This window comes from Acanthochromis polyacanthus, chromosome 14 (assembly GCF_021347895.1).
Source record: "Acanthochromis polyacanthus isolate Apoly-LR-REF ecotype Palm Island chromosome 14, KAUST_Apoly_ChrSc, whole genome shotgun sequence".
NCBI classification, from domain to species: domain Eukaryota; kingdom Metazoa; phylum Chordata; class Actinopteri; family Pomacentridae; genus Acanthochromis; species Acanthochromis polyacanthus.
The window spans coordinates 11,262,845-11,393,471 of record NC_067126.1 but is presented as its reverse complement, the minus strand read 5'-3'; the positions used below and the strand labels follow the sequence as shown (position 1 = coordinate 11,393,471).

The following is a 130,627-nucleotide window of genomic DNA, read 5'->3' as shown; positions in this document are numbered from 1 at the left end:
ACTAATAATTTTTTGTTTTGCTTCTTACCAGTCCAATGTGCACCAGCTAGTGTTTGTTCTGTTTGACAATTGAAGTGGCTATTCTATTCTATTCTATAGCGCAGTATACCGCCAAGGCTGCTCAGTCATTGTATGATTTTTGATGGATGAAATCTTCAAAAATAATTTGTGGTCTGCAGCGGTCAATTTGTAGTCGAATCACAATCATATGACCATCAGCAGGCAGCTGACGTAGTATTCACTTGTCATAGTTACAGTGATGCTGTGCTGCTATATGGCAATGATACAGAAATCTTTAACAAATCTGTGGATCCAGACTTTAAGCTCCATCATTGCCAAAATCTAATCAGTTGGTCTTTGTGTCATTTATGACCTTCCCTGAAAATTTCATCCAAATCTGTTTGTCCGTTTTTGAATAAAATTGCTAACAGAGAAACAGACAGACAAACAGACAAACCAACGGCAATCATCACATAACTCCACCCTGTTCCTTGGCAGAGTATAAATGTACAAATGATGTGCAAGTGGTATTGCAAAGGGATACAGTGAGTGCAAATGCAAAGCTGTTTCTTTACTGTGCTTTAGGATGAGGTAGTTATGGTTAGTGAAAAATATTCATGTCTGTGCAGGGAGAGGGGGTGTGATGGAGGACACCGCTCTGAGGCAGCAGCTGTTCCGTCTATATTTTTGTCCACACAAGAATAATTTCATGTTGGAAATCTGTCCATTTTTCACCTTTTAAAAGATTTTAAACATTTTGATAATTGACAAAGAAGAATATTACACAGAACAGCAATAGGAGAATGTCAGCAGGTTTCAGCACCAGTGCAATATCCAAAACATGCACAATCTCATGTGCAAGACTTCAATAACCATGTGCAACAGTGTAATTTAAAGTGTCTTCTAATTTATTTTACAATGTACTTTATTTACACTGTACTTTACAGTTACAGAGGTCAGATGTTTCCTGTAGTTCTTGACCACATTTGCACACACTGCAGCAGGGATTCTGGGCCACTCCTCCATACAGATCTTCTCCGGATCTTTCAAGTTTCGGGGCTGTTGCTGGGCAACATGGAGTTTCAGCTCCCTCCAAAGATTTTCTACTGGGTTCAGGTCTGGATACTGGCGAGGCCACTCCAGGACCTTGAAATGCTTCTTACAGAGCCACTCCTTAGTTGTCCTGGCTGAGCGTTTTGGGTCATCAACACGTTGGAAGACCCAACACATCTTCAATGCTCTTACTGAGGGAAGGATTTTGTTGCCCAAAATCTCGCGATACATTTCCCCATCCATCCTTCCCTCAATACGATGCAGTCGTCTTGTCCCCTTTGCAGAAAAGCACCTCCAAAGCATGATGTTTCCACCCCCGTGCTTCACAGTTGGGGTGGTGTTCTCGAGACTGTACTCATCCTTCATCTTCCTCCAAACACGGCGAGTGGAGTTTCTTCCAAAAAGTTCTATTTTGGTCTCATCTGACCTTCTCCCATGCCTCCTCTGGATCATCAAGATGGTCACTGCAAACTTCAGACAGGTCTGGACATGTGATGGCTTGAGCAGGGGGACCTTTCGCACACTGCAGGATTTTAATTCATGGCGATGTAGTGTGTTACCTTTGAGACTGTGGTCCCAGCTCTCTTCAGGCCATTGACCAGGCCCTCCTGTGTAGTTCTATGCTGATCCCTCATCTTTCTCATGATCAGTGATACTCCACGAAGTGAGATCTTCCATGGAGCTCCAGACCGAGGGAGACTGACAGTCATCTTGAGTTTCTTCCATTTACTAATAATTGCATCAACAGTTGTTGTCCTCTCACCAAACTCAGTAACAGCAGACACCCTGCATGACACTTTGGCCACTCAGCAAAGCAGCCTTTTCTATGTGGTGCAGGACTGAGAGGTTCAGGAGGCCATTTGTACTGACCGCGATAAGGCGGATCTTGCTAATGTGCATTTTATTACTACTGATAGTAGCTTTTAACCTGTTATTTATCTTTTTTTTTACTGTTTATGGATGTGTCTGAATGTATGTCATATACTGTGGAATGCTTGACACCTGAATTTCCCCTCTGGGGATTATCAAAGTATCTTATCTTATCTTATCTTATCTTATCTTATCTTATCTTATCTTATCTTATCTTATCTTATCTTATCTTATCAAATTGCTTGTCTATTGTCCTGTAGCCCATTCCAGCTTTGTGAAGGTCTACAATTTTGTCCCTGGTGTCTTTAAACAGTTCTTTGGTCTTACCCATGGTGGAGTGGTTGGAATCTGATTAATTAAGTATGTGGAAAGGTGTCTTTTTCCAGGTAATGAGTTCAAACAGGTGCAATTAATACAGGTAATGAGTGGAGAATAGGAGGGCTCCTTAAAGACAAATGTACAGGTCTGTGAGAGCCAGAATTCCTGCTAATTGGTGAGTGATCAAATACTTATTTCATGCAATGAAATGCAAATGATTTATTTAAAAATCATGCAATGTGATTTTCTGGATTATTTTGTTTAGATTCTGTCTCTCACATTTGAAGTGTACCTATGATAAAAATTACAGACTACTCAATTCTTTGTAGGTGTGAAAACTTGCAAAATCGGCGGTGTATCAAATACTTATTTTCCCCACTGTATAAGAAATAGAAATAGACATAATATACAGATTACTGGGATGCTATAGATGTACTGTACAGGGGTAATAAACATGCTATACTAATAGAATAATAGACATAAACAGAAATAATGAGGTAGATTTTAGACTAAAGTGCAGTGTACGTTGTGCAAGAGTGCTCTTGTGTGTGTGTGTGTGTGTGTGTGTGTGTGTACTGCATGTTATTATTTACATATTTACATTAGGCCAGTGTGTTGTAGTACAGATGAAGGTGTTCTGTATTAGATTTTGACCTGAATATCTCTGTGTCCGCCTCTGTGTAGCCACTGAAACAGGATATTGCTCGTGTGTTGTTGATAAACTGATAAATTGCTCAGAACATTTTGTTATAAAGTGTTAAAAAATAAACATTAATTTTGTACAATAAATTGTAAAAAATAAAATAAAATAAAAATGTAAACATTCATTAAAAAAACAGTCTGGCAGCACAGGCGTCAGAAAAAAAGTGCAGAATTAAACAGTTGAATGTTGGGATTTTGATTATGGTAAATAAACAAAAAGGGTAAATTCCTTAAAGTAGTGACATTCTTTTAAAAGTTAAATACATTGTAATTGGTGCAAAATAAGATGCCGTGATACACAAAACATACGACTAAATTTCTAAAAAAAATAATTAAAAAGCTCAAAAAATTTGTCAAAACCTGTTCATTTTTTATTTGTTTTCACAATAGAAAAGTACCTTGACCAAATAAATCAGACTTAGTAATACTGAGCTGTGATGGAGCTCAGGATTCAATTCTTTGAAAAATGATTTAACCTCAGCTGATGAACTGTGACCGTGTTCTGTAACATTACATCCTGACTGATCCTGTCTTAATGAGAAAATTAATTACAATAAGTAAATAATGAAGTGACCACTGTGTTATCTTGCCTTGTGCACAAATGCATGCATCTCTGTTCCTCTCTTTGGACATTAATAATGGATCCTGTTGCTGTTTGATGCTGCATGTATTCAATAAATTCAGAGGAAAGACTCTTACAAACAGCTGGAAGCAACAAATTAAACTTAAGTTTTGAGGTCTGTGTGTGCACCTGTCATCCAAAGGCAAAATCTTTTTCTTTTGCACTTTCTGTAATGTTTAGGGACGAGCTGTTATAGTCATCAGTGCTGCTTGTACTTAAACTCAGACACTGTAGGTGTGGCTGTTTAAAATATAAAGGAGTATACTGCAGTAAGATATGGAGCGTCTTGAAGGTCACATTGAGAATCTTTTGGGGACTTACTTTGCATTTCCTCATAATACTTCTGAATTTCCCCAAAATATGTTACATCCAAATATGTTTGCATTCCCCTTACAACATCCTTTAGATTCCCCCTGATCTATACAAAGTTAGTGTGTTAGTTCGGCCCACTATAACACACTGCCAATTTAGGGAAACACTCTGCAGATACTTAAACAGAGAAAATGAGACACTTTAAGTGACGCATTTATCGCTCGCTATTCATTTTAAAAGGTTGATCTCCTACAGTATCCACCTGCTAGTTGTGATGGTGAAGCTGTGGGTAAATATGGTAATCAATCTGTGGTGCTACAGATGTGTCCAGATGTTGCTATTTAAACTTGCTTTTATGAACGATGTGCTTATTTGGAGTTCAGTGAATAATATAATACATTCAATACAACTCTAAGACAGAAAAATCATCACATCTGCACGCACACACACTCACACACACACATGCATCTCATCTTTTGTATGTAATGTTCGTCTGCAGGTTTGTACTGTGCATACACCGATCAGCCACAACATTTTGACCACTGACAGGTGAAGTGAATAACATTGATCATCTTCTTACAATGCAACATTTTGCTGGGAAACCTTGAGTCCTCACATTCATGTGAATATTTGACATGTACCTCCCAACAAGACACTGCAGGTCAAGCAACCGCTGTCCCCTATGGCAACAGCAGCCCTTGATGCCAGTTGGCACCCTGAGCAGGACAATGCATCCTGACACACCGCAGAAACTGCTCAGGAGCGGTCTAAGGAACACGACAGGGCTAAAGTGGGTCCCCAGATATAAATCTTATTGAGCATCTGTGGGATGTGCCTGGATAAGCCTGATCAAGGTAGGCCCCACCCTGCGACCCACAGGACCCACAGAATTCATTCGGTGTCACAGGACATCCCCAGAGAAACTGAACTTTCCCCACCATGGGATTAATAAAGTTTCTCTTATCTGAAGTGCCAGTCATTATCAAAACACTGGCCAGAGCTGAAGGTGGGCTGACTCTCTGTACACAGCTGTACTGGCTGTGACTATAGAGGGAGTCTGTACACCATCAGCTGGTGCTGCTCAGATAAAATCCTGCACCACTGCATTCAGAAAAACAGCTAAAGAAGCTGCAGCTCTTTCAATGACCATGACTGAGACACCCTGTATAACTGCAGCTTTGGGATGGCAGCTGTCACTGTGGCTGCAACCGTGGTTACGATTATGACTAAAGTCGAAACAATAACCATAATTACAGCCACAGCTTCACCAACACATCCAAGTCTAGCAGCTGCAGATGTTCTCACAACTAGCAGCTGGATGCGGTCAAAGATCGGCCTGTAAAAACAGATAATGTGCAATAAATGCATCAGTGAAACGTCATCACTCCTGTCTCTAGTATCTGCAGTATGCCTAAACTTGCAGAGTTAAATGCACCGTTCATGTGTATAATCCAACCATAGCAAATGTAAAGTTTACATTTATTTTTAGCAAAGAGATGTGAGGTGATTCATCAATAGAAGTTTACAAACTGTTACTGAAAACAGTTCACTAGAGCTGCAACAATTTATCAAATAATTGATTAATTGTGAACTATCAAGTTAATCGGTGACTATTTTAATAATCAAATCATCACTTTAAATTTCAGAAGAAAAAGTCTAAATTCTCTAATTTTAGCTTCATAAATGTGAATATTTCTGGTTTCTTTCCTCCATTATGACAGTAAACTGACAATCTTAGGGCTGTGGACAATACAGGACGTCTAAAGACGTCATCTTGGTTCTTAGCTTTGAGAAACGCTTTCCAACATTTTTCTGACATTTTTATGTACAAATATTTAATCAACTAAACAAGAGGACAATCAACATTTTAACTGACCTATATAACCATTATTTGCAGCCCTACAGTCTCAAATTTGGCACCGAGGTTTAGTGCAAATATCAAATCTCTTACTCACTATTGCGTATTGTGTACTTCAATTCAATCATTTATAAAGCTGTTCTCTGTCTGCTCCCTTCTTATAGGTGGATCTACAGCTAACAAAAAGGTACAAAAAGCTGCTGTTGTCGGTTATCTGTTGCCTGGGTCTGTAATGAATCAGGAAAAAAATGGATGTTTGAGTTCACTTTATCACCAGCAAAGTGAATCTTAAAGAGGTGATTTGACAAGATGAATTCAAAATGATGTTTGGTGACAAGTTTGAATGTATTGTGTTCAGCAGCAGAACAAAGTCAGAAGCTGGTGGAGAGCATGCCAAGACGCATGGCTGCAGTCATCAAAAACAACGGCTATGCAATCAAGTACTAACTCCTGTAAACATCATGTGACTAAAACAGACAGAAAAGAAAACACGGAATGTCTAAAAGCACTGGTTTTGGCAGTAAAATGTATCTATCCAGAAAAATTACCAAATCTAAATTTACAATTGATAAACAAATATCACTCCAAAAATATTTCCAAAACACAATAAAACTGGTAGTAAATAGTAAATGTAAAGTCACCATAAAATGTTATTTATGATGATTCCAGCTGTTTTTTTTTAAATAAAAAAACCACAAAAAATCAACTATAGTATGTTTTTAAATATTTATGGTATTATGAATGCACAAAAACATTTCTAAATCCTCTGTACATCTAGACATGGCTGTGCTGTTTCCATAGAGGTGTAGGAGTTTATAGTGCATAAAAAAATTCCCAGAAAGTTGGAGTTCACAGGTTTAAGATTGCCTAAAATGTGCTTGAAATATTATTCTGCATCTTCTCAGGTAGTCTCATGCGATTTTCATGTCAATGTCTTTCACAAGGCCCAAACTCTACATTAAGTCCAAAGCAAAACTGCATTTTTACAAACATTAATTTGGTGTTGGACAAGCGTTGACTATAAATTGTCTGAAAATAAAACTAGCTGAAGTGCATATCACTATGTATTTGTTATTTTCAAATTCTTTGTTGTTTTTGAAAGTTATATAATTCAACCCCTTTATAAGATATTTTTGTTGCTAGTTTTACAAAACGTACAATGCATTTTTGCAGTCTATCTATCTATCTATCTATCTATCTATCTATCTATATGAAGTTGTAGCTAAAGCATCACTGAAACACTTGACCATCAAAGAGAGACTTTTCAGACTTTTCAGGAATTAGGGGAAAACACAAACTTGTTGAATTCTGAAAATTTTCAAGGTCTTAAATTGTAAAAATGTAACAGGTTTCATGTTTTAATGAAAAAACTAAACCAAGACCACAAATCACCTGGACTATAGTTTCAAATAAATCATTAAATAAAGCTTAAAGCTAATAAATAAAAATGCAGAAATGACTGGAAGCCAATGGCTGAAAACATACAGCCTCTACTTCCTAAAAACACCTTCCCTTTCATACGTGCCCACGTTCCTTGTAGCTGTAAATACTGTCAGAGTGAGACTTCCTTTCATTGCGACCCTCTCTGGCAGCGTCCATTCGTATTTCTTGATATTTTTTTCGCCGCGCAGGCGCAGAAGCAGCAATCAGGGGTTGCATGGCTGGCAATTAAATTTCTCCATTAAGCTGATTGCCCCTTATCGATACATATCATATCTCCCGGTTCGGCCGTCAAACGAGCTCACTTTGATCTTGCAGAGCTTTTTTGCGCTGAAGCTAAATCCAGCTGCACTGAAGTGGACGGTTTGGGTCCAATCAGGAACGAGGATCTGGGTTGAGAGAGTTCATGCTCTCAGCTGTGTCGGTGCAACATCGGGTTTCCTCACATAATTTCATCCAGACACACATCTCAAAGCGACCGGCTACAGGGAAAATCGCTAATAATCACCAGGAGAGTTGTAAAAATGCTGCCCACACCTTAAAGACACAACAAATCCCTGTTATAAATGTGTATAAAATGATGGAAAACTAGCTGAAATATATTGCTAAACCACCGTAAAGTCACTCCTGGTTGCAGTAGGGTATTCTTATGAGGGAGAATCTGACGTGTTTTTCATAAGGGGAGGTGGAAATGAACTGATCACGTTGGTAATATGGCGGATCAGGTGCGTTCAAGTGTCACGCCGAAACGTGCAGATCGGATTCGCGTTGCAGAAAAAAACGATTTCCGCTTCTTCAGCCTCACACGTGACTCCAATCTGAGCACTTTGAAGGCAGCAGGAGATGTAGGATGGAGGTGGTGTTTCTATCGGGTTGCCAGATCTTCTCTCTGTCGGCTGATGCGCAAAATGTCGGAGATTTGCATGTTTCCAAAATGCGCAAATTGCACCGGAACATATAAAAAAAGTGACCCAGGATCCAGATTAAAAAGAAAAAAAACAGCAACCTTTATGTGGCTACACAGGAGATCTATTTCTCTGGTGTTCATCTGGACATCATGGACTTTGGTGCATTTTGAATATTATCATCAATAAATTAATTGATTGCCCTAAAGTTGTTATTGTTTATCTGTGTATTTCATGTGACTAGTGGCAACATATGACTTCAAAACAACCACAGTGAATAAAAAGTACATTTTGCAGTTGTAAAAAGTAACTAATGTAAGTATAATTGCATACAGTTAAGCCCAAAATACTTCACACTCATGCCAACAATCGCTTTAAAGTGTGTTTTTATTGGATCTTTATTTTTTTCTGACTGGAAATTACATAAATTAGTGATAAAAGATAATAAAATGATCTGTTCAAGATGTTAAAGATACATTTTAAGGATGTTTGTGTTTTGTTTGTTTTTTTAAAAAAAAGATTTATAAAAAATTGGCAACCAAAAATTTTTTTTTCCTTTTTTTGGGAAGAAACTGCAGCTTCTATACCACTTTAGTTCTGGTACATTCTAGCTTCTCGTTACTTTTATTTATTTATTTAATTATTTAATTAATTTTGTAATATTTATCAGTCATCCATGTGACTGGTGGTAAATATGATTTAATTACAGCCCCTGTAAATACAGTAGATTTTGCATTCGTGAAAAGTAGCTAGTGTAAGATAGATAGATAGATAGATAGATAGATAGATAGATAGATTAAACCTTTATTAATCCTATAGCGGAGAAATTTACAGGGTACAGCAGCAAATAGAACACTTGACTCAAGAAAGAGTGCAGCACACAATGCACACAGTGTGTATATATATATATATATATATATATATATATATATATATACATTAAAATATTTTCTTCTTCAGAAGAGAAGAAAGCAGTATTTACGGCAAAATATTTAGGAAATTGCACAGCATCATTATTTACATTTTTATTGCATAGTTTGTAAGTGGGTGAACTGAACTACTGGGAGCAGGCTTGATTGTAAAGTCTGACTGCAGCAGGAAGGAAAGACCTGCGGTATCTCTCCTTCAGACACCGCGGGTGAAGCAGTCTGTCACTGAAGGAGCTGCCCAGTGATCTTACTGTTTCCTGCAGGGGGTGGGAGGTGTCCTCCATGATAGACAACAGCTTTGTCATCATCCTCCTGTCTCCCACCACCTCCACAGGATCAAGGGGGCAGCCCAGGACAGAACTGGCTTTCTTTACCAGTTTGTTTAGTCTCTTCCCGTCTGCAGCCGTGCTGCTGCTGCTCCAGCAGACCACTCCATACATGATAGCTGATGCCACCACAGAGTCATAAAAGGTCTTCAGAAGTGCTCCCTGCACCCCGAAGGACCTCAGTTTTCTGAGTAGGTGGAGTCTGCTCTGACCTTTCTTGTTAAGTGTGCTGGTGTTAGTAGTCCAGTCCAAGTGAACACCCAGGTACCTGTAGGAGTCCACAATCTCAATGTCCGTTCACTGGATGTTCACTGGTGTAGGAGAAGTGCGTCTGTTCCTGCTAAAGTCCACCATCAGTTCCTTGGTTTTCACCACATTGATCTGGAGGCAGTTCAGCAGGCACCAGTCCACAAAGTCCTGGTTAAGTTCTCTGTACTCCTCCTCATCTCCGTCCGTGATGAGGCTGACGATGGCAGAGTCGTCAGAGAACTTCTGAAGATGGCAGTTTGTGGTGTGATGGGAGGGGTCTGCAGTGTAGAGGGTGAAAAGAAAGGGGGCAAGGACAGTCCCCTGTGGGGCCCCCGTACTGCAGACCACTGTGTCGGACACACAGTCCCCTGCCCTCACAAACTGTGGCCGGTTGGTGAGGTAATCCAGCAGCCACACTGTGAGGTGGGAGTCCACTCCTGTCTGCTCCAGCTTGTCCCCCAGAAGCACAGGCTTGATGGTGTTGAAGGCACTGGAGAAATCATAAAACATGATTCTCACAGTGCTCTTCGTCTTCTCCAGGTGAGAGAGGCATCTGTGCAGGAGGTAGATCACTGCATCATCAACCCCGATGTCGGGCTGGTAGGCAAACTGCAGCAGGTCCAATGATGAGCTCACCAGGGGTCGCAGATGGCAGAGGACCAACCTCTCCAGGGTCTTCATCAGGTGGGATGTTAGTGCCACCGGCCTGTAGTGGTTGAGGTCCTTGGGGTGCGATATCTTCAGCACCGGTACCACGCAGGATGTCTTCCACAGCTGTGGTACTCTCCCCAGCTTCAGGCTCAAGTTGAAAATATGTTCCACAATCCTGCTCAGCTGATCTGTGCAGGACTTGAGGAGCCTGGAGCTGATGCCATCTGGACCCGTAGCCTTCCTGATCTTCAGTCTGCTCAGTTCTCTCTTCACCTGGGATGTTGATAGGGACAAGCTGGGGAAGGGGGGCTGTTTGCTGGTTGTGAGTGTGGGGCCCTGTGGAGGAGGGGAGGTGTGATGGTAGGAGAACTGTGGTGGAGCTGTAAGGAGGGGGGATGCAGCGGGGGTGGTACAGTCAGCAGGGGGTGCAGACAGATGCAGTGGTGGCTGCTGCAGGGTGGACTGGTCTGGGGGAGGGGTGGCTGACTGTTCAAACCTGTAAAAGAAGGTGTTCAGATCATTCATCCACTCCTGGTCCCGTCTCAGTTCTGTCTTGGGATCTTTGTGGCCAGAGATGGTTTTCAGGCCCCTCCAGACCCCGCTGACATTGTTCTGCAGCAGCTGATCCTCCATCCTCTTCCTGTAGCTGCATTTTCCCTCTCTAATCTTCCTCCTCAGTTCTCTCTGTGCAGCTCTCATCTCCTCCTCGTCTCCTGACCTAAAAGCCCTCCGTTTGTTCTTTAGGAGAGCCTTTATATCAGGAGTAATCCAGAGTTTGCTGTTAGCGAAACAGCGTACAGTCCTGGTGGGCACAGTGTAATCCACACAGAAGTTAATGTAGTCCGTGATGCAGTGAGTGAGGTTGTCGATGTCCTCCCCATGATCCTCACAGAACACTTCCCACATAGTCGTGTCAAAACAGTCCTTGAGAGCCTCCTCAGCTTCCTCGGACCATCTCTTGACCATGCGGGTGACAGCTAGCTGTCTGTGTGCCAGAGGTTTGTACACAGGAAGGAGGTGAACCAGGTTATGGTCAGATTTACCAAGTGGTGGAAGAGGAGATCATGTGTATGCCTCCTCGGTGTTGGCATAAAAAAGGTCCAGTATTTTATTACCTTTGGTGTTGCAGGTGATATATTGTGTGAAGGTGGGTAATGTGGACGATGGAGAGGCATGGTTAAAGTTCCCAGTAATAAGGAAGAGGGCCTGTGGGTGCTGTGTCTGTAGCTTGCTTGTTACTGAATGGAGGACATCACAAGCAGAATTTGCGCTAGCAGAGGGAGGAACGTACGCAGCTATCGCGATAACATGCGAGAATTCCCTCGGCAGGTAGTAAGTATAATTACATACAGTTACACCCAAAGTACTTCAGAATAATAAGTGAATTTTTATTGGATCTGTAAGTTTCTTCTGACAGAAAATTTTATGAATTAGTGTCAAAAGACAGTAAATGTTTTCTTTGACATGTTGAAGATACGTTTTAATGATGTATATGTTTTTAAACATATTTGTTAAAAATTGACAATTGAAATTTTTGCTTTTCATTGGAGAAACTGCAGCTTCTATAACATTTCAAATAGTTGTGGTAAATTCTGTCTTGTTGTGGTTAATGTTATTTATTTATTGCCCTGAATTTGCTAATATTTATCAGTCATTCGTGCAACTAGTAACAAATTTAACTACAAAACAGTTGATTTGAGTACATAGTAGATTTTGCAGTTGTGAAACATCTCTAACATAAGAATAATTACATACAGATAAGCCCAAAAGAATTCACACCCATGCCAATAATTGATTTAAAGTGAATTTATATTGGACCTATAGGTTTCTTCAGACTGGAAATAATATAAATTAGTACAATGTTTTTTAAAGATATTATACAGCTTCTCTATCACTCCAAATAGCTCTGGTCAATTCTCCCATGTTCCACAGCGTTCTAATACACTACAAACTGAGAAGTTCATGCAGCAGTTCTCCAGTCAGTTACTAGCAAACTACAAGTCATGACTAAAACCAAAGAGCTTTGTGCATTTTGACTGCTTAGAGGAAAAGATGAGAAAATCACATCCAAGTGTTTTCAACTTTCAAACAGTTTGGGCTCAAAATGGCATAGAAACAGTGACTAGAAAAAGATTTGCAGCTGTTTTTTTATGCATTATAAAAATGTTCTAACAATTATGAGAAAATGTGCATTTAGCTCAAATGTTTGTGATCAAGTGATTATATAACAATTAGGAGAGGCCTAAATATGAACTCAAGTGTTGGGAATATGCGAGTTCACCACTTTAGGACTCTATTTAAGTGAAGAAGTCCCAACCAGACTGTGCTTTTATGGCCCCAGTGCAAGGCATAATAAAAAAAATACAAGGAGCTCCACACTGAAAAATCTGAAAGGGTTTAACAGGAAACCAAAAGTGACCCCTGCAGTGACAAGAATGGTAGAGAAGAATCCAATAATCAACTCCAAGACCATCCAGATGAATCTGAGCAATCTGGGTACAAACATAGACGCTCCAGTAGACACAGAACAAGGCAGATCTCAATTCAAGCAAGAAAGACGTTTTTGATCATCAAATCTGTGGACAAGGTGAAAACGGAGATGTTTGGAAACAAGTAGATGGCTTCTGAGCAAGGAAAGAACAAGCCTTTAACCCCAAGAACTCTGCGCCCACAGTAAAACATGATGGTGGGAATGAAATGCTTCAAGGGTGTTTTTCAGTCAATGGACCAGGCAGCTTTGTCAAAGTAAACAGCATCATGAGAAAGGAGGACAAAATTAAGACTTGGGAGAAAAATATTTCGCAGAAAAACTTTTTTTTTGCAGTTTTGGGGCTTTACAACAAGACAATGATTTGAAAGATACAGCCAAAGCGGTCAACAAATGATTAACCAAAACATTTTGGAGATCAGACCTGAATCCCATCAAGAATCTGTGGAGAAACTGAAGACCAGAGTGAAAGTCACAAAAGAGGAGTTGGTCTAAAATCCCAGTGGAGACACACAGAAAGTTTATTAGCACTTATATTCCTATTGACGATCGGTCAATGAAGATTCACTAACAATCTAAATATGACACAGGTATGAATAATTTCATCGTAAACTGTACTCACTGCTGAACTTCACTACAATTTTTCACGACTTTACTCGAGACTTCATGATATTTCTACTCCACTACATCTCAGTGGGACATTTTTCCTGATGCTACATAGCCTGAAAGCAGCCAGTTACTTTTTCCATTGAGGTTTACATCAAAAAAATGCACAGAAAATGTAAAACACTATGTATTTCTGGCTCTTTTGGCTTGTGACATCTTTTATCTGACTTCTCTTGATTTCTGTTTTCTGACTGAAATTCGCTGACTTCAAATCTCCATTTTTTTATGAGCACCTCATGTCATTTTTTAAACTGGAAAACAAGAGTTAAAATAAACATTCACCACAAGCTCCATTTAGTAGTTCATCTGGGGCTTTTGATTATCTCAGTAAAACAACAAGGCGACTCCATCTGTTGAGGATAATCGAGTGATACTGAAAGGATCTTGGAGTGAAAATGTTTTGACACAATCTCCTGTAGATGCAGAGTGTAGAGCAGAAGAACAAGAGAGATTTGAATTTATAATGTTGTAAGGGAACATGTTTTATTCTTTTATAACTTGCAGTGGATATCACTGAGAGAGAAAGATGTGATTTAAGATTTAGTAGCCAGTTTTAATCAGCAGTGGTAGAAGAATTAGGATCCTTACTAAAATAAAAGTACTTTAATGACAATCAAAACTTCTTCATTACAAGTGAAAGCAAAAGTATGAGCAGAAAAAATGATTAAAGAATCACAGCTTTTTCTTTTTCATATTTGTACAATCTTTAAATTTTTTCAACAACATCATGAAAATCTATTTTGTGCTATCTAGTCTAATTTTCTCAGCCATTTAATCAAATCATACTTTATTTTGTTTTTTTTAACACATTGTCCTCAGAAATTTTCATTATTTTTAATAAACGCACATTTTTCAGAAATCACATTCATTTCCTTTGTACTTTATTTTAGTCAGGTAAATTAGTATTTGATGTATTAATGCTGATCTATAATTATATAATTTAAAGTAGTCAGATAAATTCATATTATAAATGATAATGTACAGTCTTTTTAAATTAGTCTGACACATTTGCATAATTTGTATCATTGTAAGGTTTTCAATCTTAAAATTGAATTTAGGCAGGTAATTTTGTATTTTATGTAATTTTGTAGTATTTCTAACTGTAATATTTAATCTGTAAATGATAATGTCAAGTCTTAACCTTAATATTTAAACTTGTAAGATTAATTAGTCACGATAGCCTCATTTTTCTAGTGGTGGTTGTCTTAAATGTTTATACAGTGGGTACGGAAAGTATTCAGACCCCTTGAAATTTTTCACTCTCTGTGTCATTGCAGCCATTTGCCAAAATCAAAAAAGTTCATTTTATTTCTCATTAATGTACACTCAGCACCCCATCTTGACAGAAAAAAAACAGAAATGTAGAAATTTTTGCAAATTTATTAAAAAAGAAAAACTGAAATATCACATGGTCAGAAGTATTCAGACCCTGTGCTCAGTATTGAGTAGAAGCACCCTTTTCAGCTAGTACAGCCATGAGTCTTCTTGGAAAATGACGCAACAAGTTTTTCACACCTGGATTTGGGGATCTTCTGCCATTCTTCCTTGCAGATCCTCTCCAGTTCTGTCAGGTTGGATGGTGAACGTTGGTGGACAGACATTTTGAGGTCTCTCCAGAGATGCTCAATTGGGTTTAGGTCAGGGCTCTGGCTGGGCCAGTCAAGAACGGTCACAGAGTTGTTCTGAAGCCACTCCTTTGTTATTTTAGCTGTGTGCTTAGGGTCATTGTCCTGTTGAAAGGTGAACCTTCGGCCCAGTCTGAGGTCCTGAGCACTGTGGAAGAGGTTTTCCTCCAGGATATCTCTGTACTTGGCCGCATTCATCCTTTCTTCAATTGCAACCAGTCGTCCTGTCCCTGCAGCTGAAAAACACCCCCACAACATGATGCTCCCACCACCATGTTTTACTGTAGGGATTGTATTGGGCAGGTGATGAGCAGTGCCTGCTTTTCTCCACACATACCGCTTAGAATTAACACCAAAAATTCAATCTTGGTCTCATCAGACCAGAGAATCTTATTTCTCATAGTCTGGGAGTCCTTCATGTGTTTTTTTGGCAAACTCTATGCGGGCTTTCATGTGTCTTGCACTGAGGAGAGGCTTCCGTCGGGCCACTCTGCCATGAAGCCCCAACTGGTGGAGGGCTGCAGTGATAGTTGACTTTGTGGAACTTTCGCCTATCTCCTGACTGCATCTCTGGAGCTCAGCCACAGTGATCTTTGGGTTCTTCTTTACCTCTCTCACCAAGGCTCTTCTCCCACCATTGCTCAGTTTGGCTGGACGGCCAGGTCTAGGAAGAGTTGTGGTCGTCCCAAACTTCTTCCATTTGAGGATTATGGAGGCCACTGTGCTCTGAGGAACATTGAGTGCTGCAGAAATTCTTTTGTAACCTTGGCCACATCTGTGCCTTGCCACAATTCTGTCTCTGAGCTCCTTGGGCAGTTCCTTCAACCTCATGATTCTCATTTGCTCTGACATGCACTGTGAGCTGTAAGGTCTTATATAGACAGGTGTGTGCCTTTCCTAATCAAGTCCAATCAGTTTAATTAAACACAGCTGGACTCCAATGAAGAAGCAGAACCATCTGGAGGAGGATCAGAAGAAATGGACAGCATGTGAGTTAAATATGAATGTCACTGCAAAGGGTCTGAATACTTCTGACCATGTGATATTTCAGTTTTTCTTTTTTTAATAAATTTGCAAAAATTTCTACATTTCTGTTTTTTTATGTCAAGATAGGGTGCTGAGTGTACATTAATGACAAATAAAATGAACTTTTTTGATTTTGGCAAATGGCTGCAATGACACAGAGAGTGAAAAATTTCAAGGGGTCTGAATACTTTCCGTACCCACTGTATAATAACAGTTACTTGACTTGCCAACCTAAATATACAATACGTCTAAAAACTATAGTCTGTGTTATACTTTTAATCTTGTTTACTGATAGTATTATAAATGTTTGCAGCAGTGTACAAACTCAGAGAAATATGTTATATTACTCAAGATAACTGTAATTTGGTTGCCATTTCGATGTGTTGTCAGCTTACAAATGATTTCGTTCATTTCTAAACATTATGCAGTTTCTTTAAAAATACCCATCTGCATAGTGATCACAGAGGTTTCTGATACGTAATTTTGCAATGTGTTTTTTTTTTTTGCAAATTCCTGCTCGATTTTATTCAGTTTGTTGACATTTGCTTTCACTTTGACAGTGACAAATTTCAAAGTCTGTCTCATTAATTTTAGCAGCATATTTTCTTATTTTACACATGAAATAAGTTAAGACTGGTGCAATTTTCTGTCCTGAGATGACTTACTGTATGATGTGACTTGGTGCTATAAAATGTGTGTTTAAATAAAACGGACATGACAGCGGTTAAAAATTTGAACTCCATTTACATTTGACATGTAAATATTTTAAAATGCATTATTCCTATAGTTTTACACCTTCCTAACAAACATTTTTCTCAGATTCTTACACCTGCTATTTATTGGCATTTTTATGTTATGATCACTTGTCAGCACAAAGTGAAAAAATTTTTTTAAAAATAAGAAAATAAAGAATACAAATAAAATGACTCACTACATTGCAGTGTTTTTCCTTATTACAGTTAAATGATTAGGGTTTAAGAATTTGTTTCCACAGCTTTTAATGAGATCAAATTTGACTGATCAAGAAGGTTTTGTACAGCCAACAGAAAAAAATTCTCTTTAAAATGAACAGCAGTGTTTTTTTCATGTCTTCACTTCTCAACTCTTGTTCGTCTTCTTCCCTGAAAAACACCCCAAAACAAAAAACAGAACCAACCACGACTCTTCCACTGAATAACCAACTTTCCATGTGATGAATGAATACAAGGAGTGAAACCAGTGTGCAAATATGTCCGCATTTTATTTCGCACAGCCTCGGGGTGAGCAGCGTCTTTGCAAACAGTAAACTCTTTCTCACACATACAGAACTTCTATCTGCTGGAAACATTCAGAAAAAAACACAAACACAGAGATTAAAGAGGCAAAGGTGGTGGAGATTGACAAAAAAAACAGAGAATCAAGACAAAGTTGTCTTCATAAAACAGCCTCTTTGCATTGCTCTTAAAGAACCACATATTCAGATCGTTTCCAACCTTCCACAGAGTCACAGATTTTCTACCCATTTCCATCCATCACAGTCAACAACAAATGTAATAATGGAGCTTTCTATTGAACCTGTTTTGTGGTGTAGTCATTTTAGTTCAAGCATAATTATCAAAGTCAAATTCATTTCAAAAATCTGTCTAACAATAGTTATTGTTCCATATATTGGTTTACACATCCTATTGCTGATTTTCATCCCATGTGGCAATAAACAGGAAGCAATCGCAAAGTGGAAGGTTAAAAAAAAAAACATAGCACAGTAACCTGCAAAAATGTGTAAAAACAAGCCAATAAAAAGGGACTGGTCACATCTGATCTAGAGCTGTCTTTAGTTTGTAAGATATTCTACGGCCTAGAAATTGTCAAAATCCTGTTCCCAAAGGCTGGACACGCAAGTTCTACGTCTTTATTTTTTAAAGTCTAACACTTCCAGTCACACTAGTCTAAGTAATCACTTTTGAGTTGCCCAGATTGTGCTCATCTCCAAAAATACACAAAAACACACCCGATTCTACATCCTGATTCCTTACTCTGTAATGAGACAAAGCGAGTAAAAGACAATAATGAGAGCTATGTGAAAGGTGACATTTGTGGTGCTTTGCCTGCATTTTTAAAAAAAAGTTTCGCTACAATATAACACACTAAAGTCAAACCTAAGCGTGATGTAAGGATCATTTCTGGAGGATCTGAGCTGACGGACAAGGATATGGTCAGAAAGTGACAGAAAAACAAAGTAAGAAAAAACCGCTAAAGGGAAAATGCAGAAACTAGATGAGCCTCTGAATGTGAACAAGCTACTTTTAATATCACGATTGAGGCTATATCTGCTCACGAAAGATGACAACAGCAGCACTAAACAAAGGCATCCACTTCGTCTCTGCTTGCTAAAACCTCTGCAGTCAACATTTTGTTTGTTGTCATGGACTCCAGATCACAAAACCATGAAATTTATGGTTTTATAGCAGTGACTGAAGTCAGATTGACACATGTGCCATTGTGCTGTTGGTTAAAGTAGTTTTGTGACAGTCAAAAATATATATATTCACTGTCACTTGTTCAACTTTGAAAAAGAAAAAGAAAGTCATGTATAAAAGGGAATATTAAGGCAGCATGGAGGCACCCCATCTACCAGCACTGTTCTGCGCTTTAAGGACGTATTGCTGACCCCGGCTGGATTTAACAGGCAACTTCATGCAGCTAAAATCGAGGCGTGTTATCACAACATCTGGATTTGGTATTTGTCTGGTTGGAGAGAGGTTCCTTCAGCATTAAAACGCTGATGAGAAAGATTGTCAGAAGAAAGCAGAGGAGGGCAGAATCAGTGCAGCGTCTCGGTAAAAATGTCTTAAATCTGCAGCTATCGGATGGTGAATCTGAAGCATTTTATGGTAAAAACTCCTTAAACCTTGACTAGCAGGGTGGTCTGGGACATTTTAGGCCTTTAAAGTAACATCAGAGCTTTTTACTGTACAAAGTAAATAAGTTAACCCACTCCTACAGTGGCAAAAAACATTAGCAGTAATCACATGACACTTTAAAACTGTATATATGTATGCATATATTTATATAAGGTATGTGAATATGTACAGGCCAGAAAATATAAACAGCAACTCTGTGCATGGAAGGCTAAATTAACCTTTCTGAAAATATCACAAATTGAAAATGAACAAGACAAAGTGGGGACAGTTAAACCCAATTTATGGATGCACGTGTGTCGCATCAGTGCCTCAGAATCAGTGTTTGAACTCCGCCGACAAACTGATCTTCGATTTTAAAAAAATGTGATACAAATTCAAATCTTATTGAAGCGTGGATATTTACAAATAACCTATTTCCATTTTGTTATTGTAGCTGTAGGAAATAGCAGCACGAATTACTGGAACAACTCCATATTAAAGTAGTATCAGAAACAATATGAATGGGAAACCTTGACCTTGGTCCAAGTAAAATGCAGAAAAAAAAACAATGATGGAAAAAGACCCTTATGTTCTTCAAATTCACCCCAAAACACTAACTAGACTGACAATAACACACATCTATGTTTTCCACCCTGAATGAAGGTGGAACTTGGTTAAAGGCACGACTCGGGAGGGCTTCAAAGTTACTCCAGTGACAGAAGGAGTTCCTGGTTTCCTCCTTCCGCCCAGAAGCTGCATCAGCAACAAAGGACGGACGTTTCATGTTTAGTTGAGGCTTAATCGACCTCACAAGATCCTCAGACTAGTGGGGGTTTGTAGTCCAGAGCAGAGCTGGACTCAGACATCATCACTGAGCTTCAAATTAGTATCAAGTCACAGGAAGCCAGCTTTGAATTTCTCTTCACGTTAAATTGTTCCTCTCTCAGAAGACAATGAGCTCCACGTTTCAGCTGCAGCCCAGAATCTGTACGTTTATTCTGCTGTTAATACGGTGAGATCACTGCAGCTGGACTCTGTACGCACAGATGAGGAGTTTAACCTGAAGAAAGAACACCAAGAAACAGCAAAGATGACATTTAAAAATCCACAACTGCTGCATTGCAAGAATTAGACTGAGTAAAACAATAAAATAGCTTGTAATTTGTTGGTATGAACACTTTGGTCTGCTGCAGAGAAAATAACAGGTTTTACATTTTGTTTGTTTTTTTATTGGCCTTTTGTTGGCCATTATTTGATAGGAACGGCTGAGAGGCAGAAAGGAAAGCACAGAGAAGAATGGGGGTTTTACATTTTTGATCAAGAAGTTATTGTTCTGCCAACAAAACCAGACTTCTAGAAGACTAAAATGTTCTCTGTATGAAGCAGACCTCTCTGTGAAGATGTTTTTATCTGTCTTTTTCACCCCCCAACAACACCATCAAACAAAATTTTAGGATAAAAACATGCTGAGAAGATTGTTTGTCACACAAACCAAATGCAACGTTTCCACTGTTCAATAAACTTTCCACGTGATGAATGAATACGAGCACTGAAACCAGAGAGCAAATATGTACGCATTTTATTTAAGACAGAGCTTAGAGCTTAGTTTGACTTCTTAGCCTCTTCTACTGAGTAGAACAATAAAAGAATTTTAGTCTGGTGGTACGAAGATTTTGTTCTAGAGGCTGTTTTTCAGCTGCACAGAAAATTATTTGTTTTACATTTTCTGTGTGGAAAACGCATAAAAACTGAAGCGCTAAAGACTAAGATGAATGATAATCCTCTTTAGGCATCAAATAATTAATTAGTTGTCAATTAATAAAACTAATCACTATTTTGATTATCTAATAACTGCTCTGAGTCATTTTTTTTAAGAATTAGAAGACTTTTTGTGTAAATCGACCATTTATTGTGCTATGAAACAGCCCAGCAAACTTCATATGGCAGAAAATATTTTGCTTCTAATGTGAAAATAATAATAATCGACCATAAAACATACTTTTCTAGTTGACACACTGGAAAAACTGAGCAGTGAGACAGTAGCTTAATTGAAATGCATGACTTAAAAATGGCCTTCATGAAGCGCTGCAGCTGTTTAGATCATGTTAGGTTACAAAAAATCCAACAGAAACTCAAAAAAAGTCATCTCCTACAAGAGCTGTAGTATTATTCAGCTTTCTACTTCCCATCTGCACACTCAGTACGATAGAAGTTGTTCTAAGTTTACAGTAAGAGGCCTGTGTTGGTCTGTGCAGCACATCAAAAATCTAACATTACTATATTCACACGTGTCTCTAAACACGCCATGGTCTTTAATTGTTCCTCTAAACAGCAAAATATTACATTCCTAAATCCCAAAACCAACCTTTAGTCAGACTTTGATGGCCAGCAGAAGCTTTTCTATGCATGTTTGAAAGGCTGGATGTCTACGTGTTTGTGTATTACTGTGTGTTTGTGTCACCTTGGCTGCTGGGGCCTCTGCCAGACGAATGAAGAGTCTGTTGATTCCTGGAACCGGGTTGAAGGAGTAGATGAAGTGACTGTCCTGAACAGTTGAAGACAAGAATGGAAAAAAAAATGAGGAAAACCAAACACATTATCACAAAAATTCATTAAATATCAACAGTACTGTTTAACACTATGAACCCTTTGTTGGCTTTAAAAATAAAAATAAATTTTAAAAAAGCCCAAAATTGCCTAGTTAATCAGAGGCAGAAACCATAAAAACAGAAAGAACCATCAGATGGTCAATGAACTTCATCTGTGAGGTAACTTTTGCAAAACTTAATAAAATATAAGTTTAAAGTCCTGATAAGATTTTATCAAAATCATTCCATTCTGCATATTTTGTTTAAAAATGTTTTTTTTTTTTTTTTTTTTTTTTAAATAATATCCCTTATTACTCCCACAAAGGGAAATTTTCAGTTTTCGCATATCCCAATTGGGGTCAGAGCGCAGGGTCAGCCATGGTGCAGCTTCCCCGAAGGAGGAAGAGTTAAGGGCCTTGCTCAAGGGCCCGACAGTGGCCGCATCAGGGTTTGAACCTCTGACCTTCTGATCAGTAGTCCAGAAACCAACTGTTGTGCCACCACTGCCCCAAAAAACTAATAAGTTACAACTGAATCTTTAAAGCAAAAGAATATGATAGATCATAAGCTTTTGTGCTTAGCTATTTGCACTGCATCAAACTAGTGTATTTGCCCCGCTAAACCCCATGGAAAATTAATTTTGTGGAATTGCTCAGCATTGTCTAGTGTTCTGAACCAACCAGGAAAATGGGCAGCTGGAACTTGTCATTGAGCACCACGGCGTGAACGCTGCAGGGTCCGCAGAGCCTCGCTGTGATCTCGGTCAGGAAGTTGGCGTGGAAGATGAAGAGGATGATGCCTGAACCTGGAAGGGCAGGAAAGGATGGAGGCATTATGGGAGATGAAAAGAAGACAGGGTGAAAAGGCAGAGAGAATTTTACTGGGACTCAACATTAAAAGCAGGACATCAGTGGCCGTAAGCTCCACTGAGGCGTTTGTCCCATTCAATCCACACCAACTCTGACCTCTATTCAACTGCTGTCAAAACCAGCTGTCTGTCTGTCTGTCGATAGCAGAAGTCCTCACCAGGCTGACTGACATCAGAAATTTACTGGTTAGGAGTCATTTTCACTTGAACAGAAGGAATTCACATTGTTTCTATGTATTAATTCATTAAAGGTTCTGCATCTCAGACCAAAACACGACTACTAAGTCTGGAAAGAAAACTGGCTGCCAAAAAACATTTTTGCAAAACTTCTCTAAGATGAAGACAGTGTGAATGATGATGGTTGTTAGGAAGGGGGAAGTTTTTCATTATTTTTTTCACTTTAAATTAATCCTCAACCGTGTTAATAATAGATGAAACAGATAATTTGCTGGTTCGAGGCACAATGGCCAGACTTTCTCTTCCTTTTACTTTCATTTATAGCCATTAAAGTTGTGTACATGAAAGCCAACAAAATTCAGTTAACCTGTGTTCAAACACAAGAAGGCATAAGCAAAAGCAGCAAAGAAGACACTCAAAACAGCAGTAGAGACTCGCATATTGAGCTAAAACAATGCAAGGTCCCATAAATAAAGTAAATAACATGAATAAAACACTTTATTTTCAAATTCTTTGGACTTCTGAGACACAGTGTGAAAGCTGGACTGTCTTTTCTGGTCTGTTTGTAAGCATGGTAAAAGTCAACAGTTTCAATGGGAGGAACTCACATGCACCGACATGCACATACTGGACAAACAGCCAAAACGCAGAACAGAAAAGCCGAGATTCTCACACACAGAAGAAGGATACCGTCACTCCACTATAGATTTGCATAGCAGGCAGTTGTTTACTGCTATATTAATGATATATTTGTGTACCAAATTCTTGCATGTTGCACCTTTTAAGTGACTGCTTTGAAAGCGTACAGTGAAACCAGAATGCTAAATGTGGCAGTGGGAACTGTCCTCAGTTATTACAGATACCTTTAATAGGTTCAAAACATAAAAAAACTACAGTAGATATACAGCTGTTATAGCTGTCAGCACCATAGAGGAAAAAACAAACACTTTAAGCTTGTCTCTGAGTCAGTGTGGACTAGTCTGGCTCACCCGATGGAAACTGCAGATATAAGCCTACTATAATCAGCCATTTTTGTCCTCTTCTTTGGCTATCTGCCTGTAACTGTTTTCAAAATCTGCTTCACTACAGGAACCAACAACAACTTCCAGGCTACTAACCTACCACATTGAAGATTTCAAGCTTTGCAGAGGGTTTGAAACACATACTAAGGCAGTCCTACTAGTTCTATTTGCAGTAGATTATCTATTTTAATGACACCGTTTGTGTCACTGCAAACAAATGTTTCACCAAAATATGTCCACTTGTCATTGTTTCAAAGAAACACATCCTTCGCTCATATCCACCTAAGATGATTGTGACTTTTTGAGGGTTTTTTGCAAATACTGAGATGCTGAGCTAGCTAAGAAAGACTAGTATGGACTAATATATTTGATAACATGAAGACTTCTCTGGTTAGTGGGATAGTTTTGATGGATTTCCAACAACTAAAAATGAGCAAATACTGCTTCTAAATTGGTTCTTATGTTGATCGTCCTACTCAAGTGACTTTTTAATGTTACATGATCAGTCCAACGATCTCACATGTTCTGTGAGATGGTGAGAACGTAAAAATGTAACCAGACGTTAACAGAATTTGATTTAAAATTTGTGCTTTACCTTCTGGTTGCGGCTGTGACTTGAAGGCAAACTCCATGGAGAAGTCGGGTCCTTCACAGAGCCTGTGACAGGCCAGAGGGAAGACGGGCTCCAGCAGCACCAGACGAGACTCAAAGTAGGCTCGGATGGTGTCCTCGGCCACACTGGACAACCTGGGGAAGAAAAAAATGGGCAGAGAGTTGATTTTAAACTGCAGCATAACCAGATGTACCTGCTGTTTCCTGGTCTGTATTAGCAATTCAGCTCTGTGGTTTTCTTTGGCTTGCTAAACTTCAGATTTTTCGGACACTATGGCAGAAAACATATTCTTTCTTTCAAATGCATCTTTGAGTGAGGCTGGAAGCTGTGGTTTACACTCACATGCTGATGTGGTCCTTGATGAGGTCGTACACGATCAGGTTGTTGCTGAGTTTGGCGAAGTACATGGCTGTGTTCTTGTGTTTAGACAGGATGTTGCAGTCGGCTCCATACTCCAGCAGGAGGCGCACTACATCAGCATTCCCCCTTTTACAGGCCTGAAGTAAAGGAGAACAAACATTTACAACCATACTCTGTTGTCTTGTCACCTTTTACTTTATCCTTCTAACATTTGAATGCTCGATGGTAAAAGCATGTGATCCAATATGGTTTTCAAAGTCTGATTTAAAGGGTATTTCTGACATTAATCACTTCGCTTTAAAGGTATTAAGCAGTAAGCAGTGGTTTGTGGTGGTGTTTGGTGAAATGAATACTTCAACAGGAAAACAAGACAAAATCCAGCTGCCAGAGTCCCATTTAATGAACTTTAGACAAGCTGCAACTTGCACCATGATCTTTTCTTTGATTAATGTTGACTTTCTGAACTCATCAACAGCAACATTAGGGAGGTACAATGATACAGATAGATCATCGGTATCAGCTGGTATTACACTGGCAAAAATGAGTTTTAGAATATGGATAAAAGTCCAGTATTGTGCAACAACTAAAATATGCAATACTTGCACTGTAGAACTATCTGTGTTCGCAAATTTATGAAATTTGACGCTATCATTTGAAATAAATCTGCATCTAAGTAGTGCTTGCAAATTGCTTTCATACAGCTGGTCCCAGCGCCTCTGAAGACTAACACTGACGAGTTCGTCTGTTTGGCACAAAAATAAAATGAAACTTGAGGTTTGTGTATAATATGCAGCATTACCTTCATCAGAGCCGTCTCCCCTCCCAGAGTCTGAGCGTTGACGTATGAACCAGCTTCCAGCAAGATCGCAACAGTTGTCAAGAAATTCTGTCAGAGGATAGAAACAATAATAAAAAAAGGTTTTACAAAAAAAAAAATACATAAATGTGGATTTTCTGTATTTCTGTCTACATGACTGTATATTGTTTGTGATGTTGTTTGACAATATGGAGTTAACACCATGTAATAGGCCTATAGTGTACATGATGTCATTTTCGTAAAAATAAAAAAAATACCGTTGGTACCTGTTGCAAGGAGGTATTACAGCTAACTTATAACATAAATAAACACCTAAACAAATACATGATAAAAACTAACCTTTTCAATGAAAAAATACAGACCTATCTTCTTTATCTATTACTGTCAAGACTATTTTTGTTGACTTTATTTTAGAGTAACAGCTACGTGGTATGCACCCAGGTTGCCCAATAATTGCCCAAATTTCCACTTAAAATTTGTGTTTTAGAATAAAATAGAATAGAAATACTTCATCTATCCCCAAGGGGAAATTTTGTTGCTACAGTAGAAATCAGAATTAGTAAAGTGACACATCAATACAAATAAATGAGCAGAAGCAGAAAAATATACTCAAGTTCAAAATGCACAATAAAATGTAAGATACGAGAAGATTCAAAATGTACTTAAGTGAAAAATACACAAAATAAATATTGCAGTTAAATGCATCTCTTTAGTTCTGCTAAAAAAATATTTAGCCTACATTTTTAGGAGCAAAAATACACAATCTGTACTGATTATATTTGTTTTATACACTTTAAGCTTCCTATATCAGATTTTCCTGCAGCTTCAGCCCATTTAATAGGGTTTATATAAGAAATTTCAATGTCAGTTGCACATTTCAAGTTTTGATGCATTGAAAAACAATATAAAACCAAATTTAATGTATAAAGTGCCTAATATTTAACATGATGAATTGCTAAAAACTGTGAAAAATAGTTACAATCATATACAGTGGTATATTTTGTCTATCATTAGGGCCCCTTAGTAAATAAAAGCACCTAATATAGGAACTAAAGCAGTCAAGTGATGTTGCTGTTGATTAACAGACTACATAGAGTAATGGTTGAATTATGTTCATTTTGTTGTTTGTTATTATAAGATAGCGTTGCTTTTGAACCGACAATTCAGTAAGAAAAGACGTTTTACCTTGCTGACATGTTTCGACATGTCAGCAAGGTAAAACGCCTTTTCTTACTGAATTGTCAGTTCAAACGTAATGCTATCTTACATAGAGGAATCTTTTACTGCAGCGTCAAAGATTTAGTTATTTCACTGGAAAGTCAAAATAAAATTGAATGTACAACATCACAGCTCAGAGAAAGATCGGCTTCTCATTTTGTTACCTTTTCGGCAGCATGCATCAGCGCTGTGGTGCCGTTCTTCTGTCGTCCGTTCACCCTCACCCCCTTCTTTATGAGCAACCTGAGGATGTCGTCCTGCCCTCCTGCAGCTGCCAGCATGCTCAGGGACATCCCACTGACATCCTGTGGACAAAAAGACGGACGCAAACTTGTAGAAATCCAAAAAAAGGGGGGGAAATCTGCATCTCACTTACCGGCTATGGCTAGATAATTTGCAGTTTGTGCTGTATTGTAGCTAAAGAAGGAAAAATTACAATGAATCTCAGAAAAGTAAACAAAACTTTTAATTTTGCTATTTTCTCTTTCTTCAGTTACATCCAGACGTTGTCAGATAAAGAACACACAGGCCTTGGTCAAAGTTGAAGGCAACACTGCTTGTGAAGAGACTTTCCTTACAGAAAGAAAAAAAATGCCAATGTCTGCTGTTGAGCCAAAAAGCATTCAGTCTGCACAGCTCTTTACTTGTCAGTGCAGCTTCCAAAACAAGAACTTGATCAGTTAAAAGTTCAGAAGTCTGTAAAGTAAATATTCATCAAGACATCATAGTCTACAGTCGTATTTTAGGGAAGCTTTGTGTTAAGTTCTGTCAGCTTTTGTAAATGCGGATTTAGAAATTAATGATTTAAACTGGTTCATCCTGTGAAGAGTTTACTCTATACCTGATAAAATCACACCAGAGGCCAAACCTCGAGCTGGTCGTCAATTTATGGCGTTTATGAACATTAATACTGATGTTAAATTCGTGACATGCTAAGCTGCAAAGATTTACGTTGTGATTTTTGTGTTTGTGTCGGCCAATGACAAGCTTGAACAACAAATCAATCACCAACATCAACAGTTTAGAAGGAGTCGGAATATTTACTGAGGCTACATTGAAGCCAACATTTTATCAAATTGTGCGGTGATAAATTCAGTTGAATGTGGCTTAATGGGATTAGGGTTAGGCTTTTTAAAGGAGAATAACTAGAAAGAGTCTTAAAATATCTCATGACAAATGCACCACGTCAGGGTACAACGATTTATAAATAAGGGGAGCCATGTATACATGTTCAAATCACAACCTAATACAGGATCCTCAACAGGGAAATACACTGGCCTTTAGCAATGCTAGCTGCTTGGGTCCAGAAAGAGAAATCATAGTTAGTCTTCAGTCCAGACTGAATTATTTCTTCTTAATCGAGAATGAATTTCCATGATACAGATACATTCTTCTTGTCCAAAGGATGAATCCTTTCAACTTCGATGATTGTCTGAATTTGCTTCCAGTCACAACACCGAATGTTTCTACAAAAAAATCATGATGGCAGAGGATGCATCGGATGATTTTGGTGATCACTAAACTGTTCCTCTAAGACCCCATTGATTTTTGAGATTTAATTCTCGGAATGCAATAAACATTAGACTGATCGGTATGAAAATTGACACACATTACAGGTGGGGCAAGCAATTCTAACTGACTACATTTTTTTTAAATTCAGAGAATATCTGCTCATATCCCACTAACTGTCCATTCTGTGTCAGGTGAGAAAAGAACAATCTGGCGTTTGTACACAGCCCTGGACGGATGGATGGATGGATGGATGGATGGATTTGCACTTTTTGGACTTGCTTCAGGAGAGCCCTCTGGACACAGCGGCGGCCGCTCTGAGGAACAAAGATGCTACACACGCAGCACGTGAGACCCTTCTCGGCCTCCGCAGCTCATCCTTTCTCTACACGGAGAGGCCCCATGTCCCCGCGGAGATACGGAGGAAAAAAAGAGGCTGCAGAGGAGGACGGCGAAAGCGCAGGACTTCTTTTCCCTCTATCATCGTGGGGAACGTCCTCTCCATCACCAACAAGGTAGAGGAGCTGGCCACGCTGACGCGGCTGAAGGAGCATCGCGAGTGTAGCCTCATGTGTTTCACGGAGACGTGGCTGAATGGACATACACCGGACTCTGTGGTTTCCCTGAACGGTTGTACACTCGCGCGCGCGGACCAGAACGCGGTGGGAAGCGGCAAAAAGTCTGGGGGAGGACTGGCTGTGTACGGTGGTGTAACCCAGCAAATGTGCACGTGAAGGAACAGCTGTGCACGCGGGACTTGGAGATGCTTACGGTGGCGCTGCGGCCGTATTATCTACCGAGGGAGTTCTCGCACATGATTGTGTTTTTGCGTGTACATTCCACCATCAGCTCATGCAGGGACAGCGAGTGAAAGACTCCACAGCGCCGTGAGCGAAGCCCAGAGTCGCCATCCCCAGGCGCTAGTGCTGATCAGCGGAGACTTCAACCACGCCTCCCTCTCTGCCTTTCTCCCAACTTTCACACAGTATGTCACGTGTCACAAGCGGGGCGACAAGACACTGGACTTACTGTATGTGAACGTGAAAGACTCCGACACCGCTGCCCCCCTCCCCCCACTGGGCCGCTCGGACCACAACCTGGTTCATCTGCTCCCCCACTACACACCCAAGGTGAGAAGAGGACCTGTGCAGAAGAGGACTGTGAAGGCATGGACAGATGAGGCCAGTGAGAGACTCAGAGACTGTTTCCAGACCACAGACTGGAGCGTGCTCTACAGTCCTCATGGAGATGACATCGATGGCCACACGCACTGCATCACAGACTATATCAGCTTCTGCGTGGACAGCACTGTGCCAACTCGGACGGTACGGTGCTTCTCCAACAACCACCCCTGGGTCACCCCTGAGCTCAAAGCCCTCCTGAACCAGAAGAAACGGGCTTTCATCTCAGGGGACAGAGAGGAGCAGAAGAGAGTGCAGCGTGAGCTCCAGTGGCGGATCAGAAGGGCCAAGAAGGACTATGGGAAGAGGCTGGAGGAGAAGCTGGTTCAGAACAATGCGCGGGACGTGTGGAGAGGACTTAAGAACATTTCTGGACATGGACAGAGTGCCAGAGGGACAGCTGATGGAGACCAGCGCAGGGCGGATGAGCTAAACTGTTACTTTAACAGATTTGACTCCCCCCACCCCCTCTGCCCCCCGTCCTGCTCCCCCCTCTTCACACATCCCCAGCCCAGCAGACCCTCCTCTTCCTGCGACACCTTCACCGGCCCCCAATTCACCCTCACGGACTATTCCCACCCCCTGCAGCCCACCTCACTCCCCCCTCACTCCCCCCTCTCCTTCACACCGGACCAGGTGAGGAGAGAGCTGAGGCGACTGAAGCAGAGGAAATCTGCAGGACCAGACGGCATCAGTCCCAGGCTGCTGAGGACCTGCGCGGACCAGCTCTGTGAGGTCCTCTGCCACCTCTACAACCTGAGCCTCAGCCTGGAGCGGGTCCCCGTCCTATGGAAAACCCTCCTGCGTGGTCCCAGTCCCTAAAACAGCTCACGCCAAGGAACTGGCCCACTACAGACCTGTCACCCTCACCTCCCACCTCATGAAGACCATGGAGAGGCTCCTTCTCCACTACCTCCGCTCAGTGGTGAGCTCCGACCTGGACCCGCTGCAGTTTGCCTACAGGCCCAACATGGGGGTAGAAGACGCTGTCATCTACCTGCTGCAGCGAGCGCTCACTCACCTGGAGAGCGCCGGCAGCGCTGTGAGAGTCATGTTCTTTGACTTCTCCAGCGCCTTCAACACCATCAGGCCGGCGCTGCTGCAGGGGAAGCTGGTGGACGTGGGAGTTGATGGACATCTCGCTGCCTGGACCACTGACTACACACGTGGACAAAATTGTTGGTACCCCTCAGTTAAAGAAGGAAAAACCCACAATTCTCACTGAAATCACTTGAAACTCACAAAAGTAACAATAAATAAAAATTTATTGAAAATTAAATAATCAAAATCAGCCATCACTTTTGAATTGCTGATTAACATAATTATTTAAAAAAACAAACTAATGAAATAGGGCTGGACAAAAATGATGGTACCCATAACTTAATATTTTGTTGCACAACCTTTTGAGGCAATCACTGCAATTAAACGATTTCTGTATTTGTCAATGAGCGTTCTGCAGCTGTCAACAGGTATTTTGGCCCACTCCTCATGAGCAAACAGCTCCAGTTGTCTCAGGTTTGATGGGTGTCTTCTTCAAATGGCATGTTTCAGCTCCTTCCACATATGTTCAATGGGATTCAGATCTGGGCTCATAGAAGGCCACTTTAGAATAGTCCAACGCTTTTCTCTCAGCCATTCTTGGGTGTTTTTGGCTGTGTGTTTTGGATGGTTGTCCTGTTGGAAGACCCATGACCTGCGACTGAGACCAAGCTTTCTGACACTAGGCAGCACATTTCTCTCCAGAATGCCTTGATAGTCTTCAGATTTCATCGTACCTTGCACACTTTCAAGACACCCTGTGCCAGATGCAGCAAAGCAGCCCCAAAACATTACTGAGCCTCCTCCATGTTTCACCGTAGGGACAGTGTTCTTTTCTTCGTATGCTTGGTTTTTGAGTCTATGAACATAGAGTTGATGTGCCTTACCAAAAAGCTCCAGTTTGGTCTCATCTGTCCAAAGGACATTCTCCCAGAAGCTTTGTGGCTTGTCAACATGCATTTTTGCAAATTCCAGTCTGGCTTTTTTATGAGTTTTTTTCAGCAGTGGTGTCCTCCTTGGTCGTCTCCCATGAAGTCCACTTTGGCTCAAACAACGACGAATGGTGCGATCTGACACTGATGTACCTTGGCCTTGGAGTTCACCTTTAATTTCTTTGGAGGTTGCTCTGGGCTCTTTGGATACAATTCCAACGATCCGTCTCTTCAATTTGTCATCAATTTTCCTCTTGCGGCCACGTCCAGGGAGGTTGGCTACTGTCCCGTGGGTCTTGAACTTCTGAATAATATGAGCCACTGTTGTCACAGGAACTTCAAGCTGTTTAGAGATGGTCTTATAGCCTTTACCTTTAAGATGTTTGTCTATCATTTTTTTTCGGATGTCCTGGGACAATTCTCTCCTTCGCTTTCTGTTGTCCATGTTCAGTGTGGTACACACCTTTTCACCAAACAGCAGGGTGACTACTTGTCTCCCTTTAAATAGGCAGACTGACTGATTATGAGTTTGGAAACACCTGTGATGTCAATTAAATGACATACCTGAGTTAATCATGTCACTCTGGTCAAATAGTTTTCAATCTTTTATAGAGGTACCATCATTTTTGTCCAGGCCTGTTTCATTAGTTTGTTTTTTTTAAATAATTATGTTAATCAACAATTCAAAAGTAATGGCTGTTTTTGATTATTTAATTTTCAATAAATTTTTATTTATTGTTACTTTTGTGAGTTTCAAGTGATTTCAGTGAGAATTGTGGGTTTTTCCTTCTTTAACTGAGGGGTACCAACAATTTTGTCCACGTGTGTACCTCACTGACCGTCCACAGTACGTGCGGCTGCGAGTCAGAGGTGGTAGTCTGCAGCACGGGGGTGCCCCAGGGCACCGTCCTCTCGCCCTTCCTCTTCACCATCTACACCTCGGACTTCACCTACAACACGGACAGCTGCCATCTCCAGAAGTTCTCCGATAACTCCGCCATTGTGGGCCGTGTGTCTGAGGGGAACGAGCTGGAGTATCGGTCGGTCATCATGGACTTTGTGGACTGGTGTGAGCGCAACCACCTGTGCCTCAACACCAGTAAGACGAAGGAGATGGTGGTCGACTTCAGGAGAAGGACACTCCCACATCCACCAGTGAACATCCAAGGGCAGGACATTGAAACAGTGGACAGTTTCAAGTACCTGGGTGTTCACCTCAACAATAAACTGGACTGGTCCCACAACACTGATGCTCTGTACAAGAAGGGCCAGAGTCGCCTCCACCTTCTGAGGAGGCTGAGGTCCTTCGGAGTGTGCAGACCTCTACTAAGGACTTTCTATGACACTGTGGTAGCCTCTGCTTTCCTCTACGCTGTCGTCTGCTGGGCCACGGGCAGCACAGAGCGGGACATGAAGAGACTGAACAAGCTGACCAAGAGGGCCAGCTCTGTCCTGGGCTGCCCACTGGACTCTGTGATGGATGTGGGTGAGAGGAGGATGTTGACCAAGCTCTCATCCATCATGGACAACGGCTCCCACCCACTGCACCAGACTGTAGTGGAGCTGAGTAGCTCCTTTAGCACGAGACTCAGACACCCTCAGTGCAAGAAGGAACGCTACCGCAGGTCCTTCATCCCCACTGCCATCAGACTATATAACACTACTGTGTAGTTGTTATTATGTGCAATATTTATTATCTTGTCCTTGCACTTTTGTGACTTTTGCACTCTTCTGTTTTTTGTTTCTAAGAGCCCTGTAACGGTAAATTTCTCCTTTGTGAGATTAATAAAGTCTATCTTATCTTATCAAATGTTCAACACCAACATGTTAGCATTGCCACTGTGGCCATCTTAGTATATTGGCATTAGCCTTTTGATCAAGGTATCACTGTGCTTAATTAATATGGCTAAACAATACACACAAAAAGAAAGAATGGAAGAAAGAAAAGTCATATTGTGATTACTTTGTACAGATTAAGCAATTACAACATAAGCTACAATTTGGCCTAGAATGGTCATTAGGTTTTCTCTTTTCCACTGAAAAATATACATAAAGTGATGATAAGATTTTATTTGTGGTCTGTCACAAACTACCATATTCTATTACGTCTGGAGAATATGATTTGTAGGTCCGGAGATCTTTGTAGCACCACAATAATTCAACATGAACAGTATGTTGTGACACGTTTTACCTTTATCAAAAAAATGCAGCTTCTGTAATTTGAATATTGTACAAACAAATATTGCAGTTTCAATAATATCTCTCTTCATTCAGCCCTACAGAGCTGCTAGCATGACTGTGGACTAATAAAATTCTGCACATTTGCAAGCTCGTATCTACTACACATGGTCTCCTTTGGTACTTCTAAGGAATTGGATCAAAAGGCAAAACATTCAGCGATGCTAAAACATGCTTTTCATCACAAAATCTCAAATTTTTAGCCAAGAAGCATTTTATTGTACAAGCAGAAGTTATAAGTTTCCCTACAATACTTGATAGGAAGCATTAACTGAAGGCAACATAATTACAGGATGAGGAGTAACACGCAACGAGTGTTCATACAACAGCAATGAAAAATATCTATCTACGATGCAGGGAGAACAGAAAAATCATTGCTTTGCAACACCAAACAGCAATGGTAGTGTCTGAACGATCAAACATCATTCCATCGATTAATTTTCCAAATACAATTGTATCTGTAACTACTGTATATACTGCAACACAGTTTTACTCCTGTAATAAGAAAACAACAACACAGGAAAAGCCTGTGGGGTTGAAATGAGTTGACGTCGGCTGTGTGACTCAGCTCTGCAACACTCTCCACAGTCAGGGTTTTATGCATGTCTGACACTAATGACTTTGGTATGAAAGGGTGAACACTGGTGACTACACAGGTTCACTACAGCTGCTACTGAGGATAAAACAAAGGCTTCAATCAGTGACAAAAAGCAGCGGTGTTCGTCTAGACCTCATGACAATAACGTCCTCTCCTTTTGTGGTCAAAGAAAATTCCGAAATAATGAAAACTGAACACTGCATGTTGTTAAATTTCTTTTCCTGTGTCCTCATTAAGACATCAACCAAGAACCAGACATGAGATCATCTTCACCCCATGTGAAAGAAACACTGCAGTGACCCAATTTTGAACTGAAATGTCACAACGTTGTTTGATAAAACTACAGTTGCCAAGCATGTGACCAGCAGTCTGCTGTTGGTAAATAAAGGTTGAATCTGTATTCACTATTCAGTCATAAATCTTCAACAAGGTTTGCATGATGAAGTTACAAACTTTAAGTTTTGCTTATAACAAAATGTGGAGTACGTTTGTGCTTACTAAAGTAAACATTTCTAGTTAAAGGTGATAATACTAAAAAAGAATTTAGTTACTAACTTATCCACAAGGATAGGAAACTAAACTTTTCATCCACTGTCTAATGTCCGGTACACTCACCACTTTAACAATCTATACTCAGTTCTTGATTAATGTATTAACTTTAGTAATATCACCTAACTTATAAAAATTTTAAAAATCTTTTGATTTACTGGCAACAATTCTATCAAGATCGTACTTTCTATGTTGTGTGTTAGATGCAATCAACTGTATTCAGGAAAAACTGAAATAAAGTATAAATTGCACAGAATAAGGCAATCTGATCTTGGTAAGTGGATATTCATGTCACAAACATCCCAGTAACAAAAACCTAAAATGAAGAAATACAAATTATACCACGATAGTGTATTTTACCTCAAATTAGAGTATATCTAATACAATATAATACTAAATGCTCTACACAGTCACTGTATAGTGATACAAAAATACAACCAAACCTTTAGGGTTTAGCTTGTTAATACTTAAAAAAAACATATAAATGATAATAATGGACAATTATCAACAGGAACTTCAAAGGAAAAAAAAAATCCTTTTGTATATTTCAGTGAGAGGTATAAACACAGCTCCTAATTCTCTAACATCAGCAAGGAAATTATGTCATTACTGCTGCAGGCTATCTACAATATAGGCTACTGGCTAAAGCAAGAATATAGAACACTTGAGTTAGGCATTCAGAAATGATGCAAAACAAGTCAACTTGCATTTATCATTCTGGAGGGATCGACTGCAAACATTTGCTGGTACGTTTTCTATTCTTTTCAAAAATCATAAAAATGCTACTAAAAACCGTACAGGCAGAAAGACAGATGTACAAGTGTGTTTCAAAGTAAAGAAGAGTAAAAGTCCCTATGCAAATGTACAGTCACTCAGACTATCTTTGCTCAGAAAAAGGGTGAAAAATCCCCCGTTTAGTGTGGATAAGGAAAGTCCCAAAGAAAGTAGCCGTGGGGTTGTGAAAGCTTGTTTGGGTGACAAGGCAACTACTTGGCCCAGTCAGTGACCGGAGGCAAGTCATGAATCCCGGTGAAATGAAGTGTACATCTCAATTAGAGCACTTCTGGAAGATAATATGTGATGACTGGACAAGGTGACAGTGTTACATACTTGACTGTGTTTCACACATATATGCAATCTAACCATACTAAAATTAAAAGGTGCCCATTCTGAGCCACAGTACAAATTGTCCTCAACTTCACCCATTTAGTGTTTAATTATGCAACTACTAACTTGGTCCACCGGACTTGATACTCAAGGGTCTTTTGAGATATGTAATTTGAAGGATGGCAGGGCTATTTGTAAATGTCAAGACCCACATGGCTGCTGAGGCCAAGTTTTGCCAGCAGTACATTTTACAAGTATTCACATCTGTTGAACTTAAGCCTGATACAATTTAAGGTTAAAGCCACAGCCCTTCATACACAGAAACCTGACAATGCACAGATCACTTTTTTTTTTTTGCATGTCCATTTAAAATATTTACAGGGACAGATACACTGGACCGTCCCATTCAGTGTTTGAATTATGAGGCTCTGGTTCCGGTTCTGCAGTTTGCTTGGAGGCAACTACGTGACCTCTTCTTTTCAGTGACTGAATTGAGTTATGTACAAAATATTTGACCTCCCTCCATGTTCTGCTGTTGAGGGCAGGTTCAGCTGCTAAACATGCATCACAATCCTTTTTGCCTGGTATTTTCACCAGTTTACAGAAGTCTCCAAGCTGACGCCTTACTGCCGCCTGTTCTTCCTCACTCCACAACCTCTTGTTCCTCTTTTGAGGCTTAGCAGCTGGAGTGGCTTTTCTTCCTGCAGAAGACATGGGCGTACTTTCCTGTCCCACTGCTGCCATGTCTGAAACACTGGGCCCATGGATAGTGGGGACAACCTGTGCTGTTGTAGGAACCCGGGGTGGGCTTGTGGGGTAAGGTGGTGCGCTTGAATGGCTCAGAGGTGTGAATGAAGAAATAATAGACCGACTTGTGTCATTTAGTGTTGAGAATGAAGGGATCATTGATGCACTTGCAGTATTTAACTGCGTGTAAGTAGGAATCATTGAGGTACTCGGAGAATTAAGTGGGGTAAAAGAAGGAATCAGTGGAGAACTTGTGGTGTCCTGCGGTGCATACACAGAAGGGGGTGGCATACTTGTGGCATTCTGTGTATACAAAGAAGACATTGGATGAATTCTGTTGTTTTCTGATGTGTAGGGAGGAGGCATTAATGCGTTTGTAGTGTTGTGGGGAGTGAACGTAGGAACCACTTGAGTGTCAGTTGCATTCAATGCTGTGAAAGTAGAAATCAATGGCTGACTTGTATGGACCATATTTGCACTAGTGGAACACAATGATGCGTAACTTGAAGTCAACTCTTGGGTGAAAGGCAATGAGTCTCTCAAGTTGGTTTGCGGCGGCATTGTCATACAACAGTTTGAACTTTCTCTCAGATGATCTGGATGCACTGTTGTCATATTACACATTATGCTTGTGTCCTCCAAATCTGTCTTTGTGATTTGGACTTCAGCTTTTGGACTCTTTGGATTTAAAGTTTTCACGTTTCCTTCGGGCTTATGCTGGTTATTTCTTCTGCGTACTGTCTGTAGTGTGTTGTGTACGTAGTTTTTAACATCTGTCCAAGATCTTCCTCCGAGATCTGGTTCAGCAGCTATGCAAGCATTGCACTCCTTTTTGCCTGGCACCTTCATCCTTGTGATAAAATCATTCAAGTAACGCTTCACAGCAGTCTGCTCCTTCTCACTCCAAGGTCTTCTCTTTAAAGCAGGTTTTTGCACAGTTCCTAAAAAGAGAGACATTGAGAATCATGGTTAAGAGAAACACAACCGCGGCAGTCTTGTAACTTAAAAGAAAAGTTATTCTGAATTTTTTTCTTTTCATGACTGATGTCAAAAGCTTCAAAACAAGGGAACCTTGAGGGCAGTTAGTTTTATCTGAGTCAAAGGTAAACTGTTAAGTGATAACATAGACATGATCATGGGATGTCTACTCCAAAACTCAAAACTTTATCTTCTAATGAAGAGTGTGTAGCACAAGTTCCAGAACAAGAAAATGTAAGTTACAGTGGAGGGTGGTCAGATTTTAACTGCACCCAGAGAGGACTCGGTATTTGTAATCTAACCTTTGAAATCAAAGAACATACTAAAGTGTAGTATCTTGTTACAGAACTGCATGGAGCAGCTTGTGGCTTCATAAGATTGAAGGCTGCATTTTGTTGTTTAAAACTGAGGAGAAGGCCACTCAAGACTACAGGTTCATGTTTGTAGGAAGGGAATATTTTGGAGATTTAGCTAGCAATGGTCCACACTGGACAGAGCTCATGTATTGACGACTTTTACGTAACTGGCCTGTCTAAGTGGGTTTTACAGCAAATGCTAATCGTCTGTGGTTTAGAATAGTTTCATCAGAATAGAAGAAAAATATCCAAATTTACTTACAAAATGTGATTGGATACCAGTTAAGAAAACTTTGAAAGTTGTATACTAAGTACTCACCGTCTGTGGCAGTGCTAGGTGGAGCTGATGGCAGTGTTCGATCCATCTTCAGCAGCTCTTTGCTCATTTCCTCCAGTTGGGAAGCATTTTTTGAGAGCCTGTAACACTCTTGGCTGCTCCTTCCCACTAGTGTGGCCACTTGATCCAATTCGCTTTCACTGAGGCTCATTAGCTGCCAGCAGCTTGCAATTTGCTCTCTTAATGAAGAGGACAGAAGGGCTTCAGGGTTTTTTACTCCACATTCCATCGCAGCCCTTCGGAAACAATCTAATCCTCTGATGAAGGATGGGCCTTCAGTCCGTGCAAACAGGTATGGGTTTGTTTTTGACACACCTGCTTGCTCCCTGTTTTCAACAAGCAAGTCGATTGACAAGACCATCCTTTCTGTTAGTAGAACCAGCATGTTCCTTCCATACTGACCTTCTAGTTCCAACCTGGTAAAATTGGAACCAAGGTCCAACTCCAGTTTTGTGCTTTTCCTTACTTGATCTGCAGAAGGCAAAAATGTTCCCCCACTCTTTTTGTGAGTGTAGGTTTGCAAGAGTAGTCTACCAATATTTCCTACCCTTCCTCTGTTAAACAGACACACATCTGCTAAAGTGGCTTCACTAAGCTTCTTCCATGTTGACAAACTAGGATTTTCTTTCAGTTCCTTCCGAGCTTCATCTTCCTCCCCGGTGATGAACCTGTGGAGTTTTATCAAATCTTCTGTCACAGTTGATTTGTCAACCTCAACTTTCTTGACTTCTTGCTTTAAAGATAAGGCAAGCGCTTTGCGAGAAAAACACTCACTCCATTTTGTGTCAAGAAGCTGTATGAACTTTTTAACTTCACTTTCTGTTTCACTGTCCTCTGTCATGCGGCTTTCCCCGAAAGCTATCTCTGCAGCTCGTTTTAGAGAGTAGCCAATCTTTGAGACGAGGGAAATAGTTTTAAATTTACTGGAACTTGGGTCAAACCCGCTAACTTTTTTGACGCCCTCAACAGCTAATTCAAATTTGGATGGTAGACATATTTCATGCAAGAATTTCACACTTTTGTCAAGCTCATTTACAGCGAGCACAAATCGGCCCAGCTCCCTCATTTTTTGCGCAATATAGGCAAACTGAGACTTGTCATGTTCATACTTGACAGACAAGGCATTGCCATATTTACAAATAAGTGGGTCATTTCTGATATGCTTCGAGATGTCGTCTTGATGCATTATGTGGATGATTTCCTCGCAGCCTCCAGTTAAAAACTCTGACATTGGAAGCAGCCGGGAGGCAGCACTGTGACCTCTGGTTCTTTTTGTACTTTCAGAGGATTTCTGATCTCCCTTTCTGGCCTTACATGATCGTTCATGTCTCCATAAGTCAGTTTTGCGGTAGAATGCAAAACAGTGCTGACAAGGCAGAAAGTCTCGAACTGATATGGTGGGTTTCTTTGCCTGTTTCTTGGTCACAATTTCCCCCTCACCACTTTTAAGAACTTGGCAATTATGTTCATAATCTCCTTTATTGCGAATTTGGTCAAGCAACGTCTGCCTGACTTTAGAACCTTTGGGAAAGTGTATTGCATGAGCAACATCTGTTTCCTCTCCATGTTTTCTTTCCAAATGCTTTGCAAGTTGTGTAAAAGCCATTCTGCAATACAAACAGAAATGCTTTTTGCTCAACTCTTTCTTCTCTTCTTTTTCTGTGCTAGGTGTTGTTTCCATCACTTTCTTACAGTTCCTCAGACTTGATCGTGTTGGTTGTCTCTTCTCAGAAGTTTTCCTGCGACGGCGTAATTGCATTTGAACAGTCTCTTTGGTGCCCGACTTAGATAGGTCTTGATCTGTGCTATCCAAGTTACCTGCCACCACATCCTTTCCCTCATCAATTGAGTCATTTGTTTGCTTGTTTTTGTTAACTTTGCCCTTTGTTACCATTCCTTCTGCATTTCTGGGGAGATCAGAATTTTCAATGTTGACAATCATTTCACTCGATAAGCCACCAATTGTGTCGTCTTCCTCTTCCTGTCCTTGACTTTGCCACTCGGTAACTGAACCAAAAGCTGTGTTATTGTAGTCAGTTATATTGTTTCCACCTTGTTGGAAACTGTCATTTTCCCTCATGGTCACTTGCTCAGTGTTTGTACTGGTAAGGCAGTTATTTATCGGACCATTCCAATCTCGTGAGACATTCTCTTTTGCTTTTGGAGTGCCCTCTTCATTCCTTGCAATGTCAATGTTAGAAGTCAATCTATAAGCACCACTCGAACTTCTCTCTTCAATCAAGTTCCTCTCTCCTTCAAATGACCTCTTCTCACCAAAAGTACAGGCCTGTAAAAGAACAAGTATACGTAAGACTCATCGCCAAATCAGATCTCATGTATAATTTCAGAGAACTTTAAACACAAACTCTTTAAGAAATAAATGCGGGGAGGGGAAGGGGATAATATTAGTTTTGCATTTTGGTAGTTAAAGTGATGGTGAGTTTTGTTTTGTTATTTTTTTTGCTTTGGTATTCCTTTTTAAAATCCTTTGCACATTTTAAAATTGCTGTTTAAAACACATCAGCACCTTGGCAATGCCCCAACAAGATCCATCCAAACATAAGTGAATGTAATGGCCAAAATTTTTTTTGTAAAGCCCAACATCAGTTCAAAAAAACCCCTGACACCTTTCAGATCTCCAGTACAAAAACCACATGTGACCCATTCAAGAACAGTTAATGGCTTTATTGGATCAAGCAGCGTTTTGACATCATAAATTTCTAATAAGTAGTCATGGGGTGTAGGATGAAATGCTACATGGAGAGAACAGAATATGCACTGACACTAAACCTACATACATGACTTGCAATCAAAACAAATTACTATGCTACTTTAAAAGAGCTATACAAAGGATTTTGGCTTACTTAGATGAGTACTTTTGCAGAATTTACTGGTAATTTAACATATCTTTAATGTTGTTAAAATCTCTAAGAGTCGTGAACCAGGCCAGGTATAGAAGCCAAACATGGAAGCATTTGGACAGTGTCAAGCCATTCTCATATAAACATTAATCTTGTTTTTGTTTAAATGTCATCTACGCATTTAAATTTCGGATGATAAAAGAAAAAATGATTCTGAATGGCTGATGGTTGTTGGTGCAAGCAGCAGGCTGCACATGTTGTGCTATGATTATGATGATGACACATGTTCTGAAAACATATACAGCATGTACCTGCTTCAAAAGGTTCGTCTTGTCCTTCAAATGTTCAGTGTTTTCGTCCACTGGTTTGTTCACTGCAAGAAAAGATGACACCATGTCTCTAATGTGCATATATTTCAATAAATATGACAAATGAAAAATATTATGTTCAAATTACCAATACACAATTAAATGTAGATTAAAGAGTTATTTTTGACACCAAAACAGTACAAGGTGGTGGTACATACAGATTTACATGCACTAAGCACATTAAACAAATAATAAATAATTAAACAGCTAACAGTTCCATTTCGTAGATTGTCTAACTAGGGAAAATGTGATTAAATTTATCACAGACTAAAACTTCCATACCGTGACAACAACAAAGACATAGTTAATGATTTAAGTTATAATTATGGTCTTTACAGCTTTGAATAGCACTCTGATCTGATACAAAAACAAATGATCGGCTCTATCTGAGCTCTCTATTGTATGATAACAGAGCTTAGTGGAAATTGCCACTTTTTTTTTTTTTTAAATACATATTCTGTACATTAGAACAATACAACTCAGGTTGAAATTACACAACAAGGCCTTTTAGCTCCCAGGACATTTAAACTATCATTTGAATTTAAAATCTAAATATCACATTGTTGGTTTTGCTAGATAAAATACAAAGTTCTAAGCAAGCTAAATTATTAAATCATAACACATTTACATTCTTATAACAGTACTTAATAAATATTATGCATTTGTTTTCATACATTTTAAGCAATTGAGACAATATTCTTACCTGGATTTGTTGCAAAAGCAAAGGTGCTTTGGGGTTGTGAAAAACACCTTGAAGCGCTGAATTTTTAGCAGACAATAAACAGTGAAGTCTGTGGATGTAGATCTTCAGGCGAGATTCCAGATTCCTCTGGAAAATACTTTTTCCCATCCACAAGCGATGTTTGTATAGGTGAATTATAAAGATCCTTTCAATGTGATGGTATGGTATCATTCTGCTACACTGTGTAACCACAGCAAGAAATTCGATGGATGTTTGCTGTTAAGTGTTTTCCTTTTCTGCTCATACTAATGAAAATTTATGAAAATGTTTCAAAGGGTGTTCCAAAGAGGTTCCTGAAGTTAGATCAAGCCAATCACAAATGGATGATTGTATCTCATACAGAAAATAGTTGTTTTATAAGCACCTGTTAGTAGGGATGCCCCAAATGATGCATCGATGCATCATCTGAGCACGACACATCATCAAAAGCGGAAGTGAGTGCGCAATGCAACAGAAATCCCCGTCCGACTGGAGTGCGGAACATAGCCGGATGTCTGCGCTGCATCGTGCTTATATTATGTATGCACGATGCAGCGTCGATGTCCGCGTTTAGATACAGCTGTATAGTAAACGTTGACATCCGCGTTTACGATAGATCACAGATGTCCGCGCTGCATCGAGCAGACATAACATAAGCATGATGCAGCGCAGACGTCCGGCTGTGTTCCGCGCTCCAGTCGGACGGTGATTTCTGTTGCATTGCGCACTCACTTCCGTTTTTGATGACGTGTCGTGCTCAGACGATGCATCGATGCATCATTTGGGGCATCCCTACAGGTATCGTAACAAACCACCACGACAAATCTGTAAGAAGTGTAAAGACTGTGCTTAAAACAAAAAAATGTCGTGTGCTTTCCACACATTAAAAGCACAACTCTTCTCCTGCCATAAAATGAAATTTAAGTTTAAATTCCATGTCAATTCATGCATTTATAAAAGAGTACCAGGTTAGGCAAGAATTCATCCTTCATAATGCCAAAACACAGTGGACACTGATTGTCGACAAAAATGCACATTATTTTTAAAACTGGACTGCAATCACATCCACACATACACACTGGGGCCAACCAAGGTGCAAGCTGTAACATTTCTAAAATGTGCTTTTGTCTCTGAATTGAATGCTCAGAAACCTTTCAACTTTATGTAAAATAAAAAATAAAATATTAAACCAAAAAAAAAAAAAAATAACCGAGAGAATAAAAAAAAAGACAATGGTTTTGTGAAGGGTTTCATAAAAATTTGCTGGAAAGAAATTGAACATACCTCTTGGTCCAGATTGTAGTCCTCTTTGGAATTAAGTGCCAGTTTGACAGCCATGTAATCTCCACTTTTCACAGCATCTCGCAACTCACCTGACAGGAACAAAAACACAAATCAAGTTAATAGAGTAACCATGCTAGAGCTAGTCCTCAAATCCATTGTATATGTATAAAATACTATAAAAAAAACAAGACAATACTGACTTTGTACTCAAATAATATAAACCTCCCAATAACAATAAATATACATATACTTAAAACAAAACAACTCTAAGGGCTTCTGACTGACAAATTGCAGAGATTGTATGTGATGTGAAAGAACAGTCTCAGAGTAACGAGCATATAATATGTGTGAGTTGTAACTGTGACAAGTCAGGAAACCATGTGACACCACGCTTTTAACGGTGGGACCAATGTTACACATGTTTTTATGACTACTGGTAGGTGTGAATTTGGGATTTCTCATCATATACTGTATGGTGTGTTACATTAGGTGGGTCTGTGGCTACCACTGCAGTAGTTGGTAGCTTTCATGGTGGAAGGGCTACAGTTTCCATGACTGAACAAGGCGTGTCAGGTCAGGAATGCACCACGAGTTTGCTTGTTGTTTTCTTCAACATTCACGTGGTTACGCTCTGGGAATTAGCCCACAACGGTCAGACAGTGAAGGCAGAAATTTACTCCAACATCCTGAGGTACAAACATCTTGAACTGTGGCGTGATGGCATGTGGGCGCTCAAATACATCATATCCCTGGTCACAGCACACAGTTTTCTGGGCACAAGGCCACAATCACTGCTCTTCATCCACCCTGTTTGGTAGATCTGACTCTGTGACTTCTTCATCTTCCCCAAAGGAAATTCAAGTTGAACGTTTGACATTTTGCCAAAGTCTAGGCGATTCAATGCCTAGTGGAGATGGTGCCTGACATGTTTACAACGAGCATTAGAGGCATTGCAGAAAAGCTGATAGCACTGCACTGCTACACAAGGAGACTAATTCCATGGGCATGGTGGCCACATTTAAATCAAATACACTTTTTGACTACATTCTGTAATGTAAAACTTTTAAGACAACATAGCTCTAGTTGGATTGGTACCATAGTTAACACATGAGCAGCAACTGAAGCATTACAATAGCAACACCTGGCTGCTGTGTTGTGAACTGTATGCCCACATGGTGCAGTGACTGTTTACACACTGTGCAATATGCATCGCTTCCTGTTTTGAGTAATTGCTATATATTAAAATCACTCTCTTTTCTATATACACTATTTTGCTACCTGCTGGTGGACTCAGGTGGAAATATTTCATCTGAATGACAAAAAATTTATGACTACCACACAGCAGCAAAAAACAAAGTTGTGAAATAGCAATAGTAGTCAGTCAGTAGATAGTCACATAACTAAGAGGAAAAAGAAACACTTACTTGGTGACAATGGTGGACCAGACAAGATCTCATCCTCTCCATTCAGATGTTTCTGGAAGTCGTCCAGAGTCATCCAGTCCAGGTTGAGGTCCATTCCTAGACTCAGAGTGGCTTGACCCTTGTCTGTACACAATATAAAGACATTACTAGTTAGCAATGTTGAATTTGAATGACCTCTCAGTCTCTCTGATCTAAAACTGAAATCAACAAATCCGACAAGCCATCTGTGCAGAAGAATCTGTGTAATTAGATGTAAAACAAGAAGAGGGATATTTGAAAGCAGCAAAGATCAACAGTGTCTGATCAGAAATGTACCAGGTTTGTCTGCGCCCTCTGGTGGGTCTGGGGTATCATCACACGCTATGAAGAGTCTCGGCTCACTGTCTTCCCTCCTCTTCCTCCTGTCATCAGTCTGGGTTTTCCTCTCCCAGCCGGACCGCTGAGCCTCCTCCGGTTTCTCCCTACGCTCCCGGGAATCCTCTCCAGGCCTCGGCTTTCCTGTGGATTCCTCCTCCTTCTCATCACTGTCCAGGCTGAAGCCGTAACTCTGGCCAGGTCTGGGAGCTGAAGGGAAGCAGATAAGAAATCATAACTTCTTGGACAATTTCTCCCAAACAGCTTAGAAAGCCTTTAACCATCCATTAGAGCCGTCAAACAAACAGAAAACAGCAGCTTGCTCCTGTTTTTGCCTTGGTGGAGACCTGTGACTCACTGATTAAAGTTGGCATGATCATTATGGAGAACAAAACACAGAAAAATATTTTTAGGGGAAGCCATTACGAGTTTGTCAGCTATTTGAGAGTCTACTTTTCATATTGTAAGTAGTCTGAAAAAACTGCACCATTAGTTAATGATCATAGTAGGGCTGGGTGATAAATCGATTTTACCGATTAATTCGAGTTTGTACTTAATGTCAATTTGTTTTAATGAAAATTGATTTTCTCATCAAAATCCGCCACCAACGCCTGCCTGCTGGGCTCCCGTAGTTCAGAGTGCGCGCCTCGTTCCCCAACATGGAGCAAGTGGTGCAGATCTTACTCCAAAGAAAGAAAACATATCTTCAGTCATTATTACTCCACCAAGGAACAGCAGAGTTATGTGACGATCGGCGTACGTTTGTCTGTGAATCTGTCCGTCTGTGTGAAACATTACTCAAAAATGGACTAACAGATTTTGATCAAATTTCAGGGAAGGTCAGAAATGGCACAAGGACCAAGTGATTAGATTTTGGCAGTGATGTGGTTTATAATCTGGATCCACGGCTTTGTTCGGGATTTTCCATTGGGAGATATAGCTGCAGACACGGCATCACTGTAACCATGAAGTGAACACTGTCAGTTACCCGCTGACGATCACATGATTGCAATCCTACTACAAAATGACCATGATTAATCAGTTGGAAATCATACAAGGAACAAATAATTAAACTGTGGGGTGTTTCTGAGTCCCATCAATTCCTGCCGCCTGCTACATATTTAGGTCACGATGTAGCAAACCCCAGCCTGACACGTTGAGCTCAGCCATCAATCTTATCGTAAACACAAATTCACCTTCCTGCCTTCATTCATTTCTTCACCGTAACACCTTGTTCTCATTCCAGCTGCTTCTACATTTAGACACATCCTTTGCTAAACAGCAACAGCGTGGAACCGTTTTCTTTCATCTTTGTGTGAATTTTCGGACTTTTGGCAACATCTTCGTCATGTCAAGAAACCTCTTCTTAGAGAATCACTTTCTGTGCCGCTGGAATGGTTACAAAATAAAAGCCTGTAGCATTCAAAATACACCTTCAAAATAAAAGCTTGGAGGGAACGCTTATGTTAACACGAGCAAAACAAAGGCTTGCCAAAATTGATGAACTGATCAACAGACCTTTAAAAGAGTAATTTACACGTGATTCGGTATAAATACATGACATGCACATGCATAACACATGCCTATACTTAGCACAGCGTAATTGTTTATTGAAGATTTCATCCGTCGGAAATGATACATCAACTGAGCATCCTTGGCGGAGTACTATGCTCTCCGAGTGCTTTTCTTGTTTGGAATTGGTTCGGGTTATGTGACATCACTTGTTTTGAGCAACTTCTTTGTCATCTGCAAATTGATTTTAGGTAGGGGGTAAAAGAAAAATCGAATAAATCGTGAAACTGGCTTTTTTTGTTTAAAAATCGGAGATTTGTTTTTTTAGGCCATATCGCCCAGCCCCAGATCACAGCTAACACTGGCCAACAACATTTTTGCTGACTTACAACTGAGACTTGTTTCTGACTAATTTGAAGGTGCTGAATCCAAAAATCACAATGGTTTTTGCCTAGGACGTCAGTTTTTTGCTCTATGGCATAACTGCATATTTATCAAGTACGTATTAAAATATGATCACTTGGTCATAATGTTCCACACCCAGTGCATGCAACAATCCTGGTACATCATGACAATAAACAAAATCACTCTCAGCTCTGAAATATTGCACAAAATCTCTTTCCCTGCTGTGATAATATGTTACTTTGGTACCATCTTGGAGCAAATTCTTTTCATTCAATCTTGAAGCTAATAGTTCTGATGTTTCTTTTGAAAGACCTAAATCTCGTGTTAAATCATTCAGCTCTGCCTGATTAAAACATTCTGGCTCTTTTGTGCTTGGACCGCATTCTTCAAAATCGACATCACTACCATGTTCGCTATCAGCCGACGTAACATCTTGATCTTCATCAAGTGAAGGAAACTCTGTAAAATGTGGCACAGGTACATCATCAGAATGGGGCACAGGGCGAATTGCTGAATTCAGATTTGGGTAGCTTATTTTATGCTTATTTTTCTTGTTATAACCAGAAGTGCCGATGAGGCAAAAGTAGCAATTGTCTTTATGATTCTTCGGCTCTCGCCACACCATAGGAATGCCAAATGCTAGTTTCTCCCTCTTTCCCTTGGTCCATTGTCTCAAATTTTCAATGCAAGGCTTGCACACTTTATGTGGTGCCCAAGACTTGGTCTCCAAGTTTGACCTTAAAGTAAGCCAAGTAGGCTCGCTTCACAAAGTCACCAATATTCGCCCTTTGAGATGGTACAATAAAATTTCCACAGATATAACAAAATGCATCTGGAGTATTCACACATTTTCTACGAGCAGTAGCCATGGTTGACTTTCAATCTGAAACACAACAGGAAATTTAATTAATTCGGGTTTAAGTTGGCATTTTCCCAATTAAACATGATGGGTGTGGCAGCCACCGATACTACAAGTCCAAATGCCACAGAAAAAAACGTGACGTGATAGGTAAAAACTGATGTCATTTCTGAAATCAGGACCCCAAAATTAGGTAAAAACAGGTGTTAGTTTTCAGTCAGCAGAAAAAAAGTTACAATTTGTTGGGCAGTGTAATCTTTACCAGATGCACAATAATTTTTTGAAGCTTGTGGAGATGTTTTGTGCCTGTTTAAGATCTGTAAATAATCAAATTATTGCACACCAGTGAGTAGAAATCGCTGTAGGAGCAAGAAAACAGTGTTTAGATTTTATTATTTATTCTTTGGCTGACAGATATCAAACCAAAACAAATAAAACATTTCTACTGAAGATACTGGACTAGCTTTTATTTAACTTTTCTTCAATCAATAACTTTATTCACTTTAACTCATGTAATGGCTTAAACTGAACAAGACTTTTGTACCATTAAATAACTCATGAAACTTTGAGAGAGGATTTTTTCTGTTTCTTTTTACAATGCCCCTTTTACAATAGGACTGGTAAAGCTTGATAAATGTTACATCTTAGTGCACCAGATCACTAAGATTTACAAAGCAGAAAGCATATTTAGATGTCCTTTCATATGACAGAGTGAAGAGAATGTTTTACTTTTTTTTCATTTGCTTGTCTCATTAAACACAGCAGACTCACTGTTACATTAGGAGGAGGGTTGGAGGACATCTTTTTTTTAATTATAAAACATTTGTCATCTCTCATATTCTCTTTTATCATCTTTTATTCCTTTTTTCTTTTTCATTTGAGCTTTTTCCTTTTCTTTAATTAGCTATGGCATTTTTGGTGCTTTTATTATTGGCTGCATTATACTGAAATTCTGTATTTTCCAGTTTGTTTGTTTTACCTTGTTTTACTCCATTTTTTCAATTAGAATCTTTTTTCTTTCTGTTGTAATATTGTCTTCCTTCTGTTTTTTGGCTTCTCTTTCAAAGGACTTTGTAAACTCTGTTTTCAAAACAGATGCTAAATAAATTAAGTTGTTGCAACATATTAATTTCTAATTTCATAGCTTATAACCTCCCTATAATTTTGAGATGCCCATTTGTCAGTAGAGTCCTTTGATGACCTCTGTTACATTTCCTAAATGCTGACATCTGATGTTAAGACCTTCTTTAGCTGAGGCCAGTTGGGTTGATGCAATCATATGCTTTTGCAAATTAAACACTTCAGTAAGGTTGTGATTTTAATGTATCTGTGTTTCAGGCATACCATCTGATTGCTTACTCCTCTCTGTCTTCTCAGGCTCTGCTTTCTGAACTGGAGATTCTTTGGCCGACTTGGAAACCTTCTCAGTCTTTCCTGGAACCTGATGCCGGAACAAAAACAAAACAAAAACTATAAGCAGACTGCAGTTTTTTTAGGAAAATACACCCAGGGCCCAGACAAAAGAGAAAATATCAATGTCACCTAAAAAGTGTGCATGTTGTTAATGTGCAAAGTCATAATAAATATGCTGATATAGAAATCAAGTGTTCAGTCTTGAATGCTGTACCTTTGTAAGTTTGGTGCTGGTCTTTTCTATGACAGGTTGATGAGTTGCCGCCTGCCTGCGGGGGGCACGATCTTTTGCTTCGCAGTTTAAGAGGAACTTTTCAAACAGATTAGTTGAACCTGTGGCATCCTTCGGTCCTAATACCTCCTCTTTAGGCGCCTCCTCCTCCTTTCCCTTTGTAGTGGTAGCAGCTGTGACAGAGGACGAGGACGACGATGAGGAAGAAGATGGGACTTTAGATGGCACTGACGTGGTATCCTGCCCTTTGCCTTTAGCTTTCTTATGTAGGGTGGAGCTATCACTGGAGTCCGATTGTGGAGCAGTGTCCTCTTTGCTTTTAGAGGCATGGCTCTTTGCTTTTTGGAGGTTGCTTTCTTTCTGGGAGCCATCTGTCTTTTTGCTCTTTTTGTCATGAATAAGGTCCTTAATTCCCTGCAGCTTTACTTCCCACTTTCCCTTCTTCTGTTTTGCCTTGTCGTCCAAACCTGGCTTTTCCACAGATTTCGTTACAGTGTCAGTTGATGCAGAATCGTCCATTTGGGACTCTGACAGCCCTTCGCTCAGGTCGTCCTCCAGCGGAGCCGTGGCCTCGTCTTCAGAAGTTTCAACCTTACGGTCCTTTTTCCCTTTCTTCTTCTTCCCCTCCTCTGCCTTTTCTTTCTTGTGCTTTCCAGCTTCTTTTCCCTTTTCCTTCTTGTGTTTTTTGGAGGGAACAGGCTCATCATCCTCATCCTCAGAGTCAACAACGCGCTTTTTTGATTCAGTCTTTTTCTCTTTAGGAGGAGATGGTGGAGTCGGGACTGTCTCCTCTTCTTCATCTGTTTCTGGTGCCGGCAGGGGTCGTAACTCCTCCTTGCGTTTCTCTTTCTTCTTCTTTTTCTGTTTCTCCTTAGGAGGTGATTCTGCTTCTTCCCGAACCTTCTTCTTTTTCTTCTTCTTGACAGGCGAGTCAGTAGGCCGGTCTTTGTCGCTGTCGCTCTCTGAGTCGGCATCAAACACATCGCTTTTCACAGGTAGCAACTTCTGACAAGAAAATGGGACAAGCCACGTCACTATTTAAGGATATTAATAGTTGTTTGAGGTTGATGTTTAATTCTAAAATCACTGTTCATTAGCACTTTGGTAAATTTAAAACCCAGAAATGTTCTCAAACAGACTTCCCCCTCCTAATTTTAGTAACTACACTCAGACAGATATGACTACTACTTCAATAATGATAATAATAAAACTGTGCTTGGCCTGTCACATTTATTACAAAATCACTTAATTGTATTTACTTGAGCTGACTAATTTCATTCTACGTAACTGTGAAAATCACTTCCACTCAGTTGTACAAAAATTGCTGGACGAAACTATCAAAAATGTCATGTTTCAATCACTGCTTTCCACCGTTTTCACCTTCCTCTGATGTGATTTAATGGTGATTATCTTCTAATCATCGACCTTCAGCGTTTTTGATGAGCATCTATTAACATTAAAGTCATAGATGTAGTCACACAGCCAAACACCTCAGCACCGCTGTGGGCACACTTTGGTTTTAAGCCAAATGGTGATTTGCTGGATTTGCAGCAAAAAGGTGGCAGTTGAAGACTGCAAATACCTCTAATATAACACTTCCAAATTCATAAAATGAAAAGAAAAAGATGATTCAACAGTTAACTGTTAAAATTTCATAACTGTGACATCCCAAAACAATAGCAGTCAAAACTTATTGACACTGATTTTAATGACTACTATGGATTAGATCACTTATACTAGAGCAACTTCTACAAAAACACTAAATTCATACCACTATATTAAAAGAAATGGTCTTCATGAGCAGCAATAACTCTCCAGTAAAGGCGCTGTTAGTTGAGTTAATTGGTTCAGAAACAAATAAGTTTGCTTTCATTTGAAACAGAAAAATCAACCAGAATGTGAGGAAACTGCTAAATCTGTTTTTGCTTTATGAAAACGTTTACATAATTACTGAATAAATTATTATCATAGGCTACTATCTTTTACATTTAGTGATATATCCACTCCAAACTTTTGTCAGCGTTTTCTTATTATTCACCTTCAGCACTGTGGTCCATAAAAATGATGCATACTCTAGCAAGATTGTTAAAGGTCTGAGTAGAATTCTGCCACTTACACTTGTCACAGCCTTCTTAGCTTCTGCCTCTTTCTTGGCCTTAGCTTCAGCCATTGACTTCTTAAAGGCCAGGAGGACTTCTCGACAGTCCTCTAAATGGGCCTCTGGCTCCCAAGTGTCATCGTCAGAGCAGTAATTCTTCCATCGGACTCTGTAGAGGACCTCACCCTGAAAACAAGAGAAAAGCTAAGGGATTATCTTCACATTGACATGACACAGTGGCCCATAGCTGTCAGAATTTAACTGTTACGTGTTTCGAAAGCAACACAAGACTTCCAGATGATAGCTGCATGCAAACGTGGCTGACAGACTGGATGTATAATTATAGTATTTTGACTGGTGGATGTTATTCTTTGATTCACTGTTTGAACTCACAATAGACAACACTTTCAGGGTTTTTTCTGGATCAGCATGAGCCTTTTGGGGCCAACTATGGATGATGGTAAGCACGATTGGTTCATGTACAGTAACAGTAACTACTCTGTGTGACCATATTCAACAAACATTTCTGTTACTTCTGACCACTGGATAAACAAAAATGTCTACGATGTTTGAGTAAATGAACTTTAACTTAATAACCTAGTTAAAAATAAGATGTTCATTCTCATCATTTTGACATTGGTGAGTTTCCTTTGGCACCGGCTAAAATGTCTTAGAGGGGTGCCAAAATTCCTCTATGCAGCAAAATCCCTGACATTGACAACAGAAGGAGTTCTTTGGGGAGAAAAGCAAAACATTTGAAGCTGCAATGAGCAGCTGTTGCAAGACTCTGAATATCCACATGCAGAAAAGATAGAAAGTAACAATGAAAACTGCAGACTGGAAATATGGTATTTACTGGCCTAAACTGTACTGCAAGCATTTATACAAAGGAAAACAAACTGGGCAAGACATGAAAATATTTCATTGCCAAGATTTCCAAAGCAGATGCATGCAGGAACGTTTCTCAAAAGGGTTTTAATGTGAAATTTTCAAGGTGCAGAACCTCATCATACCAAAATAGCATCAACAGCAACATCTATTAAAGGGGAACTTCGGTTGTTTTCAACCTGGGGTCTGTGTTTCATATGCGAGATATCGCGCGATTTCGGAACGAGATTTTCTTTCTAGCGTCCCGAGATTTGAATACAGACCACAACAAATAGCGATCGCCAAGTAATGTGGAGGTTTTCATTCACTTCTCATCTCTAGTATGTTGTGGGACACTTGTTGAGACTATCTGAGCCGGTCAGTGTGGGAAAAAAAGCATGTTAGGGCGGACTTTGACGCGGGGGGGGCAAGTTGCCCCATACTTTTTGCCAGCTGAGCTGCGAAGCTGCCTGCCTGGCTAAATACTGGAGCTATGTCGAAAATTCATTTCTCCATCACTCACATGTATGAAAAGACATATGAAAACAGACCCCAGGTTGAAAAAAACTGAAGTTCCCCTTTAAGGGAGCACCAACATATATCTACATCTGTTTGATTTACAGAACGATCCAGATAGCTCTTTTGTTTGAGAGTAAAAAGCACAGTCTCCAAGATTAAGTACAGCCATCAAGAGATAACAATACAATGCTAAGTAAGTGTGAAGCAAGTGACCAGAAGAAGTCCTGAGAGACAGTCATTGAGCTTGACTTTTCTTAGACTTGCAAAGCTGTAAAATAGCAGTTTAACTGTTCTCCCTTTTTTACTCAGACCATCCTTTTCACACAAGGAAATGAACTAGTTATAGAGCTACATACTGTAAATTCTTCTCCTTTCATGGATTTAAAGTTGAGAACACATGAGAAAGGAGCATGGAAACTAAAAGCCAGACACATCTTTGCAGCAAAAAAACACAAATAAATGCATTTGCAGCACTGTGATGTTACGATCTAACCCTAACCCTGGGCACAAATAAAGTTTTCCGAGTTTGAATCTGACACTGCACCAACAAATAAATTTCTTGTCAAAATCTTGTGTCTTCCTGGATAGCAGCTAACAGTCCAAGCTTAGGGGCAATTTAGGTGTTACTTTGAAGATTGTGGACATCAAATATATTTAAATTTGAATTGAATGCCCATGCTAGAAGATGGGGGGAAAAGCAACAGACAAAGGGGGAAGCAATGTGATGTAAAACTGGACTAATGCTGCACATTTCAAGATAATCTCTCCAGTGATAGCCTCCCATTCGATGATAAAAGCATCCTAACATCTGGAATATGAAGGGGAAGAAAGTTTCCATCATAACAGTCCATATATCCAACTTAATTTCCGGACTGTGTTTGCTTGCACTCTCCTCCATGTTACAGGGGTTTTCTACACAGATAGAACCAGAGGGACTCCAGAGACTTTACATTTGCAAGGCCAGCAGCAAGCCAGGACTAATGCAAAGTGTGTTAATAATAACTCGAGCAGCTACCTCCTTGACTATGTGAGCCTTGTCTTTTGCACCTCACAGCAATACCTCATGACTCACTACAACACAATGGCTTTTAAATTCAATTCTGACATTATCTCTGAAACACTCATGATGTGTACAGCATGCTAAGCTCTTAATTCATTTCATGGCACTATTTGTTTCACAGCCCAACAAGTCAGTCATCATTTTGTCCTGTGTCATCCTTTTTAAACAATACCGACAAAAATAAGTTACATTTACGAATTTGCAAGGTGATGCCACTTGAAATTGGTGTTTTTGATAAATTATGCAGCGAAAGACAAATACGATTTAGTTCAGTTAGACAAAATATTGCTACATTTTAAACAGCATCTTCACATAAATGCATACACTTAACAGCAATCCGCCACAGTCATAGACAAAGAATAATTTTTAAGCACTGGACAGCCTATGTCTCAGTTTTTCCTCATTCTTTTAAATCCAGAAATAGATATTCATATTTTCCCCTGCTTTTGAAACATGAGTTAAATGGACATAAACAAACAGTGAAAGTTTAGCCTCCTTTAACCTTTGTAACAAGCCCAGGCACTCAAGCAAAAAACAAAACAAAAAACAACTCTCCAGTCCATCCCTACTCACATACTCTCTCTAATCACCCAAGTAAAAGGCAAGTTAATATTTAATTTTGAAAACATGGCATGTTCTTGCAAACTGTGCATGACTTTGTAATCAAAACATGAAGAGTAAAGGGAGGTAACACAAATCAACTGCTCAAAAATAGTTGTGACTAACTGGGCATGCCATCGACAACCAACAGCAGCCGTTGTAGTGTTTTTTCTTTTGTTATTAATATTATGGAGGCATTTTTAATTTTAAAAAAAATCCAGGTATTGAAATATACATTACCACACCACCATTAGCAACACAAATATGTGATCTCTTAAGTAAATGTTGTATGAGGGAATACAAAAGTGAACATGCACAACACATTTCTACAGTTCTGTCCTTACTGTGTTGCATTATGTGTTACTACGATAAAATATACGATTTGTAACATGTAGGTATAATTTTTAATTAATAAAAACTCGAGGTATTCAAATAGAACCCCACTTTAAGACAAATATGTGACTCCTCAAGTAAATATAGTAAAAAGAAATATAAAAGTGAGTACTTTTGATGTGTTTTGTCATCACTATAATGTGTAATTATTATTAGAATGAATAATGAACATTACGATCAATAATATGCAGGTATTAGGTATTTCATATTATGCATACTATTTATACTACTCATCCCACTATTAATCTCTACCTGTACATTCAGATTACCTATTTTATATTGTATTCACATCTAACTGTTCATATATTAACGTGCCTATTGCTGTACAAACATGTAGTTGTTTATACTGGAACATAATGGACACACCATAATGTAAATAATACACTTTACTGCTGTTTTCACAACAAAAATATGTAATTTCTTGAGTAAATAGTATAAAAGTGAATGCACACTGCAATTTTATTGTGTTCCGTTTTAACTGTGTTGCTATAATGTATTTAATGTATGTGAAAGACATGTTTTGGGTTTGGTTAATTGTTAGTCACCCAACAAACGTTAGATTTTAGCTCGCAGTTACAACTACACTTCTTTAAAGCCAATACACATTAATAAGGTGTTTGTTGCACTCATTGAAGGGAAAGATTTGCAAATACATTTAGTTGAAATATGACATACATCAAATTAAATATCAAATTAATTTAGCAGATTAAAAACTACTTTACAATGTACTCACAAGGATGAAACTCATGTTAAAATAAGTGAAGTAGAAGTTCAACTCTGGCTATTTACTATATATTGTGGCAATTTTGTTGAGTTTTGTTATACCAGTGTCACACTATGATTTATGTAATTTGTATAAAAGACACGTTTTGGGGGCTATGAATGAAAAATCAGGTTAATTATTAACCCAACCGACTTTAATTAGCAGTTAGAACAATGAAGAACTACACTTCTTCAAAACTATTAAACATGAATAGTGTTTGTTGCATTCATGGCAGGGGAAGATTTACAAATAGGTTTTGATGAAATGCAATAACATTTAAACGTCAAATTAAATATTAAACTAACTTAGCAGACTAAAAAGTACTTTATAATGTACTTGCAAAGATGCAACTCGTGCTAATTATAAGTAAAGTAAAAGTAGAACTGTATGTTTTTGCTATATATTGTGGTAATTTCCTGTTTCTGTATAAAACGTCGAAAAAAATAATTAAATATAGGTTGGTCAGCTGGTGCAGGTACAAATGAGGTGGCCACAATGCTAACATATTGTTAGCCGGTGGTACTAAATTCACATGGAGAAATTTCATCGACTGTTTAATCTGTTTCAGGTGCACTGTTTCTCGCATTGTTCCCAGGATTTATTTGATCTAACGATGGCGCCGGACAGACCACGACCCTGATCAAAACAACTGCTCGCTTGCAGAGCGTCCGTCCTTGGCCTCAGCAGGGGAGAGGCGAGCGGACATCATGGGAGAAGTTGTGCTGGAAAAACCATGCTATGTATGGACAGGAGGCGAGCGGCGACGGAAAAACACCCATAACCTCAAATTAAGGAACACGGGAGGAATTAAAAAGCATTAAAAAGCACTTAAAATGCACCAAAAAGGGCTGTTGAATTAGTAAAAGAGTGTCTGTCCGCCGTTGTAGGTGGGCTATGCGTCGTGAGAATGGAGTGAAAGAAATGCCAGCCATGTTTGCCGAGCTAGACTAGCCATTAGCTAGCTTTACCTCTTCCACTCGCATGTCAATGATCCTCTCCACTTCGTACACGTCTTCCTCGTCGTCCTGCTCGCTGTCCGCGGGCTCCACCTTGTCAGTTTTGGCCTCCATGGCTCCGGGTCGGTGCCGGTTTGCTGTAAATATGAAGCTAGTTCGGCTGCGGCGCTCGTAGTGTTGATACAGAGGACGCTAGCGTACCTGGGGGTAGGGACTGCACTACTGCTGCAGCTCGGAGGGTTGTACCAGCTACCGCCCGCTCTCACTGCGGTGCATTCAAGTGCTACCTATAAAACCACCAAAACTACCATCTCTACATCACATTGAGGGAATCCACTAACTTCACGTCCCTTTTTTATAACTCTTCTAAACTAAAACAGTAATGCAGATTTTGCGAAAGTGAATAATTTTACCTGAAACGATATAGAAGGGCACAAATTTATAAAGTACCACCTGTCTACTTGAGTTTCAGACAACTTCAAACTTCTTCTAAACACATTTACTGCCTATACGCATTTTAAGACTAAATCACCTCCAAATAAAATAACTGTTGATAACATGTAAATTCGATTAGCTGCCTTTTGTGTTGTGTGTTTAGGCATTAAATTCAAAATTCCGATGTTTCATAAAGGCATCACGAACTCCTGGATTTTTGTATGGCAAACACTATTCTAAAATCTCTGAAGACATGTTGGACTGCTGTCAGAGAAATAAGCCAGTGAACAAATCTGATAATCAACAGGGCCACAAATTCATACTTCTAAAACTGCATAATCCGTCTGTTGCACATTGTTTTGCTTAGCCTGCACTATTTGCACTGTATTCTTTAAGTATATTTATTTTGTACAGTGTTACTGAGAAACAGCATTTCTGTATCTCTGCATGTGCTGCACATGTAGAGATACTGACAATAAAGTTCACTTTGACCTCAGCATACAAACCTGAACTAACTCACATATCTGTTCATGTTTCCATTCTTCAGTGTCCAAAGTATGTTTCAAATAAACACAATCAAATCAGGAGATACACGTCTTCAAAAGTGCAATGTGAGCAGCTTATTTTTGATGAGAAAAATTACAATACAGCTTGAATTCATCTCCAAAAGCAATTTAATTATGAAGTGTTTTCAGTTTACCGTGCAAAAGATTGAATGCAGCAAGTTCAAATCATGTCAACAGAAATACAGCTACATACATTATACTTAAAAATGCATTTGAAAACACAATTAAAGGAAATAAACTACCAGGTGGCACAAATCAAAAGAAATAGAAAAATCCACTTTTCATGCATCCCTGATTAGAAATTAAACTAAATATGTTCTTTGAGGATGTATGTAAACATGCATGTAAAAATACTGCCACATTTAATGTAGCATATGACGTAAACACAGGAATATTTGTAATAAAGCATAAATTACGACAAAAAATTGAGTATAAGAGCTCTTTATCTGTGTCTCATAGAATACATGAAATGCAGGATGATGTTACTGTGGATACACATTTTGATTTCTGTCTGTATGTAACGCTATCTACAGTTTCAGGAAACTTCCCTTAGAACAAACTCAGGAAATGTTGGATATCAAATTCAAATCCGCTGTTTAGAGTAATCCAACAACACTGCTGCAGTAGCTGCAAGAGGAAATGGATAGACAGTCTCTTAAAGTTAATAAAATAAACTGATGGTCAACATTTCTGGCTTAAGGTTAAAAAAAAAAAAAAAAAAAAAAAAGGCCAAACAAACTAGTAATTCATTTCAAGGCAATATTCTTACTTCAGTCTTATGAGGTTATTTCAAAATTTCTCCAGACATATATACCTTAATACAAACATAAATACACAAATGTATGTGTGAATAAATAGCTGAGTGTTTGACAGTGGCAGCAATTTACAGTCTCAGACACCAAAAATGATTCTGAGATCAGCCAGAGAGAGCTTAGAGAGTGTGCTTCCTGTTCCCGACAGCACGTTGTGGGCCAACTCTTTCTTCTTCGTCTGTAGTGTGGAAATCTTCTCCTCCACGGTGTCTTCACACACAAACCTTGAAGCACAAATGCAAAACTCTTAACACAAATACAGTGAATTTTCATATTTTAATGACAAACAAGGCACTCAGGACTAGACATAAAAATACAGACGCATATGGCAGAAAAACAAATTTGAATTTGATCTCCATTTCAAGAAAATTTTAGTAGTATTCTGGTGTTCTATCTTGTCACTTTATGCTGCCTTTTTCCAATAGCTAGAGGATAATAGCTTCTACACAAACATATAAAATGTCCTGCTGATTAGTTACCTGTGGATGGTGACATCTTTACGTTGTCCAACTCTATAGATTCTATCACAGGCCTGATCCTCCAAGGCTGGGTTCCTGACAGAGCATTTAAGGTTATAAAAATGGCTTTCTGCATGTATGTACATATACACACGCATTCAATTATACAAACCTTTGTCAGTTTCTAGAATAAATGGCTGTAAATGCCAATGTGAACCAAGAAACTGCTACCAACCAAGAAGCAAAACGAGTTTGGGAAAAAATATCTTTCTTATCCTGAGTAAATCAAAATTATTGTTATTTGTGAAGTGTGTGTGCATGTTTTACTTCATTTGCAAGAGAGGAGACTGAATTCCTATTCTTAAAAATGTGATTTTGTCATTTATTTACGCAAAATAGATGAGGAAAATTATTTTGAGGACAGTGTAAATGGGCTTACTTTTTTTTTTTTTTTCATTTAAATTCCTTTTTTATTGAGCATCAACAGTATGATACATAATCACACAAACAGAAGAATCACAATGCCCGTGTTTATATTTTAACTTTTCTCCCACCCCCAAGAACATGTTGGACACCAATCCATAAAAAAAACATATGATTAAATGAGATGAAACTGGATATGTAAAAAGGAAAAAAAAAGAATATATATATATATCCACAAAAAAAAATAAATAAATAAATAAATAAATAAAAGACAACCTATGCCTAGACTCACCAAGATTGAAGCTGTGCACTAGCCCCGACATGGTTTACATGGATTCAATCATAAACACAAATATTGATGCAAGATAGCCGCAGAGTGGTCATTAAGTGGGTACAATTTTAAATTTATTTAGATGTTTCAACATTGGACCCCAGACAGTGAAGAATTTGTCCCTGGAACCCCTGAGGGTATATTTTATTTTCTCTAATTGTATGAACTGTGTCAGGTCGCTAAACCACAAAGATGCTTTCGGTGGATTTTTTGATTTCCAATGCAATAGTATTCTTCTACGTGCCAGCAGCGTCGTAAAAGCAATTATGTTTTTGTAACCTTCCCTTAGTGTTGCGTGTTTTCTATCTGAGGTACCAAATATGGTCATAGCTGCGTTGGGTTGAAGGTCTATATTCAATGCTTCTGACAATATTTTAAAGATGGCAGACCAATAGGTAGCCAGGGCTGGAATGGGCTTACTTTTAATGAAAATTACATTCGTACACAGTGTAAAAAGGCTATAATGTTATAATTTCTTTAAATGTTGATTCTTCTGCCTGTAAATGCTCTATGGGAAGTTAAAATTTAACCGATGAGAAGTATGAAGAGATGCAATGGTGAAACAATATGAGCCTGAGGTACTTTAAGAACAATAACATAAAAAGAATTTTTTTTTAAAATTACATAAAGACATGCAGCACAATAGTTATATCAAGCCGGGGGAAGCACACAGCATTAATTATACGTTTAGCGCATCTCACCAGTGCATGTCGATGAGGAAGAGGTGATTCCCACCAATGAGATTGAGTCCAACCCCTCCAGCACAAAGAGAAACCAGCATCACCTGTGTCATTTGTGTGAAAAAAACAATTGCATTGAAGTCATATTTCTTCCATTTTTGGCTACATACAATTGAAAAATAGAACAAAAAAAAAACACAAGTGTTTAGGAGAGGATCAAAATTGCAAAAACAGGGCTTTCACATTCATATTTTAAAAGGTGCCACAGTTTGCTTGCACTGTTACTCAAATAACCCAATATGTTTATCCTATAGGTATTAGAAATCTAAGCATTTCACTCATTGAAAAATTTTGAAACATTTTAGGTGCTCTCCATTATGCTAACATATATATATATTTTATTTCTGGCTGTCCTGTCCTCCTACAAATGGTTCACCCTCCACCATCATAGAGGATCTTCGTCATTATTTAAACACGTTCCAAGGAAACAAAGAGCAAGAAAGGCAGGTTTCTGAAGGCTATAGCAAAGATATACAGTTGTTTCCTATTTCACACCTTTACTGGGAGCAGCTAAGACGCATATATGGGAAACGAGACAAAATTGTAGCAAAAATAAAAAGCATCTTTTAATTCTATATTGTTTACAAATGTACATTCTTCTTTCTTGGCACATTGTTTGCATATTTTAGTGCACCAAGGCCACATGTAGCACAGACATGGAAAAATATAAATATGTATATAACAGATGTATGCGGACACACTCTCTCTTAGCATAAACATGACACATACACACACAGCTGCAACTCTTGTTTCACAGTCTCACTACTTCTCATTATTTCTGATTTATTTTTTCCCCACTTTAAAAGGATGTTTATCATGTCTTTTTGTTTTTGTAGAATAGCCACATTGCATTTCAAATTATGAGCATGTGACAAATAAAAACACTAATGAATAAAAAAAAACACACACTGCATCACCTGCGTGCATTAGTGTGCATAATCAAGTGCATGTACAAAACAACCCTACTGAGCTAGCTCATAAACAATCAGCTCTATTGTCGTAAGGCAGGTGAAAAGATTCACAGGATTCCTTTAATGAAAATTTCTGCTATTTACCAATTTTTAATGAGCTTATGTCGTGTACATTTACTGGCAGTGTAAAATGCAGCTTATTTTTCTCGCACTGTACATTCGGACAACGAGGAAGCTACTTATTTGTTGCTCTTTGTTTGAGGGCGTGGCTAAAGTAGTTATGGGGCAGGAATTATGCAAATGTGTTACAAGGTGATGTAAATAAGTAACGGAAGAAAAGCCTGCACTACATACGACGTGTTTCAGGCAGGAAAGGAGTAGCACTTTCTGTGGAAGAGATTATCTCCCTTTGATGTGGACTTTCAAGTTTTAAGAACTTTTACATGCAAAAAACTTGCTATAACACAAAACGAAAGCAACCCCCCAAAAACATAATATGAAACAGTCTGTCAGAGGCTTTACTGTTATATGATATTCTTTTTGCTATTATTGTAAACATGCCAACTGTTTTTTGTTGTGTGTTTTGTTTCAGGGGTAGAAAGATCTACCTGTGGTCCTTTAGGATTAGTGTTAAATTCCTCCACCAGGTCCATGCGACGTTTAGGGTTGACAGTCCCGTCGATGACACCGTATCTCAGGCCCATCTGACGCAGATGAACGGCCACAATGTGCAGCATGCTGGTCCACTGGGACACGATGACACTGCAGGATACCAGACAGGAGACAAAATGTTGATTAGAAGGTAAGATTGAAAGGTTCTCTTTAGCCACTTGCAGACTGACAGGTTAATTAATGTATATTTTCTGAATATGAATGACGCACACAGATGATAACACACTGTTCTCCAGCAGATTGAGAAGCCTATCATGTGCTCAGAAGATTTGAACTTTACATCACCATGAAAACTGGGTAACACTATTTGCTGAGAAAGATTGAAGGACACAGTCAGGTATTACAACAGATACGGCGGACTGGACGTTTGGGTGAAACTGATTTGTTAAAAGAACGTGTCGACTAAAGCAGATATAGAATATTAACAGAAAAAAATACATGGGACAGGAATATGTAATGTTGCTTTACCTTTTTTGATCATCACTCTTCTGTCTGATTGCCTTCAGCTCAGACACGATAGCAGAAATCTGCAAATTTGAGGAAGAAGAATTATATATCTTAATTGTTCATTTCATAAAACAATAATAATAATAATAATAATAATAATAATAGTAACTTTACTTGCAGAAGTTTTTGAAAACAAGCTTAGTGTTTAGAGCAAGACAAATGTCAAATTAGAAAACTAATTCAACAAAAACATAAAACAACAAAAGGCAACAAAAACAAGATTAAATAGTCAGAGCAAGTCGAGAAAACATATTATAGACCATTTAAGACAATAGCTGCTGCACCAAAGTGCTTTCCTCTGAAAAAGAGGATGATTGGTGTCACAAAAGTAACCTAAACACTGCAGCTAGGACCCTGTAGGGTTATTTAAGGTGGATTATACCTGAGAAATGTACATATTAGGAATTAAACACTTCAAAAAGCTATTTGAAACAGTAGTCTACTTGACTATAGTTCATTTTAAGATGACACAGATTAGTTTTTTCTACCATTAAGCACAGACTTCCGCTTGCTGTATCAGGCACTGTCCTGTCACACATAGCATAAAAAACATCACCAGGATTGTTCCATATTTTCCCTGGGCTCATGACAAAGACAGTTTTTAAACAATGAATTATGTAACATATCATTATGCCTCATCAGCAATTAAAGCTGAACTTATGTCTGTCATGTGATTCTTGTGTACTTTCAGAACTGTGCGGATAGCAGAAAGAGGCTACAACTAAGGGCAACTGATACCTTTAAATAACCAGTGACTTTTCCTTATTTCAACTATTTTTCCTGCTATTAAAGTCACTTGTTATGTTCCTTTTGGTAGCCTTTGGTCTATGATATTCCAGTTTACCACAGCTAACAGCAGGACACATTTTAACACATAAGAGTGACGCTGCAACGCAATGAAGATTTGGTCCCAGTTTAGAAAGCACTTCGGATTGCAAGAGGCATCAATTTCATGTCCTATTATCTTTAATATAGCCTTTATCCCCTCTAATACGGACGCAGCTTTTCAACTGTGGCATAGAAACGGTATCAAATGCTTTAAAGACTTGTTTTCTAATAATACTTTCCTCTCTTTTGAACAACTTAGCCAAAAGTTCAACCTTCCCAGAACTCATTTTTTTCCCGATACCTACAGATCAGACACTTTGTACAGAAAAAATTTTGTTGATTTCCTAATCTGCCAATAATGTCACCGATTGACAAACTCCTTGACTTAAACCCCACTGCCAAGGGGCTAATATCGTTACTTTACACGATGATTAGCTCTATAAATCCTCAGATGCTTGACTACCTCAGGCAAGCTTGGAAGCAGGACTTAAACCAGCGTTTTTCAGAGACTGAATGGGATGGGATGATTAACCGAGTCCATGCCTCCTCACCCTGCGCTAGACATGGCCTTATACAGTTTAAAGTCCTACATCGTCTACATATTACTAACTCCCGGTTGGCCAGGATTTTTTCTAATTTTGACCCTGCATGTAATAGATGCAATTACTCTCCATGCACTCTTGCTCACATGTTTTGGTTTTGCCCAGCTCTGGAAATATTTTGGAAGGGGATTTTTAAATCATTCAGTGAGATTTTTGGTATAACTGTAGACCCCAATCCACTCATTGCTATATTTGGTGTGAGACCAGACGGTGTAGCTTTTAGTAATAGCATGTATGATTTTATCGCATTCACTACTTTACTTGCACGATGACTAATTCTTCTTAATTGGAAGCACCCGTCCCCACCCTCCCATAGCAGATGGATTAAGGACATACTGTTGCACATGAAATTAGAAAAGATAAAATTTACGCTGAGAGGCTCCTTGAAGAAATTTCATAAGATGTGGACTCCCTTCTTAGTCTATTATGACAGTTTAGACGTTTCGAATTGGAATGAACAGCGATATGAATTGGGCTTAGTACTCATTACTTATCCATACAGCACTGGGCTCTCTTCTTCTCTTCTGTCTTACCCCTCCCCCTCCTTTTTTAATATTATTATTATTATTATTATTATTACTATTTTAATTTAGTTATTATATTTTATTTATCTATCTATTTTTTTTTCCACCCACTCTGGGTGTATTGTCTGTTTTGTCTTATTTGTTTGACCTGGCTATTTGTCATCCGCTTGATTTATGAGGTCAGATCCTTTGATGTCTTACGGCTGATGACTGATTTCTTGCCAGCACTCTGGAGATCTCTGTACATCTACTCCCATTTTGATCGGTCACACCCTTTCATATTGGAGTGACTGGGACTTTTTTTTTCTATTGGACTCTGCTCTCATATTGGCCACCAGCACAGCATGGTCTCCATTATGCTTTCATTCTTGTGCACCTTACTGAAATTATATTGGTATATACTATGTATGTATTCACTTATGTATTTACGTATATATATATATGTATATATATATATATATATATATATATATATATATATATATATATATATATATATTTATTTTTTTTTTATGTACAGCTATGCAACTGTGGGATGGGTGGGAAATGGGGTGGTGGTTATAACTGGCGGATTCAATGATGATGATTTTGATATGTTCTTTATATTTCCTTGTTAACTGGCAAAATGTTAATAAAGAGATTTATAAAAAAAGAAAAAAATAAGAGTGACGCTGCCCACCTTGGTGCTTTCACTGGTGTCTTCAAACAGCTTTGAGGCGAAACGGGTTCCATTAAGGGCCACGGTGTCTTTAGGATCAGGGCCCGATGCTGAAGGGCTGGAGGACAGCGACAGAGCGTTGAGCTGCTCCTCCAGAGACAAAACAATCCCATCACCCTGCAGCTCTGAAGAGTCGAGTGTCTGAGCAGAGAGTGGAGAGGACAAAGAGGGAATTTAATGAATGCATCTGTGTAATATGCAGTCGGTCTGTGTGTGAATTTATGTTGTGAGTCTCTCTTTCATTAAGGACAAGCACTGTCAGAACATAAGATACGTTAGATAGGGAATTCTTATGCCAGGTATTGCGCAGAAAAAAATAATGACATAACATAGGAAATGCAGTGCCTAAAAAGTTGAAAAGCAGTAAGATATAGTAAGATTTAAAGCTGAAATTAATTGAATGAGCTCAAATAAGGCTATTCTAAGAAAAAGAATAGCATTAGCAGGAATGCTGACAATTATACAGAAATAATAACTAATATCATACATCATAATGAAATATTCCCTCTTAAAAATGAGATAATGAAATACAGCACATTGCCTTGACAGTGTTATGCACAATAATAAAATATTGCACCTAAGACATTAAAATATGAACTACTGCACATGAAAAGATGTGCTACACATGACACAGAAATTAATATTGCACAAACTATTGAAAAAGGCAATGCTGCAAATAATACTGAAATTATTGTTTAGATCCAAGTGTCTGATGTTTAAACTGCTATTCCTGCAGAAAGTAGAGGAGTTCACAGTTTGATGGACACTAGTACAAAAACTGTAGGAAACATGAGTGTGAGTTTACCTTCTTCAGAAGTGAGAGGTGACAGCAGCACTGTCGGAGGCGCAGCAGCAGAGACAGAATGTGGACGGTGCTGGACGCCTGTGGAGGCTGCTGAGAGCCGGGCAGAGGCGGGTCGGACTGGGACATACTGAACTCCTGGGCCACTAGGCAGACGGAACACAAACGATGATACATCAATAAGTAATAACAATGCTAAATTACTGATCAAGTCTGACCTAAAAGGTAAAAATGTCTGATTTGATATAGCCTAAATGGAATGTTCTCAGTTCTTTTATTTAATTTTCGTATTTTGCACATAATTTTATAGATACAGCTTTCCAGAAAACAACAATTCTAAATCAAACTCTTCTATAACAAAAGGAAAACATCTTTTAAAAGTCAAAACATATGATTGCAAACTAATTTTTCTATGATCAGAAATGAGGCACAAATATAATCGAATAAGTCAAACCTGGTACAACAATCAGTGCAGTATTCAAAAGCTTAGCTGAAAATGGTACAACAGGAAGCTGATATTTTACCTTTCTCAAAAGGATTGGAAGTGGAAGATTTTCCCTTGCTCACATCATTTCCTTCATGTCTCTTCAGGTAGTTCTGCAGAGTTGATCTAGACGAAAAGACCACAAGTCCAGTGTCATTTTATGTTTCTTAAAAGGACTTTCTCCTGTATAAAGGAAGGCTTAACAGCAACCCATCAATGTTTATGCAGTGTCCAGTTTAAAAATGGAGTATTAACATCTTTACTTTAGAGCGACATCCGATAAAAACAAAATTGTAGGAATTAAACATTTGACAAATACCAAATAAAACAATAAGAATATAAAGTATTAAAAATTTAAAAGCATTGTTACTTGCAATCAGAGCAGCATTTTATTTTAATAAAAAGGTCAGATGTGTTACCTTGACTGGGCAAAGACCACATCGTACACAGACTTTTCATCCTCGGAGAGTTTGAGTCGATGTACCTCACACGTCCGATCAGGAAGAGACACCTGAAACATTCAACACTTCCCCTCAGCCAGAATCGAGTTAAATCAAACAACACAATTTCAGTGGCTCAACAAACTCTTAATTAGCTTTGATGACTCTGCTATCATTTAAAATCAATCAAACACTGATGTGTTACCATTAAGTCAGATGTTTTTTTTTCTCTTTTTTAAAGTTTATTTAGTAGGGACATCACTCAATAATGAAGATCAGTACGAAAACACAAGAGGTAAACACGCTGGATTACAGGAAAATCACAAATTTATGCTCTTCGTCCCCCAACACAAACGCTTTTCAAGTGATGATATACTGATAAAAATACATAAGTAAATAAAGACAGTATACAATATTTAACATACCAATTTTAAAGTGATCACAGATCTGATTTTCCTTAAGCCAGTGTTTCAGATGGGTTTTACAACTGGGGTATGTAGAGTTTCTTCTTACAGCAAGCTATAATATTTACAACCTACACCAGCATTTCCTTCTGTGAGTGTGTGTTTCTACCAGTGGTTTTCCAGTCGAGTCCATCTGGTCTTTAGTTCGTCGTAGCAGCAGCGTCCTCGTCAGAATGTTGAGTCTCTCTCTGCCTCTCTTGGAGCCATTGTCCACCTGAGCTTTCCACAGTTTGTACTCATCAAATGGAGAACAGTGAAGAAACCTGAAAGACAAAACGGTGAATATAAAGAATCTCATCTTGACTTCACGGCAATGAAGATAAATTCACATTAGCAGTTTCAAAAAAGACTTCAGTCCAATAATTTTCAGCTATTATCAACAAAAAAGCATAATTTTATTCATTCATCGAATGTTGTTTTAGAGAATGTGACTTGGAATATTTTAAAAAATGAACATCCCTGACGTTCAGCCTTTTCTTTTAACCAATCGTATTTTTTTTCTGCACCACAATGAAAATTTTACTCCAGTGTGTTAGTCTGATATTATTTTCAAAAAGTAATAAACAGATTTCAGTCAATTTGTGAAACTGAGATGAGTTAGTGTGAACTTGCGGTAAATCACATTTCAGCTATAACTCCTGAATTGTGAGGAATAACACATGGATCCAAGACAGAGCCAAATCACCTTATGTCAAATTTGCACTTGAATAGATTCTGAATTAAACAGATGGCCCTTTTTTATTTGCTCCATTGTAGTTTCGTCTTGCTTGCATGATTTATTTTGTTAGATTTACTAGAAACGGCTTCCATTGAGAACAACACATGTTCAGCATGCAGACACAACAGAGGAAGCAGTTTGGCCAGGTAGCATTTTAAAGCTCTTGCACTGACAGTTTTTTTCTTACTTGAGCAGTGAGTACATGTCCAGCAGGTTGTTCTGGATCGGTGTACCAGTGACAGCCCAGCGGGCTCCAGCCCTCAGCTGACAGACAGCCATGGAAGTCTGAACTTTTGGATTTTTGATGTTGTGGGCCTCATCGAGAACCACCCGGGTCCAGGTCACTCTCAGAAGAGGACCTGAATGTGAAGGCTGAAGAAAGATGACATCAAGTTTGTGTACATTTTTTAGTTTTGAAATCATAAAACCTATTTTTTTAACCTAAAAAACACCAAATGTATCATCCGCAAGCTTCTTCAGTGTAATTTTGTATTGGTGAATAAAAGCTACACTCACAGATTTTGCTTTTTGTAGTTTATTTAGCAAACACAGTTTTTACTGACCACATCATCAGGATCCTTGCTGGGTTTATCAGCCTCCTCCTTCTGGACTGGGACCTCCTTAGAGACCAGACTGTATGTGGTCACCACCACATCGTAATCCGCCAGCCTGACGGGGCAGATTCACAACACTGTATTTAGATTGTATGTGCTTCAATTGTCCGCCAGACGAGAAGAATTGATGGCTAGTGAAGATCTGGGATGCGTTTATTACAACTGTAAATAGATATTTCACACTCAAATGTGTCAAGAACATTAACTTCTTCAGCACTACACAACTCTCCCTATGGTCACAGAGCCATAACAGTTCTGATGGCTTCACTTTGGGCCCTGAGTTACATGGACTAAAACTCAGGGCTTGTTGACAGCTTAATATCAACAGTTGACTTTTAGTCGAAAAGGATTGTGGTCATAAAAATAGCAAATCAAGTTTACTTATAGAGCATATGATGTACAAACCTCTGAAATTAAAACCTGGCAGAAGGGGTAGAAAGCTTGCCATCTTCACAAAATGGACAAAACTACACCATTTATCAGGGATAGAAACTGTAAAAACAAAAAATTGTCTGACTTTTAACTCCCTGACAGTCCTTGAACTGTCAACTCATTTGTGATGTGACATTTGGTCAAGAAATTTAACCAAATCTCAGCTTAAATTTGTGATATATCATCAAAATCACTTTATTCTATATGTCTTATTTAAACATTTGCCAAAAATAAACAGTTTCTGTAAAAACAAAATAAAAATTCTGAGCTTTTCTGCACAATTGGGAGTCTATTTATGACGTATCTGTAACGCAACAGTAGTGAGAAAAATTCAGAGCTTTTTATCTGAACTGCAGCCAGTGCGTACACAGAGCACATACACGAAATGCATGGAAGCCAATTTATAATGCCAATATCTTTTTTCATAAATCGTAACACCTGTGGGCACTTGCATAAAAGTAGTACATGTCAATTAAAGAAATTTAACTTTTTTGTTTGCTTGTTTGTTTTTGAGAGATACATGGCATTATTACTTTGTTATATTGTTGAAAAGACATTTTTGAGGTCTCCTTGCTTGATGTCATGGTTGTGCTGTTTCCATAGAGATGCAGGACTTTATACTGCAGTGAAAAATGGGCCCACAGTGAGGAAATATGTGATATCAAGAAAATATTTAATCAAGGTCAGAGCTGCTTAGTGGGTAGAAATGTCAACAGTGTATCTGTGTGCAAGACAATTTTGCTCCTAATGTGGCTTTGTATGGCCTCTATGACCTACATTTTAATGTGTAATTGGTTGGTATAAAGGTAAATGAAGCAAACACAAAACTGTCACAATAGGATCTTTGTGTTGCAACAAAGAGAGAGAAGAGAATGTGACTGCACTGTTCTAGAAACAGAAACAGAATGCCAAGGGGTACGGGTGGGTATTTGTTTATGTGTGAATGTCGGCATGGTTTTCTCACACTTTGGCACTTTTCTCGCGGTTGGGTCCATGGTACAGGTACACAGTCAGCCGTCCTGTCTTCACATGTCTCTCAATCTCCTTCTTCCAGTGGTGAATCAGGGAGGCAGGACAGATGATCAGAGTGCCTTTAGAGACCACAAGGCTGGAGTCTGGATGATAAACGGGCAAATATAAGCATACAAAAAGAGATACTGTGTAATTTAAATACAAGCTGTGACCTAGCTGTGTTTTATCTGACCCATTGAAACTGTGATAAAAGGTTCTAGCTACCAGTTTTGGATATCCAAGCCTCCAGCTTCTTCTCTTCCTTCTTTCCATCTTCTTCTTTAGCCTTGATCTTCTTGGCCAGTATGAGAGCGATCATAGTCAGGGTCTTCCCCAGACCCATGTCATCGGCTGAATTCAAAAAGAATACGAATCACATCACAAGTACAAGAAGAAATAAAAACAAAAAAGAAAGTGCAATGTGATTGTCAGGGAGAAACTCCGTTAAGAGCTCTCACGTAACATAAGATCTTCACCAGACCAGAAAACACACGGAGACAGTAGTTTCACTTGCAAGGGGTAACAGCACAGTGTAAGAAGACACATTAGTGCAAGCTACAAAGGGCTGTTCCAATACATGGTTTATTTATACAGAAGCAGGTGTGGGTACATGGCTGCATAAGATAAGAAGTAGCTCAAGTTACACAAATGGGAGTGAGCTGAGAGAGTGGAAAAGTACTGAGATGTGGAAGCTAGGGAAGCGAGAAGTGTGTGCGGGTATTTTATAAAAAATGATCATGTAAAAACACTATGTACAGACAGTTAATGCCCTAGGGCTTGATTATGATAAATGTATTTACAAGTTCAACTCTAACAGTGATGTTTCACTGACATCCCACAGTGCAGTTCAGCTCTTTGTCACACAAACATCAAATTACATCTAATTTTAGCTTCATTTACCCAGGAAGCTCATTGAGATTTAGAGTGTCTTACGTAAGAGCATCTTGGTCTAGACAGTCAACAACAAGTTTTAGACATCACAGACATACACACATATAACAATTTTAATAAGACTCAAGTGAAGGTTCAGAGTATGCTACAGTATGAAAAAATACTGAGGTAATGTATATCAACATAAACATGTAAAGTCTAGTCAAGAGTTGCTTTAATTTGGAAAATTTAAGAGAAACATCTTTTGGTTTTTCTAAAATTAATTCCTGGCTAACTGGGTAATTTTGCATAGTTTTCACTGTGAACTGTTTTTTTAATGAACCAAACTGACAGGCCTGGGTTTTTTTGTTGCGTTTAAACCTACTGTAGTAGGTCTACAGTACTTGCTGTAGAAAATGTGATAAAAATAGAGGTTTCCATAATAAATACAGCTCATTGGCCTGTTTCAACTTCTAGAAAGAGTTTGAAATTAAGCACAGGTAAAATGTTTAATGGAGAATAGCAACAAACAATGTTAGGTTGAACTCCTAAACTACATATCTCTGCTACCCACTTAACTGTAAACTCTAAAATAAATATCATGCATAACTAATTTATTAACTTGCCCAGAATTCCTCCACAGGGATTCTGCGTTTCCCTCCAGAGCAGCCAGGCCAAAGCTCTCCTCTGATGGGCCAAGAGCGACACCTGACCAACCAATCACAAGAGGGCAATGTTAATGGAGTCCAATCAAAAGATGGCATAGAGGCTTCATCCATTTCAAATTGACAGGATTTTTTTCTGGAAGAGAAGAGATTTTTAAAAAATAGCAAATATACTATAAACAAAAGTATGTGGACACTTGAGGATTATGAACATATGTGTTTTTAGAACATGCTTATCTCAAAACATGAGCATTAATCTGCTAAATTAACAGCCTCCACTTTTGTATTTCATAAAATTACTGAGTCTGGAGAACTGTCATTTTCTAACAGCAAAGTATGTGGTCAAGAGTATCCATCCGAAAGAATAAGATGAAAGATCAATCCCTGAAATTTTATGATTTGTGGTGTCAGACTTGATGACTAAATGACTGACAAAAAAAAGCAGACTAGTGAGTGAAGGGGGTCTAACCTTGATGCCTTTGGGGTCTGCTGCTTCGACCTCAGTGTCGGGACACGACTCCAGGGATTTGTGGAGATGGTCGATGGCCTCACAGGTAGCATTTTTCACTGCCAGCAGACGGTCCTCAGTCATCCTGCCACCGTAAAAGGCCTGAGCCTGTGGGTTTGCTGGAAACATGAAGGATGAAGGACTTACTCTGTCTGTATGAAGCACACATACGTTTGTTGAGAGAGAAAGATTGACAGAATTGTTTTCAGTCTCCCCGTTTAGCCTACCTCCGTACATTTGGGTGTACCCCTGACTCAGCTGGAGCCCCAGAGAGCTGCCAGTTGCCTGGTACTGGGAGGGTCCTGGGGCTGGGGGGGCGGGAAGCAGGATGGTGGCCCCCTGTCGACTGAATGGGTTCATCTGGCTGCTGCTTTTACCCGAATCACTGCTGTTAGATTCATTCTGGGACTCTGAAAGGGATTTGTACATTCCAATAAGTACACAGAGACATGAATGAACAATTTTACTATGTTTATTTTATTAGAGAGCTTTAATTATTTTTCTTGTGAATAGGGCTGGATGATAAGAAACTAAACTGAGAAACCTAGAGGTATAAGTGAAAAACACCTAGATGGAGTGTCATCTTAAAAAAAAAAAAAAAAGTTACCGAACAGTGTAACTCTTACCAGGCTTAGAAGCAACAGTGAGACTCAGTGACTCCAGCGCTTCCTCCAGCTCTTTGACCTGTGTCTTCAACCTCTCTCCTTTATCTGGCAGAGCCGCCACATTCACCACAGACAGAGTGGCCTTCAGAGGAAAACAGAAACAGTGAAAGACAAACAAATACAAATAAAAATGAATACATGGGAAAATTTTATTTGTAAATAAAAAGAGAAACTCTGCCTCAATCATTTGAAACAACAAGCATGAAGGCTGCAAACTTAACAGATTCTAGATAGAGCAAGTCAAAGTGTGTATTCTACACACTTTCACTCCAGGAAGGCTGATTTTCTCCAGTGTTACGGGTAAATACCGTGTGTTTTGACATGTTCATTAAAATGGCTAACTTATTTTGTTGATATGACCATGTCACACTTGCACAATAATTTCTTATGTGTCAGCCTGGCCGATTATCGTGCCCAATATTGGGCATTTTTGTCATTATAGGTATTGTTATTTTTTGGCTGATTATCAATAAATTAAATGCTCTACTTCAGGTCTGGTGCACTCTCTTCTCCCTGTCGGTCGTCATCCTGTGGTTTCAGAAATGTCTTTCAAGCAGAGACAGCAAAAACTAAATAAGAAACATAAACCAGGATTTTACAGTGGCTAATGCTATGCTAATGTCTCACACCCAGTCAACAATATAATGTATAATGTGCAACATACACCACTACCTCATTCACTTTGCCATTTATATTCACACTGTTATTTATAATGTATACTTGTAAATAGACTGTTTTGCACTATTCCTTAAGACTTCTTTGCACTGAAGAGGAGAAGTTTTCCAATTTTGTTATACACTATAATGACAATAAAGCATATTCTATTCTATTCTATTCTAGTGGCTAAGTCAGAATTCAGCAACAGATTAACCATGAAACAGAACCGACAAACCGATCAATCTCAGTCGATCAGACATAAACAGAGGAGAGGAGATCCTAATTTAGTCACTTCTATTTCTATTGCACATATTCAGTAACAGTAATCCTAATCAATGAAAAAGCCGAGTTATCAATGACTGGTTATCTGCTATCACATGCTGTTAAAATATTACATTTAATGCATTTTGGTTCCAAATATCGGTTATCAACCTTTCTTGTATTCCAATAATCGACATCAGCCCTAGAAAACCCACATCGGTCGATCCATACAACAGATGTCTCGTATTTTTGAAGCTTTACGACAAAAAATAGCAGCCTATAGGCCAAATGGATTTGGTCATTAACTCACCTTTTTCTGTTGCAGCTGAGTGGTGAGCAGGTGTTGCAACCCTCTGGGATCTTCAGCCTGACTTCTGACCTTAGAAGCTGGCTGGAAACCAGGAAAGGTGGTCAGAGTTTTTTGGACAGCGGAAACAGGAGGAGTTTTCTGAGCAGCAGGTTTCACAGACACTAGCAGTACATCATCATCATCATCATCATCCTTTGGGAGGCTTTTGGTTTGATCTGACTCTGACTGTGCTGGTTTATCAGGTATGTGGTTCTTGGTGGTATTTTGAGAGCTGGGTGCAGATTTAGGGGTGCTGTTTTTCACTGTGGAGTCCATTTGTTTCACCAGAGAGGCTTCACCATCTGCTGGTGTCCGGGGTGAGTTCCTCTGAGGCTCTGGTGCAGTTTGATTGACTTTCTCAGGAAGAACAGTGTTGATGCTGGAGGTAGAAATCTTGTTTTCTGCTTCTCCCTGCTCAGAGTGCTTCTCTTCAGCCTTATCTTGTATTTTATCCGATGTTTTTTCCACATTATTTGCTTTGGGACTGCTGCTGTCTTCATTTGAAACTCTCTTCTTTACCCTCATCCCCGGTGGAAGTTGTTTACCTCGATAAGTATCCGATGAGTTCAACTTTCCTTCCTCTTCATCTCTCACTGCACCGACATTCTTCACATTCTCTTTGCGATAACTTTCTCTCTGTTCAGCCTTGTGACGTGTCTCACTGTCTTCCTCCTCACGTCCACCACACTGCATCCTTTTCCACTCAGAGTCCTTATCTGTCTTGCCAGGAGCCTTGAAGGGATTTCGGACAGGTGGAAGGCAGGAGGGTTGCAGCTGTGCATCGGATAAAGGGCTTCGCTTCTCTTTCTCTGGCTACAATGATGAAAGAGAACAGGCACTTTTACAAAAAGGGGTAAAAGGCAGTTTCAAAGAAAATGATGAAAAACGATGAATGTTTGAGGAGTAAAAATTGAAGGTATATTTATGTGCAAAGGTTACATACTACATAGACATTTCTTAGAAATAGAAAAATAATCTGCTCACTGCAAGCAATGATTACTGTTAGGACAAAGGTCAAGATGAACATTGAAGAATTGAATAGAGAATCTTGAGTCTGAAACTTTTGAACTTTGTTCAAAAAAATATGTGAACTGTTAATCCAAAATGAAAAGAGTTCTAGGTAATTTTTTGAAGGACTACTCGTTTGACTAATTGTTGCAGCTCTAATCATGTTTTGAAATTTTGTATTTGCAAGCTCACCTTTTTACATAAACTACTACATACTGATATCAAATGAAAACTCCAGTTTATGATGCAGTTGTACCATTACATCAAAATAGAATATTTATATATGTGTTTTGGGGAACTTTTAGTGAACACTGGTCGTAAAGAGAACATAGCAACAGAGTTTGACATGCAACAAAGACCTGAACTTGCATCAGAAATGTTGTGATTACATGGCCACTCACTTCTGTAGTAATATCTCAAATCTTCCTGACACTGACACATTTGGTCTCTTTGGAAATGTCTGGACAATGGCAAGGCTTTAGAACAATGCTAAACAAGTCTGTGATGATTAAACCTCTGTTGGTGTCTGGACTGAAGAGTAATAAAAACATTTTCTAGAACTAATAGCTCCCAGATGGCATTGACATCAAATATATATGAAAAAAGGTGCACATGGGGAAATCTTACCGCAGTCCAAGGCACGTTTCCACACCATCTCTGGCCTGCTTTTTTACCCGTGATACATCGGTAGAACAGCCTGGAAAAAAAGAATCAATTTAGGCTATTTTCTGACATGGGATACAAAACATTGCTGGCTTCTTTAACCTTTAAAGTGAAGCACTTGGTCAAACATACTGTAAGTCACTTTTCCATTAATGTTCCTCATGGCTTTACTCAGACACATCCCCTTTGTCATAAGAGATCATACATCAAGAGAGTTAGGTGTAATGTACAATAATGCACAAACTAAAGACTAAATTAAAATCGGTTATGTAACAAATGAAATATCTGCAGCTGATGAACTCTGTGCAACAGCTAACCTATCTGACGTGAAGAAGAACACAGTGCGACTTCAGTTACATCCCAACTGGTCCAGTCTCCATGTCAGGGATCATTTACAATTACAAATGATTAATAAAATTACTTCTGTTGTTCCAGTTGCATAAATGTGCTCAACTTACTCTCCTTAAACCTGCTCACATGGGTACTGCTGTTGTCTGATGCCGCATGTATTTGATAGCCCTAGAGGAAAGAGTCCTACAAACAGCTGGAAGCAACAAACTTCAGGTCCAGTTAATGTTTCAACCTGGATCACATTCATTAGCAGTGACTCATTAATCCAACTTGTCTTCATTGCAGTGAAGTTAAATTTATATGGAAAATTTAACTGGTAAAAATGTGAAAATTATTGGGTAAAGTGAGTAAGAAAGGTGTTCTTTGGATTTTGACAACAAGTTGTCTTTGGCATTCTCTGTGATGTTTTTGTACCAAAACTGGTTCTGAAATGCATAATAAGCTTCTTCAGACTCAAAGTATGTTGCTTGGATGTGCCTATCCAGTAATGCAGTTTTTATGCATTGTGTTGAAAGCAATACAGAAATGTTACTTAGTCCGACCTATGAAAATTTTCATGCAGCCTTTTAAGAAAAGTGATCAGGGTTCTCATTAAGACATGAAGCCAAAACGCGCCTGAAAGTAGCTACAATTTATTAATTTAAGTGTAAAGCCTCCATAAGGAATGAATGTTTATTAAGCGTTTTGTAAAATGTCTTAGGTACAGCAGAAAGCTCTTCCTGATTTGGACCATAAAACCACTTGCACACCCACCTGTGGCACTGCTGTTGTTGACTGTAGGTGAGAGCTTGAAGTTCCACCATGGCATCTTCATGATGAAGGCAGTGAGAAGGGGGGACGCTAAAGAAGAATATAACCATAATTCAGAGCAAAAATGGGAAATGAATCTGTGCAAAAAAAGCTCATTTTTCCAATCAAATTACCTACTAAATAACCATCAGTTTTAACCTCAGATGATGGGACAGTGGCAAAAGTCTGACAGAGGTTGTATGGATTAATGGCTTACATGAGTGGAATAAAACTGATTTAAATATGATTTGAATCAGTGATTCAAATCATATTTGACTGAACCACTGTGCCTGCACAGTGGCTCAGTGGTTAGCACTGTAGCCTTGTAGCTAGAAGATCCCCAGTTTGTGTCCTAACCTGGGATCTTTCTATATGAAGTTTGCATGTTCTCCCAGTGCATGTGTGGGTTTTCTTCAGGTTCTCTGGCTTCTTCCCACAGCCCAAACACATGCAGAGGATAACTGATAATTGTAAATTGTCCATAGTGAATGTGAATTTGTTTGTCTCTCTGCGTACCCCTGTGACAGACTGGTGACCAGACCATAGTGTCCCCTGCTTTTGTCCCAAGTCTGCCAGGATAGGCTCCAATCCCCCTGTGACTGTAATGAGGATTAAGCAGTGTATAGATAATGAATGGATGGATAAAATTTTCTGAACCAATATTGTGATTTGTGATATACAGTTAATAAAGCTTCACTTCAAGAATGATTGTGTAATACATTTAAGACATGATGGAGCATTAAAATATCAAATTATTAAGTGGAGTATATTCTACAGCAATTATGGAAACTTACTTAAAGTTGCTTCAAAGAAGTATTTCTTACATTTTTAAAGACAAAAGAGATAGAACAATTATCACAAAATCTGTAACCGTGTTAAGCCAAATAAATAAGGTAATTATTGTAAACAGAGTAGACATGTAGGCCATTCATTAATCTGGACCAGCACCAAAGTATGGCACAGTCTGCACTCAAATTAAATCAAGTGTGCTCAAGCACACTATGAAAGGTACATCTGAAACTGCAGGCTTTGCAATATGCTAATTGCACTGTTTCAAACTGTCATTTTGCCATTATATGAAAACCATAAAAGGCTGAAGAGACAGTAGCAAGAAGCAACATGTAAAAAAGCAAATGTTATTCAAGGATTCAAACTCTGAACAGTGACAATCTCACTAGAGGTATAGGTGTGACAGATTGGTCTCTATTTTAAGATACGAGATTATTAGGCGCATCCAAGAGTGGACTACAATATTCATGAGGCTTCTTTAGTGAAAGACCGGCAGATTTTTTGACAATAATGAGGAATTACAATATATCCCACTACTATTATAGTTGTGAGGTTTTTACCATCTCCCCGTGGTTAACCGCTGCATGATGTAAATACCTGGTTTGCTGACTGAAATCACATCCCTGCTTGTGAACGCAGATATAAAAGCTGTTGCCCTTATTCGGTCCATCTCTTACTCCCGTCTTTAGCATACACACGCTGCCTGTGTGAGGACAGAAAGTTGATATGCCAATTATAGAAATCTTCTACTCACCAAAAGGGAAAAAATACGTTTGGTAAGGTATCAGCAAACGGCAAAAAAAAAAACGTTTCAAGTAAACTGCCTTGTCATATGTGTGTGTCATGCATGCTAGAATGAGTGTTTCCTGAAATAAAACATAAATAGAACTTCTGGTATTTACACACAATATCTAACGAGTGTCTACTTTAGAGCAAACAATTAAAAACCACAAACTTTTAACAACGTACCGTGGACATTACACAAAACCTTTTCCATTGTACCAACACACTTCCAGTTCAGTTTCACTTGCTACGATATCATGTGTCGTCAGATTTTTTTGTATTGGCCAATCGCTGCCGCCCGAAAGACCATGTGATCTGGAAATTTCAGAATAAATGTTAACGGTGGATTCAATTAATGAAAATCGCTTTTTTTAGTCAAACAGTTAGTAAGATATGAAGAATATTGATTGAAACACTTGGAATTTAATTGTTTTAAATTTTTTGAATAAGCATGGCAAATTTAAAAAAACTTAGTAACTCTTATTATGAAATGTTCTGCAAAAAAGCGCTTAAGTGCTATTTGACACAAGTGCCGCTTATAAATTTTATGAAAGTTGATATTTTACAACAATTTCAGGTTTTATACGTTTTTTAAAACAAAAAAAATGTATATTTAAATCAAATAAGACAAACCAGCGTTTTTAAACGAAAACTGAACCACATTACCCATAATGCAACAGGAGCGCTTTCATCGTTTTTTGGCAATGACGCTATATATACGTCATTGGTTTTTTGTAGCTCTCGCGGGCTTTGTTTTGATATGGCGGCAGGCTTCGAAACTTCTGCCTGTTATGTTTGTATTCTACACACTTTCCCTCCAGGAAGACTGATTTTCTCCGGTTTTACGGGTAAATGCCGTGTGTTTTGACATGTTTATTAAAACGGATAACTTATTGTGCCATTACTACTGTGTAACACTTGGTAAATAACTTTTTGCGTGTCAAGTAAAACTGCTAACAACAGGCGAGTGTCAACAGCCTTTTAAATGAAACGACGTTTGGTTGAAACGCACTTAGAACATTAGCTAAACTGTGAGATACATGTTGTACACTCACTATCAAATTATTCAGCTCTTTGCTTTTCATATTCAGTTATGTTAAGTTTGCTGTTACCAACCAAACATTTAAAACTCACTCCGCGGCTGTCGTGTGGCAGCCGGCTGAAGGTAGACATAATTAAAAATGGCTAATTGAATGTTTAGCGTCTTCTATATATAGTTTTCTTGGAATCCAGAGCGTGTTGTTCGGTGTTTATTTAAGACGTGATTAACCCTGAAACCTGTCACCTTTGTCGTTCAAATCCCGGATTAGCAAACCCTGCTTGAAACAACCGCCGTCATCATGTCATCCCCAGCCGGGCTTCATTATTCCCAGGCAGACTTCTTAGCCCGGTGGATGCCAAGTAGCACCAGAGCCGGGGTGATCCTCAACCCCTCCCCAGACTTGGGTGTTCCCTTGCGGCACGTCTCTGCCGCGGGATCCCCTCCCCTGAAGCCAGACGACTCGTTCGCCTCAGACTTTGCCCCCTTGCCTGCCTCTGCAGATAGCAGCTGCCTCGACGTGGATGGGCTTGCACAGTCGCTTGGAGAGGAAAGGGCTGTAGGTGACAGGCCGGTGAACGGTCTAGTCTCTGTCCCGACGACAAATGCAAACGGACAGCTGGACAGTTTGGATGAGATAACACGGAAATCTCAGGATCTGCCTCTTAGAATGAAGCTAGAACAGGTAAGGGCAATGCTGCATGTTGCAACCTGGCGTCTCCTTTAATGCTGATTCTGATGTAAAATATTAATTATCTGTCTCAGTAATGACATCAGCAATACTTTTAATAGTCTGCATCCTAAGGCACACTCTTGTTAAAATGAGCCCTACAAAGAATACTATTAATCAGGTTTCTCTAAGAACAATTTCTGAAATACTTGATCATGCCAGGTGAACCTGACAGCTCTTCCCATTAACATGTAATCTGATGGGACGGACGGACATCTGCTTAGCAAATTAACTGCTGATTTTCCACTGCTAAACAGATCCTTAAACTGTCCTTTAATTATACTGATTTATAGTGACAAGAATGAGGGTGAGTCACATCAAACCAAATGCAAATAATCATACAACAACATACTCATTATTCATTTTAGGACAGCAGCATATGCTCTGAAGAAAATGTACATTTCTGGCACCTTGCATGGTTGATGTTGATTACATCATCTTTTCCTGTTTACTTAATACCCTGCACCTCACATCACACGCACTCATTTGCCTTTCCCTGCTATTATTAGGGGTTTTCCCTCAAGCCTAATTGTCTTGGCAAAGACTGAAATAGTGACAGAAGTGTGTAGATGCAATTAGGCAAAGACTTTTAATATGTTGTTTAGGGATAGACCAATTATTAGCCTTGCTGTCATGGCTGATATTTGGCATTTTTCTGTTTGTCAGTATTTTAGTTGGCTGATTGTTGATAAAATAAATGTGCTACTTCAGGTCTAATGTTGCCTTCACTCTGGCTGTAGTCACTCTGTGGTCTGAGAAATGTCTCTGCAATAATTGTGGGGGGGGAAACATGCTAGTCGATCCCTAATGTTAATTATCTACTACTAACTGTAGACACTGATGTCATACAAGTATACAGGTTGTTTTTAAAGCGTATGCCTAAGATGCATTTAAAGCAACTGAAGAAAACATTGTGGGAGTTTAGCTAAGTGATTAATTTACAATATACTGTTGTGTGCGTTTGTGTGCAGTTGAGGAAGTGGCAGCAGCATATGCAGGAGCAGCTAAAAGCTCATCAGTTGGAGGAGCTGCTTCATCTTCAGGAGGAGCAGCAGAGGCTACTGGGAATTATGAATGGATCCCAGCACTGCACGGGAGGTTAGATGAATAAAGAATAGACCAAAGTAGCTGATCATTTGTTTTAGTTTAGATAGTTTCAAAGTGATTTGCTTGTATTTGCCCTACTTCATGTGACAGTAATGTTTCTTACAGAATATGCAGAGAGCTCGGGGGCGTCAGGAGCAGAATGGGGAGAGGAAACTCTCCACAGGGCTTCTCATAACAGAGAGATTTTAAACAGCTCTGGTATGGACCACCGTGGAGTCTCATGGGGCTTCCAACCAGAACAACAGCCTGGAGATGAACAGGAGCAGCTACTTAATAAACATCACGATTACGTAGAGGTTGAAGATGAAGAAGAAGGTGAGAAATACATTTTTAGGCTTGAAGTGACAAATTTGAACTGTACCTTTTGTATTCATTACACAGCATCAGCAAACAGATACTTGTACTTTCAGCACACTGTTGATGTAGTTTTGGTGATAAATCACCTCTATGTAAAGTTCTCACACTTGGTTTCCTACAGATGTGTGGAACTCCAGAGAAGATGATCAGAAGCAGAGTGTTGATAACAGCCATTTTCCTGGGAATGATGGTGTGTTAATGCAACATAATGGTGAAGTCTTCCTTGACAGGTACATGAAGATATTTAACCAAGTTGGACAGTAGAGACGCATCAGTGTGGCTTTATTGTATGAAAACAGTGTCTGTTTGCATCTGTTTACCTTATGTGTGTTTGTTGCTCCTCTCCAGACCTATCAGACCAGGTATTGGGGGACAGAAGCAGACATTTGAGGAGTTGTTGGAGGAGCAGCTGAGGCTGGAGGAGCAGAGGCTGAAATCTGTCCAGCAGCAAAAGGTCAGAGGATAAATCAAAGGTCTTCTCATAAATGGTCAAAATCATCTATCAATGCTTAAACACACAAGAAAATGTTCTCAAAAGCTAAATAATTTTGTAAGCAAAACCCTTGAGATTGTGTAATTATAAAGCAATTTGATTATTAAGCACATTGGGTGAGAATCCAGACTGACTGTGTTGTTGTCATATTGAACTGTGATGTTGTTTTGTCATATTATAAACACAATACAATGCCAAGTCTTTTTTTAATTCAACAAAAATTCAGATGCACTTTTCATTCACATTGTGTTTTCTCACTTTAACAGAGCCACGATGAAGCTGCGCAGGCTCCTCCCAAGAGAGCCTTTCTGAAGCGAGGCGAGGGGCTTTCTCGTTTCACCAGCAATCACAAGGCTTCGTTACATAAAACGGAGATGAAAAATGATCCCAAACCACAACCCCGAGCCAAATTGATTTCCCGCAGTAACTCTGAACCTGCATCTATCCAGAAAAGTAGTGCAAACGGTATCCCGCGGCTTCCTGTCCAGCGAAAAACTGCTACGCTCAACAAGGAAAACAGACTAAGGGGACTTGGTTCGCCACCTCAGGATATCAGAGCAGAGAGTAAAGCAGCACGAACAAAGGTTCTGGGGAGTCATCAAAGACAAAACACAGAAGGAACGGAGTCTATCCAGACCGTCCCAGATATCAGACAACCCAAACAACATCTATTGGTGCAAGGAAAGGAGCAGAATAACAAAGTGGGTCTTTCTGTTCAGACCACAAGGAACTTTTTCCACAACGTGCAGCCAAACCCTGTAACCAAACAACTGGGCACATTAGAAGGTCCAGTAAAGGTTGAAGCTGATGCCACTAAAGAGAAAAGTTGCAGTTCAAAAGTGGAAATGACAGAAGGAAGAGCGGGAACTGAAGCAGGAGATGGAGCTCCACAGGATTCTTTTGAGCTATCTTTCCAGGAGAAGCTCCGTCACTGGGAATGTGACCAACAGCTGGAAAACATGGAGCTGGGAGAGTTTGAGCTGCTGGAACAAGCTGCTGAAGAGCTGTCGTTCTCATCCAACTCCTCGTTTGTCACGAAGGTGCTTCATTCTACTCTCAAGTGATTGTTGTGTTTTAAGTCAGGGAAATATTACAGATGTATAGATTATTGGAGAATTCTTACAATTTTGAAAATTCCAAATTAGGGCTGCACTATATATCATTTCAGCATACACACTGTGATGTGCACATGGCAGAAAGTGCAATGTGTAAGACAAAATAAGTCATGCGCATCCTGCTACAAGATTTTTGCAGGTTTTATACACAAAGAAGCTGTAAACAGTTCTCATTTTCTGTGACTACTCTTCAAGAGAAGTCTGTCTGGTAGAATTTACTCTAATATGAAGGTTCTTAGATTCATTTTTTTCCCCCAAACTTTATTTTCAAGATAGAGAGTTTGTTGACATGCAGGCCCAACTTGTGCACAGTAAAATGAGTGAACACATGAGAAAATTAAAAATGCAACGCCAGTGTAAGAAAATATTTTGCTTATTGAAATTATTATATTGACATAAAACAGATGCTCTGTCGGCAGTGTTTTGCCAGTACTCTAATTAGTTTGACGTTTACATCGACACTGCAGCTCAAGCACAATGTCAGATCTGAATGCTGACCAAAGGAAAAAAAAATATTGTGGATACTTTTGTCTTACACCATACAAGGAAGGCTCCAAATGTATGTCTTTCAGCTTTTTTAAAATTGTTTTTTATTGTCAATGCACTCCGCTCCAAAATCTCTGCATTTTAGAATTATTTGTTCTTGACGAGTTATTCAGTCATCAGCTGCAAATTCTTGTTTGTTCTTATTGCAATATGTATTGCATGAAAACAAAACAGAAATATTTTTCTTTTTTAATCTGACACTTTCTTGTTGCGTGGTGTTTTGATACCTTTCTTAAGTTTAAAAGTTTCTCTACCATTCCCATTTATGTTACTAGTGTGCAGTACTCTTTAAAAGTGGACAAAATCTACGTTGATGATGCATTATTGAATGTATATAAATGGATATGCTGCTCGTCTTGGGAGGGTGATGCCATCTTTCAGCTTATTGTTTGGGTTGTTTTAATTCAGTCTGTTTTTAAAGACCTGTAGGAAAATTTGTTGTTGGATACTTACTTCCCCAAAGTGACCAAACATCGACTAGTGCAGTTAAGATGCCATAATGGGTTGTCCTTGCAGCCTAGAAATTAAGACGCTATCTACCGTAGGAAACTTTGTTATATGTTATTCCTTTGCTCTCTTCCCCCCTCAGCTTGTGTCATCTCTTTACTGTGTGTTATGCAGGTTTAAAAAATACCCCTGTAAAAAAGGAAAAAGGAAACAAAATGTAATAAACTATCAAATGTGCTTTTGTTAACACAGCATGTACCTCATGTGCTTAATGAATGTAAACAACAACCAAACTTAATAGTACTGTCACTTGGAAAATAATGACTGCAGACAGTACAGATTTGATAGTTCAGAGAAAGCTGCAAAAATTAACGGAATCTGTAGTTACTTATCTGAATGTGTCATTTTTCTAAAGTATCGTCCTATCATAGTAGATCTGCTAAACATAAATGATCTCAAAGACTTTGATCTGTACTTACAGGTTCTTCAGATGGACCAGCAGCACCGGCAGCTGCAGGCAGCCAGGGGGCGCCACCAACGACGGCTTTCCTCCACCCCCATTAAGTCCCCTCCTAGAGATGCACTTCGCTGGTGCAGCAGTGTCGGATCTAGTAAAAACAGCTCTGCGATCTCTGAGGGATTCGTGGAGAAGATAAGAGATGATGCACTGAAGAACAAAGTGAGCACTGAGGGCAAGGAGGAACAGGACAGTGAGAGAGAAGACAAACATGAGATCTCTGACCCGTCATCCTGCAGTGGCTCTGAATTTGGAGACCAGGCAGTCGTGGTCAAAAGCACCTGTTGCTTCCCCGCACCATCCAACCCGCCATATGACAAACGATCTTATCAAGATGAGGACAGTTTCAGGGATTCAGCTTCAGATGGGGCACAAGAAGAGGATCAGCAGAGTGACATGAGCAATGATGACTCCACTCTGATTGAGGACAAAGACAACCAGCCAAGGAGAGTTGTGTTTGATGACGACGACACGTGGAATGACTTGGAGGAGGATGCCATCGGTACAGCCAACGAGAGTAGAGAAGACAGTCCAGTTCCCAAGCCGACAGCCAGTAGAATTTCACCACCGGAGAAAACTCTGTTGAGGAAGGTAGCAGTGAGCAAAGTCGTGGAGCTGGAGAAAAGTGCAGTGAACCTGGAGCCTGATCCTCCTCCTGCCTCCCAGCTCATGACGAAGTTGTTCCCATCACTGAAACCAAAAACTCAGAATACACCTGGTCCTCCTCCGTCTGCTGCTTCTGAGCCCAGAAAGCCAGAGGAGGAATCAGGTAGGATAAATGCTTGCTGTTATTCTTCTGGTTATTCGTCAACTCTGCCCTGTCACCTTCTACTTTTTCTTTTTTCTGTCTTCTGTATTTTAAGCCTTTTCGTTACATTTGTAAAATCTATAAGGATCATGTTTCTGTGATTAAATCAATCTTCTCTGGTCATGCAATCACTCCTGTTTTGAGCACAGATGCATATAAGGATGATATATTCGACAAGTTTTTAGTATTATTTTTCAGTTTTGTTTGTGTGTTCTTATCCCCAGTCCAACAGGTCCAGTCCAGACAGCTCCGGGAGAGACTGGTGGAGCTGGAGATTGAGATCGAGAGATTTAAGAAGGAGAACGCTGCACTCATTAAACTCCGGCAGGAGAATGAGAAGAAACAGGAGAATCTGAGGTGATGTGTTTGTCTGTGCTTGAACATTTCAGTAGTAGAGTGTGTGAAAAGTTCCTTAAAATAATCAATTTCAGAATTAAATGCACTGATCCAGTGAGGCTCTTGTTCTACAGCACACTCACTAAACCAGACGGTCACAAAACTTACCACAAAATCCTTATTGTATGTAAAAGACTTTGCTTGATGGGCCACTAGTCACTTGCACTTTGGAAGTAATCTGTTCAAATTTACACTCTTTTCTCTAATTTCTTTTACTGGGCCTTTTTAGAGGTAATGTTAAAGATTTATGTCGAATTTGTTGTATGTTTTGCAGGAAGGAGTGTTTGGAGTTTGAACAGACAAAAGCCGAGGAGCTGTCAAAGTTTGAGGAATACAAGAAGGAGGAGAACAAGAAGTTGCAAAAGGAACGCAAACTGTTTGAGAAGCACGCGTTAGCCGCCAGAGCCATGCCTGACAAGAAGGAACGAGAGGAGATCCAGGTGACGCAAAACTTGAAACTTATCAGTATTGTTAATAAGCTGATGTTTGTGGACATTACAGATTCATTCCTTAGAGCATGATGTCAGTTATGCAGCATACATATCGGCTAGTTGTGTAAATAATTGTTATAACCGTTAATGTTAACAGCATTTTTCTGCTGCGCACAAGGAGCCAAATAATTCGTTATTTCAAGTTTAAAATGAGTCGTGCAAATGAATTGTCTACGCAAATATCATGGAGACATTTCGCCAAAGTTAAGTTCATATTAACATTATAGCATAAAACATCATTTTAACGTTGTTTTGCTGCAATAGTTTACACTAAATATTTTCGGCTAACAGTGAGAGTTCCTTCTTAGAGTAAAGTTTTACATCAGAGTTCTTGAGTTTATAGAAGTAGAGAAAACTTTAAATGTCCACATCTAATTATATGTTGTGCTTCAAAAATAAAACGCCTTAAAAAATAGTAGCAATAATAATTTGTGACTGAGTGAAATTTTAAAATAGTCCCTTTCAACTTCACACCAGGTGCTGAAGCAGCAGCTGAGCTCGCTGCAGGAGGAGTTGAGGCGAAGGGAGAGTCGGTGGACGTCGACACACAGCCGACTGCGACAACAGATCGACTCCCTCAGCCAGGAGAACAGTTCTCTACGGGACGAGGTACCCGACCAGACTCCCCACCCTTCTAGTTATAAAATTAAGTTTGTAGAAGATAGGAAAAAAAACCCACACACATTAATGTCAAGATAGTTGCATTGTGATCAGATGTCAACCAACTGTAAATACAATCTGGAAAGTGTGAACATTTTTCTTAAAAAAAAATAGTTAGCAAACCATAATTCTTCTGTTAGCATAAGCTAACACAACACAGGCACAATTGAGGTAACAAAAACATTTTCTAGCACCAGGTGTAAATGCAAAGGAGCAGATGTCACTGACCACATAACATTATAAGAATGTGGCCTTAGTGTCTTACTAGCAAAAAAGAGTTATGTTTTGTGTGTATTGTTTGTAAATGTTTGAAGCATATTTGCGCTTTTAATTTAAGATCCGTGTGTTGGAAAAGCTGCGCCTCACCACCTTTAAGAAAAACCCTGTCACTGCACCCAAGGACACAGAAACAAAAGAGGGTCCCAAAATATCTGAGAACAGCACGTCATCTGGGTCCAAAGGAGTCACATTTGCTGTAAGCATCTTTTTATTTATTATTGGTTGTATTCACGTTGTCAGCATTAGTCTGCATATAGCTTGGTCACACCTTTTAAATGTGTGATCACAATACTAAGTCTTGAATTAAATACCTAAAATAAGTCACAGTTAATCATGTAAAACTCCCATTAACCATTAGCTTTTGATTGTAATTAGCTTTGACAGTCCTCAGATGTTTCACTGACTGTTGGATTTTCCCGTTTTTCTTTTCATCTTCGGCGTGACATTTAAACCACGGTTTGCTTTCAGAGTCCTCTTGACTCCAGAGGAAGTAGCAGCATCAACCCTCCACAGAGCAGCACTGCAGCAGCCTTGAGAAGGAACTCCAGGGAGGGCAGTCAGGGCGCTGCAGGTACATTTACATGCAAGTTTCCATTCAGAAGGACATTTGTACTATTTAGACATTTTTATGACCCGAGTTTGAGATAGGGATGACCCGATCAAATTTTGTGCTCCTGATCCAGTCCGTGTCATTTCATTTTTAATATGTGCCGATGCAGAGTCCTGATCCAATACAATTTTCCCAGATATCTTAGATTAGCATTAGTAGTGCCTGGTTGTGCCACCAGGGGGAGGCGCTTACTGTTTAATACTGTAGCAACCAGGCGAGACAGGTAGTTCTATGATGGCAAGCAGAGAGCGTTGTGGGAGTTCAGCAAGTAAAGGGCTACCATGACCAATTCTGTGATGCTTGATGATGTTGGGCCAGGACATTTATATAAAACAAGAATAGCATTTTTGAATCAAAGTAGCAAAAGTCGTGGTATATGGCCTTGACTCTACAGCAAGTAGCATAGAGTCAAATATTTTCATTTCAAGTTGATGTCATACCAGAAAAGAAAGAAATAAGAGTAATTAGACTTGGATTTGCCAGATTGACTGCAAGGTAATTATGTGTAAAGAGCTAATAGTTAGGTTGTCAACATGTTCCCACTTGTTGAGAGAGAAAAAAAACTAACTGCAGGTTTAAATTTGTTTGACAAACAAGTCAGAAAAATAGTTGGTTTTGCAGTGTTTGTAGAAAGTAATCCTTAGGTTTAGTCAGGGACAAGTTTGTTTTGTTTTTTAAGCTCCAGTAATCATTAAAAAATTGTTCCTCTGATGACTGGTTGTTTAATCAGGTGAACTACAAACCCAGAATAAGGAAAGTCTCATTCAAAATCCTGAACACTGCAGGCTGCAAAATCTACTGCGCTACATTCACTGCTTTAGTCTCTACAATCAGTTTAATCAGCCATCAGTATACAGGTGTTTGATGACTTAGCCAGTGTTGTAGTAGCTGAGAGCAGTCAGCATGTTGTTATATTTGGCCAACAGGGATGAAGAGCAGCCTGAGGAGGCCATCGGCTCCAAGCGCCTTCTCTTTCTCCTCATCCTCTTCATCCTCCTCGCTGCCTGGCAGGAGGACAGAGGACAGGTCAGCAGCTGCCGGCAAGAGCCAAGAAAAATCACCAAACCAGGAACACTTGAACAGCTGCTCTCCGGTAAGAATAAGCTGTTATCTTTTTCTTTATTTAACAAAACATACAATTTCTGCAGTTTTCTTTAAAATGAAGCAGCGAGTTCCCCGACAGATACCAAAAATGTATTAATGGTGTTGAAGCAGAAATGTAGGATGCATTTTAAAATCTTTCATATTTAATTTGTTGATTATACAGCACATTTAACATAATGAGAAAATAGAAACAAATGGGATGCATGTCCAGCAAAAGATTATTTAGTCTGTCGTCTTATTTAGACTGTTAACAGGGAGACCAGTTTCTGGGCGTTTTTTACTCCTTGTTACATTTTTACTCACTGTGAGTTCATTTTTCTGCAATATAAAGTCCAACAGCTCTATGGAAACAGTAGAACCATGACTAGAAGTAGAGAGAAATGTATTTTATGTAATATAGCAAATACATGTAGATTGGCTATTTGATTCAGCTCATTTACATTTTTACAACCTCTACTAACTGCTTTTACACTCGTCTGCACTTAAACCCTCAAAGATGTTTCACCATGCTGAATGTATCTTCTAACAGCTTGGTGACAACTCGCTTCTCTGAACAGTTTTTAAACCGTACTGTAGTTATTTTATTAACCTTTAAATGCACAAGTGACTGGACCCTACACCCTTCCATAAGTCAGTCAAAAATGATCCGTATAAGAATCGGTGTGTTTTTATGCCACTTTTGTCATTTTGGTTATGAATAATCATTTGAATTATTGTTTGTATGATATTTTGGTCCACACAAGAATGATGTCATGTTTGAAATGTGTTTATTTTTTAATTTATAACACATTTTGAACAATATGATAATTAAAAGAAGAATGTTACACAGAGGTGCAATAGAAGAATGTAAACCTCCATTTTGTTGACATTTTTCCACCCCTTTCATCCGCCTGTTGCTGCTCTCCGTCCCTCCAAGTTTGGGCACTGCATCACCTCTTGTATGACGTTACCATTGATGGAAAGCTTGGGGTAGACATACAAATATTACAGTTTCTTTAATAGTATAAAATGGAACTTAAAAATGTAAATGTTGTGATTTCAAAAGCATGTTCTTTGAAGAATAGCTGGAATATAAAATGATAAAAATAAGAGAAAGACCTCACCGGGTCATTTTTGACCCACTTATGCATCTAAGGGTTAATCCAGAATGTTTCATTTTCCTCTTAATCCCTGCAGTTCATCAGGAAGCTGCATTTTTACCACACGAGCAAGGACCGCAGAATTTTTAATTTTTTAAAATTTTTATTTTATTGTGCAAATATATTTTTGAATGAGACATGTAGAATAAGGTGTCATTGATGACAATTTCTACGCTTATTGTTTATTTCTGTCACACATGATTATTTGTAGGACTGCTGTAAAGTTGAAAATCCAACAGTTCTTTCTCTTTTGACAGTTTCAAGCTCTGGTAAATGGTGCATTTTTTTTAATGTTTTTTTAAAAAAAACTACACCCATATTTAATAATTCATCATGGTTTTCATGTAGAAAAGAGATTCTCCGCCAAAAGAAGCAGAGTGCAGTGAAGCCAAAGAGCCAGAATTATCCCAGGAGGTTATAAGACACTCTGATGGCAAGGTGAGAAAGTCTGTTCATCACTGATTGAACTGATTTTATGAATGAGAGGATGATATGAATCTTGTGATGTTTTCTCTGCCTTTAATGTTGTAGCAGGTTTGTGATGATGTTAAACAGTAAATACAGCACTGTAGAATTGGACCACTCTGGATAGTTTGACCTCATTTTAAGAAAATAATACTTATTGTGATACACTCGTTGTTACTAAGAGGGTGCTGATGGAGTTCTGGTTCTGATCCTTTCAGATAGAGAAGGTGCTGGTCAGCGGCGATCGACTTATCGTCTTCCCCAACGGGACGAGGAAGGAGGTATCAGCAGACGGACTGACGGTGAAGGTCACCTTCTTCAACGGAGACACAAAACAAATGACAGCCGACCAGAGAGTGGTGAGACTCTCTGATGCACTGATTTAATCTTCTGTTTCTCCTGCACTTTTACACAAATGTTGTTAAATGTAAACACAAATGTGCCTGTTGAGTGATTGATTATTATGAACAAGTTAACAGTTGTTGTCAAGAAGAGAACTGTCTAGTTTTATTAAAATAAAAATAATAGTTTTTGTCGAATGGCTGACTGTCATCAAATGAGACAAGACTCTGACTAGAATGTGTTTTATATTTTATAATGAGGCTGAATTTAGACCTCATGGATTTTTTTTTAGGTATTGCTAGTACTTTGTGAAGTCAGGAAGATATGAGCAGCTCAGTCTACATCATATTTCAGTCATCTTAAATTTACCTCAAAGGTGTGAAATGTGGAAATGATCGATTTCAGGACACAGTTCAAAACGTGTGCTGTGAAATTAGCTACACCTAAGAATAATAGCAAAGACGATATTTGTGTAGCACAGTCAAGTCAAAGGAAATGGTGATAAACATAGCACACTGTGATACACAATTCCACAATAAGACAAAATAGCTCTGATGCCATTATATTACATAAATCTAAAACTACATGCACACAAGCTTAAAAAATTAGCTTCAAGGTTTTTCTGAGGTGAACTATTTACTGTGATGCTTTGACCTCTCTGTAGCTGAGTGGTACTATGGGGAACATTAAGGGAACAGAAGACGCACATCTTACCAATATATTGGATAAATAGTCAGGTTAGTCCAGGAAAACTAAAAGCAAAGTGTTGAAATGAACTGGTGGCTTTGGTGTTGGTGAGAGCACCACCTTTCCCTGTTTTCTGCTGTTAACTCTGTGACTGCGGCTGTGTTTAGATCTACTACTACGCCGAGTCCCAGACCACACACACCACCTACCCAGACGGGATGGAGGTCCTGCACTTCTCCAACAACCAGACAGGTGAGAGCAGTTTATCAATTGGTGTTTTAAATGACTTTCATTGGCAGTAGCATTACTATGGCTCTATCTGAAGTTACACTCAGTAGTTTACAGTATGGTGAGAAGTTGGTTGAGATTTCAGACATTCATTTTTACAGGTGTAGAGCTGCATCTATAAAATGAAAAAAATTGCATTGTGAAAAGTTGTCTGTGCTTGGAGACTACATTTTTCCTTCTATTGTGGCAATTTTTGAGGGCACTATACAGTATGTGTAGTGTAGTGGATATCCTCTATTTAAGCACCAATACCACATTATAGAAATACAGTGTTAGAAATAAAAGTCAAGCAATCCAAGTTCTACTCAGGAAAAAGTACCCAATATCAGAAAAATACACAAAGTATCAAAAATAAAACGTGTTACAAAGGAACACAAAATACACTACCGTTCAAAAGTTTGGAGTCACTCAGACAATTTCATGTTTTCTATAAAAACTCACTTTTATTCATGTGCTAACATAATTACACAAAGGTTTGTTCTAATTATCAATTAGCCTTTTAACACCATTACTAACACAATGTAGCATTAGAACACAGGAGTGATTGCTGCTGGAAATGTTCCTCTGTACCCCTATGGAGATATTAAAAATCAGCCATTTCCAGCTTGAATATTCATTTACTGCATTAACAATGTCTACACTGTATTTCTTATTAATATAATGCTTTTCTTTCAAAAATGAGGACATTTCTAAGTGTCCCCAAACTTTTAAATGGTGGTATACATGTGAGAAGATTGTACCACTGAGATTTGCCTTGTTTTTACAAACTACATTCATTCTAAAAATACTTTGATCAGTTAGTTATTTAATTCACACCAAGTTAACAATATATGCTATCTCAGGGCATTTTGCACAGAAAGAAATGCACCAGTTGCATAGTTCAATCTTGTCAACTAATCATTACGTCCAAATGGATAATATGATCTGCAGTGTTTGCAGTTAGTAAACGTGTGACTAGTTGCTTTAAATGGCTGTTGAAAAGTCCAGTAAAGTAAGAGGTAAAATATCTCCCTCTACAAGTAGTGGCATGCTGCTTAATTCAGTCTTTTTATACATTTATCATAAAACTTAGTTTCCAACAACAGATTTTTGACACATCCTGGTTGTCTGGTGGTTTTTATTCTAACCCAGCTGGCAGGAAAATGGGAAAGAAAAACATTTCATGTGCATCTTATCTGCATTGTTGTCTTTCACTTGTCCTCCAGAAAAACATTTCCCAGACGGCCGAAAAGAAATCACCTTCCCAGACCAGACCGTGAAGAACCTGTTTCCCAACGGCAGGGAGGAGAGCGTGCTGACAGACGGGACCGTCATCGAGGTGAAACCGTAAGTACAAAACACAGCCCGACTCGACTCACTGCTCCTACTGGTGAACGTCTGCAGTGAAAACTAAACTATCAAACTGTTAAGAGAACAATTTCTGTCAAATTGAAGTGACTTTATTCATCTAATCTCTTCTAGTTGTATTTACTGGTTACTTTTGCTTTTAGGTTGTACATATATCGAAATAATAGCTCATATACACTACCATTCAAAAGTTTGGAATCACTTAGAAATGTCTGTTTTTTTAATGAAGGCAACATTAATCAGAAATACAGTCTAGACATTGTTAATGTGGTAAATGATTGTTCTAGCTGGAAACGGCTGATTTTTAATAGAATATCTCCATGGGGTACAGAGGAACATTTCCAGCAACCATCACTCCTGTGTTCTAATGCTACATTGTGTTAGTAATGGTGTTGAAAGGCTGATTGATGATTAGAAAACCTCTGTGCAATTATGTTAACGCATGTATAAAAGTGAATTTTCGTGGAAAACATGAAATTGTCTGGGTGGCCCCAAACTTTTTTCAAATTTCCTGTTTTAAAGAATTGTTATACTATCTTATTGTTATTACAGAGACTTGAGAACAGTCACTTTGCATTTTACTGGAGATAGTGTTGAACTTCGTATACGTTGCAGAAAAAACATTGTGTTCACAGGTCGAAACAGTAAATGTCTGCAGATTTAGATGAATTCTGTGAACATAATCTGTCTCCCTCAGTGACGGCACCAAAGAAATCCACTTCAACACAGGCCAGAAGGAGATCCACACGGCCGATTTCAAGAGACGGGAGTATCCGGACGGAACAGTGAAGACAGTCTACAGCGACGGCCGGCAAGAAACCCGCTACCCAACTGGACGAGTCAGGATCAAAGATAAAGATGGGAACGTCATCCTGGACAACGGGGCGTAGAAACACGGTGCATCAAAAAGACTTCAAAAGATTACTTCAGGTCCCTGGACACAAGTAAAGGCTCCAGGAGGTCAGAGAGGAGGCCAGAGGTTGAGCTGCTGGTCATTTTTTTCAAGGAGAATGACCCTTATTTAGGTGATAAGTTTGAAACTGGAGAGCATTTGAGGGGCTGTTTGGTTTGTTTACAGCCTTAATGCTAAGCAGCTGCTGGTTGGAGCTGAATATGTAGCACAAAAAACACAATAGTGGTGGCAGGAATATACATTATTTTCCAATATGTGAAATTGGTTCTGAAACACTTTAGCGCAGCTGGTTGAACATATCATTTGGAGCATTTTTTAATAACTTTTTTCTATTTGAAATTGTTTGGCAGATGATGGCAACATTACATGCATCAACGGTGTCCTTATTTCCTTACATTAACACGCATTAGCTTTACTTTATAGCTCCTAAGATGCTTTCACTACTTCTTTCTATATGTAGTGGTCCTTTTAGAAAGAAGCTCCCCTCTTTTTAAAACATTTATTCTAATTGTCTGACAAGCGTTGAAAGTGTTTCATTCCCCATAAAACACCTACAAAGTTGGTTTTTTAATATGTTTTGATTTCTGCATTATTTTCCTCCATGCTTATTTGTTTGGGGTTTTTTATTTTTGGGTTGTCACAAAGCACTGAAGTTAAGAAAAAAGCACATGCATGGAAGTAAACAATGCAGGTTTAACACATTCAAGGAAATCTTTTGTTGTTTTTTTTGCAGATGTTTTGTACAGAAGGAAAGCCATGCACTATATTTGGTGAGCCTCAAGGTTTCACACAATGTTCTCAACAGGAACTTTGCAAACAAATGTCTCAGGTACCTTTTAGCGTTGCACTGTTTCAAAAATTTGTCTTTAAAGTTATTTTTGCAGAGAAATCCTTCTCAAGTCTTAGAAGACGGTCTTTGTTCCAGGATATTTCTGGCTCATGATCCAAACTATCAAATTCCACTCAGTTATATACATCTAAATTTATTAACATTAAAATACTTTGACTCATCAGGCTTGAGGATAATGAAATGCTGAGCAGGAAAAATATCAGCTGTTGTTTGAAACTGCTTCATTGTGGTGTGTATGAAGTGTTCATCTGAAACATTTTCAATTTGTAAAAATGTTAAATACTATTTATTTTCTTAGTTGTATATGTTTTTGTAAAAAATAAATTTCATCTTTTTTAATATTAAGAATCGTGAATCTTTGTTGATAATTACTGAAGCGGTACAACCGTTCTTCTGTTCTGGAAGGGAAATTTTCAGACAAAAAAAAAGAAAAAACACTGCAGGAAAGTTGAACAGCACTGGACGTTTAATCTAAATCTCCATACAGAAAGGTCTGTCTCAAAGGAGTCAAACACAGCAGCCAAACAAAATAAATGACCTCTCTGCAGGAACAACATTAAAATAAAGACTAATGTGAATTTTCTGCAACAAGTAAAAACTCAGAACAGCAGTCAAATAAAGAAATTAAGTTCACAAAATGTGACGTCCAGAAGTCGACCTGGAGAAACACGAGACGAGGAATTTATTAACAGTAACTTAAAGGAAGTCATTTGCTTCATTATGAATTCAGAGTTGGTTAATTTTTATTAATTGAGTGACTGTTTTGAGTATACGACAGAAAACTGCAAAAACTATGCCACACAATTTCTCAGAACACGAGGTAACATCTTCAAACACTTGTTCAGTCTGACAAATATTCAACAACCTGAATTTAGTTTCAATAACACATTATACCTACAACCAGAGAAAGCTTTGACAGACAAATAACTTGAATGACTAAGGATAAAGAAATGATTGCTGATCAGTTTTCTGCAGATCAACTAAACAGAATGAAGCTATTTTCCAGCACTACTTTAGAAATGCACTTTGTTGAAATATGCAGTTTTCACATCTGAAATAAAGGTGAAAACTTACATTCAAGGTCAGCAGGGCGTCTCTACTGGAGCTCAGCCAGTCCACTGCTCACCAGAGGAAGATGAACCAGATCTCCATCCTCATTGTACAGCAGCACTGTCAGCTCCGGCTCTTTGGCCTAAACAGACATGAAAATGGAAAGGCTGAAAAGATGACAACTGATGCTCTTAAAAATGTCTGAGACCAAAAGTTTGACATAAACTTGGCATTTGCAAAGCAGACAGACATGCAGGTGCTCTGACTTCTTCTCAAGTAGATTTTTCCTACAGCACCTCGGCATGGTAGAGTTTTTGTTGCCAGACTGGGCTTATGTTTGTACATGACATGATACTTATGCCTGCCCAGTGGTGATGTGATACACTTGCTCTCCAATCAGAGAACAGTATTCTGCTGATGTGTCCATAAAATGGGAACAGAGACGGCAATGTGATTAAAGAAGACTGCTAGCTAGTAAATGAGGTTGCAAACAATGCAGGATTTAAACTTGGTAGAAAAGCTGACTTTGACCTTGCTTTTTAGACTTCGAATATACAGATACCTTTTTTTCTCTGTAAAACTGATTGTGATTTAATTACTTATTTACAAGAACTGTACAAGACCAAATGCACCTGAAAACCAGGGAAACCCAAGGACAGCTCTGACAACAGTAACGCTGTGTGTTTCCTACCACAACGGAGGCGGTGATGTTGTTGTGCAGCAGGTCGATCATGAGCACGGCAGCCTTCACGCTCCATCCAGGGCTGTACGGCAGCACGGCTTCCTGCCTGTTGACACTCGGAGCCTTGAAGCCGGCGACTTTGACTTTTAACGCCCGGGATGGAAACTGCAGCAGCTCAGTCGGCATCTGACGCAGCCTGACGGGAACAAACACGATATCAGATCACAACGTGTAGAAAACCTGCATTCAGGGTGGGTTATTATTTTTTTTTTTTGCCTTTTTATTGTGATAGTCACAGTGAAGAGTGACAGGAAATGGGGAGAAAAATAGGGGGAAGACATGCAGCAAAGGGCCACGGGCAGGAATCAAACCCGGGCCGCTGCGTCAGAGACCAGCCCCTGTACATGGGCCGCCTGCTTAACCCGCTGAGCTATACGGGCACCTCAGGGTGGGTTATAAGAATATTTAGAGGTAAGCAACTTCTAGGAGCTATAGAGATGGATGTTTTCCTCAGGAGCTCAGCAAAACAGAAACCCTCACCAGTTGGACCTGAACACAACCACAAATGACCATTAAAGCGTGTACAAGTGTGTAAATAAACAACTAACAAGTTTGTCAGATCACCTTGAAATGCTATGATACGTCAGCGTTGTGTTCAAAACTTTCTACTGCTTACAAGCTTCCAAAATATAACTTAGCACAAGTTCAAAACATTCCATGGAGAAAATCTTTGCCTCTAATAGCATCTGATAGCGCACAAAGTTTTCCTAGTAGGCACTATTATTTTACAGCTAGCATCTGAAACTGTATGATACATTTTTATTACGCCAAGGAACGCGACTGAGTTATGTAAGGATTGACGTTGGTTTGTCTGTTAGCAGCATTACTCAAAAACAGACCAACAGATTTGGATGAAATTATCAGGGAAGGTCAGAAATGACACAAGGACCAAGTGATTACATTTTGGCAGTGATGCGGCTTATAGTCTGGATCCACGGATTAGTTTAAGATTTCAGGATAAACATTAGTAACTTTGCTGCTGTTGTCAATCTGGACAAAGCAGGAATTTATTCAATATTGTAGCTGATGACCAAATACCAGCAAAACTAAAGACAACTTTATCAGCTTCTTTTACTGCTAATAAATACATGTCAGCATGCTAAGACGCTACACTAGGATGGTGAACAAGCTAAATGTTAGACCTGGCCAGCATGAGCAGATGTCATGTTTGTGTGCTTCAGTACAGCCTCACAGAGCCACTCGCTCAGCTGTAAACTGTTAGTGAGGCGCAGAGGACAATAGTTCGGCTTCAACCTGAACTCCTGCTGTGTGTAAAGCTCATACTTGCTGGTGGGCAGCGTGTCATCAGAACCAAAGTCAACGTGTTGGACCAGGATCGTGACCGGCTCCACGCTGGTGAACTTCAACAGTCTGGCTCGGTAGAACTTGCCGTCACTGTACTCTGCCAGGCACGGACCACCTGGAAAACAGGGCAGTGTGAACTTTGTGAACTCTGCAACCCATAGACTGTTTGCTGCCTTCTAATACAGCTGCTCTGTTTTTTTTTCGGCTTTCTATTAATGTAAATATCTGACCAAGTGCTACAGAGACCACAGAGAAGGAGGATAATCTCATTGAAGGTACCTGAATGTTTGATGAAGAGCATAACATCAGTGCTCTGACTCTAATTCACTCATTTATTTAATTCTAGGCAATGAGTCAACCTTCACAGATACATCTGACCTTCACAACATGTACAACATTTATAGTAAATAGGTCCCTATGTACATTTCAGATCGGTTTTAAATATGTTACTCGTTTCATTTTTTCGTGTGTGTAAAAACAGGCAAGAAACATAGCAAACTGTTACCACGAGGGAAGTTGGTGAGTCGCGGCAGACTGCTGATGTTTGCATTGATTCTGATTAAAGCCTCCTCCAGAGTCTCTCCATTGACCTCCATATCAGCTGTTCCCTCCAAAGGCCACAGGAACAGCTGCAGGACAAATACCGATCTCTTATCAACAAATGCATTTATTGTCATTTTATCAAGTTTCCCAATGATCCAAGTGATCCAATTTTGACAAAACTTGGTGAAATACACGTCTGCACCCCATGAGAGGCTCATAATTACACTGTTAAGCAAGATACTGTGAAGAATGTGGACCCTGCCACAATCCTAAGCACATCAATCCTTAACAGTTTTCTTGGGTCGATGTCACCTCACTACCCTGTCTTGCTTGGTGTACTACTGCATGTACAGCATTTGTGCTTATAAATGATGTTATCTTTGTACTTATTAATCACCTCGTTGGGAGTCCACAGATGCTTGACCCTGACATGAAAGTGTTCTCCTTCCTGTGGCATGCTTGGGTCCACGAAGGGTCCCAGCATCGGTTCCTCCGGGCCCCTCAAACCCTGGAAACACAGCATGTCAATCAGTCTTGTACTGAGTCTACACTGAACAGCACATCCTCTCTCTGATGGTCCAGAATAGTTTGGAAGCAAAAAAACATGTATTGCATTGCATTTACATGGTAACAGCACAAGTAAAACATGAGTCGTAATGCACTTTTTCTGGCAGCTTTTTGCTGCAGTCACATTTTTCTTCACTGTGGGCTGTTTCTTTAAAATGATGACCGATACCAAAAAAGGAAAATGTATTACTGGTTTTGAAGCACAAATTTAGGATACACTGCAAACTCTGTCCAAAGTTTAACCGACTAAACAAATAAGATGTATGCCGAGCATCAAGAAAAAGATCATTTACAGTCTCTTTTCCTATTCAGACAGTATTAACAGTGAGGTCAGTTTCTGGGTGTTTTTCTGATTCACTGTGGACTCTTATTTCTCTGCAATATAAAGTCCTGCACCTCTATGGAAACAGAACAACCATGGCTGGAAGTAGGAGAACTCAGAAATGTCTTTTGGTAAGTTTAATAAAATTATATTGACAAAGTCATTTAAAAAAAGGGAAAAACAATGTTAAGTATCTTTATTTATTTAAAAAACACGAAAAAATTAAACATGCAACATTTTCCAAGTGTTGACAGCTGTCACCTATACTGAAAAAATGGAGACCTTTCATACTACAGATAGTTTAATCCTAACATGTTCTTGTTTTCTTATGTGCTTTGTACAAACACATCTCTCCTCACGATTGCTGCTTGAAGCTGAGTTACTAATGACTTGACAGTAGCATCAAGCAGTGCAGAATTTTGTGTTTTTTGTGCTTTTTTCGGACAGAATCTGGCTCAAGGAAACTTTTGTTTTTGACAAACTTTTAAAATAATTTTGATATCGCAATTTCAACCTTTTTTTCTTTATATTTTAGAATGGAACGGTGCATCAGAAACAATTACTTCAAAGACTGTCAAAAAGAAAGAATCTAATGAATCTTTGTTTTATTTCTGGGGCTGATAAATCATGTAATTTTGCTGTTTTCTAAAAGACAACTTGTCTTTCAAACCTTTCCTTACTTCCTCTGGATGAACAACTGCTCACAGCTGACCTCATCAGTTAGTTGGATTAAATGATGCAGGACAGTCAGCTTAAACAGTTCAGGATTTCAGCTGATTAGTAGTAGTAGTCACAGTAGTAACTATAGCTGTAAATACAGTTCAGCTTAGGTGGCGGTTAAACACTCATTTTCAATCTGTACTGTCACTGCAGTACCTCAGTGTTGATATCCCAGTCATCCAGCAGGGGAGGAGGAGGAGGAGGCATCAGTTCCTGCAGAGAAGCAGATATTTCTGAGTAAACTGATGCAGCATGACTTCATTTTGTTAAACAGAAAACCAACAGAAACAAACACATACAGACCTTCTGTGATGAGACAGTCGTGTCCTTGGAGGCGTGTTCGTGGTGACACACAATCCTGCTGAGGTTCAAACCATCCAGAAAGAGTTCAACTGTGATGGGCCCCCTCGGGCTGTCCGGCAGCTCCTACCACACAAATAGAGATACTGGGCTTAGATAACTACTTTACTAGTCGAGAAATTGACAACTGGACCACTAATCAGTGCTGCGTGCTGTTGTCAGCCATGAATAATATGAATATAGGAAGCATTCCATGGTAATACTAGATAATGAGTAAAACATCAATACCTGTATATATATTTATATGGTTTACAGTGTATTAGTCACATGACAAGGTAGTAAGTGTAATTTTACCACAACTTGCATATCCACACTGCGGTTCAGCAACATCTCCCTCAGCAAGGCCACTGCATCCTGCTGCCACTTACCACCAACCTGAAGAGACAGAGAGAGAAAAACAGAAGAGATGACTCTGTGAGTTTACTATGAATCATCTTCTTTGAAAAATTCAACCCTGTGGCAGACCGGTTTACCCCTCCAGAAACCAATGTGTAGCCTTTAAGTCAAAATGTGTAAACTTGAGAAGGGAACGTGTAATAACATGTGTAATGTATCGCTGACCAATTTCTTCACAAGCCACACAATACCTAACATTTTCAAACATAAAAGGAATCGGACATTCAAATCACATAACTTGAATGCAGGTGAAGTAAAGTTTGAAAACGTTTAAAGCTGCATCGGCCTGAATACGGGCCGCTGAAGTTTATCTGCATAAGCATTTTTAGCTGCAAATGCGATGATACAAACACTATACACCCATAGAAAGCTTAGATTCTCATGAATCTGCCAGTATAAACCACTTTCAGATGTGATTACCACAGCGGGTAATATAAACACATTTCTCAAACAAACAACAAAACATTTAAAGGGCAGAACTCACCTTTGGACGCTCTTTTACTGGTCAAAGATGAAAATAATCCACAAAAACCACTCAGAATCCAAGCTTAAGCATCCAGACAACACTATCAAGTATAATATTTTTTCCAAAACATGTCTTGAAATAAGTAAATAATCCACAAATAGCTCGGCTCCGTGCGCACGCACGTGGCGCATGGTGGCGCTGCTCGTTTCATATTCACTGTATTTATGTCCAGATTTTTATGAAGCATAGAGAAATCCACGCTGTTTTGGAGTCAAAATGGCGGCTGAACTGTATCCTTTTGGTTTACGCCGCATTTCAACCAATCAACTGACTCTGGCTTGCCTCCGAGGCCTAAACAGCCAACCGTCGCAGAGACTGACAGATCTGGACCTACCTCAATTTTGTCAGTAAATTCTGAGCAAATCATGTCAGAGAAAGCTTTTGACTGACAGGCCTGGTAGCCAATGAGCCTGCTGAATAGCACAATATAAATACAGCCTCTGCTAGCAGGGTTGTGTGACTTTTCACACGTCGGCTCCGGCTGCAGCTGCAGCCTGTCTCTCCCCCTCCCAACTGGAGCTGCTCTGAAGCGCTTTTTTTGAGTTCTTTATGAGTTTTTGGAGTGAAAATAATGTGAAAACGGCCTGAAAAACGAACAGAATTACAGAATTAACTCTTTATCACACCGAGTCCGAAATGCGTAGTTTATGTGTTTTGAAAAGCGTAATTAGTTACAGATATGCGTAATTGCGTAATAGGACACTGAATTGCGGAATTTATTATGCCGAACGTGGGAGGTAAACAGGTCTGCTGTGGGTTAATATGACACACTTAAAGGTTTCAGAAAGCCACATTTTGTTTTATGTCACACTCTTACAGGGTTGATGCCGTGCAGCTGACATGGAATACAGAGCTGAGGAACATCGTCACACAGCAGCAACGGGTACACATGGACCACTGGGATGTTCTCGATCAGGCCACAGTCGACATATTGTACCTGGAAACACACAAACACAACCATTACCGAATGAAGTATTACTTTATAAAAAAAGCTGTTCATTTACTGTTTAGAATATATTCCAACAGCATTTAGTAGCTGTGCCATATTTCAAGTCAATAGATCAAAGTTTTAAGACTCAAAAAAGTTTGTAGCACTTGAACATCAATTCAACATTTAATCATAATTTGAAAATAACCCTGAAAATATACCATACTGGATACAAGTGCAGCCAACCAAGCTCACCATCTGACAAAAGCCAATCCATTGTTTGACAAGAACTGCCCAACCACCGCTGTCTTGTTGGTTGCTGGATCCACTTTTAATGGTTCAGGAAAATACCAAGAAAAGGGGTTTTTGCATGTAGCTTCCTCACCTTGACATGGCCTCCCAGCACCTCCAGCAGCTGTCCTCGGTACCACAACATGTCAGGTCCAATGACAGCGCAGCCCAGGACCGACTTCCAGGTGTACGGCTTCTGTCTGGGCAGCGTCTTCATGCTCTGCTGAATCCTCTCCCTTAGCTGCTCCAGCTGACACTCTGGCAGGTACACACAAACAAACACTCACTGTCCACTTTAGGAACTTGTTCAACCTCATGCTGCACGACATTACAAGCCAGTGGTCATCAATCACAGTCACTCAAATGTTCCCACAGACAACACACATTAATACTCAGCTCAGCCATTCTGTGTCGATCAGGGTCATCTCTTGTTACTTGGTGCTTCTTTTTTGGGTTTTATGCTTGTTTTCATATATATAGCTAAATGTTCTCACGTTTATCAAGCACATTTACAGTTATGACAGAAAAAAATAAACTGAAGCCAAACTGAAGTTAGATGTTAGGCTCTACATGTATCAAATGTCAATAAAAGGAGGGAAGTCTTAAGCTGTGATCTAAAATGTTTTCTAAAGTCAGAGCAGTTTCAACAAGTAAAGATGAACTGATAGGAGAGACTTGGAGCAGCTATTGTGAAAGCTTTAATGGTCCTTTTTTAAGCCTGGATTTCAGAACATCCAGGTACATTTGGCTGGTTGATGAATAATATGGCTGGGATGAATAAATACGTGTGGCTTTGAACAGTTTAGTCTTTGGCACTGTCTTTGTTTTTTTGCTTATTACTATTATATTTATAGTCCAAACGAATATAGAAAGTGCTATGATCATCAATTAAAATAGAAATTCTCAGAAATAGCATACACCTCAACTTGTGATTGCTGGTTTTGTTTGAGAAACAGTTGTCATGTGACAGGTTTTAACAGCTGCTGCCTCAAGCATAATTTCCATGCAGGATGGCAGGAATATTATACTTCAAGCCAAATTTCTCGTTCTATAATAAAAGATCAGGTATGTAGTATTGAAAAAAAACATTTATCTGAGTGAAGGTGTGCTCTTCTGCAGACCTGCATTTTCTGTCCGAACAAAAATGACACCATCATCATCGACAGCAGAAACGGTTATCTGGATGTGACCGAGACCTGGCAGCTCTGGTGGTCGGTACAATGAAGTCTTCACCTGTAAGAAACACACGCACGCACGCACGCACGCACGCACACACACACATACACACATACATACACACACACACACACACACACACACACACACACACACAGAATTCAATCAGATATATCAATAATATTAGCTTTTATTTTCTCTTTGTAGGATGTCCTTCAAAAATATTTGATTCAAATAACCAACCACTGATTGCAAATTAAGTTTGCCTGAAGGTCTTATTGTTTGAAATGGTTTTGTATTCACGCAGATGGAGGTGAAGGAAGACGGTTTTGTGAGATCACCTTCTCAGCAGACATAATGGTACGAGGGGCTGGCTTTGGAGGAGCAGCAGTTGAGACAAGTGAGGATGGGGAAGGCAAAGAAACAACAGGACCAGAGGGAGTATCTTTCTTCTCGTCATCAGTTTTTATCTTGCTCAATGGAGACTGCGAATCAGTTTCAACAGGCTGTTGTACAGCAGCATCTCTGCAACATGACAGAACCACACAATTAGAAAAGAAACAGATGCCACTAACATCAGAAATAGAATAAAGGAAATGACTGTTGAAAATATATTGTTGCATTTGTTTTTGCATTCAAAGCTTTTGGTGTCAGCAATATTTCCAGATAGAGAGGTTGTCAGAAGAAAAATAAAAGGTTGCTTTTATCACCCAAGACCTGTAAAAAAACAATGATCCCGCACAGCAGCACAGGCATTTCCTGTGTCAAAGACACACACACCTTGGTTTTCTTTCCCTGAGGGCGAGACCCTCACTGACCAGAAAGTCTGCAATGCTGATAAACTTTCCCATTCTGTTGAAGCAGAACAGAGTGACAGGCAGTGGGCGCTCATCTGTCAACTCCTGAACAATGAGAGAAAAGAGAAACACATAATAAGCCACACTAAAGAGACATGCACAGTGGCAAGAAAAACAGCAAAATTAGTGAATTACTTAACAACAGAAAAGATCAGAAAGAAATGAGCCATAAACAGAGAAACACCTTGATGGTCACAGTTGCCGATGCTCCGCTCAGATAGTAGGCAATTATGTCACAGGCTGTATCAGTCCAGCGAGATCGGCCTCCTGCTGGCCTGAAGAGAGAAAGAAGCATGAGGGAGAAGTCAATTAGAATCCATAAGAGTGAGAAAGAAGTGGAAATCAGATAGTACACACTTCATCCAAAATAAAATACAAAAACAGCACAGAAATATCACGAAAGTTGTACAGAGTCAATCAACGCTGATACATACTCCACATATACCTACCCAACTCCTGATATACCAATTAAAAATTCAAATTGATGTCTATTTTAGAAAATACCACCCAGTAATACTGTGAGAGGCTGTGTGTGGGTGGTTTCTATGGATGGAAACATAATTTGTGTGTCACGGTGCATGACTAAATGCAGTGTGTGTGACTGTGTGTTGGGCACCTGATGTCGCTGAGAGTGCACTCGACTGCCAGGGATCCCACAGAGGAGGACGGCAGCGGTCGCAGGTCGCTGACGTGGACCTTCACCACGTTGCCATAGTCACATCGTCTCACCTGGTATCAGCCAACAGAGAAACACCATCACCAAGCCAGGCAAATTTTAAGCCATGATATTGTTTAAAGGAAAATTCCAGTATGTTTCCACTGGACGTATTTCTCCATAACTGTGGCTACTGTGCAAACGCATGCTGGAGAAGCCTGGTGCAGCTTTTCAAACACAAATTTTATATTAAGCATTTCATACGCTTGTCTCTGAATCTGACTGGAAGAGAACAAAGAAAGAAAAGTTTAGAACCACCATTGTCACTAAATACAAAGATATCTACAGCTGTGTCAACTTAACCATCCAGCATGTGTATCTGCACAGACTGCTCGGTCTACACGTGAAGCTGTCTTTCACTGCAGTTTTAAGTTGCATTCTGTGACTCTGCTGCGAGATTGTTTCACTAGTTAGCAGGTGTCAAAATCACCCCTCTCTTTCAAACTCCCCTTTTCCTCCCTCCATTCCTGACCTGTGTACAAGCAAAAACATGCACAGGACACTTAGGAATTGTACTGTATGGATCATGAAATGATCATGTGTCATCTACTATGACCAACAAGTTGCTATAATGGACAGCTATGAAAAATACAAATATTTATGATGGTAAAAAGCTCTGCTATTGTGAATGACACAGGACCAGAATGCTGGTAGAAAACTGGAAATCATGTGTTAATATATTGAATATTCTCTGCATTAAATACTAGCAGAATAACCATTTTTCTAATCTGGGTTCTATCAGCTGCAGTAACAGCAGTGTAAACAGACTTGATGGCACATCAGGACCAAACATAAAAACATATCCATACCATTTCTGCATCACCAGCTGAGAATGCATGTTGGGTTCCCACCACAATGCAGTGCTTACAGCATGTGATACTGTAACTACACAGCTTCATTCAGTGGTTCATTCTCAGCTAAGAATATGTACTGCTCATAAAGAATCATCCACAAACTATTTGACTGTAGGGAGACACTCATTGCAGCAGATTTAAATGCAAAATTCTAAAAATAACCTGCTCTGGATGTGCTGCTCTCACACTGGTGTATGAATGCATGTGAATGTTGGTGGTGGTCGGAGGGGCCGTAGGCGCGGATTGGCAGCCACGCTTCCGTCAGTCTGCCCCAGGGCAGCTGTGGCTACAAATGTAGCTTACCACCACCAGAGTGAGGATGTGTGAGTGAATGAATGATGGATTCATTGTGAAGCGCTTTGAGTGCCTAGAAAAGCGCTATATAAATCTAATCCATTATTATCATTATTGGATCAGGTGAGCTACACTGCATCAGTTACCATGAAGATCTAGCAGGTTAAAAGAGAGATACCTTTGTGACACTGAAAACTCTAAATTTAGGCTCAACATATTTCACTAACACACTAATGGCGATTCTTTTTCAGCGCACAACTAGCTGAATGATGTAGAAGGAAAAACAGTATATTCATGCTGCTTTTTGAAGCAACAGTTTTTATACCTCTGCAGTGTTGCTGGATGTGACGTCAGACAAGATCTGTCCTCTCTCCCAAACTCCACTAATTAGCGCAGCACAGTACATGTCTGCCTTCCACACCACATCCTGGGGTTCCATTAGTGCACACTCCTGCTTCAACAGTTCACATATCCTGTAAAACACAACAAGATCATAAAACTTTAAGCCTGCAACATCTTCCTGTCATCAGGACCTTTCCCTGTTTGCTTCCTGTGGATTTACAAAGCTAGTAACAATTAGAGCCCTTTTAGGCATTTATAACCCAGTAATGGCTGGAAATTAAAAAAAAAAAAAGATTGTGAAGCTATTGTGGAAATTTTCACAGTTAGCTCTCACAAACAAGAATGTGTTTGCACATTTTTCAGACAATGCTTGCCTGCACAGTTCCAACATTAGAAGACAGTATAGAACGAAGAGTGTAAAGTGTTTGCTCTATAGAATCATTTGTGCAATAATGGTGATCTTAAAAAAAATGCAAGTTCCACAGTCTAAAGCAATTGAATTCTCTTGTTTTAGATGAACACTGTAATTTACACATGAACCTTAGCAACAGTAAAGATGTACCATTTTTGCTAATGGACTGCTTGAAGAAATAAACTGATCTTCAAAATTGCTGATGAACCAACGAGTAGATTAACTGAACATTGATTTGACAAAAACTTGGTTCAGTATCACTAGTGGGAGGAATCTGACATTTAAATTAATAAATGCTGGCCATTCTACAAAACCGTATCAACAAAACTTTCCCTAAATCAGAAGCATGGCATACCAGTTCCAATATCTGGTTCATTTCAAAGAGTTATAACTTGTATTTTCACTTATTTACTGCTGACCTTTTGAGCTTAAAGTCGCTATGGGCGAACTGGACGTAGAAGCTGCTCGGTGAGTTGACGTGACTGACTTTAACTTTCAGGTCTTTGAGCTGAGCAGGAAATTTCAGCTGAGGTTGAAACGGCTCATCGTTCTCCTCTCCAGGGATTATTTGTTGCGGAGCAGAAGCCTCGTCCATGGTTGAACCAAGCTCAAGTGGAGGATCCCATATGGCACTATCATCACAGGATGGACTGTCATTCTTGGACTTCAAACTATAGGAGAAGAGGAGATAATTGGTAGAGAAAGAGGAGGCAGTGGGAGAAGAACAACAGGTGAAAATGAGATAACTTACAGCACAAAGATTACAGACAGGAGGAGGGGAAAACTAAACAAAGATGACAATACTGTATAAGGCAATGTTCCCTCTAGGTTTTTGGATGCATCGTTAGACTGTTGCTGCAGAAGCCTTTGAAATCTCTTGTAGGATAAACAAACCTATCCAAAACTCATAGAGCTGATCAACTACAAAGACTCACAATCAGCAGATTTCAAAACAACTGCAAGACCAACAACATTAAGCTGCAAATAGATTTGCCAACTGTCCATTCAAAAAGTCCACTATTATCTATTTTCTGTTCAAAAGAGTGGTGAACTCCTCACTGTTATACAAGGTCACACTTCACAAGAACTAGATCAAAGTTCGGTTTGTGGTTTACTTTGTGGTTTCCACAGAACAAAGTAACTCATTAAGTCCGACCTGCTGCTCTGACCAGACTCACTGTTACTGTTTGCTACATTCTTGTCTTCCTCTGTGGTGCTGCTCTTAGCCCAAGAGAGATAAAAACAAACTAGGGCTGGACCCGAATATCCGTTCGCTACGGCGGTATCCGGATATTAATTTTGGTATCCCCCGCCCCGCGGTCGGACGTTACTGGGCAGAATGAATATTCGGTTCTAACAACGCTCCACTTAATCTTTCACCTGTCGGAGATTGAAATTTAATTTAGATTTAAAGAGGACTGGACACAACAGGACCAATGAACCCAGAACCTAGAAAGAATCACACTGACATGACCTCCATTTTCACTTTTTTAAGGTTTTTCACAACGAAATTACCCTTCAGTGAAGTGGGTTAATGACACTCGCATATATCTGAAATGACACTAAAGCTCTTAACATGGGTTTTCTACTCATTCAGATTAGGCACTGCATGGAAATGTTAGGAACAGTGACCAAGTTTTACAATGATAAAGTTAAACCCTGCAATTAAGTATACAAAGCAAAAGATAAACTAAGAAAAACTGAACCAGTGAAGTTAGGAAGCAACGATCTAACAGTGTCTGCGCAGTACAACACTAGTTTAACAACTATTAATTAACACCAACACTGATGTTGTAAACACACAACACTGGAATAAACAGCCCGGTCTCACGGGGATTCGTGAAACTGTCACGTCAGTTTTTGTTTCGGTTTCGTGCGCACCAACACGATGTCGTCATGTTTTTCGTGCCGCTCACCACGAGCGAAACCCGCTGTGGTAATCACATCTGAAAGTGGTTTATACCGGCGGATTCATGACGATTTAAGCTGTCCATCGGCGTTTGCGGCCGCTACTGTGACCGGATGTCTGGCGGCCGCAAACGCCGATGGACAGCTTAGATCGTCATGAATCCGCCGGTATAAACCACTTTCAGATGTGATTACCACAGCGGGTTTCGCTCGTGGTGAGCGGCACGAAAAACATGACGACATCGTGTTGGTGCGCACGAAACCGAAACAAAAACTGACGTGACAGTTTCACGAATCCCCGTGAGACCGTGTTGGAATAAAATATGTGTTCAGTAAATAGTAAAAAAAAGCTATTTTAAACTCACACATTATACAAGATTCTTGCATTTTTTTTAAACTATCAACTTGTTGAAACAGTTGTGGATAACCCTCCAGAGAAGTCTTACCCCTCTTTGAAGCAGGCCAGCTCCTCTTTGATCAGCAGCTCAGCGATGTTGGTTTGCGGTCCGTTCAGGTCACCCTCAAACAGTTTGACAGGCAGAGGTGCAGACTTTGTGACATATTCTGGAGGAGTGCAGAGGAGAAAAGAAAAAGAGTGAAAACAGTCTTAAATAAGAGGCCTGCATGGGACTGTTTTCCTAAGTCAACTCCTGCTTGCACCCAGTCAATTGCTGACAGCTGCTACTAATTTTAGCAGCGTGTGTGTTGCACTCCTGCCTATTCACATGGGTGCGGTCATTCACACCCATAAAACAATTTATTTGTTCAATTTATTAGTGTCTTGTCACATCCTACCTGAAAACATATCGTGTTACTGTATAGTATTAATAAAAAGATACATACTTGTTTTCAATAAAACAAGTATCTTATTTTACTACTTGTTTTTTACTTGTATTTTACTACTTGTTTTCCTCCTTAAAACAAGTAGTAAAACAAGTATTTTGCTCTAAGCCTTTCTTCACATTTATTTACTAACCTCATGGTGGTTGGTTGGTTCATACATATCTTTGATAAGTTACGTTATTAATGCCAATTAATCAATTAACAATTAATTACCAACACTCCTTGCTGGATCCAAAGCCTAATGCAAGATCACAATGATTGTGTTTGTTCACAAGTGAGTGCAATACTAAAGTGAAGAGCTCACACACACATATCCACGTCACACCTGTAGCCATAATGGTGACCAGTTTTTGGTGAGCTAAGCTGATGAATCTGCTGGTGCAGGCTTCACTCCACACCTCTCCTTCCACCGGAATCACATCTGACAAACAGCAGTGGATTGCCTGGAATAGACAATTCATGTTGACTTAATCCACCATTATTTACTATATTGATAGTGAAAAATCTCAACATTTTAGTAAAAATATAGCATAAACAGGATTTTGTCTTTTTGCTCAGCATGCCAAATGTGTCAGCTCAGAAAATTCATTGAAAGAGTGCATGTGAAAACATGGCCCACAAATCCATTCAAGAATTAACACAAGAACTCACTTTGGGCCATTTTGTGAACACAATATAATTTTTTCATCTGGGATCATAAGGTTTTTCCTCAATGCTTGATAGCCCTATTATACTTTAAGACTAACTCATAACTGGTGTAAAATGTGTTGTGCTCTCATCACAAATTATAGCTGGCAAAAAAAAAAAACTGTTCTCACCATGGCTGGAAGGGCAAAGAACTCATCTTTGATCTTCCTCAAGTCGTTGACTGACAGGATGCTTTTATTTCCGAAGTCAACGTACTGGACCTCCACTTTTCTTTCCCCTGGATGACCTACACACAGACACAAATTTACAGCTTTAGATTTAGCTTAATGTACTGCAAACCTTTTCCTCTTATCTCTTAAAATTTGTTAATTTAAACTTGAAATGTTCTGTTATCTGCTGATTTTAAATACTGATAATGAAAGAGTTAGTTCAAGATCCATAAGAAATAATGCCACATGTAAACAAAAAAGATTTTAACAATAAAACAAGTGTAAAACAGTTATTAGCATACAAAAATGGCATTGCACAGATCATCATTTGCACCCAAAGTTAATTTTTTTTATTCAACCCAGACTGTAAGCACCTCAAAGAAACTATTTCATGTAACTTGATTCAAGATGGTCTTCCAATCAAATTTCAGGATCACCCTTCTACTGCAAATTCAGGTAGGACGGAAAGTCTAATTCAAAATTGTAAAATTAGGCACAGATTTTCTGGGTTGGCATTAAGTGACTCAAAGATCCTACAAAAAGACAAGAGGTTCTAACATAAGTCTGAGATGCACATAAACACAGACACACTCTCACAAAAATGGTCAGTGAATACATTTATATGCCATCAATATTTGGGTTAAGGTCAATATTCCGGTTTCTGAAACATTTGGAATAACCCGTTTACATGTCTAAATAGACAGTTACTCCTGTTGTGTTATGCTGTGCTGACGCTGTGTGGCGCCGCGTCTGGGTTTCGCCATGTCGGTTTACCTATGTCGGTTTACCTCTCCTTGTATATTTCCGGTGGGTCGCGCGCCACACACGGCATACAAGTAGTTGCCGTACTCAAAAGACCAAGATTCCTTTCGGATGAAACGTGCGCAGAACGAAAACTAATGTTTCTTTCTATGGAGATATTCTGATGTGCGTTTATATGACGAGATATTCGGGTTAGAAAAGGAGTAACCCAGGGGTCTTATTCGGGTTTTTAAAAACCGGAATATGAGCATATTCGGGTTTTTGCGGGTGTTTACATTGCCGTACGCAACCGGGTTATTGCCAATATTTCGGTTAAGAAAAGGTTGTTGACTGCATAGAAACGTAGCCACTGTGTTGCTGGCTCGCTTACAGCCAGCTGGGGGATCTCAAAGTTAATATTCAGATACCAACACAATGACCGAATATTTGGATATTCGGTTCTATTCCTAGTATTCAAACTGCAACTTGTTCATACACACACATCCTCACCTATGACCTGAGCTCTGTACCACGACTTGTCGTCAAAGCGAGCCACACAGGCCTGTCCTATCACAGGGCAGTAGATGTTGAGCTTGCCTTGTTCGACCACTGTTGTTTCATCGTAGCATTCCTGAAGCTTCGCTGAGAGCAACAAGGACTCCATGTTATCAACCTGGTGGGGTGTAGGGAGATAGATACGGACAAATTTAAAGGATAGAGAGATTAAATTAAAACAAACAGATAAAGTTAATCTTGTTTTTGTTAGACCTACTGACCTTCTTAAGCACACAAAGTTTTTTCTATTCCTAATTTAAATTGCACTGCTTGCCTTGGACACTTGTTCAAACATATTACACATTTTTTTTTTCATGTTCACGATTACTACCAGCTGCATGTAGAAGTCACCAGGACTGTTTATGTGGGAAACCACAGCATTGAGCTCCGTGTTGATCTTGGGATAGACAGGTGGGTAGTACAACAGAGGACTCCTGCCCAGAGTCACAGGGGAATAAAACCTGTTTAGAAAAACACCTGGTTAGGGTACTTCAATAGTAGGGCATTGCATTCAGAAAATTCCAAATTCTGATTATTTTAATTCTCAATAAACTCTATGCTATGAGATATGATATTGCTGGTAGCTTGCACAAGCATGTGTACCTGGCCACCTCAATGAAAACAAGGTACTGTCTGATAGAGATGGGCACATCACTGGACTGGTCCATAGCAGCTTTCTTCAGGTCCACCAGCAAAGAATCTCGGTCTTGACCCAAAGCCCGCATAACCACTGCTGCAGAACCAACCACATTGCGGAATTCAGCCTGTGCTTCTTTACTCCAGCCCCTCGTCTGCACACACACACAAAAAATTCCTGTTTGCAAAGAGAAAAATCTTAACAGTCAAAACCGAACCAGAGAAAGCACTCTTTCAGTGGTATTATCACAAAATATTAGAACATACAACATCTGATTGTTTCATTTATCAGGGAGGAAGCGACTGACTGTGCCAGTGAGGAGGAAAATTTACTACTTTCCATCACTAGGGGGAACGCATTAGGTCCCCAAAGCCAACTGGAGAAGCACTAAAACAGCCTATTTATCATCATACAACACGCACACTCTCAAAAATGCTTGGCTAAGCTGTGGGAGGCATTTTGCTGACAGGACTTGGGTCCACTTGTCCCCTTTGAGGGAAGGGTCACCGCAAACTAGTGATGAAATACTTCTATCCTTATCAGCGTAATCTCCTTCAAAATGATAATGCCCTCATTCACAAGGCATGAGGGGTCACTGAATAGAAAATGATGTGAATGACATGCTGTGGCCTTCAGTCACCAGGTTCTGACCAAAATTAACACTTATAGGAGATTTTGGACTGATATGTAAGACAGTGTTTATATCCCCATCAACAAAACACCAAACAGAGGAAATATCTTGAGGAAGAATGTTGCTCCATCTTCCCAAAGTTCCAGAGACTTGGAGAATGAGAAGCTCTGAAGCTTGTTTTGGCAACACTAAGGCACTTTATATTAGTATTTACTTTTATCTGACACATCTTTATCTGTGAGTGTTACAAGTATATGAACCTTGGCTTTCAGTATCTGCTGTAAACCCCTTTGTACAACAATAATTAAAAATAGCTGTTCTCAATAACTGCCCAGCCTTGCACATCAACAAGAAGTTTTTCTATGTGGAGGAATTTTAAGTTTTCCCTTCATACAGAGGAACAACTCAGTGTTGTTAGTGGGTTACTTAAATGCTCGCTTGAGATCTTTCCACAACATTTCTATTGGATTAAGGTCCGAAGTTTCACTTGGCCACTACAAATCATTAACTTTATCCTTCTTTAACCATTCTTTGAAGAACCACTTGTATGCTTAGGATTGTTGTTTGTTGCATGATTTTCTCTTGAGTTTCAGAATCTCACCAACTTCAGTGGATGAGAAAATTGATTTCAAGGCTACAGTGGTGGACCCTTACATACTCACTGATGCACAAACTAAAACGCTGGCCATACACAGCACACAAGCATGTTTTGCTTGTGTTTTCTGAAACGGTGCTGTGTTTGTAACTTGAGGGCAGATGTGATAGCTTTTGGCCTTTATTTACCTTCAGAGAGAGAGACATGTTTTAGCGTTTATTATCGTATCTTTTATGAACCTCAGTGGTCTTACCAGGTCGTATGGGACCAGGTCTTTTAGTGAACATCTTATGGCCTGAGGAGCAAAGCAACCCAGCTCCAACTTCACTGCCTCGTCCACTTTCCTCAGGTGGTTGTCCACAGCCTTCAGTGAGGTCTCAGTGGCCTCCTCTTCTCTGGAAAAGTGTCAGACAAGAGCAGAGAATGCAATGCAGTAACAAAAAAGGCCTTACAGTTATTCAAAAATCACTGCAACTTCTTCAGTGTAGCAGGCATCAGCCACAAACCCAATCAAAATACATCAGTGGAATAATACATTTAAACTGACGATTTGCATCTTTCAGTTATTAAGATAAAGCAGTGAAACAATCCTGTTCTAGTGATGACTGATATGGTCAAAAAATATAAAATTCAAATTCAGCTAGCAAAACAAATGCTGTTCAAGAACAAAAAGAAACACTGCCTTGTGTGTACATCCAATCTTGAACTGTGGTATTTTAAATGTGAAATGTCTTTGCTTCATCATTTATTTTTTTTTAGAAATATGTGAAAAATTTAGTTTTCTAATCAAATCATCCTTGAATCAGAGTGGACATTCAAGTCAGATTCAACGAAATTTCCTTAAGGCGCTCCTGATTTATTGTATTCACAAGAATATGACTCTCGTGAGGTCACAGTGACTTTGAATTTTTACCACAAAAACCGTATCAGTTCCTCCTTGAGTTCAGGTTACTGTAGTATATTTGAAGAACTTCCCTCAAGGCACTCTTGAGGATACACTCACAAGAGTTGGACAGACGGACAATCTAAAAACACCATGTCTTCTGCCTCAGCTGTCACAGAGACAAAAGTGTGATACTACAAAAGCTATTATGCTGAAAAGAATATGTAGTAACAACAAGGCAGTACCTTGGATCAGCAAGGGTTCTAGAAAGGTTCTGGTCAAATTTGACTCGATTTATATGGAGCATGTCACTATAAATCTGTTTCTCAGCTTGCTGGAGATGCAAGGCTCCATTTTCAAACTGTGGGAAGCGGCAATACGTCTACCTCCTGTTGCATTTATATGTATACCTCGGTATGGTGATGCTGATTGTGAACCCAGAGTCAAGAAGAAAAACTCGGATCCCCTTAAGCTGGGTGACTGGGCAGGTTCTTACAGCCTCCGTACAGCCATTCTGCAGGACTTCAACAACACTGGCCCGGCACCAGAGATCCTTCCACTTCACAAAGATCACAGAGCCTGTAGAAGTGCAGAGGAACAAAGGCTGTTTATCAAACCTGCAAAGTATGTTTCCCTCCAGTTGGACATAATGGAAGTGGACAGAAAGGAGTAGAACAACACTATCTAACAGTCTGTTAATATGGACAAGTACAAATATTACATGCACTTTGTAATGAGTCATTCCAAATTTTTGGTTTACATGATGAAGGCAGCAGAAATTATGTCAATCAATACAAAATAGTTAACAATACATTAACAACATCAACTGTAATTCATTCAATTTAGTGACAGTAAGAAAAATTCTCTGTATCCATCCTTTTGAGGAACAAAGGATGCACACACCAATTTCCACCATGTCCCTCGAAGTGAAGCGACAACTATCTATGCCGCAGAAGTGGTGGATTTTCTTAGAAAGGTTCTCGATTTCTCTCTTCTCGGCCACATAGCGGACATAAAAGTGACTTGGATTCACAATGTGGGTTACCACCACCCACTGGCTGACTGCAAAATAGGATTGAGGAGAATGGGAAATGCTGGATAAAGTTTTAAGAGCAGACATTAGTGAAGCGAACGACAGTACAGAAGGAGGTGATGGAGAACAGAGGAAGTGTTGTACCAAAGTCAGCCGAGAGTCACTGAGCTAAACAGAAATATCTAAATATTACCAACCTTTCTTCAGAATAGATTCGCGTGGCGAATATTCGGATACCAAAATTAATATCCAGATACCGCCGTAGCGAACGAATATTCGGATATTCGGGTCCAGCCCTAATCCTAACTTTATTATGTTACACATTAATTTGGAGTTCTTGCTACAACTAGCTCTAGTGGTGCTGTTTCTATAAAGGTGCAAGACTTTATATTGCAGTAAAAATGAGCCCACAGACGATTCTGTTTTCAAGAAGTGGTCATGCAAAAACATAAAATAAGGCCTGTCTTATGTTCAAGCTGACATAAATTACAGAATTGCCTCCCCCTACCACTTCTCTTATAGCGAGGAAACAGGTTCTTTTTTCTCTTCTGCTTTCTCCATTTGTCACTGGCCAGCTGAGGGCCAGTGGGAGGCAGAGCTGCAGAATGACATAAAAGATTTAAGAAAAACGTCACATCTTTTCTTCTTTCTGCATTGAGATCTGACAATATTTTAGAAAAAGCAAAGTCAAAAGTGGATAGATAATGAAGCTACACAAACCTTGCCCTTGCTCCTCATCTAAAAGCTCCTCAATTATTACATCCGGGCTTGAAAGGTCTGATGCTGAGCTGTGGCCAGAAAGGTTGGACCTGCGACAAGGTCTTGGGCTTGTAGAGGAGCCTCGGGATGGTGGACTGTTAGTTCCTGGGCTTTTCCGGCCCTGTTTTTGTGGAGTACAGAGCTTGTTGGGACTGGTTGACATGTATGTGCTGTTATTGCCCTCTGCACCTTTACAAGGGGACTTTCCGTTGGAGCTGTCCAGCTGGTAGCCTACAGGTGACGACTCAGACAGGCTAAAAGGTAACAAGAAGAGTAGGTTGGTTTAAATATTGTCAAAAATGTGAGTTAACAAATGCTATAGTTAGCAAAGTACTTACAGAACAGTTATCATGAGGTGCAGTATTTTCCAAATCAGACAATATTTTCAATACAATTTCAGTTTAAAATATTGATAAATATTATAGTAACACATCTGGTACAAAAGCAAGAGCATCATCTATTCCAAAGAAAATTGCGATGATACACATCATCTTTGCAGATTTAAGGTTTCTTTTGTTGTGCTTACAGGCATAATATTTGACTAAGTGTTTTTGCAATTCCGGTCACTCTTTTAAACAGAAACCAAATAAACGTATCAGTGAAATACTGGATAACAGGGACAAGCTTGAAAGAGAGAAGATCAGAACTCACTGCTCTGCATTGCTGACTTCCATCTTCAGACACAATGCCAAACTGCGGTTCAGACTCTCTGACTGGAAAATACAGCTAGAACACAAGCAGACATGCCCAAATTCAACATCTGTAGTCCAAGACAAAGACTGTCACTTATTTTGTCTCCTATGCTTTATGCACCTACAGAATAAAGAAATTTACAAGGCACAGAAAATGAGGATTGGCACTGAATCCATCTATCCTCTATTTTGGCAGCTGTAATGAGATCGAGTACAATTTCCAATTAGTCATCTACTGCAGTATCTGATACAGCAGGAAAACAGTTCTCAACTGTTATTTATCTGTACAATGCACATACTGATAAAAGCAGAACTAGCACTTATCTGAGCAAGGCTTATGGAGGACGCGTCATCCTTTTTGGGTTTTTCCTTTGTCGATTTTGACATTATACAAAAACCTAAATGGAACAGTTGTTTAAAAAAAAAAAGCTTCCTGCCCATCAAAATCCCAGGCTTCAGTCTGTTCTGGGCACCTCGTTTGTAATGTAACATCTGTACAAATATGTGTATATCCATCGTGTCATATCTGTGCACGTAAAAGGTATACATAGCCCTTACTATGGCTTTATTTCTATTCTCAATGTACTTTTGCATTTCCTGTCTTGTTTTCTACTATGCATCACAGGAATGTAGCTGCTGTAATATGTGAATTTTTTGGGGAAGGATCAATAAGGTTGATCCTACTGCTACTCCCCCATTGATAATCATAAAGAGGCGTCCTTTCCATAGTCTTTGGTGCTAAGACTGTAGCTAAATGAAAATTTGAATGAAGAACACAAAAAAAATATGTGAACTCGAACTACTATTGTTTGTGTTCTCAGATTCCAGGGCTGCTGGAAGTCTGCTTCCAGAACAGCAGCTTCCATAAGATTAACCTGGTAATGTGCATTTACCCCCTTTACACTCAAAGTTAAAACACACACAAACAAAGATCAGGCTTAAAATGACAAACCTCATTCCAGAGCCCACAGTGACACATTTCATATCGAACAACTGTTTATCCACAGGAGCCTGCAGAGTCTCCAGAACCTATCACAGACAAGAAGCAGAATTCAGCAATAAGTCCATTTTGTATTGTAGTGTGTATTTTGCCTGACTTGGCTGGGTGAGAGGAGGATGTTGGCCAAGTTCACATCCATCGTAGACAATCCCTCTCACCCACTGCATGTGACCATGGGGGCTTTAAGCAGCTCCTTCAGCAGCAGAATGAGACATCCACTTTGCAAGGAGCACTATTGCAGGTCATTCATACTATCTGCTGTAAGACTGTACAACATCAGCATCACTGGCTGATAGGGGTGTAACGGTACACGTATTTGTACCGAAACGTTTTGTACAGGCCCTTTCGGTTCAGTACAGAGGTGTACCGCGGTACGAAAATTTTAAGACTATTAAGAATGGCCAATGTACAGAATTGTTTTAATTGCGAAACCTAAAACTTTGTAGTGCCCACAGTTGTGGTGGACCTTCTCTGGCTCACACAGTCCCACAGTATTGCGGAACTAAAAACAAGTAGGATTTTCCAGTGAACCACAGGATGTGACAGACCGTTATTCTCCTGCCGGTGCTTCATGGCTAATGCTAGCAACAACGATAAGAAGCTAGAGCTGGAAGACGCTCCGGCGAAATTAAAATCACCCGTTTGGGATCACTTTGGTTTCCCAGTGAAGTACGAAAAACAAATGGACAAGATGAAAGTGATGGAGAAATAGCCCACATATTGTCACTACCTTTACATGTCACCAGACTCATGTTTTGCTACTGTCTGCCATACCCCCGTCTTACTTCCTGTTACCCAATTTCCCTTTTGTTCTGTTGTTTTACCCTCGAGTGACATTTACTTACAACCCCCTCCCAACCCTTTTTGTCCATCCTCTGAGACGTCCGTTTTGTCTTATCCTCTGTATTTGCATACAGCCCCTCCCTACCCTTTGATCCATCTTCTGACATTCCTATAAAATGTGTGCCCTAAAAATGTTCTGGGTCGGCTTACCTTCACAGGCTCATGCTCTGTGTTGGTAAGCCCACCGTATGCCAGAATACCAATAAACACCCCACTACAGCAAACTTTGCAGAACCAAGAGTGAAATTTCCTCAACAAAAGCCATATGCTGACACTGTGAAGTGGTCCTCAACCAAAAAAAAAAGTAATGCTAAATATTGGAAAGCATTGACACATAAGTCCGGTATATTCGCCGCTGACATCAACAGAATGGCAGCCTTTTCTCGCCGTGGATGAAGACAGCAGGCACATCCCTGTTGGTCGGTAACACTCAGTTCTCGTATGACATCCCGTGAGTTCGTGTTTCAAATGTCGGTCATTCCGATTGGCGAACAACGAGCATGGCGGACAAGAAGCGGCAGCACTCCATCGTTTCGTTTTTTGGGGCTACAAGCCAGTGGCGGTTTTTCATGGAGGCCAAGGGAAGCCTGGCTTCCCCAAAAAATATGCAAGAAAGAAAAAATATAAATCTTCACCACTATGTATTTTATGTTTTATATTTTTGTCATTCCTTGTTGTCAAAACACTACATCAGGCATTTCTGCTTTGTGAGGAGCAAAACAGCGCCCCTCTTGTCAAGCTCTTTTTGTGCATTACACTACGTCTCTCATGCCCTCTGCGCTGTCTGTTCAGAGGCCTGCTTCGCGTTGCCTCCCTTAGAGAAAAAAACAGCCCGTATTAGCCAATCAGATTGAAGCAAGGCTCATCGCTTAATGGTTGCTGCATCATTAAAAAAACATAAGGGAGGCCAGATCAAATCTGGCTTCCAACCAATCACAAACTGTGATGAACAATACCCACACTAATGCAGCTGTTCCGCCAGGCGCCAGCAAGCCCACACAGCAAGTATAGCCATCAAGCTAGCCAGAGAATGGATGGTGACAGGGACCTTGAGTTTCTTGTAAAAAAATGACTTCACAAAACTTCCTTTTGAAGTTCAACTACAAGTCAAAAGGGACGGTAGGCCAACTCCAAAGCTCAATCTAACTAAGTGTAGAGCTAATGGAAAAGCTCGCTCTTTTTGTCAAGCTAACTATGCCAGAAACGAGTGGCTAACGGGAAGTGCCAAGCTTAACCGGCTTTTCTGCTGGCCATGTCTCCTATTTGAACGGTCTACCAGCTCCCTGAACAACCCCTGGAGCACTTAACCTCTTTTTTTTCACTAAAATGAATGAGAAGTCGTTAGAATAAAGGTACTGTAACAGTAGGCTGATTTTTTTACATGAAAATAACAGTTAAAACACAGAATCTAATTTGTTGTTCACACTGGCTTCCTCAGTAATTTTGGTCACGGGCCGCCACTGCTAAAAGCAGGTGTGTATCACAGACATATGTCAAATTAAGTATCAAAACTATCGCATGTCATCAAAATAAAGTGAGCAACGCAGTGTAGGCATCGATCTCGCTTCCTTTACTGAGTTTGCTTACCGTTTTGTTGTCCGCGGCGATACAAATTGACAGTGACTGCAAAAATGGCTCCAGTTAAAACATTTAGGCACGACAAAACCTGTTCTCACGAACGAGACAAATGATTTCAACGGAATATAAAGTTCCTAGTTTCTTTTGATAAAATGATTTATAGAGTGCCCAAAATTATATCATTCAATGGCAAAACAAATTCTGTGTTCAAATTCTAGTTCTGTGTTCAAAAAAGTAACAGTTTTGAAAACAGAACTAACTCCTTCAGAAAACCAGTTGTTAACCCAGAGTTGAAGTTTTCTTTCACATTTTTAAGTAAAATGAAGGTCATGACATAACCTTTTTATTATAAATAAAAATGAAGTGGGAATTTGGTACCTAACATGTAGTTATTTTTAGAAAAAAAGTAAAAGTCAACACTTGATTCCAGATTCAAGTCTTTTGTCGTCTTTTTCAAATTTGTAATAAGAACTGATGTGGCATTTTGGAATGGCTTGTGGAAATCTGACCAGAATATAATAGACTGGACTAGTTGACATGTTTTGATCGCAAGGACAAGTGGGTTTATATTTGTCATATTTTCTCCCTATCACTAATTTTTAGAAAAGAAACATGAAAATTTTATTTAATTTAGTTTTTGGAAATGGCTACAAATACAACAAATGTGCTCCAAATTGTGCCAGAATGCCCCATTTTGCATCTTGATTTTCAAAATTTTTCCGGGGGGGCATGCCCCCGGACCCCCCTAGTTGCTTCGCGCGTCCGCCGCAACCCACCACCTCACAGCCATTCCAACCCAGGGGAAATGCTGAAATGGTGTTGTTTTTTTAAAAAAGCAATTACGTTAAGATATATTTCCTATTATGAAGTTCTTTCTTGTCCACACTTTGGCCAGAAAGTCATACCAGCTCTTTTATCAGCAGTTTTTTTTCACATTTCCCCCTTAAATGAGAACCGAACCAAACCGTGACTTTCGTACCAAAATTTGTACGGAACCGTGATTTTTGTGTACTGCTACACCCCTACTGGTTGATGATAACATAAACTAGCTTATGTCATATGATCAGCATCATCTCAAACCATAATAAAATTTGCACAGCAATTTTTGCACTGTTGCATTTTACACTTCTTCTATTCAAAAAGCTACTTTAAATTGCTGCTGTTTACAGTCCATTAATACTGTATTTATTCATTTTTATTTTTCATCCTTGTAGATATTGTACATATTGTTATTATGTTTATTGTTGCTGCAAACATGTTGCTACCATAACAATTTCAATTTCTCCTGGTGTTTAATTATCTTGTCTTATTAGGTTTAAGTACCAGTGTGCAGGTTTTAGTGACACCTAGCGGTGAGGTCGTAGATGACAACCGCCTGAATATTCTTTGGTTGCACCTATTTTTCCAAGTGTTTAGAGTATGTCACAGTGGCCCCTTCTGGAGCCAGTGATTTATGCATTCAAGGAAGATTTCAACTGATGTATTATTCAGGGTCGATGTCAACACAGATTACTAGTAATCAAGGGGATTAGTAATCAAAATTAAATCTTTTGTCAAATTGTAGAATAACAAAAAACTGTGGTGCAATGGAGGTTATTTCTGCTTTACATATTTTACGTTTTATTCTTAACAGAGAATTTTTCAGCATTTATACTTTAGTGTTCATAGAGTGTTATTTTTGACATAGATTTTCAAGAGCACAGTGTTAATTACGGGCAGAGAGAAGCTACCACATCACAGACAAAGCAGCACAATGAATTTTTCTAAAAAGATGGCAACAGTAATAATCAGAAAATTGCTGCATACCAAATCAGATACTGGTCCTTTAAATTAGATATGTTGGAAAATGTTTAAAAAAAAAAAAAAAAAAAAAACTCATGTAGGAGCCAATGAGCTCGATTATTATAAATAGGAACCAATCTTTATCCGGGCAGGTGTTCCGCCCGGAAGGATAAAACAGTTTTGACCGCCGCCGCCGCCGCCGTCGTTGAAAGGCCGGTAACAATGAAATGTTTGTACATACAAAAGCTGTTGGACTATACTTATTTGGAGTAATAAACGCAGGTTATTGGAACCGCAAGCATTGGTCTCGGCTCTCTTCATCAGACGCGGTAAAGTTGTCGGCGTGTCAACTATTTACATCCTGGTGAAGCACCTCAGGGGCTTCAAGCATTGGCTTAGCCTCTACAACTCAGATGGTACCTGCATTTACTCAGTAATAGATGTAAATTATCAGACTGTGGGATGTGAAAAGAAATATCTGTTGGGATGTACTGTATGTACTCATGACATTTCATACCTTATCCAGTGTGCAGTACTTCTCCAGGAAGGGGCTGCGGCGTACTTCTCTGGCCATCTGCATGGCGGTCTCCAGTGCTTTTATCCTCTCTTGGACATGGCACATCACAGCTTTGCTGGTGGAGTATTGGGACTCCAGTTCTGTCAGCTGACTGAACTGCACTTCCTTCCTGTTGACAAAGAAATTACAATCATCAAGATAGCTGTTGATTTACTCACTTTCAAAAACTTTAGAGCTTGCCAGACATTAGATCCTATTTGATTTGAAACTACATAAACCAGTTACTGTCCCTACCATTTTTGAACAGCATGTAAAGCCTTGTCTGTAGTCTGCTTGATCTCCATCTCCAATCGAGCTTTCTCTCTCATCACCTGTTTCTCGTGACGAGATGTCAGAGTCTGACCAAATGAAAAACATTAATTGAACACACCAGAAACACACACACAGAACAGCTCTTTGATGTTTCAATTTACTCTTTTTTTAAGATGTGTAAAATCCTGTTTTCCACTTCTTTAGAAAATGCACAATGTCAACGATCAAATTCTTACAGGTGGGTGTAGTTTTTTGATCTAGTGTGGTTTTCACCTCATAGACGTGTTCCAGCTGGGCAAGATTCTCTCCAGCTTGAGCCAACGCCTCATCCATCAGCTTCTCAGTCTTCTCAATATCAGCTGCCTAAAGAAAACATTACCAAAAATATTACTGTTCCCTTTAGACAGTGTAAAACACTGGCCACTACACCTTACATTCTGAACGAGTGAATTCAAGTCAAGGCCCAAATATAATCTGTACAGACAGTACATACAGTATAATGGAACATTAGATCCTGCCTCAGACTGATCCTGTCTCAGTGTTGGAAATAATTATTAATTATGAGTGCTAAATGAAGTTACTAATCCATCGAGGCATCCATCTTTTCTTTCTCAACAGTCAAAGGTAAGTCTATAATTTTTTTCTTGGTCAGTACTGAAAGCACATGACAATAAATAAGGATTTGCACATAAATTGACTTTCAAAAATGATAAATTCCATCACTGCACCAATCTCACCTCGTCATCTCCTTTTTTACTGAATTTACACTACTTACTAAAAGTTGACAAGTAGGAAATGGGCAGCAATTTACTCTTTTCTCTCTGAATTTAATTTTCATGCCAATAACTTTCACTTATGCACCTTAATGCCATTTCACATAACATGGTAGGGTAAACTTTCATGCCATAAGGAATAGGGGCCATAGCAAAGTGTGTTGTGCAATATAAAATGTGCAAACTATTAAATTAATTTGAACAAAGCAGGTTCAACATTGTGATATCTGACACAGTAACTTTTACATCCCATCAGCAACCCAAACATACCTGCTCCATATTCTCAGTATCGGCTTTAACATCTGGGGATGTTGATAATTTGTTCTTCCTGCGACTCTTTGATCTCTCGCAACGAAGGCTTAAAAAATGGAATCACCAAAGTATTTATCAAAGATTATCAAACTCATTCTCAAAAATGTGTTATACAGGGTGACACAAAAAAACGGGAACTTTTTAACAATCCAATAAAACCAAAAGTGATGGAAGAAAAATATTTTATTCATAGTAATTGAAACATTAATACATGCCATTTAAGAAACAATGGTGGAATTTTCTTTTTTTTTAAATTACTTCCTGTAGATGGCGTCCTCCTGTACGAATGCATTCTTGAAATCTGCTGTTCAGATTCCTCATTGACCACTGCAACATCTCAGCTGGGATACTGTGTGTACACTTTACTCTTGAGACAGCCCTAGGTAGATTTCAAGAATGCATTCGTACAGGAGGACACCATCTACAGGAAGTAATTTTCAAAAAAATGAAAATTCCATCATTGTTTCTTAAATGGCATGTTTTAAGGTTTCAATTACTATGAATAAATAATTTTTCTTCCATCACTCTTGGACTTATTGGATTGTTAAATAGTTCCCGTTTTTTGTGTCACCCTGTACATTTTGATTGCACAAGGAGAAGGCAAAAAGTGTTTAAAAAAGTCTTATGAAACTGTGTCAGTGGTGGTTCAGGACTGCATTTTACCTTTTGATCTTGTTCATTTTTGCTGTGTAGATGAGCCCGATGATTCTACTATCTTCCTGCAGACCATCCACTCCCTCTTTAGGAAGAGTGGACTCAACCTGCATGGAGGGAACTTTGTTTCGTTACTCTCATTTTAATGCTAATATTTGAATGCAAATGTGAAATTACGAGCCACTCTCACTAATTTACATGGGAAGAATAAACAAATGGCTAACTGAGGACATACATAATATCCTTGAACTATGAAGAGAACAAGTAAAAATTCACAATTTAGCTTTGTGTTACACATTGTTTAATATATTCCAAGAAATAGGAAGTAACCCACTGAGTCGGAACTTGTTAAATGTGCTTTGGTTAATACTTTAGCTGCACCCTTCTCCAGTTGGAGGTAGAGTCCAATAACTAGGAATTTTACCTCACAATCAGGACATCTAATCACATTGTCATCCTGAAGGGTCCTCAGGCAGACAGTGCAGAAGATGTGGCCGCATAAAAGCAAGCGAGGGAGGTTGCTCTCAGTGTCATCTTCTGAAAAGACAAGAATAATGCAACAGCAGAGTGGACTATGAAGACAATCACAGTCTTAGTCACAAAACAATCTGTGATTTTACAGGTTCCAAGACATCGATTTCACTTACTTTTGACTTCCAAAGGTTGTTAAACATGTTGATTCTGCTGTTTATAGAGCTCATCAATCAGTTTTTGTCAACTATCAAATTAATCGTCAACTATTCTGATAATCAACTATGTGGTAAAACAAAAAAACTCTAAATCCTCTTACTCCAGTTTTTTAAATTTGAATATTTGTGATTTCTTTTCTCTTTTATAAGAACAAAGTGTATTCACTTTGTTCTTTGGGTTGCAGAAAGAACACAATATTTGAGGATATTTTGAGCTTTGGGAAACACTGATTGACATTTTTCCCCATTTTCTGACATTTTATAGACCAGGAAAGGCAGGGATTATTTTAGCAAAACATTTGTCAGATTAATACCAATGAAAACAACAATTAGTTGCATCACTGGGTTTTCTTTCATAATGCCTATTTATGAAAGGTGACTTTAAGTGTGTCTAAATTAGCAATATGTGCTTCATTTATGTTAATTTTAGAGACAAAAATAGAGGGAAGGAATATTGCTAAGCTTTAAAATGGGCTACAGTGTCAAAACGAAATTCCTATAAATAACAATGTGTACCAGAACTGTCAAATTGTCTTATAACTGTCGAATAAATATTAAAATAATTGTTGTAATAACTCCGTGTTAACTTGGAACCAAGTCTTTGGCATATCAACCAAACTTTTACTGTCAGTGCTAAGGCGCGACATTTTAGCTTTCTTTGGGTTGTGCAAGTTTAAGTCTTATAACACCACAGAACACCCAACACGCTAGAGTACTACTTTCCTTACAATTATACTTTACTTTTTAATTCACGATATTCATATTCTGAACGTGCAAGCATCTGCCATCCAATCTGCTGGTATTAGCTCATTAGCTAATGAGCCATGTTTGTACTTACTGTCATGGGCTAAGGCACAAGGTTTTCAATTTCTTAAGTTTTCAAACACCACAAAACACCCAAAACGCTACAAACACTTTAAAAATTAAAGAATTGTATAACTGGACTGGGCACATTGTGATGACAACAACAGCTTTATCATATAATTTTTTTGAACGGTCAGGCACCTGCCCACACGCGTGTTTGGATTAGCTCATTAGCTAATTAAGCTAGCTACTGCTGGCTAGCGAGCTAGCGTGGGGTAAAAGTAACATCAATTATCAAAAATCGCAGCAAAAGTTAAAGTCATGAATAGTGGTTGTAAATATCCTACCAAGAAGCGTGAAGGCTTCCCCGCATAACTTGCAAATTGCAGCAGAGATATGGCTGCCTCGGTCCATCATTAACGTTGTTATAAAAACGTTTTATTCATCCTATGGTAGGCTTCTCCCGCTTGTCTAGGTCATGTGACCATGGAGGTGCATTCCACAGTCTATGGTGCGTTCAGGGCCTCGAAACTCACCCAAGACTCAGTGAATAGTAAATAATAACATCAAATTTTTCGTGAACACTGACTATGTTAGGTGTTAAGCTTCCATAATATTGTTATATAAAGCAGATTTGGGACAAGGTACGTTTTATCCGTTTGATTCCCGGCTATAAAAGACACAAGCAGAAACAAAAAATCAAGCCGTTTTTTCATTTTTTCGTTTTGAGCAAAAAACAAAAAAAGCAGGAAACGGTTCGTTTATTCGTTTTTTCGTTTTGAACAAAAAACAAAAAAACAGGAAACGGTTCGTTTTTTCGTTTTTTCGTTTTCACCCCCAAAATGAAAATATGACTCCATATTTCGTTTCATTGGTGGGCGGGGCTTCGGAGCCTGCCACTGCACAATAAAGCTCCTGCCCATCACAATAAAGCTCTTGCGCTGGCATTCATAGACAGACTGACTTTCATTGTATTGCCTGCCCCCACTGCACTTCCCCTAACTCTAAATCAAAGCAAGTCGTGTACACAGTAATGACAGTCATAACCAGTGGTGTAGTCTAGTTTTTTCTAGTGTGTATACTCCAACCTCATAAACCAAAGCCAGGTCAGGTTCTCATATATGTGCGCGTGCACTCACATGTCCGCGCACACACACACACACACACACACACACACACACACACACACACACACACACACACAGCAGCAGCAGCTCCTTTATTTCAAACTACCAATTAGATACTTATAGACATTATAGCGTCAGCAGCTCCTCCTCCTGCCATCAGGTAGAGCTGATGTTTCCTCTTCATCAGGTAGACCTGATGTTTCCTCTTCATCAGGCTCCCTTTCCTAAATGTTAACCTTAGCTCCAGCTGTAGTGTTCCCTAAAGTGGCAGTATTCACAGGACAAGCAACAGGCTTATTAAAACACTGAAATGGTTTCATTTAGCTTTGCTTTCTTATTCTTATTTTTTCTCCACTGACTGATGTTGGGTCATTAGAAGTTCTAGACTCATGTCCCTCTTCTTCTAAGCCAGGGGTATTCAGCTAAAATTCAGAGAGGTCCAGTCAGCAAAGGTCCAGAACATCATAATGTCTAACTTGAGTTACTGTGATATATGCTGATGTAACCTGGTAGTTTTATTAGAGTCTGCCTGTAATCAAAAACTGACCGTCAAATAAATTCAGTACAGTTCAAAAACATATAGACATTTATTAATAAATAACTTATATGTAACTGTATATCTTAGAATAAAGTGCAGAACTTAAAAAAGCATGACTGAACAACCTGAATCAACTTCTATACATCTTTAACAATACATAAATCTCATAAATGTAAACATTTGAACACTTTTACATTTTTGTCTGTCTCATATCACTCCCCTAATATCTCTGCTGCTTAATGGGAGAACTGAGCTGCTGCTTGTTTGAGCCGTTCTCAAAACATATTTTGATTATGTTCATAGTTGAGAAAGCTGCCTTACAGCTGTTTGCTGAGCCAAACATGTTCAGCATGTGACCACAGTCTGTCCTCTAGAGATGTATAAGGCACAAAAGATATGACTCTCAGAGCCAATGCTTTGTAGTAAATCTGAAGAGCCGACTCCTAACGTATTTAATGGAGTATGGAGTTTAACACTGTCCTAGCAGAAAACATGTTACTGGATCCTAGATTAAAGAAGCTTGCCTTCAGTGACAACAGAGCTGTTGATGAGAAACTTCAGAGAATAAGAGCAGCAGCAGCAGCCTGACACCTCCACCATTAGAGGACCAAGTGGAGGAGGAACCTCAAACTTCTGCTGTGTGGAGCCTCTTTGATGGAAGAGCTACAGGAGATGATTCAGGAGAAATCCTACAGCTGATGTGGTAATGGAGGATCATATCTAGAGGAACCCCTCATCCAACCAGCAGACGACCCTCTGAGCTGGAGGCAGGATAAGGCCTCGGTCTGCCCCACCTGGTGAAGGTGATGGAGGAGAGACAACTTCTTCCATCTGAGAGAATCTTCTCAAAAACACGGCAGATATTCACTGAAAGAAGAAATGTATCAGCCCATCCAAGCTCAGCCATCTGATTTTTCTGAATGTCAGCCTGCTCTGAGGACATTTATACTGTTCGAATACTGAGTCTGGTTCTGTTTCTGTTCTGGTTCTGTGGGTTCATGTGCAGAGTTTTGTTCATTTATTTTTTGTGCAAAAAAGTTTGGTTGAAATAATAAACAAAAGCAAGAATACCTGTTTTTGTAACAGAGCAAATGTACAAAATGAGTCAATTATAAAGCTTCTCATAAAAACACTGAATGAAAAAGAGTTTGTCAAAACACAAATGATTCATATTTGCCAGGTTTCGGCAAAAACATGAGGCTACAAAGAATAATAAATTAGGAGCCGTTTGGGAGCCGAAAGAACCGGCTTTTCTTTGGAAGCAGTGCCAAAAGCTCTCTGAAAAGAGCTGAACTTCCATCACTACTGTCCTCTCTGTCCCTCATCTCTCAGCTGCTTTTTGAAGGCAGAGCCGCGATGCGATTCAGCGACGTCATTGGCTGAGTAGTGTCACGTGGGATGCCTGAACTCGTACATAATTGGTCTGTGCGTTTCTGAGCCGATAGACCAATGATAAACACTGGAAAGCTGCACCCTGCACCGGTAAAATAGAAGCGACCTGTCAAATTTACACCCGTATAGACGGCGTCTGGGTCCGGATCTGGACCGCGGTCGGCCTTTAGTGAGCCCTGTTCTCAGCCAGACACCTTCCCCTGTCCCATACAGCTTCACCGCTTCCTGACACAGAGAAAAGTGAACGTTATGTCAAAAAAACATACTAATACATGTGTTTGCGCATTTTTAAGTGGTTATATGGAAATTCGGGACCTTTTCTAGTGGGTATAAGGCGTATACCTGCGTGTT

The 130,627-nt window shown here is 39.3% G+C and overlaps 4 protein-coding genes across 6 annotated transcripts; 1 reads left to right on the top strand and 3 right to left on the bottom strand.

Annotated features, from left to right (window-relative positions):
- Positions 1–17,261: 17,261 nt before the first annotated feature.
- On the bottom strand, positions 17,262–57,102 carry mphosph8 (M-phase phosphoprotein 8). 3 transcript variants are annotated; one of them, XM_051959006.1, is made up of 14 exons: positions 56,854–57,100; positions 51,702–51,869; positions 49,568–50,590; positions 49,285–49,381; positions 45,126–45,374; positions 44,811–44,933; positions 43,387–43,475; positions 26,747–26,887; positions 25,347–25,433; positions 24,530–24,684; positions 24,170–24,321; positions 22,188–22,312; positions 21,381–21,464; positions 17,262–19,979 (listed from the first exon to the last, which is right to left on the bottom strand). In XM_051959006.1, exons 1-14 carry the CDS (start codon positions 56,953–56,955, stop codon positions 19,938–19,940), a joined length of 2,637 nt encoding a protein of 878 aa, XP_051814966.1. In that variant the 5' UTR covers positions 56,956–57,100; the 3' UTR covers positions 17,262–19,937. The 3 variants fall into 3 exon arrangements, with proteins under 3 accessions (XP_051814966.1, XP_022074149.2, XP_022074150.2); XM_022218457.2 differs by lacking the exons at positions 17,262–19,979; positions 21,381–21,464; positions 22,188–22,312; ... (2 more) ...; positions 25,347–25,433; positions 26,747–26,887 and adding exons at positions 33,418–37,422; positions 38,135–40,439 and having other exon boundaries at positions 56,854–57,102; XM_022218458.2 differs by lacking the exons at positions 17,262–19,979; positions 21,381–21,464; positions 22,188–22,312; ... (2 more) ...; positions 25,347–25,433; positions 26,747–26,887 and adding exons at positions 33,418–37,422; positions 38,135–40,439 and having other exon boundaries at positions 49,568–50,587; positions 56,854–57,102.
- Positions 57,103–57,932: 830 nt separating this feature from the next.
- Positions 57,933–78,987, bottom strand: ttf2 (transcription termination factor, RNA polymerase II). The gene is made up of 23 exons (XM_022218455.2): positions 78,878–78,987; positions 78,506–78,611; positions 77,084–77,170; positions 75,944–76,013; positions 74,270–75,121; positions 73,003–73,123; positions 72,604–72,786; positions 72,338–72,495; positions 71,830–71,911; positions 70,559–70,684; positions 70,287–70,437; positions 68,840–68,945; positions 68,464–68,648; positions 67,668–67,821; positions 67,074–67,165; positions 66,695–66,780; positions 66,174–66,316; positions 65,330–65,509; positions 62,658–62,716; positions 62,126–62,279; positions 60,568–60,650; positions 59,134–59,208; positions 57,933–58,878 (listed from the first exon to the last, which is right to left on the bottom strand). Exons 1-23 carry the CDS (start codon positions 78,903–78,905, stop codon positions 58,734–58,736), a joined length of 3,426 nt encoding a protein of 1,141 aa, XP_022074147.1. The 5' UTR covers positions 78,906–78,987; the 3' UTR covers positions 57,933–58,733.
- A 447-nt stretch (positions 78,988–79,434) lies between these two features.
- cenpj (centromere protein J) lies at positions 79,435–95,760 on the top strand. The gene is made up of 19 exons (XM_022218456.2): positions 79,435–79,539; positions 80,002–80,415; positions 81,432–81,558; positions 81,673–81,882; positions 82,046–82,154; positions 82,273–82,378; positions 82,684–83,457; positions 85,007–85,811; positions 86,075–86,207; positions 86,521–86,686; positions 87,215–87,346; positions 87,735–87,872; positions 88,145–88,247; positions 89,213–89,379; positions 90,878–90,967; positions 91,213–91,353; positions 92,191–92,275; positions 93,517–93,637; positions 94,356–95,760. Exons 2-19 carry the CDS (start codon positions 80,032–80,034, stop codon positions 94,546–94,548), a joined length of 3,984 nt encoding a protein of 1,327 aa, XP_022074148.2. The 5' UTR covers positions 79,435–79,539; positions 80,002–80,031; the 3' UTR covers positions 94,549–95,760.
- A 104-nt stretch (positions 95,761–95,864) lies between these two features.
- rnf17 (ring finger protein 17) lies at positions 95,865–124,732 on the bottom strand. The gene is made up of 33 exons (XM_051959412.1): positions 124,725–124,732; positions 123,676–123,844; positions 118,908–118,984; positions 117,915–117,989; positions 117,225–117,517; positions 117,013–117,102; positions 116,375–116,533; positions 115,882–116,050; positions 114,842–114,983; positions 113,329–113,516; positions 113,057–113,186; positions 112,681–112,843; positions 111,391–111,506; positions 110,898–111,015; positions 110,176–110,293; positions 108,241–108,492; positions 107,393–107,540; positions 105,821–105,933; positions 105,389–105,479; positions 105,128–105,249; positions 104,689–104,872; positions 104,293–104,404; positions 103,266–103,429; positions 102,770–102,889; positions 101,325–101,405; positions 100,974–101,096; positions 100,827–100,883; positions 99,459–99,569; positions 99,024–99,147; positions 98,498–98,633; positions 97,163–97,349; positions 96,496–96,613; positions 95,865–96,079 (listed from the first exon to the last, which is right to left on the bottom strand). Exons 1-32 carry the CDS (start codon positions 124,730–124,732, stop codon positions 96,518–96,520), a joined length of 4,236 nt encoding a protein of 1,411 aa, XP_051815372.1. The 3' UTR covers positions 95,865–96,079; positions 96,496–96,517.
- Between the last annotated feature and the right edge of the window lie 5,895 nt (positions 124,733–130,627).

What these genes read in the sequence shown, in the direction of transcription:
- mphosph8 (XM_022218457.2), bottom strand. Translation starts at nt 56,955, where the DNA reads ATGGAGGCCAAAACTGACAAGGTGGAGCCCGCGGACAGCGAGCAGGAC. An exon ending in GAGGAGTAAGCAATCAGATG is followed by an intron (nt 45,375 to 49,284) that starts GTATGCCTGAAA and finishes GCTTCCCTTCAG; the next exon opens with CTCCCAGACCTGGCCAGAGT. An exon ending in ACTACAATCTGGACCAAGAG is followed by an intron (nt 40,440 to 43,386) that starts GTATGTTCAATT and finishes GTTCTTTTACAG; the next exon opens with GCCTGTACTTTTGGTGAGAA.
- ttf2 (XM_022218455.2), bottom strand. Translation starts at nt 78,905, where the DNA reads ATGGAAAAGGTTTTGTGTAATGTCCACG. An exon ending in ACTCGACTGGAAAACCACTG is followed by an intron (nt 67,166 to 67,667) that starts GTAGAAACACAC and finishes TGAATGTTTCAG; the next exon opens with GTGTCTCTTCCTGATCGGAC. An exon ending in TTCCTCATCGACATGCACTG is followed by an intron (nt 59,209 to 60,567) that starts GTGAGATGCGCT and finishes ATGCTCTGTCAG; the next exon opens with GAACCCAGCCTTGGAGGATC.
- cenpj (XM_022218456.2), top strand. Translation starts at nt 80,032, where the DNA reads ATGTCATCCCCAGCCGGGCTTCATTATTCCCAGGCAGACTTCTTAGCC. An exon ending in ACTTGAACAGCTGCTCTCCG is followed by an intron (nt 89,380 to 90,877) that starts GTAAGAATAAGC and finishes GTTTTCATGTAG; the next exon opens with AAAAGAGATTCTCCGCCAAA. An exon ending in ACCGTCATCGAGGTGAAACC is followed by an intron (nt 93,638 to 94,355) that starts GTAAGTACAAAA and finishes TGTCTCCCTCAG; the next exon opens with TGACGGCACCAAAGAAATCC.
- rnf17 (XM_051959412.1), bottom strand. An exon ending in CATCCAGCAACACTGCAGAG is followed by an intron (nt 105,934 to 107,392) that starts GTATAAAAACTG and finishes GGCTGATACCAG; the next exon opens with GTGAGACGATGTGACTATGG. An exon ending in TGCTGGGAGGCCATGTCAAG is followed by an intron (nt 102,890 to 103,265) that starts GTGAGGAAGCTA and finishes GTGTGTTTCCAG; the next exon opens with GTACAATATGTCGACTGTGG.